Source organism: Xiphophorus hellerii, chromosome 19, assembly GCF_003331165.1.
Source record: "Xiphophorus hellerii strain 12219 chromosome 19, Xiphophorus_hellerii-4.1, whole genome shotgun sequence".
NCBI lineage: Eukaryota > Metazoa > Chordata > Actinopteri > Cyprinodontiformes > Poeciliidae > Xiphophorus > Xiphophorus hellerii.
The window spans coordinates 3,931,859-4,059,680 of NC_045690.1; the positions used below are offsets into that span (position 1 = coordinate 3,931,859).

Genomic DNA, 127,822 nt, shown 5'->3' on the forward strand with positions numbered 1-127,822 from the left:
AACAACGTACCTTTTTGTTACAGTCTGAGTGAAGGTGAGACGCATCGTTTGTTTTAGTTACTTTGTTCAAAGTTTGCATCCTTGACTGTAAAACATCATTAATGAGCATCAGACGGCAGCAAAGAGGCGATGAAATCTGTGTGAGATAGATCTAGTTCTGTTTTCTGTAATGAGGAGCAGAAGAGAAACCTTTGTTTCCCTTTGGGGTGAGAAGCTTTTTTTATCTTTAGGAGAAAGGTGAAAAGAGACCCAATTAGTGATCCAACCCTTCATTTTCTGTGCACTCAGGTTCTCCCCGTAGGCTTACTGTTGCTTATCTCCAGCTGTCACTGGGTGAGTGACGGAAAACCCTCTGGACAGGTCAGCAGTCCCTCTTAGGGCAACTCAGAGACTCACAGGACCAACAACCATGCATGCAAACACTCTAATGGGTATTTAGGTCACGTTTCCAGCAGGCAAATGCAACCCAAATCCCACTATATCCATGTATTTCACTGTATCAGGGCCTTTGTAGGTAGAAAAAGATGAGTACATTTCTAAATTTTGTAGACAAAACTTGGTAATTACTGAAAAGTTGTCTGAAATTTGAAGTATTAGAGGATGTTGTTGTGTTGACTTCACACAGGTTTTCCTGTTTTCACACCCATGCAGATGCCCGTTGTCTCCCAGCTGGTCAGAATATGACTCTCCCATGACGCTGTGTGAAATCTTCTGAGACAAATGTTTGTCATTTGCCAATAGATTATAAACCGATTCCCCATCTGGGAAAGAGGAAGGGACTTTCTGTCACTACATGTATCCTGTAATTCCTGTAAATAAACTGATACATCTTGCATCTTGCACATGTGTTGTGTCTGGTTTCTCCCTCTGCAGAGATATTTTAAACAGTCAAGGACTTTAGGCAGCTAGTTTGGGATTAGCACGGATCCAGAGGTAAGAGGAGGAACTCGGCTTGGGGCTGAAAGCAATCTGGTTGAGGACCAGCTTTCTTAACTATTTTTAATACTGATAAATTAATCCCCATATTTCAGAGATTTCAGATTTTTCATACTCAGAAATTTTGAAGGTTTTTCCAGAAAATGTCGGAGACGTGTTTGTTAATATTAAAGCCCTGCAGGGTTTTCTGATGTCTTTAAAATAATATCCACAAACCTAATTTAGTTTTTCTCATCAATGAAAAACTCTTTTGAGAAAATAAAGCTAAACTCCATCAGTATCTCAGTATAGCAGCTGCTATAGTTTCAGATAAAATGAGGATGGAGGAGAAAATCAGTATCATAAATAAGGCTACAAACGCATCACCTGATGGAGAAACGTAAACTAAAGAAAACTTAGAGGTTTTAGTAAAAGTCTACAGACCCTTCTTGCTGCAAACCATTGCTGGCCTGCTACGCTGACCCTCCTCTGCGATGTGGATCCATATTTCTTTTACAGTTTTTCCTGTAACTGCAGGATCGCATCTCAACAGTTTCGACTTTTAGGCAGATCAATAAAAGCCATAAGGGTTAGAAGAACAAATCCTAATAAACTGGAGCCTGTTTCCAGTGTGGAGACATGAAAAAGCACAAAGATGTTAAATATTTTTACCTTTTGTGGTTGAATCTCTAAAATATGGAGCAATATTAGAGCCGAACTCAGAAAAAAATTAAAATAAAATAAAATAAATATAATAATAAAATACGACCCTATTCTCATAATATTTTCACTTTATTATTGTAATATTTTTTTACTTTATTCTTGTAATTTTATTTTATTTTTATTCTATTTTCTTTGCATGGCAGTTAAACTCCATCATTGATGTAAACATCAACAGAAATATAAAAAATAAATTAATTAAAAAACCATGCCACATCCATCAGGTTAAGTAATTTTAAACACTTTTAAAAACATAAAAAGTGGTCGTTCCGCCTCCCATGGATCAGTAAAACAAACCTAAACAGATGAAAAGTGGGAAAAGCCTCATCACCTTTTGGGTCAACTTGAATTCAGCTGCAGTTTGGGCTCAGCTCTGTTCCTCTCAGAGGAAGATACTTTCTGTCTTTAGCCGCAGGGCTTCTGCCAAAATCTGAGCTTACAGAAGTGAAGAGCCCACATCTCTCTTTCAAATACGGCAATTATAAAAAAGGAGGAGCGCTGCTACCCGTCTCCAGCTGACTGACGCCACACCGTGTGTTTGTCTGGCGCGGCGCCGGAGGCTGGCTGCTGCGCTCTCCGCTCCGCGGCGGGTAGGAGGCTGTCAGAATCTCAAACTGGGCTTTTACAAAAACCGTCTCTGGAATATTCTCAGCTGAGGAAGAGGACGGATGCCGCCTTCGCATCAGGAAGTCTGCAAGTCTGGGAGGAGATGGCGATAAAAATGAAGGCTCACCAAGAAGTTTGGAGGAAAAAGGAAAAGTGTTTAGAAGTATGACTTCAACCAATTAGCTTCGTCTTACATCAGTTTGTCTTTCAGCAGTCAGTGAGTTTCTGTAACACTTTTCATTGAATGGCGAACTTTACTTCCTCAGTAATCACTTCCTACTTCCTCAGCTAAAAACATGTTGACCACTAAATGTGGGCAAACCTGAGATTTTACATCCTATTAATTTAAAAACACGACAGAAAAAAACAAACCTGCAAACAAAATGGCTTTTATTACCAAAGTTCCTGCACTGTCCAGTTTAAATGAGGAACTTTGGTTTTCCTGTCGCGATGATAAAGTTTTCTGGATGATAAATTGTCCCAACGTTATTGCAGTAAATTAAAATATTGTTCTTTTGAACCCATTTTCCGGTAGTAAAATACTATATTAAAGCAAAAACACATTCTCAAAGATCAATAAAATTTTAATTCTATTGAAAAAATTAACACTGGAACTGGAAGACATTTTAAATATTCAAAACAAATAAACAACAATAAAAGGAATTATGAATTCTCCGTAAACAAAATTGTCACTCAAAAGATGATTAGTTGAAGCCAAAGCAGCAGAATGAAGACTTTTGCCATCCAGTTTTTTGGTAGAAAAACCCCCCAAAATTATAAATTATACAAATGGAAATAACTGAGACAGTTTTAATTTATCATTAATTTAATTGATTTATTGCTTATTTTGACAGATATACACTTTTATGTATGAATAGTTATTTAAATCACACCCAAAACAAACAGGTTTGAATTATCTGTCTGTCTGTCTGTCTGTCTGTCCATCTCTTTCCTTTCTAAAGTCACTATGTTAACAAATATTCATATATATATATATATAATCACACAAAATGTTTACTGCACCAAAGAAAATACAAAATAAATAGACATGTAAACTACTTTGGATAACAAAAAATTGCTTTAAGTGAAATGTTTGATCAATATGACTATGATTATCAATATGAGGAAAACAAGCTTCTATGTCTTCCTGAAAAGTTACTTTAAGTGACGTTTTGTCTTATTTTAAGTGTATTAAGATATTTAAACTAGAAACTACACAAAACTACTTTGCAAGATTTTCTGTTTTTGCTAATTTGTTGTTTCTTTGACTGGCAGAAGACACATTTTACACAGAAAAACTTTGTGACGTGGATCCACTTACTGAGTGGATCCACGTCACCAGTTTGGGAACCGGAACCAACTCTGAACCGAGTTGGTCGAAGAACCGCCACTGGACACACAGAAACTTACATTTTCTATCTATAAATAAAAATATATTCCTTTTCTAAATCAATTATCAGTGTTCTCAACTGAAAATCTCTTTATTATTTGTTTTATTTAAACCCTCCAGATTAAAGCAGATGTTGTTTTTCCATGTGAGGCGAGAATTTCACAGATCAGTGAAAGAAATCAAGACTGCCGGCACTAATTAGCTGATCGTGACTGAACATAATTAGTTCAAAGAAGGGTATATATATATATATATATTTAGATGAAACAGTGCTTCAGTGTTAGACAAATCAAGCTCCAAATTATGTTCTGCTTTGGTTTTCCATTTTAAGATTTGTCAGTTTCTGTCCCATTAATGACGCAGCGCATTAAAAAAAGCATAAACACTCACTGCGGTCTGCGGGGGGCGGAAAGTGAGGGATGATATTTTACCATCTGCTCCGGAGGGAGCGAGCATGTGGAGATGTTAACTAAATTTCAGCGGAGACGATAGCGTGGCCCCCGTCTCCATGGCAACAGCAGCCTCTCATTATCCGCACCGAGGTCGTGGGAAGAGGCTGATGGACAGAGCTGATAGTCTGAGGGAGGAAGAAACACAGAGGAACACTGCGGAGAAAAATCTCAATCTGGAGAAAACGAAGTACTTCGCAGGTCCTCCCCTCCTGAAGTTATTCCTGTCTCGTTTCCTTGGGAACAGGAGCAAAACGCTGCTGTTCAGCGTCTGCCGCACCTTGCAGTGACATTGCATCACTGGGCTACGGAGGTTAACCTTTTTTAGTCTGACAGAAACAACGCGTGCTTTCCGAAAGTTGTCCAAACACAGAAGGTTATGAAAAAGCTGAATCTAGAGGAAACCGAAGCAGAAAAACAAACGGATGTCTTATTAGCTGTGATTCAGCGCTTCACTGGCTAAACGCTGATAACCGGAAACGCCTGAGCGCAGCGTCAGGTGTTAACGCTCAGCTCTGCTGCTAATTGGTCCATCTGTTTAAAACTCACCTACTCCAGAGACTGTGATACAGTCAAGAAAAGCAAATGAAGGGATTTATTTCTATAAGCTGTGATCTGACATCCTATGATGTGAACATACACTTTTTATGGCCACGTTCACACTACAACCAGAAGTGACCCAAATCCGATTTTCTATCTGATCTTTTTCATGACAGTCTGAACAACTCAGATCGGATTTTTGGATTGGATATGTGGTTCTAAATCCTAAATCCGGTCGCATTCATCCGACCAGAACGTCATTGACACTCGACAAAACGTCACTTTTCTGCTTCCTGATATTCGCAAACGGAAAGAAAAAAAAAAACAACCATGGCGAACTACATTGAGGATTAAGTTGTTAATGTGCTGCTCCGGTCGGACAACAACTTAAAAATCGTAAGAAATGCCTCAACCTTTGCGTCCATGTTTACTTCCGCAAACACTGAGCACTTCTTCTTCTTTATTATGGCGGCTGACACCATTGCGCCCTCTACTGCGCATGCGGGGCACTTTCAGGTCGTCTCCAGTTCACACTGGAGATCACATACAAGTATTTGGAAAGTGTGAACGATCACAAAACGAAACCTGATTTCACAAAAAATCGGACTTGGGTCACTTCAGGTCTGCAATGTGAACATAGCCTAGTCCAGTGAAGGAGGTGTATTCTGACTTTAATCTCAAAATCTCTGAATTCTGAGATTAAAGTCAGAATTCTGAGATTAAAGTCAGAATTCTGCAACTACAGTGAAACATTCTGAGAAATGTCAAAATTCCCAGAAAGGTAATAATTCTGAAATTAAATTCAAAATTATTTTTTGATATATAGTCAAAATTCTAAAATCACAGTAAAAATAATTCTGAAAATAGTTGGAATTCTGAGAAAAAGTAATAATTGGCTTAAAGTCAGAATTACAACCTTAAAATCAGAATTCTGAAATTACTGTGAAAAATTTAGAAAAAAAAGTCAGAATTCTGAGAAAAAGTCAAAATTCTGAAATTAAATTTAGAATTCTGGAAATACAGTGAAAAATTTCTGAAAAAAGTCAAAATTCTGAAAATAAATGTATTTTATTTGTGATATGTGATATATGTGATTAAGATCAGAATTCTGAAATCACAGTGAAAAAAAGTCATAATTTTGAATTAAAGTCAGAATTCTGAGAATAAAGAAAGCCACGGCTCTTTTTTGTTTCCAGTTCTCAATCTGCTGTATGAGAATGACATCACTCTTTCTGATTCATCCTCATGTTTTTCCATGGATCCAGCGCAAAACCTGCTCATGTCTTCATAATATACTCCAGATTACTGCCCTAATCTCCTCTGAAACAATTACTTGGATTTATTTATCTCAGCCCTTCAGTAAAAACATTTTCTCATCCTGCAGCGTATCATGTGACTTGATAAAAATGTTAAAGCTTTTTCTTGCTTTGGTCGTTGTGGTTGATTAAATGACGTCGTTTCATTTGCCCTTGCTGTACCCAGATGTTTGCCTCAGCATATAATAGAGATAAATGACGGCAGATCCAGCACAAAGCAGAGAGACGGGAAGCAACGAGCAGCTATAATCTGCTATGATGCTAAAAGCACAGATTATTCATCTGGGCTCTTCAGCTGTTGTCCTGTGGGAGCCTACAAAGAAATTATCCTGAAGGAGAGAAACAGATATTTCAAGCTGCGGGGCTCGACGTCTGGCAGGAAACACTGAGACTGTGTTGCTTTTTCTTTCTACCTGCAATAAAAAAATAAAGAAGAGAAAGGGATATAATATTTATCGTAGCCCTCTCTCTCTTCTTTTATCAAACTCAAGGCCAAACAGCCATCAGTCACTCTGACGGGATCAACACATTACAGCCAGCTCCACAGAAACCTGCAGGCCCCTCAAGAAACAGGCAATAAAAAAGAAATCTGGAGTCCAAGAAGCTTTAAAGTGGACGCAGGTCACTGCTTCTTCTTCTGGGAAACATTCAAGCTGCCCTACACTGCAAAAACACAAAATAAGACCAAGTATTTTTGTCTAACTTCCAGTGCAATATGCCTTAAATGCAATAAAACTAACTTAATAATTATAAACAGGAGCTTGTTTATGTAGATAATTCATTATTATCGATTTAAGAAGTACTAGTTAAATGCCAATTATTTCATATATAGTAAGATTTTTTAGTGAAATAATCAATAACTTTTCCATCAATATTAAGGATTTTTTTTTAACTTAAAACAAATCCCTGTATCTTACTGAAAAGTTGCTTGTATGTTAGTTTAAGTGTAATAAGATATTTGCACTGGAATCTAGACAAAATACTTGGTATGATTTTGTATTTTTGAGTGTAGGGAATCAATTACTGTTTTACAAAGCTGCTTTAGATGCACTTCAAAAACACAACATCTTGAGATAAGACAAAAATAACTTAAAAGTAACTTTTTAGCAAAATATAGAAGATTGTTTTCTTTAAGAAGTATTTGTTCCACTGACAGATTATTTCAAAAAGGTGCGCTGCATGATGAAAACATAAAACAAAATAAAACATTTAAAGAAGCAATACGATGTTCGAGTTAATGGAAGCTGATTGGATTTTTAACCTTGACGAAGGAGTTCAGGGTTTCACCATTTCACAGGCATTGAACTTCATTAGCCGTTATTTTTTGCTTTTTCAAACAACTCCCTGCAATGCCTCAAATGGAAAGTACTGACTCAGGTTCAAAACATGTCTGTCATCATAAATCATGAATTAAAAAAATCTAAAAATAAGTGATTTAATCCAGTAAATGGTGGAAACTGCAGATCCAGTTGCTCTTATCTGCATCTATCTGTAAAAATTAGATGGAAATCCTGCCATGTGCAGAAGTAATTTGTCTTTTTTATTTGTAGCTTCCACTGCGTCAGGTTTAGCAGTTCAGGGTAAAATTGATGTGGCGTCAAATAAAAGAAGCATTTGCTGCAGTGAACAGTTTCAGTTGTTCACTGCAGTTTAAAAATAACGCATCAATACACTAATGCTAATGCGCACATGCTGAATCGATTTGCGTCATTGGAGCAGCATTTAATTAAGAGACTACTCAACGCTTTTATTAAGCAGCATTATCCAAATCCCAATTATTGGATTTTCTGGGTTATTCCACGACAGCAGACATTCAGATTTTGTTAGAAAGCAAATAAAAACAGCTGCCAAAGAGCATAAATCATATGAAATTGTGATGAAGCCTGTTGCTCACAAATAAAATATGCTCCTCAAACATTGCACACACATTAAAACATGCTTTACAAATTAGCTTAGAGTACAAAATTATCTCTTCTCGTATACAAAACAGCCTCTCCGACCTCGTGTACGAGACAACAGTTACCTGGTAGCTTACATGAAATGACGCAGTTTCCCTCCCCAACAGCAGGTGGTGCCATTGAGACATTTGAGATTTATTCAGTCAAAGAAACTCATAATAGTTATCCAGAACAAAGAAAGACAGGATCTGACCTTCATTTAGTTTTTATTTTTGTTACGACGGCGGACTGAAGTTGGAGAGGATTACAGTTTTAAATATGGACGAGATTAAATCTCAGCCTGAGATAATGTTAAAAATTATGTAAGCTCTTTAAGGATCAAATAACTGATTAAAAAGTCAAGGTTTAGACATTTGTTTTTTTCGGATTCTGTTTAGAGCTGACACAGGTTGCTAGGCAACAGGACTGGTAGGACGTCGATGGACGTCATTCGGTGACATTTTTTATCAATATCATGACATTATTTACTTAAAATCTTGCTGAAAAGTTACTCATAAGTTAGTTTTGTCTTAACTTAAGTATACTAAGATATTTGCACTAGAAACTAGACAAAAATTACTTGGTAAAATTTGGTGTTTTTGCAGTGAAGCATCTGGTATTTTGTGGGAGTAGGGGGCCCCAAAATGGTAGTCTGCTTGGGGCCCCAAAAAGGCTTGGGTCGTCCCTGTGCGCAACGTTCCAGAACAGTTTTCAACACTTTATTTGTTTGCAATGCTTTGGTAGGAAATTAACTCCATATAATAGTTAGTAAATCTCCTAATATCCTCTCTTTTTTATGAATAATACATCACAGCTTTTACCACAAAAGGTTTGAGCGAACTGTTGGGCAACAGCTGGAAAGATATCAGGCAGGGGATTAGTCGCTCCTCTCCTTCGTCTAATTGAATTTCACCTCAACAGGAACCTGTGGCAGCCAGCCCAAGGTTAAGACAGCGTTCATATAGCCTTCCTGTGCCCTCCAACTCACCACAGTCCCTTCGTATGAATTATTCAGGAGTTCAGTCGGAGCTGAAAAGAGACCAGACCAAAGGGAGATAACCTCAGCCGTTCAGATCATCAAGTCATTGTAAATAAAACATATTTTAAAGTAAGCTTCAGGCTTTCATTGCATTCGTCGGGGCGCTCTGAGGCTTATCGGCGACATCTTATGAATGACATCATTTCCAGTCTGGACAGGTTTGTGCTGTTGGGGGTTCTGGTTCGCCCGTGTTTAAAGATTATTGTCGCTGAAATTTCCCATCAGTTTCAGCCTCACACAGACTGAGAGGCAGGTAATGAAAGCGTCGCTGCTCCTCCAGCTGTATCCAAAGTGACGGAGCTCATTTCCCCGCTTGTTTCCTCGTCCTCCATGATGCAGAAGTACAATCTCACTGTCAGGAGCGCCGATTGGGTTTTATGCTGTAAATAAAACTGAGCATGGGAAACCTTTGGTCCCGGCAAACCGTAAAACTAATAACAGAAAACAGCAGCATTTTTTTCTTTAGAAGTATTCCATGTTTTCTCACAAAACATCCGTTTGTTTTGTTGGGATTTTATGTGATTAAGTCAAAGGAAAATGATGTTTGCAATTTACAAATTCGTAAATCTGTAGCGTGTGAAGATCATTTCGTTTCAGCCATCTTTACTCTAATAAAAGTTACATGAACTCTTTTAATTTCCCTCTTGGATCAATAAAGTATTTTTGAACAGCAAATTAAATTCAAAAATACTTAATTAACTTCAAGTAACTTGTATAATCTAGTCTCATTGTGGATGTTTGTGCTGTGAAGGATCTCCAGTAGCAGTCAGTGTTGCAGTTAATCTGAAAAGCCTCTGACTAAAGACTGACTGAAGTTAGCAAATGTATCCAGTAGCTAATAAATAGATGAAAGCATCAGTTGTTAGCAAGCGCAGCTAATCCACCTCTTTTGTTTTTGCCACTCGTCTTTAAAGGCTCAGTTACTGTTTTACCTTCAGTGGCTTTACAAATATACTGCAAACAAAACCTAAAAGAAATTTGATTTTACAATTTGAAACCTTGAAATTGGGCTTCAAATATGCTATGCTAATGCTAATTCTCCTCTGACATTAAGCACAACATTTTATGCTAACGCTATGTTTTTAGCATATCTGTAAAATGTGTGATATAAATTAAGTTTACTTACTTACATGAGTAAATTAAAATACATTTGAGTGCTTGTGATTTAAGTATAAAGTTTCTGCAACTTTTTACTGAGAGAGCTTTTAGTTATTTGTCCGGTTTAGGAATTATGTTTTTTTTAATATATTTTTTTCTCCGAAGAGTTTTTACGGCACTAGTGGCTCGTATTTTTTCCACAGTAGGCAGACAGGAAGGAGGGGAAGACATGCGGCAAAGGTTGTCGGGACCGGGAGTCGAACCCGCGACGTCCGCGTCGAGGACTAAGGCCTCCAAATGTGGGGCGTGCTAACCCCCTGCGCCACCACAGCACTGCCCCAGGAATTATGTTTAACGTTGTTGAGTTAATTCATTGATCATTAATGAATCACTTATTCATTTGTTTATTTTCCCTTAACGTCCAAAGTTGTTTCTGTGTGTTTCTACTATATTTTCTATATTTATTGAAATACACTTTATTATTTTTTTTATTTGACTTACCTTCTAGAGTTTCTATTTTGTAAATAAAAAATAATTCTGACAATGAAATGAACTCTGATTCTGAAATGAACTGCTTTACGTTTGTCATTTTGAGTTCTCCTTATGACTCCTGTGGGTCAGGAAACTACAGAAACGTGACCAATCCACGGCGACAGGCTCACGAACCCCAGGACAGATTGAAGCAGGAAACTAATTCTCCCCTGACATTTAGCTTCACCCTCAAACCTGCAATTATTGCTGTGCATCTCTGGTCTGTGACTAACATGATACACATCTCTGTACACCAACAATCAGTCACAAAGATGGAATAAATTGATTAAACTCACCTCTTTACCCAGAATGCAGCTTGATTCAAGGCAAAGATGATAACATATTATTCAGCTGAGTATGTCTAAGTAGAAACCTTAATAAAAATTCATAAACAGATTAACGTTTGTAACATCTGATATGTATTGAACAAAAACACATTTAGTGAAAAATAATTGAAAAAATTATTTCAAACTGGAGGCTCGGGGGCCAAATCAAGCTCGCCGTAGCTTTTTATGTGGCCCTCTAGACTCAAGAGCAACGCAGTTATGTGCTTAAATATTATCTTATCAATCAGATTAAAGCTGTTTTTATCCATTTGGTGCCAATTTACATTAATCAGTCCCTCTACTTTTTCAAACTTTCTGCATCTTTATTGCAAATTTTCCACACAAACTATTCAAATTGGGCCTCCGTGCTCTTTCAGAAGCTGCCGTCTCTTTCTGAATCTCTGCCTTCAGGAAGATCATGGCTCCTCTATTAACCCTTTAACAACGTTTTTAGCAGCGTTTCACTGAGCAGCAGCTCCTATAATGAGCTCAGCAGATGTTTGCTAATTGCTGCTGGCTAGTCTGGAGGAGCTGCTCTGTGAGGCAGAAGCTCAGAAACTGCAGTTTGGAGGAGGAGCTGTGTCCTGAAGGCGGGGCTAGGTCCAACCAGGCGTTTTGCATAGCTGAATGGTTGCCATGGCGACTAAAGGATTTCTCAAAGATCTGTGAAAGAATCAAAGCAACAATTCAAACGTGTTTTTGATGAAAGAATAACTTTATAAAAACAGTCAGTTTTACATAATACTGCAGCCTTTAAATGACCTGCAGTATTTCTTATTTCTGCTTCTCTGCTGCCTCAGTCTGACTTGATCTCAAGTTAAAATAGCAACAAAAAGTCACATTTACTGGTCATATATGCATATATTTATAAATTAGCAACACAAAATCAGAAACAAAATTACATTGCAAAGAAATGTTCAATATCATTTAATTTTAAAAAGTATCAATTACACCTATTTATTAATATTTTAACAATTTGTCAATTGCCCTTATCAATACATTCTTTGAAAATAATCATGATCTTGATATGGCCTTAAATGAAAATGAGCTTGACACAGCTGCTATGATAAGGAAGAAAAAATAAAATATTCGCTTTCAAAGAGTTTTAATTTAAAACATAAAAGTCTTTATTATGTGTTAATTATCCAAAGCTGCTGTAAGCTAGCACCAGCATCACTCATGAAAGCTACCTGAACTGAAAATTTAATTTCTCTGCTCCCGGACATTGAAGAGGTAATAAAAAAGTAATAATAATAAAATAATGGAGGACATATTGAAAGCTCTGACCTCAGTAACACTGAAGGGTGAATTATTTAAAGCAGATCATAGCATCTGGTAACTATTAAAAGGAGCTAATTATGTAGACCTTTGGAGCTCCTTGCCAGAAAACAAATGTACGTACTGCTCTTCATAGAAAGTTAAGTGGAAGGAGAAAGTGTAGTAGGGAAAGGTGTCAAAGCAAAACAAATAATTGCAGCCTTTAGTGGACTGTCGAACAAAATGTATCAAAAAATTTGGGGGAAGTGAAGAAAGACAGAGGCTGGGGTCAGGAACGAACACGCAGATAAATCGTAAACATGGGATAAAAATGTTGCCGTTCTGAAACGGAGACATCGGAAGCATCTTACCGAAGACCGTTGCCGTTTTTGTTTGTCTGTAATCTATAATGAACCAAAATTACAACAAAGAAAGAAAATGTATAAAAAAAAATGTTGTATAACATTTCGTTTTTTTTACAATATTCAATTTTTTTAGTATTTGTATTAGCATTTGTGTTATTTAATAGTTTTTCATTGTTTATTGTTTTGTGATTTGTTCACGTTCGAGACATTCGCCATATTCATTCTCTGCCTCCGTATCGGAAGCGAAGCAGTTCAGTTGTGCTAGCTTGACTTTGAAAATTGTAACAAGTAGCGATGCTGCAGAATTCAGTGTGTTTCGGTTCAGGTAAAGAAAGAAAAGGTAACCCACAAATCAACTCTCTCATCACATTATGTTTTCCTAACAATGGCAGCAGCCAGTCAGCAGGAAGAGATCCGTATAAATCCGTAAAAATACAGATTTTACTGCATAAATATGGTGAAGTTCTTGCAACCAGTATGACGTGAACATATTGCATATCATGTAAATGTTGGGTTAGTAATGAAGGTGTTTTTCTCTTAAAAATGTCTCAACTTATCCTAAAGATGAACTATAATCAGTTTTGATTTGTGAGAAATCTGCAGAAAATAAGAAGCAACACACAAGAATGAAGCGTCATAAGGAAATGTTCAATGTTTGACCTTGTGCTGCTGATTCTTCTTTTTGGTGCTCTGTGATTTTCTTCCTCTAATCATTTCTGCAGAAAGGGACGGAACCGACAAAGGGACCAAAATGGACCTGCAGTGGATAGACTGAAAATGAAAAGAGGATGAGACGGCAGACAAGAAAGAAAGTGGCTGTTGCCTTAACAATGCAAGGAAGTGATGGCAAAGAAAAAGTGTGGAGGAGAGAAAGAAAGAAATGAATGAATGAAGACAGGCGGATGCAGAGAATTTCAGGAAGTTTGTGTAGAGAATAAACCGAAACGACAAACCAGGGACTTCAGTCCAGAGAGGAAACCTCTCCTCTAACTCGGCCTTGGTGTGTAACAGAAAAACAAGACGTGAGCAGGAAACTGGATTATTATGGTTTACAATTTTAACATTTTAATGAGTATTTTATGTTTTATGTGGCAGAGCTGAATAGCTGGTGGCACTGCTGCCATTCAGCAAGAAGGTTCTGGGTTCAAATCCCAACCTGCACTGCAAAAACACAGAATCTTAACAACTTGTTGTTGGTCTATTTTCTAGTGCAAATATATTAGTGCACTTCAAATAAGACAAAACTAACTTGTAAGAAACTTTTCAGCAAGATATAGGAGTTTGTTTTAAGTCAATGATTCCTTAATGCTGACAAAAACACTACTAGATCCAGTGAGATTATTTCATTTATAACATGGGAAAAATTTTATAATTAAAATAATCTGCCAGTGAATCTAGTATTTTTTCATTAATATTAAGGAATTATTAACTTTACAAAAAGTTGACTTAAAACAAGCTCTTATATTTGGTTGAAAATATATTTATGAGTTAGTTTTGTCTTATTTCAAGTGTACTAAGATATTTGCACTAAAAACTAGCATCAATATACTTGAAGTTTTTTGCAGTGTTATTGGAGTAAAAAAACATGGCTGCCCAGCTGAATGACAAGAGAAACTCTTAATATTTCTTCAGAGTGTCAACAAACTTTAAAGACCCCCCACTGTGAACGGTTGGATAATAATAATTTAAAATATCATTAAATCTTTGCAGGCAAAATTGCTTTGACATAAATGACAAGTTAAATGTCAGTTTGAAACCCAAAGGAGCCGCAGTTTTGCTAAAAAAGTCCCACTTACTGTCAAAATGCTCACAATTACAGCGTGCAGTCGTCAGAGCCGTCCTGCGTTTCTGGCTTTAACGTCGATACCAGCGGCCCTTCTGGGAACGAAGGAGCGCGTTCATGCCAGACGACTCACTTTAGGAGAAAAGCTTCATTTCTACTCATCAGCTTCTCCTCGTTATATCAGGTGTCTTCCCTGCTAATAAGAGTCGGTCGGAAATTAGCTTGTTCTGTGGTTTTCTCACAATAAGTGGTGAAGACGTCGCATGAACTGATAATTAAAAACAAACAGAAAAATGTGTGTGTGTGTGTGTGTGTGTGTGTGTGTGGGCGTGTGCGTGGGGGTGTGTGTGTGTGTGTGCGCGTGTGTGTGTGTGTGTGTGTTTTTATGAATTCACTTGTTCGTTTTTAAAATGCAGAATTTATTTATTTTTCCACAGTTATCAGATTGGAACCAGGGTTATAATAGTTTTATGCAGCAGTTTAGTTTTGTCTAATTCAGTTGGATTTAACTAGTTGTTAAGAATGTGTTTGCTAATTTATAGTAATTATTATTATCTAAATACTGCTTGTTTTAGTTTAGTCTACTAGTTGTAGTAGTAGTTTTCAAAGTAATGTAGTTACATTTACTTTAGTGACGTTTTCTGACAAAATAAAGTACTTTTAGGAATATTTTTACAACACTGTACTTTTTACTTTTACTTGAATAATTTGATTGTGAAGTATCGCTACTGTTACTTGAGTAAAGTTTCTGGATTCTCTACCAAACTGAACCAAAACGCACCGATTTCCACAGCACATCTACATGCTAAAGTCGCCATAGTCAAGCTAGCATAGTAATTTGCTATTTTTTCTTAATTAAAACTTTTTCCTGACCTTGTTATCTAATCGTCATTGTGTAACAAAGTCCCTTTTCCTTTAATATATAATTGTACATTTAAGATTTAGTGTGTTACATTGATAACATAACAACTAAAACCGATGCTAGTCATCGTCAGCTGGCAGCTTTTTGCCCTCCAGAAGGGAGATGGAGGCAGGATCTTTCACGCATGACGTATTTATTTATTTCAGTTGACAAAAATGTTTTCTCAGTTTCAGTTTTCATTATTTTGTTAGTTTTAGTTTCTTAATTGGAGCAGCGTATTACATCAGTTACACAGACTGGGAGCAGAAGTACGTCAGTATGTTGATTTTCCTTTCTACAAATTGTAACCGACAACAGAAGAGCTCAGCAGCAAGGTATGAAATGCTAATGGACTCTACAAAGTCTGTGATTTCCTTTCTCAAGTTGATGAGCTTTGACGGTAATGAAAAGCTGCTGATTGACACCAAATCTAATTGTAATCACAGTAAAGTTAAAGCGTCTCCCCTTGTTGCTTAGAAACAGAGAGCCTCATGCACCAGGCATACCTTGTCAAGCTCAATAAAAGCAAACAGTCGCTGAGAAAACTTTGAAAACGCTCCGGTGAGGAAAGCAGAGGCGTCAAAACAGATGCTGCTCAAGTCTAATATGCTGTACATACTTTTAAATTACTTCCTTTTCATTAAAGAGATAATTACAGCCTGCTTATAGATATGGGAGCGTCTCATAATGTTTACATGTCTCCTTTTCGAGACGTTATGCAATCAAGTGGATTTTTAAAATTAAAGAGCAAAGGCTTCATACTGTAGAACATTTATTTTATCTCCCACCAAAAAAGACCTGAAATATCAACACATGAGCAAATAAAACAGAAACTTTGAAGAAAAAACTGAATAAATAATCTTTGTGATTGTTAATCTTGCTGGTTTTATGATGTTTGAGGTTTTAGTCCAGCTAATTAAAAATGTCATGCAAGGCAATTTGAAAAGACAACAAATTAAATTTTACAACAAAGCCACCAATCAGAGGACTCACGCTGTTTCTTTATTTGACAAATAAAGTGATGGATTATTCAACTAGTTTACTAAAACTAAACTAAACTTTTGCATATTGCCATTTTTTTCAAAATTCATTTTTGAAAGAGAACCTGATATGCAAATTTTGCATGTTTTTACTCCATCTGGGTTTCTACTACTGCTAAAAACAGTATAAACGTTCTAAAACCTCCGGAATGTTAAGTCACAGTTGACGTGTGCTGCCTCGTTACCTAGCAACCCCAGCCAAGCTCAGCCCGTTACCTAGCAACCCAAGAGTTCCAGAAGATTGAGTCAGTTGGTTTTACCAGATTCTGAGTGAATCGTTGCTAAGGATAGTAATTTGTTCACTGCTATTACTGAATATTTGTCATTTAGATGGCACACACAGAATGGATGTTATATTAATTTGAATAATACATATACATACGAATGACAGCTATAGTAGGGCCACTTTAGAGAGAGAGAAAAACAGTTAATTTCTGCCAAAACTCAAACATTTTTAGTGCAATTATTTCTGAGCTTCAAAAATAAAAATTTGCTGAAAAAAAACTTACATTTTAAATTGAGATTAGTCTCAAAGTTTCTAGAAAAAAACGGGGAAACTTCTGAGTTTGAAAAGTCAACAGTCTGCTAAAAAAAACTAATTCTGAAATTTTGAGATTAATCAGAATTGGGAAAAAGGTGGAAAAAGTTGGAATTTCCTTGTTTCCAAAAAATTTAAAATATTCTACTTTTAAAATTTTCAGAGATTCAAAAGTGAAAAGTTTAAGAATTTTGAAACTCAGAAATTTAAAGTTCTTCTTAATTTTTTAAAGAAAGTTTGCGACTTTTCAAATTTGAACATTTTGGGGGTTTTAAGTGAATTTCTGAGAATTTTTGAGTGGAAATGTAATATTTTAATGTTTTTTCTATCTACCATGGCTCTAGTATGCTTTACATGCTTATTATGTAAAATGTTCCCGTCACTGTTGTACAGAAACCAAATGTGTTTTTTGTAAGCCAACAGCAAACATTTGTCTTCATTCTAGATGGATAATTGTGTCAAAACTCTCCGAATTTGAATAAACAAGATCGTAACTCCAGGCAAACACAAATTGTAGGAGCAAAAGACATGAAATCAAATGTTACTGGGTGTCCTTATCAGGGAAAATCCACATTAAAGTCCAACTTGTTCTCACAATAATTCTTTTCAGTATCCATTAAAATATGTTTTTTTCGTCGTCCTGCAATGAAAAGATATTTTATCAGCTTAGGAGCTGAGAATGGAGCTATGTGGAGGGCATATCATTATTCTTCATAAATGTTTCAGCAGAGTAATGTAGAGAATATAGGCAGCAAGATGCCCTGCAGGATTTAGCCTGTATGGAAGCTGAAATACTTTATATGTGCAGCTTTCTTACAGAATCATAATATTTGATTTACAAGAAGAGGGAGGATGTTAAGAAGGCTTCCTTCCCCACAGTGTTCATTAATAATATACACAGATTTTATATTATGCCACCCTGAGGCCTGAAACGCTGCGATGGATGCATTTAAACAAATAAAATGAATCAGATAAAGTAAAATAAAGTCTTTCTGTGCAGTGCACACGAGCACAAAGAAACTCCTCAGTGCAGTTATGTGAAAAAATAAATAAAATAAAATAAAAATTTAAATCCCTTGAGTTCAAAGTAATTTAATTTTCAAAATAAAAAGATTTTGGTAGCATTTCCTGGGCTGTCCCAATCATATAACAGACTCAAAAAAGGCCTTTTCAGTTTCACACAGAATAGATTATATTCCTAAATCTAAATCAATTTCTTAAAAAACAAAAACAAACAGAAAATATGTTTCTTTACATATTTTAAGCAAATAAACTAATATGTTCTCAGTGTTGCTAGTGTTGTGTTGTGATTTGTAGTGGTGGCCGCTATTAGCAGGAGCTAATCTTATGTTTAGCGCTTAGCCATAGCATATCTTAGCCATAGTATAGCGTAGCCATAGCATATCTTAGCCATAGTATAGCATAGCCATAGTATAGCTTAGCAATAGTATAGCTTAGTCATAGTATAGCTTAGCAATAGTATAGCTTAGCCATAGTATAGCTTAGCCATAAATTCTAAATATTTTGGCTGTTTTGTAAAACTTTTGGTTGAATAAAGTTCAACATCTGATTAGATTTTGGTTATTAATTGTTAAGTATTTCTCAGGTAATTAGATGTTTATGATCATGCTTTTATTTTATTTTTTATCTTATTTTACTATTGTTTATTATTTTATTATTGTATGTTTATTATTATTACTTTATTTATTTACATATTTTAATTTTTTATGAATTTATTTATCTATCTATATTTTAATTGGGTGCTATGCTGGGACAAATTAAATTCCCCCTGCCCCCATAGGGGATCAATAAAGTATTATTGACCCCATAGGCGATCAATAAAGTATTATTGACCCCATAGGGGATCAATAAAGTATTATTGACCCCATAGGCGATCAATAAAGTATTATCTCACCTTATCTTATTTTGAAGTGGCTGAAAACCGTTTCCTCTCCTCATGTTCTCTCTCTCTCTCTTTTCCCCCCCAATAATTTTATTTAAAACAAGAAACAATCAAAACAGAAGAAAACAAGACACAAACATGAAAACAGAATTATAGAACATGTAAATTATGTTCAAATTAAAACTGTCTTTAAAGGGCAGATATAATTTAAGTAGCTAAACTTGATTTTTATAGAGTCCTTTACAACTGAAAATGAGAAAACCTGGAAGCTAGGTTTCTGTTGCAAATGTTTGGAGGTGTGAATATGATATTTACTGTAAATAACATTAATTAAGTTTTAGCCTTAGAGGAATTATTTTTTATGATTAGTGTTTTAGCATTAGCAAACGTTTTAGCTAGCAGTGCCCAAATCTAGAACTCAATATAATAGGTTCATTTTTCACAAATGAACCTTTTAATGTGAACAAGTTCATGTTGTGAAAATGATGTAAGATTTATGATACAATAAAAACTTAAAATGAATGAAGAAAGGATCTCCTCTGACGAAAAAGGCGTAATGTAGTGTAAAATCTATAATCCAATACAGACTCATTGTACTTGTTAAATATATTATCACAGAATGATTGCACAGTTTCCACATAGCAGAGATGTGAGAAGACTGGCAAGCCGTGTTGTCAAGCTCAGCATAAAACACGTTGTCAGGTGAATTGTTAGATATTTTCAGCCAGAGAAAAACACAAAGCTGAACCTTTGCCAGAGTGGAAAAAAGTGACAAGCTGGGAGTTGTCAGATAAAATGTGAAACACCTTGAGGACAGAATTAGAAATAGAAGAAGTTTGTCTGGTTGTTTTCTCTGGATTGGCCCTGGCTGAGCTAATCTCTAGCTGCAGAAAGGTTCCACCTGCAGAGGCGCACTGAGTTTGGTAGCAGCGCAGTCCGATGGAAACACGGCAGCTTCCTCAGCATCAGCCATCAAAGCTGCAAATCAGCTGGGAGCCGCAGCCTGATGAGCTCAGCGGCTGGTTTCTGAATCCTCCACTGATGAAACTAAGCTTTTCATGAATACCAAAGGAACTCTAGTAATACTTCAACGTATTTTTACTCAAGTAAAAAATAATTGGTAAAACGTTTACTGAAGGGCTGATCAAATGATCAGTCATTTAATATTTAAAAATTACATAATCCAATGGGCTACAATATAATGCTGAGTGGAAATTTTGGTATTTTAAGGATGAAAATGACAATAATTCATAAAAGTAACAAAAGTAACAATAAAATGTTTCCAAATTTGTTTCTTTCAATAAAAAAACTCTTGTGAAACTTTAACAGAAACTGCAGGTCCATGTCTGGTGAATTCTTGGTTAAAACATGTTTGTTTTTCATTCAGTGGGTAGAAAACCCAGAAATTTTACTCGAGTGAAAGTAGAAATACTTCACAATATAATTACTCAAGTAAAAGTAAAAAGTACAGGGTGGTAAAAATACTCCTTTTCAAAAAAGTTACCAAAGTAACTGAAGTTGAGTTGGTGTAGATAGTCACTACCCAACTGATAAATAGAAGAATTTAATTTAAAATATACATAAGTGTTATTATAAAATATACTGTGAAAGAAGATTGTTTGTTTTTTAAAATATTTTAGCATCAAAAAAGCATCTATCAGCTTTTGAACGGTAGTGATACTAGCTGGGTTTCATTTCATGATATAATTTGACATTTTGAAAATAAATACACTGAATGCGCCAAATTTGGAAAACGTTTTTTGATAAAATAACTTTTGTGCTCTAGGATAAAGTTTTTTTTAGGTCCAAATTGGTTTATTTTTTGCAAAACCACAATGGAAAAACTTTATTTACATCAAATGAGTCATGTGATCAACAACCAGATGTTGCCACTAGCTGCGTTTCCATCACAAATAAAACTCTGTCAATACTCCACTGGTGTCAAATAAACACAATTTTGCAATTACGATGAATTAAGAAAAGCAATTAATTAACACGTGAATAAGTTTGTTTATGCGACAAATCATTAAAAGCATCATCCTTCCTACTACTTCCTGTCGTCTTCTTTGTCATTTCTGCCAGTAGTAACATCCAGTTGTTGGTCCACATGACTATTGTGTTGCGAAAAAAGTGTTTCCATTTATTAATTTTTAAAAAAGTACGTTTTTTTAGAAAAACTTTAATTTTGACATGGCAAAAAAACCAACTCATGCAGCACAAAAACGTTTTATCAAAAAAAAACCATAAGTTTGGCGTGTTTCCATTAAGCAAACTTATTTCTGTAATTCCAATTTGCACAATTTTGTGGTTAATAGAAACGTGGCTACTAGCGCAAACCAAAAACAAGAAGAAGTAAAACGACAAGAAATGGTTGAAGGACGATGTTTTTTAAGGATTTATGGTGTAAACAAACTTGTGATCTTAATTGCATTTCTTATTTAAAGAAAACACTGCAATTGCAAATTTATAAGGTTTTTTTTTTACATTAGTGGAATATTGATCAAGTTTTGGCAAACATTTGTAATGGAAACGCATTTAGCGGCATAAAATAGAATAGAATAGAATAGAATAGAATAGAATAGAATGTGTTTTCATTGTGGTTTTATGAAAATAAACCAGTTTTGACATGGCCAAATAAAACACCTTATTGTAGAGAACCAAAACTTTTTTTTTTTAACTTACATTTCTTTTAGTCTTTGCGTGTTTCCATTAAGCATATTTATTCTCAAAATGTCAAAATGCTAAAATTATATGGCGAATGGAAACCCAGCTAGTATTTACAGTGTTTTAGAGATGCTTTTTTTATGCTAAAATATTTTAAAAAACTAAATAAACAAACAATCGTCTTTCACAGCTTATTTTATAGTAATGCAGCTACTGCCAGAATTCTGGGTTGTTTGAGTTTTGTTGTAATTTTGATTATTTATTACTAATTCTTTGTTTTCTGTTTCTTCTCTTTTTTCAGTGCAAGTCCTTTGTTTACTTTTTTCATTAAAGACTTTTAGATTTTTCTGTTTTTCTACGCTTGGGTCCTAAATTATACGCATCATGACAGACTGCAAAGTTTTTCCACCAGCTTTCTGAATAATGATCCATAATTTTATACTTTTCTTTTGCTGCAAACTATTTTAAATGAATAAATGTATTCATGCATAGTTTTAATTTATTTAGCATTCTTCAAAGTCACCATCAGGTCAGACGTTTATTTAACACCAGAGCTGATGAAATGCAAGTACATGCAAAGATTTTCTTGCTAATGTCAACCTTGCATGTTAATAAGAGAGAAGATGGATGCTACATCAAAAACCTCAATAAAAACCTGGATGAAGATGAAAAACTTAATTTAAATTCTTGGTGGTGGCTCCTATGGAGTTATATCAGCCCTTTATGATTTATTTGAGCCGTTCTTTATCAAATATACTGCAATCATTTCAAAACAACATGAATGGATTATGCTCCAAAGGTGGGTCCATGACAGGAAAACAACCAAATTCAATTAACTCTATTGATTCTGCTAAAACAACTGGTCAAAAAACAACCAGAAATGTTGAAAAATCTTTTCTTCATGAGTGATTTTTTAAATTTTTTTGCATAATCATGGTGATTATGGTCCTACTTACTAAGGGAAAGTTATCCAAATATTACTGCAAAATGTAAAAAATATAATAGTCTCTATGTTTAGGTCTGAATTTTGTTTTGAGTGAATAAAATCTGCAGTAAACTCTAAATTCAGGGTTTTTTTTAAGGTAATAAATAATTTTCAACACGTTCCCAGTGATTTGTTGTACCATTTTGCTCCACTGATTTCTCAATTATGTGAAATGTCTTTCAGATTATTACACAAATATCTGAAACAAATATTCAGTTGCTCTGTGTTAGATTGTTTTGTTTAATGAACATTGATAAATCTGTTTGTTTATAATGATGTGATGTTCTGCTATGTTCAGAAAATGAAGACAAAACTCGATCTTAATGACATACCTGTACTTTTCTGTTCATTTCAATTTAAATGTTTATGGCTGAGAAAGGAATAAAATGTTTTTATTAAAAAAATAGTAATTTCTGTATATTATAGAGCTTTAAATCCCCTTTTACAGAAAAAAGTACTTATTTATAAGTTCATTCACCATTTTCTTAAATATAGCTTTGAATAAGATTTGAGATTTGAATTAATCTGGATTCTATTGTATTCAGAGAGTGAAAACAAACTTTTCATTTTACTATTTGAGAATTTTATTCATGTTTGTTTCGAAATCAGACTACATAATGTAACATTTTGTGTATTGCAGTCTATTCAACTTTGCAAAAACAGAAAATCTTACCAAGTATTTTTGTCTAGTTTCTGGTGCAAATACCATAGTTCACAAAAACAAGACAAAACAAATTTATAAGTAACTTTTCAGCAATAAATAGGAGCTTGTTTTAAGTTAATAATTCCTTAATATTGACAAAAAAAAGTATTTCACCTATAACAAGACAATTTTCCCATTTTATAACTGGAATAATCTGTTAAGGAACCTAGTACTTTTTAAAATCAATATTAAGGTAAAACCAAAGCAAACGTTCTGGAGCTCTGCTTGGGTTGCTAGGTAACGGGCTGGCTCGACTAGGGTTGCTAGGCAACGGCCCAGCGCCTGGGAATGTGACTCAACACGTTACAAATGAAATAATCTGCCACTGGAACTAGTAGCTTTGTTAATTGATATTAATGAATTATTGACTAAAAAGCTCCTATATCTTGAAGAAATGTTACTCATAAGTTTCTTTACATTTTTAACACATACTATATACATAAATAACTGTTAGGGAGCAAAACTGACTTACTTTATTGGGAAAATGTTGGTTATTTACATTTTTTTCCTCTACTCATGTTTTCTTTCTGCGACTGGAGGCGGCTTGTGTGTTTTTTATTCTTTTTGAATTTGTTATAGTTGCACAGTTTGTTCACAATACAATAATAGACTGTACAATTTGTTAAAAACCCAATAAAGTTTAGAAAAAACTGGTCTATTATATAATATGACAATTATATTCTCATTTTATGTGATAAAATGCTTAATCCTATTGTACTAGTATTACTTGAGGAAGGCAGAGTACCCAGAAATTTTACTCAAAAGTACAATTTAGTGAATTAAAAGCAAAATGTAGCCAAAATTTTACTCAAGTAAGGGTAGCGATACTTCATGATAAAATTACAGAAGTAAAAGCAACAAGTACCCAACTCTGATAATTAGAGTAGGATTTCAATAATATCTAAACCTCAGGAAAACTTTGGGGATAATCCCTCATGTTTTAATTATGAGGTGGGATTAAGACCTTCTCTCTCTGTGAAATTACAAACCTCACTGCGTTCCTCTTAGCATTGCCATTCCAGGCATGTTCTCCTAATCTGCACAATTACTGCTTATGGGTTTCACTATAGCTGCATTCCTCTATGCAGCTCTCAGTTTTCACTTATTCTGAAACAGATAATTGGTCCCTCTGTGGCCAAAACCCAGTCATGTACTCTCTATATATGCACAGAACGGCTCTGCGTGGCCATGGTTACAGGAGAGGAGGAAACGCCGGCTGCGTTTGGGCACACATACATCAGTAAAACCATAAATCCCTCAATCCGAATCCCTCTGTGTGTAAATCCAGCTCGTTTTAGAGCTCATCTTTGAGTGTGTCCCTATTTTTTAAATGTAACCCTTCTCTGTTCACCTCGGGTCCAGCAGGTTCTCTGAATTTATTCTAATAAAAGAGGAAACCAAGTTAATGTATAATGGCAGCAGCTATACGTTAAATAAAATATAATAAATAACCCTAAGCTAGCAGTTAGCAGTTGTAAAATTAAACACAGCTAAAATGCACAACATTAATAATAATAACAGTTAAAATATTATACAAAAAAAATAGCAAAGCTGCTCATGAAACGCTGCATATGATTAAATCTGTCTAAAATATAATACTTGTAAAGAAAACACAGAGCTGATCCTGATACACAGTTACCGATGGCAACAGAAAAAAGGGGGAGGAGCTGTAGGTTGCTGGTTGCTATGGTCACCACCAACTGTCAAGAGCAGCGCAACAGAAATTAGTATGTTAATAAAAGTCTGAAGAAGCAACTTCTTAACTAAACAGATAAATTCAACGTATAAATGATCAGATTTTGACAAACTTCTCGTCTTTAATATTGTTAGAATAAAACCTTGTTACATAAACAGTCGTGTGTTTGATGGCTTGTAGGGAAAAAAAAGCTTTGACTTTAATTAAAGATAATATTCTTACAGCTTGGTTCATTTTTCTACATCATCAAATCACAGTTTCCACTCACTGCTGCGTTATTTTTACAAAATAAATGATCTGTTTAAAACGCCATTGTTTGTTTTTGGCACGTTTGTTCGTTCGTCCGTGAGAAACAATGAGCTCCAGTCTGATCCTTTGCCATGATGAATATTGACTTTATTGTGCAGCTACACAAAAGATTGGAGGTCTGAGTCCATGAAGAGAAGCACCTTGAGCAGCACGCAGCGACTACAGCAAGGTCTGCCTCTGGCATACAAATGCCACCATGTCTCCACAAACACAACATAAATATCGATGCTTTGTTAGAGGGAAAATAACTGATTTATTTTCTACATTTATGCACTTTTTGGACTACCTTAGTAATTTACTGCACTGCAAAAACACAAAATATTACCAAGTAATTTGAGTTCAGCTTCTAGTGCAAATACCTTATCTAGTAGTTTCTTTGGCAGATTATTTCACTTGACAAGATATTTTTCCCATGTTATAAGAGAAATAATCTGCCAGTGGAACTAGAACTTTTTCATCAATATTAAGGAATTATTTACTAAAACAAGCTCCTATGCGTTTGCTTAAAAGCTAGACATAAGTTAGTTTTGTCTTATTTCAAGTACACTAAGATATTTACACTAGAAACTAAACCAAAACTACTGGATTAGATTTTGTGTTTTTGCAGTGTTTAAATAGTTTATGCTAATCTCGACAGTTCTAGATAATTAATGGTCAAAACTGAAATGGTTTAGCAATTAAAACAGCATCAATAGTAAAATGAAATTAGTAAAACACATCGAAAAATAGCCTTTTCAAAGAAAAAGTAATATATATATATATATAAATATACTGTAGAAAACAATAATCTTTTCACATTATAGGTGAAACTAGTACTTTTTTGTCTATATTAAGGATTTATTTACTTAAAATAACCTCCTATATGTTGCAGAAGAGTTACTTGTAAGTTAGTTTTGTGTTATTTAAAGTACTAAGATTTTTACCCTAGAATCTAGACTAAAAATACTCCCTTAGATTTTGTGCTTTTGCAGTGTAACATCAGAAAATGACTAGTTGTTTTGCTTCAAACTCAAAATTGATGTTTAATCCGGAGTCATTGTAAAATAAACACTACCAGCTTCTGATAATTATAACATTATAATGCAAAAATGATATAAAATACTGTTTGGATTAATGTTTAAAGAGGAACGTTGACATGTCTTTGCACATTTTTAAATAAATGTGTCTTACCAGAATACTTTATTTTTTTTTTCTCTATCTATTAAAATATTCCTGCCTGTGCCAGAAAGCTGCTTTTCTTCTTCCACTTCACTCGACTACTGGCAGATAATTTATAATTCAAGCCTGTTTTATAAGACTTTTTAGCTTCATTGATGCACAAATTTAATCTTTGCTGCTAAAAGCACAAAGCAAGCTGAAAGAAATTACCATTACAGTTCAGAAATGGAGGTAATTTACGGTAAAATCTTCATCTGAAAGACTCACGTTAGATCCTGTTTAACGTCATTTCAATTATTCTGACTAGTGTGCACAATTTTTGCAACTATTTAGATTTATGTAGCTAAAGTGGCTTTCAGACTAAAAGTCTAAATAAAGAATCAGTAATTAATTACTGGACAGGCAGCATCAAGTTCCTTTGTTTCTAATGGAAACTGTTTATGAACGATGCAACAAAACATTATTTTAGTAATTAGGATTATTCTGAGAATCGGATTTAAAAATTGGCACATTCTGCAGATTTCTCATTTCCCCACTTAAGCCTATTTTGTACAAAATTAGAAAGTCTTTCTTTAAAATAATAACATTTAAATTTTTGAATGTTTAAGGATGCATCTGCAGATAAAAACAATATGTTATCAATCAATTTATATAAATAACTTTGATTAATCGTGATTAATCCGATTAATCGTTTCAATTACAGGTTCAGCTCCTCAAATTCAAGTTTTAAAATAATTTATTGATCCCAAAAGGGAATAAATAAATAAATAATAATAATAAATTTGTCACTTTCTACAGGGAGGAGAAAGTATTCACTCGTTAGGTGTACTAGCGCCAACTGTGCTGAATTATTCCTGTATTTTCTTATTTTATGTTATTCAACTCATTCTAATCATGATTTACCGTTGTAGACACATTAATGCAGATAATATTAACGTTTTTACGTTGCATGATTCCTTAAAGTCACTGAGAAACCTAAGAGAAAAAAAAGATATTTTTAATTTAATTGTGAATAAACACAGCTCAGTATTTTTGTTTCTCCTGATTTGATTTAAAAGCTCAGATTTTGTATAAAAACTGGTTTTGTCTTTGCACACTGTGATAAATGGAACAAACATTTAATGTGTTGCAACAATAAAGTCAGTTTTCTCATCTAAAAGCTAGAAAGAATCTTAGCCTGGGAAAATTGTTGTGAACTTTTAGGAAAGAAAATAAATCACTTTTCTACTAAACCTTTTAGTTTGTGATAATAGCATGAAATGTGGAAGGAAAAATAGTTCAATTACAGTTAGAATCATAAAAATTTGAGGCATTTCTGCTTCATATTTTAAAATGTTTTTCACCTAAAACCAAACATGTAGTGGAAATATACGAGAGCTTTGAAGAATTATTTCTGAATTCTCTTGAGAATCTCATGGCAACGTCGTCATTTCCATTCCTGCCTTTCCTGTTTGTCTTCTGTCAAAATGAGGCGTGTTATTAACTCGGCGCTATTCATGAATCCTGCCCAGGCATTTAAACTGATCATTACCGACAGCGCAGGACAGCACTAAACGCTCAGGACTGCTCCATTTTCCCATTTAAATCTCCATTTCCCTGCAGGCACCACAGGAACCACTGGGCTCCTCTCATCTCGTCTCCCTTTCCTTCAGGTTTCGTTCGGTTTTGTTGTTGACACAAATCACTAAAAGTGCTGCTTTGAGCTCCTAATTATCGCTGCTTAAGAAGCAAACCGGGCATATAATCATTTATTCAATTATCCCGATAGTGTCTGAAAGATATAAACTACCCAAAAAAGAGATTTTACATAAATAAAAATGGGATAAAATGTAAGAATTTTCCAAAATATGTGGCTAAAGGTTTATGAAGCTTTTCCCCCAAAAAAGTTGAAAACTAAAAAGAAAATGTCAGTTTAGACCAATTATTAGTTTGCTCTGCAGGAAAAAACAAAATGTTTGAAATATAAAGCATAAATTTGTTGAAAAAAGAGCAACATGTGAAATTATTAAAATTTATACAAGGTGAAATCATACAATGAAAAAAAGAGTAACGTTAAAAGACTCAGAAATTATTTCTGAAATTTTCTAGAAAAGACAAGAAAAATTTCTGAGGTCCAAAAATCTAAAATTTGCGAGAGAAAAAAGACATTTTGAGTTTGATCTCAGAATTTTCAAAAGTGTAAAATGTTCAACTTTGAACTAAAAATCTCCATGTTTTTTCTAGAATGTTATTTAGATTAACATCAAATTTCTTTGGTTTTTTTCTCATACATTTTTGAACTCTTCAAACTCAGAAATTTTCAAATTTCCTTCTGAGATTAATCTGAAAATTTTAGTTTTTTCTAGAAAATTTTACACCTTAGGAACTTAATAATTCTCTGTTATTCTTGGGGGGTTTTTTTAAAGAAAATTTCTGAGATTAATCTCAAAATCTCTGAGTTTCCCTCACAATTTTTTTTACTTTTGGAGCTCAGAAATCACCACATATTTCCTAGAAAGTTTCCTAGATTAATCCAAAGATTTCTCCTGTTTTTGGCAGAAATTTACTCTCCCTTTTTTTCTATCTTGATGAACGTCCATTCCTAATATGCTGCTGTATCACCATGACTCTGAGAATAATCAGTAAAACCACAAAAAGCTGAAATAAGGAAAAAAAGGTATGGAGAAAATGTTAATTCATGCATCCAAAACTAAGCAAAAAAATAATAATCTCGATTATGCATAGATTTCCTAATTTAGAAACAGTAATAATGTTCTTAGTCACATAAAAAACTAAAAGACAGCAGTAGTTTCTAATTATCATTAGAATAAGAGGGAAAACTATGAATCTATTTCCTTTTACTAAACGTAAACTCTGCCATGTGAAGTACTTACATATTTTATGTGCAGATGATAAAATGAAAAATCTAAAAAATTCTCAAATAATATATTAGGAGATGCAACATCCTTCAGTTTAACATCTGTAATCCATTTTCAGCTTTCTAGCTGAGCTGAAACATTATTATTTGTCATAAATTTAGTTTGGAAACAAACTATCTTTGCTTCAAAAATGACATTTCCAAATTGGTTTTCTCATTTCATCGCATGTTTGAGGTTTTAATGCCTAAATTATTCAAACGTCTGCATGAAAAGGCTTTGAAAAACATAAAAACATATAGAGTTATGTAAGATGTAATCAAATGATGTCACAGTTTGTCATTTAGAGGAGTTGGAAGACAAAAGGACCATGAAACAATGAAAATGTGTTGTTTTCCGGTTTGCCACTTGGGGGCGCTGTTACACAAACATACATAAACACGTAATTGCTTTGATAAATCAGAGAAGACCTGCGACGTTTCAATGACGTTTATACTGATATATACAAAGCTTTCACAAAGCACAACCATTCATTTCAATCTGAGCTGCCTTTCCCGCTCTTGAATAAAAATATTTTTGTCTTTCCTTGCCGTTGAAGTGAGAAATGCGGCAGGTTGCATCTCCTCAGCCAGATACTGGGTCTGACATTTCCTCTGCGTGTCTGCTTTGTGTCGCTTTGACATTTGAGAGAAAAAAAAACATGATACTGATTGCTCAAGCACACGGATAAGACGGAAGAACTGATCCAAATCGCAAGCCGTTGTTTCCATGGCAACGTCAGTATTGACAACACAGTGGAAACGGGGAGTTTGTTGTTGTTGTTTTATGGCTCTTTATTGTGAATTTTCATAAGAGAAAGAAAGTTAAGTGAAAGAATCTTATCTTTTTAGCTTTTTTTTAATCAGTTAGAGAAAATCATATTCTTTAAATGTGTTTAAATGCAATTTTTATTGTTAATTTATTCAAATCTTGAGCAACATTTCAGTGAGAGCATTTTGAAAATTTTATCTAGGAACAAATGAGACATCAGATTTGTTTCCTGCTGAGCTTTGAAAACTGTAGAAAATCTCTGAAAAACAGTATTTAAGTATTTAAAGAGAAATTAATGCAATATTGAATCAGATTTCCAATTAAATATAGCAAATAATTTTTAAAGTTATTTTTATTCATGCATCTTTTTATTTACGGCTTTCTGCTCAAGGCGCTATACACAATGAGAGGAGCCATTGTAAAAAAAAAAAAAAATTAAATTAAATAAAAATAGATGTATTAGTTGTACTGAAGGAATTTGTTATTGCTGTCAGTATGAATTATAAATTTTTTTTTTTTTAGATTTTTGTCTAAACTGTTGTGACAGTTTAATATGACAGTTTAATATGAGGCAGATAATTAGTGAAAATAAAAACTAGCTTCTGTTTCTTCTTCCAGTGAAATTTAAAAACAACCAATCAGAGCCAGGAGGGGGGTCTTTCTGCTGTCAATCACCCTTCTGTCACCCCCTTTGCTCTCTGCTATGCTGCAGCTAGCGTAGCTGAGTGTGAATGCTAAAGCTAGTTAGCATAGCCACCGACATCAGGGATAAACTGTTTTCCTGTAACAGTAAGTTGTTTCTCTGGTGTCAGCATGTTGAGCAGCGAGTACATGAGGTTGATTGACAGCACTAAGACCCGCCTCCTGGCTCCGATTGGTAGCTTTTGGTCCATTTCTTCAGACGGCAATAATAGTTCAGTCAGGAAGGGGAGGAGAAGGATCTTTTCACAGTTTGTGCTGTCATAACATGGTGATATTAAAAAATAAATATTTTTAATAAAAGTTACAAACTGCAGCTTTGAGCTCCGTAAGAAAAATATTGCTGAGCAGTATGGGAGAAAATACCAAAAATAACAATAATATCAAATAAAATCCAAAACATACTTTTGTCTTTCTTTCTTGGAAGAAACTGATTTGGAAAAATTTCATTTTGTTATTTTTTATAACTTATATAAATTATTGTCTGTAGAATACCAACATTTCCACTCACCCTTAAGATTTCAGTCAGTCTGATTGTGTAGATTTTAAATATTAAATGATAATCTGATCAGTTATTTGAGTAGACTGTTTTACCAAATACTTTTTACCTACTTGAGTAATTTCTTGGTTGGCTACTTTACACATACTTTATACTTAATGTTTTGGTTGCTCTACCCTAATGATTTAAAACACATATTTGGGGAAACGATGAGATTTATTTTTGTCTTTTACAGTAAAACCGCCTCAGACAAACTGCGGCTTAAGTTATGGCTCGTATAATTGGTGGTAAGGACAAGACTTGTCACAGAGTTACCGTTCTGCATGTGGCTAACGGACGAGTCGCCCTCGGCTCTGAAGCTGTAATTAACGGTTCCGCTGGTTGAATCTAAAATATGATTAGTGTGAAACAACCGCAGATCGCTGAGCAGCAGCACTTTCTCCAAGGGTTCATTCCGTCCTCTCTAATCTCGCTCTCCATCATCTCTGCCGTCTGATTGCACCTTTCAGGATTTTATTCATGAGAAAGGACCAGGTTCACTCAGTGATACCTTTTGAAATATGCTCTTTACTTTCCAGAAAAGGCTTGGCTGAATATTCTGCTTTAGTTCAGACCTGAGAAATAAAGTTTTGTGCCCAATCAATGAAGCAAAAAGTAAATAAAATACAGACATAAAATAAATATGAATTAGTAGCTCACTCTCACATTTAGTCAGGTTGGTTTATTTTTTTCCTCTAAATTTATGAAATCATAATTTGGAAACTGCTTGTAAACTAAATATCTATTTTCAAACTAAATATTAATTTTCCAAGATTGCTAAGTAAATATTAAGTTTGAAGCTAAATATTTATCCCTTTGGTAATTATTTAGCTTGAAACTGTGACTTTTATAAATATGATCATTTGTTTTTCTATGAAAGGATAAATAACCCAAGTTATAGTAGCAAATTAAAAAAAGCCAAAACAGACTAATATTATTTTGAGGCACCACTAAGCTGTTTGAGAAGCTTTAAAATCATATATTTAGCCTTGAATTGTTTCACTTTTTCTGTGCATATTCCTTATATAATGATCAATTATAGTTTGCTTTAAAATGAAAAATATATGAGACATTGTTGCATATGAATAAACCGATGAAATGTTATTTGATCTTGTGCATAATTAGTTGTTTTTTTAAGTTTCCAGCAGCTTTCATTATCCTGAAAGTTCAGATCGCAGCTGGCATCTGGACACACAAACATCTGCTTGAGGTTCTCCTTTGCATCCAATCAACAGGGCACAGATGCTGCTTGTCAGCCGCGTCACTCTCACAGACGGTTTCTCTTCAAATGTACATTTTCTGCTTCGTGATAAGCTTGTTAAACCTCATTGTTCCAAAGCATTACTGGCACAACGACTGACAATAAAAACGACCATGTGGGACCAATCAATGCTTGGCTACTTTGATTCCCTTCTGCAAACAAACCAGATTTCACGTGGTTTGCTTTCGTCAATATTCCTGACCTGAATACCGTGCTGTGCTTCCACACCACCCATGTCAATACACAGATTCATTACAGGCGGTGAACAGCTGCTGATCTATAAGGCTATTTTCAGAAAGAAGAATGCAGAACTGAATGAGAGAGGCAATGAGTTGTTTAACTATCAGATGCTGACCTCTTTGTGTTTTCTTTGTGCGCCGTGTTGTGGCAGCAAAAGTGTGTCGCCCTGCAACAGCTTGGGCGCACTGTCGGACGCCAGGGCAACTGGGGCGGACAATTAAAGTTGGGCAAAGCCAGAGGACAGCAAACCATTGGACGGGGTCTGGCATGGTTAAATTGCTTGTGTCTGTTTCAGACGATGGTCTCAGGCTCGAGTCTGTGCAGAAAGGATCACAAAAGGTTTTTCAAAGTAAGAGAAGGAAGGTGATAAACATGGCCACCTTGAGGCGACAACCGAGATCCAGAACAGGTTCAACTCGACAAGATCGGGGATCGTGCTCTTCAACTGCGTCTTGTCCAGTCTTCTCTGGAGCCTACAGCGACCAGGAGGACGAGTGTCCACTGCGCCGACAGTCCTCCCCGGTCCTAAAGGGCTCTCTTTCCAGTCTTCGTAGCACCACCAGTCCAAGTTCAAAAGGCTCCTTCCCTAGCCTTCAAGGATCGGTTTCATGTCTACAAAGTTCGTTGCCAAGTCTTCAAGGATCTTTGCCTAGCCTCCAAGGCTCGTTACCCAACCTTAGGAGATCGATTTCTCAGCTAAAGAGGCGGTCGCTGGGCAGTCTGGAGAACTCCAGCCCCAATGAGTGGACAGCAAGTCTCCAAAGTTGCAATGGTAGTTCAAGTGACGAAGATGGCAGCTGGGATACCAATAGCTGGAGCTCAGGGGCCACCTGCCTCTTACGGACGCCCATCAGTCAAGAAGGGAGCCAAGTTTTGAGGGAAACGGACAGTAAAAGTTGCCCTGCTGACCAGACGTCCTCTAGCACCAAATCTGAGGACGAAATAATTTACCAGAACATTGTTTTTTCACGTAAATCCAGAAACAAACCAGAATCCACTATCGCAAGGGTTGTGCAGCAAAAAGACACCTCTTCATGCCCAAGTAAGAACGCCTCTACAGTTTCGCCATCTCAGCAAGATGAAAAGGCGGCAGACAGGCGTAAGTTCTCCCAGTTTTTGAACGAAGTGACCTGCAGAGTGTTGAAAACTAACGGCGAGTCTCCTCAACAACCGCCCATGCCACTTCATCATGACAAACCTCTGTCAACGCCAGCAGCAGCTCGTCTGCCCCTTTACCCCGACCCAATGAAACCCCCGCCACTATGTACATCAGCCACAAACCTGTGGTACAGCCCTACCAGCTGTAACCTTGAAACCATCAGGGAATACGACTCCAAAGACCTGAAAAACTCCATCCACCAATGGAGCAAGACACTTCCTAGCTGCAAAATCTTGGAGCCTGAGGAAGTGCTAAGAAAATTAAAGAGTGAAAGTCTCTCCAAACCAGAGCACCATGTAAAGATATGTACAAAGATCCAGACGCAGCCGACCACTGGGAGGTTCTATCTGGAGACGGACATTGACAGAGTGAGGCGGCTGGATGAGCTTGTCGCTAATGGCACCCTGGGGAGAGAAAAGAGCCTAACCAGTTTGGAGAAAGGAAAGGAGAGGGGAAACCGGATTCCATGGGAGAGAAACGGAGGGTTGGGATCAGAGAAAGACAGGAAGGAAAGAGAGAAGAGAAAAGATTACCCAGGGGAGCTAGATCGAGGAGGAGAGAAAGGCAGACAAAGTGATAAAGAGAGAGAAAAACCTTCCTGGGAGCAAAACCAAAAGGTGGAAAGAGGGAGAGAAAAGGACAAGAAAGCAGGATTTTCAAGTTATGAGCAGCGTCTGTGTCAGCCATGTCCTGCTTTCAGCTGGCCAGAAGGATTTCCTAGAGTCTCCTACAGGTCTACGTCACTGCCCAGGCCTGTGAACATCGCTGTGAGTATCTCTGGGTAACCGTACGTTGATCGATTGGTTTAAGGTATCAGCGACTTCCGTCTGATATCGACACGTTTTAGTCAAGTTCAATCAAGTTTATTGGTACAGCCCACATTGGCAAAAAGGCAATTCAAAATGCTTTACGCCGTAAAAACGTCAGAGGTGGGCAGAGTACCTCAAAATTGTACTCAAGTAAAAAAATATTTGGTGAAAAGCTTAATCAAGTACTGAAAAACTGATCAAATTATCAATCATTTCATATTTTAAAATTACATAATCGGAGCAAAATATAAAGTTAAGTGGAAATGTTGGCATTTTAACCACAATAATTGATGTAAGTAACAAAATATATTAATAAAATGTTTCCAAATCAGTTTCTTTCAATAAAAAACTTATGAAACTTTAACAGAAACTGCAGGTCTGTGTAAAACATGTTTGGGTTTCAGTGGGTTGAAAACCCAGAAATTTTACTCAAGAGTAGCAATACTTCAAAACAAAATTACTCAAAATAAGTTAAACGTACAGCATAGTAAAAATATTCCTAAAGGTAAAGTTACAAAGTAAGTAATTGAGTAGATGTAACTAGTTGCTATCTAACTCTGGTCACCATTACAATTAGTCCAAATCATCAATACACATCAGATGTATTGATCAATGCTAATATTACTAATCAAAGCCAGCTCTAGATCAGGTGGAGTTTTTGATCTGGATTTAAAGGAGCTCAGTGTTTCGGCTGTTTTGCAGTTGAGTTGGGGGCGTGGCCAGCAGCAACTTATTTGGATTTAAAGTGACAGAGCCCCTAAAAACGCTCCTTCTGAAAGAAGCTCAAGAGTAAAATCTAATCATCTAGGAATGATTTTTGAGCAAAAACAATTAAATCAATATATTTAGTATAACTTATAGACTTGTCCTAATCTGTTCAAGAAAGCTAAAGATAAAATTTAGAGTCTGTTTTTCATAAGGTAGAAAATCAGCAGTGGAATCAAATCATTGGACAAGCACACCACACCTTTCAGATTTTTATAATTAAAACATTTTGTAAAAGACTACAATTAGCTAATGAAGTACATCAGAGTGAGCATACTCTATGTATGGTATGAGATATTAGTAATGCTAAAGTAACAAACTACATTTAACAGAAATGTTCAGAAGATCTGGAGCGACAAGAGTTAACAGCTGATCTCTAACAAGTAGCAGAAAAAAGAAACCGGCTTCCTGCAAAAGTGATTCCATCGTTGTTAGCTTGGCAGAAACCCAGTCCGACTATTGGCTCCATGCTGAAGTAACTAGTTACATTTACTCAATTACTTTTACTTGAGTAACTTTTTTATGAGGTAATTTTACTACTTAAGTAAAATCTCTGGATTTTCCACCCCCTAAATGAAAAACAAACATGTTTTAACCCAGAGGTTCCCAAAGATTTTCTGGGTCCCCTGATGGATTACAATTAAATCCCCAAAAAGAAAAAGAAAAAATCAACTGGGCTCACATCGTTCAACCAGACATAAACCTTACACTATAGTTTTCTAACTCCACTGAAGTTTATTTCACACTTCAGGTTGCAACAAGACAAACTACAAACCATCTTTACAGTGAAACACTTTTGTGTAACTGTTTGTTTTTTTTCGTTCATCCACTATCACTTCCTGCCGCCACTGCAATAGCATCGTGCCCCCTCTAGGGGGCGCGCCCCACACTTTGGGAACCACTGAATTAACCAGAAATTCACCAGACACAAACACAGCTGATGTTTTTGTTAAAGTTTCTGAAGATTTTTATTGAAAGGAACTGATTTGGAAAAATGTCAGTGTTATTTTTTGTTACTTTTATGAATTACTGTCATTTACACCCCTAAAATACCAACATTTCCTCTTAACTTTATACTTTGATCCGTCTGATGGTGTAATTTTTAGATATGATCATTTGAACAGTCACTCAGTACTTGAATAGACTTTTTACCAAATACTTTCTTTACTCTTACTTGAGTTATTTCTTGGACGGCTACTTTTTACTTGAGTTAAAACATGAAAATATATTGAAGTAGTGCTACTTTTACAACTTTTGGGTACTCTGTCCTCCTCTGTCAGACGCCAAATGGTGGAATAATCTCCCTAATAAAGCTTTATAAACCAGCGGTGTCCAAAGTGCGGCCCGTGGGCCATTTCTGGCTCTTGGATTGATTTTGTACGGCCCCCAACTGCAATTAAAAAATTATACAAATTTGGCCTGTAGATGGAGATGGAGACTTTTAGTTCGTAATCAGGGTTAAAATTGTTAACATAAATTACTTACACAGGAAAATGTAAAGTACAACACAAAGTATTTGTGTTTTTATAACCAACAGACTTTTACTGAAAAGCCAACTTTGCTTTTCAATAAAATTAGCTTGTATTCTTTATTAAACTTGTCTAAATACAGCACCATTTTGAAACAAAATGACCCAAAACATGTTCTTATTACTGAAAATAAATTTTTCGACTGAGCCCAAAATAAACTGAAAACTATTTTTCTTTTAATCCAGCAAACATGCAAAATTAGGGTAATAAAAAAAATTCAGAAATTGTGAGAGTAATCTCAAAAATTTTCTATAAAAAAAAAAACAAGGAAGTATGATGGAAAAAAAACAACTAATTTTTAGAACAATATCAGAAATGCTCTAAAAAAAAAACTCTGAAGTTTCATAATTCTGAATGTAGAAAATTCCTGAAATTAATCACAAAACTTCAGAGTTTTTGGATGGAAATTGACTTCTTTTTTCCTGTCTATAATTACCCTAATGCACCGTCGTAAAAATCCCTTTCAAATTTTGGATCTGAAATGAATATCAGGCTTCTTTATTAGATTCATTTAAGGTTGATTTTTTTTTTGGAGTCAACCATTTTGGCCCACATTGCAAACATTTGGACACCCCTTGTTATAAGCAAATAAAACATTCAGAGGTGATGAATGCATATTTTTTTCCCAGTTCGTTGCCTCCATTTTTCCAGGCTTGCCCTCTGCAGAGAGGGTTGGATGGAGGGATGGATGGATGGAGGGGGGATTACTCTGCTGTCTCATTCAGTGGCTGTATGAGTCATCCTGCTGTATCATTCACTATGTTTCTAACACCCACACAGCAGCTCGGCTACACGCGCTCACAAACACTCTCCCCGCTCCCATAAACTGTATGTTCCCGCTGCGTACCTGTGACATTTATTGATACACCTTACTGATTCCTCCACATTAAACCCCAGGGGGCTGGGCTGGACACAAACACCTGCAACGTTCTCCAAAAACACACATAGAAATGTGGTTTTATCATTCATATGTTGATTCTGCACCAGAAATACCAAATATTTTAGCCTGTACACGTCTTTAAATCTTTCTTTCATGCATAATGCATGGCCACAAACAATACTTGCTCTTCTGTTTTCCTTGCTTATATGTAATGTTGCATTCATGCAAGGTGCCACTTTGAATCAGGATATAACTTTACAATAGATGGCTAATGAATATGTGATTCATTCATTTACAAACACTTTATAAATCATTAACAACTGTTTATTATGCATTAATTAAGGAGACATAAATCTATCGGTTTCTTGAGCCAAATCTGCCAGTCATGCTAAACATTTAGCATTTACAAATATTGTGGCTATAATATGTCACAATATTAGCATATAATGTATGCTAATTTAGCATATTTTAATTTAGCATAGATTATATGCTAATCTTTTTAGCATATAATCTCCTTTTCCCCATTATTTAATGCATAATAAACAGTTATTAATAGGGATGGACTGATATATCGGCACCAACATCGGTATCGGCCGATATTTGTCATATTTTAAAGTATCGGTTTGGTAAATAACACTGGGCTGATGTGAATAACCGAATTATTTTTATCTTGTTGCCTTCTGTTATATATCAAAAGTGGTGAAATATATAAAATATTGGTAAATATTGGTAATCGGCTATAAGAGCAATATTAAAATTGGATATCGGCTCAAATTTTCAGATCGGTGCATCCTCAGTTATTAATGATTTATAAAGCATTCATAGATTAATTAATGACATTTCTTTAAGTATTTATTAGCTACAGGGTGGTAAAAATAAGCATAAAGCTCTAAATCTAACTTTGGATCAGTTTATCTATGCCATGTCTTGGAATCCAAGCTTGTTTACTTTTCACTTATTTTCCTTTGATTCTTTTGTTTTTCTGCGTTTCCCATAAGTAAATAAACCCTAATCAATCACCTTTGGGTACTTTCCCTGTGCATTTGCAGTACAGCATAAATAAATACCAGTAATCAGCTACAGCAGTAATATTAAAATCAGGATATCAATATCGGCCCAAATCCCCAGTTATTAATAAGGAACTATAAAGCCTTCATACATTAATTGATAACATTTCTGTATATTTATTAGCCATTAAGTGGTCAGCAATAAACAAAGACCTAATTCTAATTCAAACCACACTTGGAATCCAAATTTGTTTACCTTTTTACTTATTTTCTTTAAATTTTTTTGTTTTTCTGTGTTTCCGATAAGTGAAATAAACCCTAATGGATCACCGTTGGGTACTTTCTCTCTGCATCTGCAGCACAGCATAAACATATCTTTTCTTCTGCTCTGTTCCCCTCCCTCTTCTGTACAGAGAGTGTAAAATAATGGATATATTTGTTTGCTGAGGCACAGAGACCCTTTAAACAGCAGATAAGAGGTGCAGCAGCAGATAAATCTGCCTGATAAATGCACGCAATCATTTCATCCCGTTTTCTCCTCCTCCCAGGAATCTGATGGAGAGATGCTGGCACGACAAGAGGTAAGCCACTTCCACTTTTACCTCCACTCTCTCCTCCCTCCATCACTCCCACAACTCCTCCTCCTCCGTTCAATTCGTGGCTCTACCCTTCTCTCCGTTTTCTCCTCTCCCTCTTCAGCGGAGTCTCCAGTCAGAATTGGAGGAGTCTTTTTTTTTTCTGAATGCAATAAGCTCTGAGGAGGGATCCACAGACACATGATTTTTGTGATCTTATCTTTCCGAAAATGAGGCGAAAAGCTCCTAAGCGGTAAGGCTGTGATCCGGACATGACTGAGTGTAGTTGCTGTGTCACATAATGATTGTTTGGAGCGCGGTTCTTCTGCTGTCCATGTGTTGCATCGTCACAGAGCAAACGGTGCGCTACGATGACGGGAGGATGGGGAGTAAATTGAATTTAACTGCTTGTAAGTCACTGCAGCAAAAACAGCTGACAGTTTGTTTCACTTGCAGCAATTCTGTGCTTATTTATTCAATTATTTATTTTCTGTTGTCATTAGGATTTTATTAATGTGCGAATGATGAGGCGCCAAGTGTTCCTCACAGCCCTCAATTAGCTGCTGTATTGACGGGGAAGATGATACCACAGAGAGCCAATTACAGCTGAACAAGCACATGATGAGGAAGAAAAAATACAAAAAAGTTCCTCTCTTTAAGACCGACTCCTCACCTGGTGCAAACTAATTAAATATTTAGTTTAAAACTGTGGCATTCGGGCCTGAATGAGAACTAAATATCTAATTCTCAAAGTGAATACAGGTTTTACGTTTGTAAGAGAAATATTTAACTTGGTAACAAAATATTTAGTTTGCATCTAAATATTTAGGTTGTAAACAGAATGTGAAACTTGCTGATTAAATATTTAGTTTGAAATTGTGGCATTTGTGATTAATTTGAAGGTAAATATCTGGTTTTTAAACTGAAAACAGCTTGTAAACCACAAAAATAGTTTGGTAACCAGATATTTAATTTGTAAGAGAAATATTTACCTTGGTACTTAAATATTTAGTTTAAAACTGTGGCAATGCTATATGGATAAGAGCTAAATATTTAGTAACTAGATATTTAGCTTGTAAGATAAATATTTAACTTGATAGCTTAATATTTAGTTTCCATCTAAATATTTAGATTGTAAACAAAATGTTAAGCTTGCTAACTAAATATTTAGTTTGAAATGGTGGCATTTATATATAAATGAGAGCTAAATATTTAGTTTGGTAAGGAGATACTTTAGTTTTTAAGCAAAATATTTAGTTTGTACGTTATATTTAGCTTGCTAATTGAATATTCAGTTTGAAATTGTGGTAGTTTTATATGAATGTTTTTTGTGATATTTTCTCGTCCACTTCAAAAACCTAAAAAGTTACTAAATATTATTGTCTAGTTTCTAGTGCAAATATCTTAGTTCACTTGAAATAAGGCAAAACTAAATTACCCGGCAAGATACATTAGCTTGTTTAAGTCCATAATTATTAAATACCAATTAAAAACATTCTAGTTCTGTTGATTTTTTCCCTCTTGTAACATGGAAAAAATGTCTTGTTTTCCACGTATTGTTTACAAAATGTCCTCCATTTTTATAAACCCTGTTTTGGTGTTTTTAGTTCATCATTGGTCAATAAATGGCAAACAGTTCATGATTTCATCAATTTTAAGGAAGTATTAACATAAAACAAGTTCCTACATGTCGCTGAAAACTTAGTTATAGCTTAGTTTTGTCTTATTTCCAGTGTACTGAGATATTTAGACTACTTTACAGAGTATTTACGTTGATTTTGCAAATACATTCTGTTTTTTGTGATCTATTACAAACTCAAATTCCAAAATATAATTCAAAAATACTTCCCTGATCCTGAAGGGAAATTAAATGTTGTAAGTCAAATGAAGTCAGATTCTTCAGAGAGTTATTGCAGAAAGATTCCTCGTAGCAGTCTGTACTTACAGCGAATCTGAAGAAGCCTCTGACTGAAGACACTCTGTTTTCCCATCAAAGTTTTGCCGTCACATATGACAAAATGTAAAAAAGCTTAAATGGTTTTAAAACTTTTGCAAGACGGTAAAACTGGTAAAGTAGCTTATTGAGACATTAAATCTTTGATTAGACCTCTACAAATGTTTTACCTACTTTATTAAAACCGTCAACACCTTTAAGACGTCACAAATCCACGATTTGAGAAAACTGCTTAAAGTGTCTTTGTTTATCCGTCTGCAGGCTTTGGCTAAGCCAGGCACGTAGCCCACAGAAGCAGATGCTCTGTGAAGTCTCCCTTCAGGTTCGCCTGGAGCAGTTTACCACCTCCTTGCTCTTTCATTCTCCTGCCTAATTATTTCCAAGACAGGAAGATCAGAGATTTACTCAGGCACCGTTTCTGAGGGAGGGCTCCTGCAGCATCCGAAACGGGTTTCTGAACGACCCGTGTTGGAGAAAACGCCAGAGATTTTGGATGTTTTTGTTTCTTTTCTTCAGCGTGTGAGAGAGAAAGTGCACCAGTGTTTGGATTTTTTAAAATGATTTTTATTTTGACTTGTCGCTTAGTCGCCCTCGTCACTCCAGCAATCTGTTTTGGATTATCGTTATTGTAAAAGTTACAGTGTTATTCCTATATTTACAATTGTTTCAGCTCAAAACTAACTAAACAGATTTAGGTCTGAAATTTAGTTTCAAAACTAAATATTTAGTTTTAAAATGTAATCTTTAGTTCCCAAATAAATATTTAATTTGGAGCTGATATTTAGTTTTCAAACTAATTATTTAGTTCCAAAATACTTATTTTCCAACCTAAATATTTTATTCAGACCTAAATATTTATCTTGTATCTAAATATTTAGTTATAAGGTAAATTTTATATAGCTATATTAAATATTCAGCTAAATATTTAACTCAATATTTAATTACAGGGTTGGAGCTATTTTAGCAAGCAAGGCAAATATTTTGTTTATAGCTAAATATTTAGTCCCTAATGAAATATTTATTATCCAAGCTAAGCATTTAATTTCCAAACTAAATATTTAGCTTAATATGTAACAAACAAGCTAAATATTTAGCTTGTTTCACTAACTAGCACTTCCTGTAAACGGCCTCGTCATGTCGTTGATGTCAGCAGGGTCGGGTATAAACTGGAAGGACGCTTTGGGTCGGTTAGAAACGATCAGAACCAAAGCAGTTAAGGAACCTTACAATCTTAATAAAAAACAAAGTTTTAAAAATTAGATTAGTGAATTTAGAGTTTCATAAAGCTGCCATATTTTAATCCTTTAAGCAAACTTACTGTAAACTAGAACCGTGTGTTGTCATGGCAACAACCCGCTTCCAATCAACATACAGCACGAGTTGTTTGTCTCTTTACTGTAGTTTTAAAGGTTATGAAAAGGCTGCAGAGCTGCTCTCTGCCTGCGGCGTTAGCATGAAGAGCTTACCACCGTTTTCAGCAGATGGACAAAATAAAAAAATATGTTTCATCAGTGCTTTCGCTGGTTAAATATTTAAGGAAGAGGCTGTTATTATGAAAAATATTAAATTCATTGAGTTTGTTTTGCTTTTCAGATCTTAACTTGACCTGATGAATAAGCAGCGGTTAGAAATGTTTATTTTTATTTAATTGTGACTTTTGATTGTCTAATTCAATCAAAAGACAATTAATTAAAACTAACTAGTTTTAATTAGTTTTTACAGTGGGTTTGCTAGTTTTTATTAGTTAAATATGATTTTATTTCAGCTCAATTTTATTAGTTATAGTAGTTGTTTTAGTTTTACATACTTTGGTTAACTTTTAGGTGGAGAATTCAAAAAGGTCAAAGTATTGTGAGTATCTATTGATCGATTACTCAACAGGAGACACAATTTTCAAAAAATGTATTAAATTATTGTTTAACAACCAGCAACTGTTGGTTGGCTGCTGATTAGTTTAATTAGCTGACTGCTTATGAGGGGGGAAATAATTTCATAAACTACTAATAAATAAATTAATGAACACAAAACGAATGTTATTATATCCATAATTTCTGTATGTTTTAGTCAGTTTTATAAAAATATGACAGTTCCAGTTAGTCATAGTCTTTCCTTATCAATTACCGTTTTATAAATGTCAGTTTTTCATCATTTTTGTCATTTAAGTTTGCTATATTAAGGTTGTGAATAAGTTGATTCAGTCAGTTTTGTTTTGAAGGTTTCGAGGGAAGCTTTAACTTCCTGTCTCATGTCTTACACTGCAAAAACAAAGTTTTACCAAGTATTTTTGGTCTAGTTTCTAGTGCTAATATCTTAGTACACTTGAAATAAGATATAAGAGCTTCTTTTAAGTCAATATCTACATATCTACTATGAATTGTTGACTTAAAACAAGCTCTTATTTTTTGCTGAAAAGTTACTTGGAAGGTATTTTGAGTTTCAGACATTTGCACTAGAAACTAAACCAAAAACATTTGGTAAAAGTTTGTATTTTTGCTGTGTGGTTTCTGAATAATAAGACAACAACAAAGCAAGTGTCTCTTCCAACATATACAGTGAAAAATAGCAGCTGACCAAATGTGCTGGAGCTCCTCATGGGTTGCTAGGTAACGGCTGGGCTAGGTTGGGGTTGCTAGGTAACGGCCCATGGAATGTGACTCAACTTGTTAGCAATAAAAATAATCCGCCAGTGGAACTGAGCCTTTTTCATCAATAGTAAGAAATTGTTGACTTAAAACTCCTGGAGCGAGTATTATGCAAACATTTTGATGCTTGTTTAAAAGACATATTTTATGATTTTTACAACTGCAGTTGTGTTCAAGCTTGCAGTTCATGATAATTATATATGTTTCCATATCTAAAATTAGGAAATACTTTTTAAAATTTGTCAAGAATTTTTAAAAATGTTTTAAATTTAATACAAATATCTCTAAATAGCACCACAGAATTTGTGATTTTGACTGCGAAAAATTTACAAAAACCATTGAAAAATCTATCCTGTATATCTGGATATTCAGACACTTAAGGCATTTAGTTGCTGCCCAAAACTGATTTTAAAATAAACTGGTAGTTATTTGTAACTTTTAAGTTTGTAACTTTTAAGTTACAAATAATTGAAATTGAAATATTCCTTACAAATATTTCAAAATGTCATTTTGATTACAAAACAATTTAAAACTCCTGGAGGACAACCTATCATCTGGATGCATATCCAGACTTTCCTGCTGTCCAAAAATGATTTGAAAATCAACTGGAAGGTTTTATTTGTACCTTTTAACATGTTGTGATATTTGGACGTTAAGTTGAGACATAAAGTTGTCCTGCTTATGAGATCCTTATAGTTTATGCGCTTGAGTTTTCGATCAGCTGTCCTTCTTCCAAAGTGTTGATATTGCACGTCAGTTGCAGTAGTTGCCTCAAGGCAGCAAATCTGGTTGATTAATCACCGTTGTTGCTCCAGTGATTTAATCCCTAGCTGTGTTTTTCTGAAATGAACAGGAGACGAACGTGTTTCTGGAGCGAAGACACGTTTTGTATCCCCTCATGTAAAGCCTGAAACATGGTGAGGCAGCTGTAGCTCAGGAGGAAGAGCGGCTTACCGATCGCTTCCATCCCAAGAGTCCCAAATCCAAATACCGAAGGGTTGATGGGTAAAAACGAAACCCTGCTCTGCCTCTGGTGCAAACATTGCTGCTGTGCATGTGCAGTAATTAAAAGAAAACTATTTTAAAGGTCCACTATTAAGCTGGGAAAAAAGGTAGGGCATTTATCATTTACTGTGATAAATGTCTTATCAAGATAAGAATTTAGATTTATTATTGCCACAATAAATTCAAATTACTGCTGTTAAAAGCTTCCAAAACTGTCTGTATTGTTAAGATTTATAGTAGAAAATTCAGAAATTTTACTCAAATAAAAGTAGAAATACTTCATAATACAATTACTCAAGTAAAAGTAAAAAGTACAGCGAAGTAAAAATACTCCTAAATCACTTCCAGTTTACTACAATTCCTACAGTAAATGCACAGATATTATGAGTAGCGTAACATGGTTGGCTAGCAGAGTTAGCAACGGCGTCATTTAGCACAGCGTTAGCTTATGCTAACTGACAAATCATGTTCCTGCCGAACAATAATACCAAACAGAACATTTAACGGGCAGCAGTTATTAGGATTTAGTTGTTTTGATAAAAATGCAACAATATTAACTAGATATGTTTTCCTTCACACTAGTGAGTGTTGCTGGTGGATAACTGCATGATTATGACCTGATCAAAAACTTTCATATTGTCATTACATTTTCATTATCAAAATGTAGTATTCTCTAATTACAACCAAATAAATGATTGCACCCAACGAAGACACAGCTCCAGTTATCCTTCTTGCAGTAATAAGATGCTTAACTATTTACTACAGAAGCTGATGTATTTGTGCTGCGAGTTCAGAGAAGATGGCACTGTGGTCATTAAAGTTTAATGCCCTTACTTGGCCTCTGTGAGTGGCGTATGTTGCAGGTAGCAGCTCCCATACTGTAGCTTGTTCCCAGTAAATCAACATGCTAACGTCTCTCCCTTGTAAAAGGAAAACATATGTTGGCCGTTAGAGATTTTTATGTGTTTTCTCTGACTCCTCTTCCAGAACTAAGCTGCAGGTGAGGCCATTATTGAGAAACAAGAGCAAAAGCAGAGGATGTGTTATTTTAATCATATCATTTTAACGGTGTTGTGTTTTTAAGCCTTTCAGCCATTTATTGTAGCCCCTGTAGAGCACGCTGTCAAATAACTGTGACAAGTTCGAAGGCATTTCAGATTAATGGGTTTACTTATACTTTCATCTGCACTACAAACTTGTCTGAAAACCTGTGAGGAATGCTGACAGGAAGGGAATAGTGATTGATTTTCAAGTCTTTTGCTGTCAAAATTTGTTCTATTTGCCAAAACAACACCTGAAGCACCATAATCTGTTTGTCTCTTAGAGAGTTGTGTCATTTAAAGGTGATCTATTGTACTTCTCTGAAAAGGTTAGGATGCGTCTATGGACCATAAAAACATTTTCGTTACTTTTATTGCACAACACCATTCTTGGATAATGAGGCCACGGCAACCCCAACTCAATGTTTACACTCGCTCTTGAAAATGGCGGCAAACAGATGCGCAATTATACAACCGTACACCTTCAAAAAGCAGAAGTAGAGCCTCCTGCACAACCTACAAGAATGCAGCAAGTGGTTTTTGGATGATAAGTCAGCAACAAACCATTGTACAGCGCATGCAATGGTAAAACCAGCGGACCAAATGTGCTGAAACTCAGCTTCGGTTGCTAGGCAACGGGCGGAACTCAGCTTTGGTTGCTAGGTGACGGGCGGAACTCAGCTTTGGTTGCTAGGTGACGGGCGGAACTCAGCTTCGGTTGCTAGGACAGCCTGGGATTCATTTGGGTTGCTACATTCTAGAGATTTTTTTACCTCGTTATATTCCAGAGACTAAACAACATGAAGTTATTGCCATAAAACTGTCTAGGTGTTCATTTTTATATTTTTTTTATTGCTTGGTCTATTTTTAGAAGCAGCAGAGACTCAAATGGACATACAAAAACATTCAAACTGTGAATTTTGCATAATAGGTCCCCTTTAAAGCCCTCACTGTACCCAGCAGGACAGCAGTAATTGTTTGCATACGAGCACACAGCAATCCAGGAACTATTCCAGTCCCTTTTTTGTGCCCCTTTCCTGCTACTAGTAGATAAGAAAACAAGCATAGCAACAATATTAACCACGCTTCCAGAAACAGCCATTGTTTCTTAAGCCAATGCTGAGAGGCAATTAAACACAGTAAGAGTAGTCCTGGCATTAGAAGTGGCAGCCAGCAACAAAGCGTTTATTATGGCCTATTGTTGAACTGCTAGCCTGTCCGCTCTGATAAAACACTGCTAAAACATGCATAAAACAGTTTCTTGGTTTGTTTTGATGCCACTGCCTCCTCGGCTCTGAAGAACACCGCTTAAATATTAAAAGCCATGAAATGTGGCAAAACTGTTCTTGTGAGTGTCCCTTTCCAACCAGTTGGCGTTTTGAGACAGAGATCCTCCTTAGTGAGATGAGCGTCTAAAAGATGAAAATGTCATCAGCCTATATCTGCTGTAGCTACTGTACATCCCATTTATTATTTTTTATTATTATTCCTTTATTTAACCAGGTAAACCCCGTTGAGATCTAGATCTCATTTTCAAGAGGGACCTGGGCAAAAAATTTGCAATACATAGCAACCTGGTTACAAGATAAAAACAATTACTAGATATGCACAAGTATAAAACAATACATAATGCTGAGAGAGAGTGCAATGATAGGTAAAGCAAAAAGGAGAAAGTGAAATAATGACTTCTGGTGTGATTTTCTAGTAGTAAGGGTGACAGATGTATACATGAATATTTTATTTAAACATATCAAACGAGATGTTGGCATTTCTGTGTAATAAACTAGAGCTGTACTGCTGCAAAAAACAAAATCTTGCCAAGTAATTTTGGTCTAGTTTCTAGTGCAAATATCTTAGTACACTTGAAATAAGGCAAAACTAACTTACAAGTAACTTTTCAGCAAGATATAAGAGCTTGTTTTAAGTCAATAATTCCTTAATAGTGATAGAAAAGTACAAATTCTAAATTGCAGATTATTTTACCAACATGGGGAAAATGTCTTGTTAAGTGAAATAATCTGCCAATTAACCCACTGAACAAACACTCAAAGATCGCCTAACTTAAAATTGTCCCTATAGTGACACAAAATCTTAATATGTACAACCTGAAATGAAAATATTAGCCTCTGAACTCACTTATTGTCGTCGTCTTTGTTTATACTAATGAAAAAGGTGGCGCTGTTTGGTAAATGTGACTGGCCTGTGATGAAACCAATAAAGAAGTCAGGGGCATTTTGAGTTATTTGCAGGTTCTTAAAGTGTCTATTCTCAGCTTTCCAATGATGGACAACACATGGAAATCAAAAAATAAGTTATTACTGCAAGCGTAACAGGCCTAAAAGTGTGATATTTTTGAAATTTATAAACATAATACAATTTGTATTATGCTGGCTTTGGCAGAAACAAATGATTTCCTCCCAAAGGAAACCCAATGTACATAATTATTTTATCGTGTAAAATAATTATGGTGTTTGGATGCAGTTAGTCAGTGCGGGGTGCAGCACTGCTCACCGCCTCTCCACCATTATATATGCACTCAGCACAGCCAGCATAATGGCACACTTTGTATGAAAATAGTATTCTACAAACAAAAGTTCTGCAACTTCAACGTGAGAAGCTGAAAAATTATTCCTACAAACATGAATTTCTCCCATCAAATTTGAATTCAAAAATGCTTTATTTATCCCAATAAATCCGGGTGTCCAAAGTCAACAGAACTCACGGGCCCAAAAAATGTAGAAATAGAAATTTGGGCTTGATTTAACAAATTTATTCTGTCATTAAGAAAAAGATTTTAGTCACCTTCTTTGAAAACACTTGCAATATTTATCCAAGTTTAATAAATTAAATAAAAGCTGATTTAGGCAGAGCCACGTCTGCAAAGTCTTAACATTTTCTGCTTCTAAGAAAATTACAATACATTTTTTATCAGTGTAATAATCTTACCCTGATTAAAAATAAAACAGTTTACATCTGCACCTGTGATGGAAAGGCCACATTTTTATCATGCTTGAATTGCAGTTGGGGGTCTGCAGAAAATCCCTCCAAGGGCCACAAATGGCCCCCAGGCCGCACTTTGGACACCCCTGCAATAAAGGGAGATTAAAAACAATCATGTAAGTAATCCTGGTGTCTTTTCTTTCCACTGGTATCTTCAGCTTCACTTAATACATTTATCCATTAATATTTTTAAACACAATCCTTTGGTAAGCCAACTGTATGCGTCACACTTTACAGTAATGAAACCGTCGTTTCCATGCAGCACCTTGCGGACCACAGTTTGAGAAATTCTCCTTTAAAATCTTAAATAAATCTGTATTAGCTACAAGTCTTAGAAATTAAGACCAAATCAAACTTTTTATGCTGCTAAAGCTATGAAATCGTGAGCTAGCCTCTTGATTAGATAACCTTCCCTATAACGATCTTACAGCAGCTTTGAGAAATTATGTTTTTAGTTTATCAAACCCTGTTAAATTATAGAAGATATGTGGCCTTCAGTTTGTTCTGTTCATTTTTGACACCCATTGAGGAGCAGAGCTGCTTGCAATCCTCTTAACTAAAGTGGATTTTATCCATTTGAAAGAGCAGAGTTATTGTTCATTTAGACATTTTATCACAGAGCATTGCTCGGAAATGTGTGTGTTTTTGCACTGATAGCTGTAAGTCTCATAAAATCTGATTTAATAAAGAGAGATGTGCAGCTTATAATTGCAAGTGACAGGTTATTAAGTTCTTACAGCGTGGGAGATCCGAGTTCAAGCCCCAGGAGATTAGTTGTAGTGTGTAAAATAAATTAATGCCACTGCTCAGACTCTCCCAGCACAACATGTTGATTTTGAATTTATTTAGATAGAAGTATCTCCAAAATTGCTTAAAAATTGAAGATCTGCCAACACAAAGACATAAAAAATAAGAGCCTAGTGTGCTGTCCTCGCCCTGAGATTTCCGGTTTTCAGCAGCTAGACAACGACGCTCCAATAACCAAACTAATTTCTTTTCTACTTGTTTATTGAAGAGTGGCCTCTGACCCCTGCCATCACTTTGGCCATCGTAAACTGAAACATACAAGACTGAGTATTAGCCAACGAATATAGCAAATTAGCTATTCTTGCTGCTAGCTAAAGATAAAAAAAAACTTTTTCCTAAATGACTCCAGCGTACAATTATTTACACCAGTTACATAAAACAAAGAGACAATTATTGTTTTCACAATTAACCAATACTTACAAATAAATCTTGTCTGAAACACAACGTATAAGGATAATAATCAGCTTAAATCATGAACTGTTCGGTGTTGCGTTCCACCATCTTGGATCTATATTCTTTTTTAGCGTCACCAAAACATAACAAAATATCCACCAGGGGGCGTTCTAGTGCGGTTTTCAACCTTGCTGGTCCAGCTTAACTTACAAAAGGCAGCACAGCTAGCCTTATGCTAAGTGGTTTTCCACTTTACTCAAGATTAGCCGCTTAGCTTTCAGATATTCTCGTGTTTTTTTAGCTCATGTAAATTTTGTTTAGACAAAATAAATCTGCTCTCCACTGAGTTTGTCTTGTGCATCAACGTCCACAGCTGCTGTGAAAAAGAGCTGCAAGCGATCCACTTAAGAAAAATTATTATTATCCATTTGAAGGAAGTTTTTTCTTCATTGTCTTACATTGCACACCTCACAAATGCATGTTTGCACTTAACGAGCCTCAATCTGGTCCTTAATGAAGAGAGATGTTCACCTCACGCTTCAAAATGGCGGGTTATTACGTTTTTACAGTGGAGGAGATCCAAGTTCAAGTACCAGCACTGCTTCTGCAAAGCACAAAATAAGCTAATGCTACCAGCCAGATGATGACACAGCAACATTATGATCATAAATGCATTTAAAACAAGGATGTCGCTAAAATGATTTTTTTAAAATGTATGTTTCTCTAGTGAAATTTAGCTTTTTTTATATACTTTTGGACAGTTTCAACAAAGTGTTCGTTGTTGGTTTTTAACAACTTTAAACATCTGAATTAGCATCTCAAAGTCTTAAATAACTCCTGAACTGCGACCCCAAGTTAAAAGGAAATTAAGAGCAAGGCTTCATGGATTCAAAGGGCAAGAGAAAGAAGCAGGAAGTTCAAACCACCAAGTAACAAATCCCCTACTCCATCGTTCTCTCAATAACACAAACAAATACATTTAAAAAGAAGCGTCAAAAACAAACGAGGTGGATCAGCAGTGTTTGCCAAAGGCTGCTGGTATCATCCAGGACATGTTACTGTGGAATATCATCATCTCTGCTGTCTGGAAATTTAGCTGTTAGCATGTCGTGTTAGCATCTTCAGTCAGAGGCTTCTTGAGGTTTGTTGCGAGACTGACTGCTACCAGACATCAAAATCCACAAAACAAAACTTATATGAGTTGAGATAACATTTATCTCCCGTTTGGATGGTATTGTTGAATTGAATTGAAGACAAATGCCAAAACAAACTGTCATATAGCAAAAGCCAGAGTCCCCAAAAATTGTACTCAAGTCAAAGTAGCACTTCTTCAACATATTTTCATGTTGGAGCAATAAATACTCAAGTAAGAGTAAAAAAGGTATTTGGTAAAAAGTCTACTCAATTACTGAGTAACTGATCAAATTATCACTCATTTAATATTTAAACATTACATCAGACAGGACCAAAATATAAAGTTAAGAAGAAATTTTTGTATTTTAAGGACCAAAATGACAATAATTCATATACGTAACAAAAAATAACAAAATCAGGTATTTTTCCAAATCAGTTTCTTTCAATAAAATAATTCTGACAAATTTAACAAAAACTGCAGCTGTGTGTCTTTGTCTGGTGAACTTTTGGTTAAAATATGTTAGTTTTTTATTCAGTAGGTAGAAAATCCTGAAATGTTACTGAAGAGTAGAGAAATACTTCATAATAAAATTACTCAAGTAAAGGTAATTGAGTAAATGTAACTAGTTGCTACCCTAGACATGACCTTAAAGTAACAGATTTGGGAAATTACATCATGTTATTACACTATATGTTAATTTATTTGCTTAGGCTTTTAGATTTCCTTTTTATGTGTTTTCAGTTTTTCACATTTTTTTAAAATACAAAAGACATATATCTTTAAAAATGATCTGTAAGCAATTCTCTTAACTAAAACAGATGCTCTACATTTGGAGGAGCAAATTTTTTTCTCTCTCTGCAAACATCAGTGTCGCCTTGCGAATGCATGTTTGCACAGATAGCAACAAGTCTCCACAAATCTGGCTAGACGAAGAGAGACGTGCACCTCACGCTCAGCAAGTGACAGGTTATTAGGTTCCTACGATGTGGGAGATCCAAGTTCAAGCAGAGGAAGCAGAAACCCACATGCATTAATCATAACTGATTTATTGAGAAATAACCTCAGAGGGCAGCTGGTCAATTTCTCTGAGCCCCACAGGGAACTGCGGTTTGCTGCTGCTGCATTAACATCCTCACAGCAAGACAAATCGTTTACCAATTCATTTTAGAAAGTGAATACAAGACATAAATGTTATATTTAGTTTTCATATCTTTTAAACAGGTGATTAAAGATGTTAGAAAATAAGTTAAAATCTTTCATAGAAAGTGCAAATTTCAACATCATCTATTTTTTCTTATTTGTTGAATTTATGCAATTGATCCTCCAGCTCCAATCCGTCATACTCTGCAGACTCATGTTCTGAATGCAGATAAAATCAGTTTTTCTCTGCAAAGAATAAAATGTGGCTGCTGAGTCCGTGAGGCTTCAAAGCTGTTTTTCTCTGCTCTCTTGCCAGGGTCATCACAGATAGCCGGCAACTATCTGGCTCCCCAGGCAAGACTTAAAGCTTTGACTTTTGGTATGCGGTTAGAATTCAAACCTCGGTTCAGCATTCAGTCGAGCAGCAGCAACAGCAGCAGAAGTAACAGCCGCACACACATGCAAACTGAGGCAGAGAGAAAACTATGAAAAAGATATATATTGGCAAAACAGCCCTGAAAAGCCAGAGAAATGGATGCAAACATCCAAAAAGAAGGTAAGAAAAATCGGCTTGGACCGTCGCTTTAAACTTCAAACATTGTTCTCATTGTTCATCTGCACATCTTCTATTATCCACCATCTGCTTCCAGTTAAACAAACAAATAAACCATTAATCTGATTATGGTGCTTTCTTTAACTGAAAAAGTGAGGAATCTAATGAAGTTAGGGTCATAAACAGTGGTGCCCCTAAAGGGGGGGATAAGGGGAACCATGACCACAACTGTGAAAAACCCCAGCCATCTTGCTGATTCTGCTTTGTTGTCTTTCTAATTGATTGTTTTGTTCTTGTGAAGGTCTGAAATAAACCTAAACCTAACAGAAAAAGCTAACAGGTGAAGCTAACATGTGAAGCTAACATGTGAAGCCAACAGGCAAAGCTAACAGCTATTTTGCTGATTGTGCATTATTGTCTTTTCAACTGATTGTTTTTGCAAACGTTTGAAATAAACCTAAAATGTTAAGCTAACAGGCGAGGCTTGCAGGTGAAGTTAACAGGTGAATATAAATATTTTGCTGATTCTACTTTGTTGTCTTTCCATTAGCTTTTTTTTTCTTGCGAAGGTCTGAAATACACTTCAGCCAATATGCAGAAGTTTAATAATAAGCTAATATGTTTATTTCAGAGCTTTTCTTACAAAGCTAAAAGCTAATATATTAGTGAAGCTGATATTTGTGTTTCCCCTCCCCCCTAAGCTTTGTTGTTTTTCTATATGATTGTTTTGTTCTTGTGAAGGTCTGAAATAAACCAAAACCTAAAGTAACAGGGTAAAGCTAACATGTGATGCTACTAGGCGAAGCTAACAGCTATTTTGCTGACTGAATTGTTGTTGTTCCATCTGACTGTTTTGTTCTTACAAAGGTCTGAAATAAATCTAAAGCTAACAGCCAAGGCTAACGTGTGAAGCTAACATTCAAAGCTAACATTTGAAGTTAACTAACTGCTAACTGTTTTGCTGATTCTGCATCGCTTTCTTTCCATCTGACAGTTTTGTTGAATGTCTGAAATAAAGCTGAAGCACTTTGAATGAACTTGATGTTGAAAATGTGCTATATAAATAAAATTACCTCACCTTAACTAACTGGTGAAGCTAACTGGTGAAGCTAACCGTACCTCTTAGTTGGCTGTGCAGAAACTTTAAGAGATGTTGTGACTCAAATATCCATCAGTTCAGCTAAAAGTAAAAAATTATGGGTCTTCAGTTAGTGTGTTTAGTGTAAATTCTTAATTTTTTCTTCCATTTTACCATGTAGCTAAAAGTAGAAGCACAGAAAGCTTCTGTTCTACATTTCCAGACCTCCTTGTGACTCACCAGCGGTCTGTCTGAGGCAAAAATCCGGTCCTCTACATTCTGAGATTGGATTAGGCCGATGTGTAATGAAATTCACCGCTGCACCAATGGGAGATGTTTGTCCTGGTGGTGCAGCCTCACTCTGAATGGAACATTTTTAATATTCTTCCTACACTCATCTCCTCCTTCACACCCAAACCGAGTTACATTTCATCTGTACTTCACTCCCTCTGCCTTTCTTCGCCGTTTTCTCTCTGTTGTGACGATCAGATTCTCCTAACCGCCCCCTAACATCTGTTCAGCTCTTTCCACGACCACAAGGACGACCTCCGCAAGCGCCTGTCGTTCACCACACACAAACTAGAGATGGTCGAGACGGAGTTCGACTCCACCCGGCAGTACCTGGAGACGGAGCTGCGGCGCGCCCAGGAGGAGCTGGAGAAATTCACAGAGAAGCTGCGCAGGTGTGTGCACCTGTGTGATAACTAAATCACGCTGTTTGTACCGCACATTTACATGAAACCACCGAAAGTTTCTCTGACACCGGCACAGTATGAGAACGGGTTCCAGAGTGCAATGGTTCTGAAAACGTACCGGTGTCCGTTGTCGTGTAAACAGAGTAAATGGATCTTTTCTGTCACGGGTTCATGCATAGCATGACGCAAAACGTAGCTGCTTCCTACAATCCACAGAAGAAGAAACTACGGACAATGCTGGTGTTACTACAAATTCGTGTTTCCCCATCAGATGCGGTTCCCTCAGCGTCTCTTCACCGCTGCCGCACCGCCCAGGTGGCAAAATACAGGTGTGCTTGTTCAGCGCTCTTATCTAGGGAACTACGGACACCGTGAAAGCTCAAACAACATGTTTCAGCGAAGTTATCCCACTTTTTCCCAACTGCGCCCTGATCAGACGCACATAGTGCGTGTTTTCCCCCCGAGTATCTGGGAAAACGGTACCTGATGGGGAAACGCGAATCAACGTGCTTTCAAGTAGATTTTTTTTATACACATGCGCACTTGGTTTCAAAGAACCTAGCACCAACTAGTGGCGTGGCGAGAGCATTACACGTTTACGATGTGTACCGTTACTGTGTAAACAAAGGTTGTAATTAGAATGTCTTCATGTAAATGTGTTAACATAAATCATTGTCATGTAAACAGGGCCTTAGTATTCTGTTTCTATGGCCTCACATTCCTGCCAAAATCTGAGACAGATATATAACTTATAAAAAATATGCTTGTTTTTTTGGGTTTTTTTACATATTTGTTAAAACTGTCACTCTGTTGTTTGCTATGAGATAAATAGTCTGTGAAAAAAAAATAATTTCCTGCAAGTCCTCCCTGAGATACTGAAGAAATGCACCGACTAAAGAACAACCAATCAGACCAGGAGGAGGGTCTTAGCACCTGTCAATCATCCTCATGTACTCCCTTAACTTACAGTTACAGGAAAACCATTTATCAGGCCGTTGTCAGTGGCTATACTGACAAGTCTGAGAAGTCATAACATGCTACACTAGCTGCAGCAAAGAGAAAGGAAAGAGAGGATGAGTGGTGATTGACAGCGCTAAGACCCGCCTCCTGGCTCTAGATTGGTTGTTTTTAGTTAGCACTGGGAGAAGGCAGAGAAGCTTAATTTTTTTATTGATTAATGTCACAATATAGTGACAATTTAGACAAATATGTAAAACTTTTCTGTTTTGTGTCCATAGTTTAAAAATAAAATGTGCTAAATATTAATAATACACATCTTCAAGCAAGTCGTTATCAACGTTCTTAAGCCTTATTTTAATCATAACATATATTTTATTTTAACCATTGTTTTACCAGTAAAACCTGGTCAATGGGATGTGACCAAGAGCCATTCAGGTGCAAAACATGCCAAACAAAATAATTAAATCATCACAAAGACTTCATGCAATAATTTGAAGGAGGTTTAAAAACACCAGTTATGATTTTCCTTTAAACTATTTCTAGGGAGAGTTTTAAATCACTTTCAATGACTTTTGCTAATTATTCCATAACCAAGAAGCAGTGTAAGAAAAAGCTTTTATATTTTTTATTTCACTCCTGACTGGAGACACGTTTCCCAAGGCAGCTTTTTAAATAAATAATGATTTTTGCCACAAGAGCAAAGCAAAAAGTTCAGCATAAATGTGAAATCAGAATAAAAATAAAATCTGAGAGGAGACCGTTACACCTTTACAGGATGACGTAGCATAATTTAGCTTATTAAATTAATGTTAATACTCTTCTCAGTCTAATGATCTCTCATCACTCTGCAGGATTAAATCTTGACCTTTGCATTAAGTGAATTAGCACTAAAAATGTACTTCAGTTAACGATTGTATCAAAAATCTATGGGAACTGGTAATCAGCTTAATTTTATTATTAATCACATTAAGATCTAGAGTGCAGTGAAGCATTTCCTCTCTCTTTAGAGATTTCTTCTGTTTTTGCCACATGTGTTATTACAATCAAGGACTTAAACATGTAATAATTATATAAAAGATTTTACTGGTTACTGTTTTTAAAGTTTTCACAAAATAAGCTTCTTCATATGAGAGAAATTTTGACAGATAATTTGTTAAAATTCTTTGATTTCTAATTTGAAGTAGCTTTTAGAAAAACCAGCTAAATTAGGTGAAAGGTCAAACTTTAGAGTTAATAGATGAGAAAATGAAAAGGGAAGACGAATGGAAAAAATTATTTTTCCACCAATGTGTTAGTATCTTATTTAAACTTTTAGTCCAGGTTATAGAATTTTAATGCCTTTAAAAGATTTATGCGACGTTTAAAGGAGGCTTATTGCGCAAAATTCACATTTTGTATTTTTTGTACTTTCATCTGGGTATCTACTGCTTCTAAAAACCCACCAAGACAGTTTTTGGTGATAAGTTAACAGAAAATGAGCCGTTTCAAAAACCTCCAGAATGTAACGTCACAAATAAGCAGGAACTCCCCATTACCTAGCAACCCAGCAGAGTTCCAACACACTTGGTCAGCTGGTTTTACTGATTAGTTCAATGGTTCTTGGAAAAGACAAGTGTTTTGTTGTTGACTCTTGATCCAGAAACCACTTGCTGCATTCTTGCTGGTTGTGCAGGAGGCACCACTTCTGCTTTTCAAAGATGTATGGTTGTATAATTGCGCATCTGTTTGCAGCCATTTTCAGATATTAGTGTGAACATTGATTTGGTGGGAATGGCCAGCAGCTTATTTGGATTGAAAGTGACAGATCCCTAAAACAGGACAGGCAGAACTGAACAGACTAAAATCTCATTATCCAAGATTAATTTTGTACAAAAAAAATAAATAAAAAAACATGTTTTGTATCGCCCATAGATCTGTCCTGACCTGTTCAGGAAAGCATAATAGGTCACCTGCAAGCTTTGAGTTTATTTACCAGCTTGGTAAATAAACTTCAGAGCAGCAAGATTAAAAGCACCAGGATAGTGAAATAGTTGAATGTTTCCTGCAGCCACAGTGAAAATCAAAGCGATGAACCTGCTCTCTCAACAAACGTTCCCATTTTGGCAAAAAAAAAAAGGGAGAACGCAGATAAAAGCTGTACAAAAATGTTCAGTCCCTATTTATTATGGGCTTTTAAACTCTAGAACGGTTCTGATTAGCTGATCTTGGTCGCCGCCCTCAGCATTGCCTCTGAAGATGACAGATTTTATTTCCCCTCTTTCTACTGGCTTTTTACTTTGTTATGTCCAATTATAATCCTTATTTTGCCTCTCGCTCCTCTAACAGGCCTGAGTTTTATGGCTTGTTTTGTTTATGGTCTCCTGCGACCACACTCCCCAGATCTGTCCGGTTAATGGAGCCATAAGCAGCAGTTTATAAAAGACATGAGTTAATATTATAATATGTGCTGAATAAAAAGGCCAAGTAGTAAAAGAAATGCTTCGACTGTAACTATTGATCCTTGGAAGTTTAATAGGAATACTGAAAGCAAGCCAGGGAGAAAAAAGGCTGCACAAAAAGCAGAAAACAAAAACTTTTACTTTTTACTCACTTAAATGTGATTGTAACTGATAGATGTGGGCAGAAAGAATCTCCTGTAGCTGAGGTTTAAAACAGTCCATGTTATACAAAGTGATGCATAGACATTAAAAAGCTTTTTTTTTTAAAAAAAAAAAAACAACAAAAAAAACCAACTATATCACATAGAAGCTGTGTTTCCATTGACCATATAGTTGCACAATTTGGAATTATGAAAATAAACGTTCTTAATGGAAACACGCAAATTTAGAAAAAAATGTTTTTGCGCTTTATGAAATCAAAATTAGTTCATTTCGCAAAATGGAAACAGTTTTATCACATCACACAATTCATGTGATCAACAACCAGATGTTACTACTGGCGGAAACGCCAAAAAAGACGACAGGAAGTAGTTGGAGGATTATAGCGCAGCGTGTTTTTTAATGACTTAAACTTATTCACATGTAATTTTAATTGTGATTCTCTTTTAATGGAAACGCTGAAGTTGCAAAATTGTTTTTCATTTTTGACAATAGTGAAAAATCAACAAAGTTTTCTAACATTTGTAATAGAAGTCCAGAAATCTGATGACCACATTTTTACTCACTGGTTCTGATCTGTCATCAGCTGTTTAGAAGCTAAAAAAAAAAATTTTTTTCAAGTCTGTGAATGCACCATACCCATCAAATTGCACTAATGACACTTTTTTCCAGTGGAAAAACACTCAAAGTTAGATATTGAGTATCTAGTATCAGTGGAAGAACAGAAAATAAAAAAAGCTGTTAAAAGCTCCTATAGACAGGGACAGTTCAATATTCCACACAGAAAGGTGCGTAAAATGTACGTACCTTTCTATTGTTGAGAGAAAAATTCAAAATTTGAGATTCCAAATCACCCAAAAAATCTCTCAGGGCAAGATGATTATCATTATTTTATACAATTCTTTTTATGAATGTTTTAGTTCATATTTTTCTTGTTCTTTATTGATTTCTTTGTTTTCTTTGGTATTTTTAGGATCCAAAGTAGTTACTCGTCTCTTCAGAGGATCAACCAGGATTTAGAGGACAAGATGTGCAGGACGGTAGGAAAACCTGATATTTTATAACATAAATCTCACCTTATTTTACTTTAAAAAACATTTCTGTCAGAAGGTGCAATCAAAGTATATTGATTATATATTCAATAGATTGGTTTTGACTTTCCCTTCTTGTCCAGCTTCTTGGTTTTTACATAAAAACATTTCATTGTTGCTTTTTAATGCCTTCATTCTCTGACAGTTTTTATATCTGAAATGTTCCACTTCATAAATAACATGCATTATTTTGATATAATGTGCTGAATTTTATTCAGATAGAATATAAATTGAAATTTGTAAACACAAATGCATCGGAAATTCATGTGTTTTCTTAAGAAAATACATCAATATTAAGCCATTGTGAATGTGTGTTGTGTTGTTTTTCTGTTATTTTCAGGAGAAAAAAAAGTATTTTAGTATAATTTTGAAAGGCATATCAAACATATCCATCTACTTTGGGCTGGAATTACTACAGTCAAAAACATGAAATTGTCCAGTTACCAGGAAACCAGGAAAGTGTTAGTTTCTGTTTTTCACCTCTGAGGTTACAGTTGCCTTGGCAGCTTTTCTTTCCTGATGTTTCATGATTTTTACGCTCACAGATTTAGCATATCTGCAGCTACATCACCACATTTTGTCTCTAAACTGTGTGAAAATCCCAGTAAATCATCAGTTTGTAATTATTCACATTTAGACGCCCAACTCTGCCATGTGATTGGCTGATTTTCTGTTTGTAATAAAAACCACAGAGTGCATAAAGTGGACAATAAAGCTGCAAGCAGCGACGACAAAAGGCCGTGGATGTCATGTCTTTAATGGAGCAGCCACTGGTTTTGATTAAAATGCACAAATTTGAGTTGTTATAATTAATTGTTATTGTTTGGCGACTTTGACCTCATGTCACATCAAGACTTTACTAGACAAATTTAAAGGGACAGCGCAATATTTTGGGTTCTGACTGGTTCAAGATCAAGTACTTTTTTTAAAAATTGGGACAATATGTATTAATGAGCATTTACACATACTCTAATCTTACTCTATTTAAGTTATTGTGCAGAAATTTGGGGCAATAATTACAAACTAGAACAAAAAAGAGCAATAGATTTGTAGAAGTTGCTAACTGCTGGTCTAAGCGAACATAATTGGGAATTAGAACATTTTTATCAAATTTTCAGGGTGTTTTGGTTCGAATGAGGACCAAAATTGCAACATTTGTAACATTTTCAGCTGCTGCAGTTTCGCTTTCACACTGAGTCAAACCAACCAAACCAATTGAAAAAGCTGTTCCCCTCCTTGACTGTGGGGGCACTGCACCAAAAACTAGTGAAGAAGACATGATTGCAACTTCCTTCTTTACAAATGTGAACAAAAATTGAGTAATTTCAGATTTTAGTGGTTGTAAGGATTTCTCTTTTGGCTTTGGTAAAAAAAAAAAGAAACAACTTGCAAGCCATTTCACAGCCAAAACACAAAATCTTACCAAGTAATTTTAGTCTAGTTTCTAGTGTAAATATCTTACTACACTTGAAATAAGACAAAACCAACTTAGTAACTTTTCAGCAAAATACAGGAGCTTGTTTTGAGCAAAATTCCTTAATATTAATAAAAGTTTTGTCTTATTTCAGATATACTAAGATATTTGCAGTAGAAACTAGACCAGAATTACTTGGTAAGAGTTTGTGTTTTTGCAGTGTTGTCCCGCTACCAGTAGTTCATTATCTCTGGGAGGAAAACTGGAGAAAATCTGGAGAAAATCCGTGTATGCATATGGAGAAAATGTGAACTCCACAAATAAAAGCCCCAACTAAGATTTGTTTAAACTGTCAACTTTTGTTGCTAAATCCACAGAGGTAGGTGAACTTTGGACTCGAAGTAGAACTACTTCAACTTATTTTTACTCAAGTTTTACTCAAGTAAAAAATAGCCAAGAAATTACTCAATTAAGAGTAAAAAAGTATTTGGTAAAACTTCTACTCAAGTGCTGAGTAACAGATCTAATTATCAATCATTTAATATTTTAATATTACATTATCAGACAGACCAAAATATAAAGTTAAGTGGAATCTTTGGTACTCTAAGTGTGAGAGACACCAAATTTATTAGTTTATTAATTTGTTTATTTATTTATTTGACTGTTTATGTGTATTATAGTTCACAGGTACCCCACCCAATTTATTATTATAATGAGTTCATTCTTCACTGTAGTTTGTTCATTCCTTCAGAACTTGGTTTTGTGTCTGTCTCCTACCTTGATCTTTGGTACTCATATTTCCTATATGTCATTGAATGTGACTTTTATGCGTATTCCTCCATCGTGCCTTTTTGCCGCTGAGTGTGACAGGCTGAGATTTTGTGTTAAGGTAAATAAAACCTTTTTTTTCTCTTTGCAAAGACACTTCCGGATGTCATCTGTGCCTGATCACAGCAACATAAGGACAAAAATGACAATAATTCATATAAATATTTAAAAAACAACAATAACATTTTTCAAATCAACAAAAAACTGCAGGTGTGTGTCTGGTGAATTTTTGATAAAAACATATTTGTTTTTCATTCAGTGGGTAGAAAATCCAGACATTTTACTTAAGTAAAAGTAAAAAGTAAGCAGAAAACTTTTTCGAACTGTTACTCAGGTAATTGAGTAAATGTAACCCGTTACTAGCCCTGTAGCTCCCATAACTCTTACTCATCTTTAATTCATTAAGAAAGCTAACACTCATGTTTGTATGAAGGTGCAACTTCACATTAAAAAATAATCAATCTCTCAGGTTTCAGATTTGCTCAGACGAGTAAAGAAAAAATACTCTTACATTTGTCTAGCCCTGTATACTACGCTATTGTTCTCACCCTTTAATCAATAACCCTATTAAATCTTTTCATCTGCGACTCTTTAGAAAAACCTAAAATGCCGACCAGGATTTTAAAAACTGCTGAGGTAGAAAGAAAAATCTAATGAGGATCAATACAAGCACTTCACATTCTCACATAATACAGAGATTATAATAAATGATATACTCTAACAATAAATTAACATCTTAATAATAACAACTGCTCCCCGTTGCATCTAAGAGATTAGAAACCCGCTAAAATCAATTCAGCTCACCTGTTCAGCCGCACAAACACACTCATCTCTCTCACAGCAATTACACGATCAAAGGTGGCTTCGTGAAATCGATGTGTGGAGTAATTGGTCTCAGCTGCTGTTAGGAAACTGTGAGAGTTAACAGTTCAGCTCTCTGATCAGAGCAGGTGAAGCGATTTTCAGCCGTTTTCCTCCCAGTTTTAATCTACGGACTCCCTGCATGTTATTGTTTATGTCTGGAAATTTCGCGCATGCGTACAAGCGCTGTAGGGCAAAAAGGACGATTCTTTAAATTGAGATCCATTATATCCGCGCTGGCGCAGTAGAACCATTCCGGTAGCTAAATGAAACCTGGAGATGTATGTAATATTAATTTAGTCCAGTGCGCCACAGGAAAGGGAAAAATAACCTAGAAAAATCACTTACAGAGCAACTAAAACCCAATATTTTCTCTCGCTTTCTGTGTCGGCTAAGCTACACGCAGACTCGCTGCCATAGCAACAAACAACAACGCCACTTTATGTATCAAGATTCAACACCAAAAAAAAAACAAAAACACTCAAACAATTCCCACACAAGTAACAGAACATTTAGTATGTTACAGTTTTATGTTTTTAGGCTCGGTGTTTATTTTTGCGATTATCAATAAGTAATCGCTATGTTAGCTTAGCTACCGCTGCTAGTAGCTAAGCTAACACAGGCTGGTGATGTGATCGGTCAGAGTTGATAAGTCACCTGCTTTCATTTTTTAACTGAAGCGAAACACTGAATTTCTCATCACATCTACATGTTATGGTTGTCGTAGTCAAGCTAGCATAACTACTACTTTCCTCACCATCTAGTTTTCATAGAGTAGCAAAGCACTGCGTTCCTTTTTCTTTAATTTATCAGGCTACATTTAAGATGTAGCGTGTAATATTAACAACAGAAAAAAACAATGGTAGTCATCGTCAGCAAGCAATAACTTGTAAGAGAAAATTAATTGTAAAAAAAACTTTAATGAGAAAGTGAAAACTGATTTCCACAAAATAATTACAATTTAGGTACAAATTTATGCAATCAACCTACCAGATTGAGGTCTGGGCTTTATCTAGGCCACTCCAGAACCTCAACGTTGTTGTTTTCAAGCCATTTAGTTCCAACTGGACGCTGGAAACGAAATATCCTCTTAGATTTCCATTTAACTTACTGCATTCATTTTACCTTCAATTATTTGATTTATTCGTCAATATTTAGTCTTTTTTTTTTTTTTTAGATAAATCAGTTTTCACTTTAACATTGAAGGGCTTTTGGTATTATTTAAATAAAAAGAAATAATTGGCGGAACCAAATAAATGGGTAAAAATATTTAGTGTACACTTATACAAAATATTTGTTTTTGTAGAAAATATATTTTCACATTAAAGTTGGAAAGCTTATTTATGGATTTTGTTGCTTTTCTGACATTGTTTCCAGTACAAAATCTGCCATTTCTAATTATTTATGTCTAAAAGTGCAGCTGTGTAATATTTATTGCTTTGTTTTATATGAATAAACTGAAAGCTTACATAATTTTCCTTTCATTTTTTATCACAACACTCCTCATGGATCATTGTGTTCTGGTGATGTGAAGATGATTTTGACTTTTCAAACAGATTATGTGCTGAGCTGAAGTCATTCATACCAGGAGACAGTAGCCTGTGAGATTTATTTCAATTTTGTAAGTCAGGCCTCACTGGGTTTGTCATATCTTTGGATGTCATATCATGCAATGACATTTTAAGTTCAGGAACATGCGGCGTTTTTAGAAAACAGCACCAGAAACCAAATCATATCCGACATTTTATCAAAAGATCTGATGGGTCAGAACTGCGGAGGTCAATTGAAAATAATAGCAACAAATACATTTTATTTCTAAAGAGCAAAGTGAGAAATGAGAAGTGACAAAATGTCTGCAGCAATGACTCTGAGAAAATCATCCCAGCTTTGATTGGGTTCTGAGTAAAATGCATAAATTACCATTTCTTCAAATAATCACCAAGCTTAAAAAAATCTAGTTTTAGTAATGCTTGGTGATTCGTTGTTGTAACATCTAAAAATTTTGAGCCTCTCTTTTCAGACACTGTTTATGCATGAATAAATTTACATTCCTGTTGTGTTTTTATCTGCTGTGTCCAAAATACATTCAGCTTTCACTTAAGAAAATGTAAAAATAAACAGAACACAGACTGTATAAACAAAGAAATATGAAAAGTAAAGGACTTTAATGTTTAATTTTGCACAAACAATTTATAATTAATACCATGTTGGAGCTGTACAGGTTGAAAAATGTGTGCGAATCATGGTGACTGAGCTTTTACAAAAATATATTCAATAACTAACATTGTGAAACTCATAACTTGGTGACAGAATAATGCATAAAACTTTACAAAAAGGCAGAACTTATAAACACTTTTTAAACATTATCTAAACTCTTTTAAGACAACAAAAAATCAGATACTTAATTTTTATTCTACATTTAAAATACTAAATTATGTTTGAAAAAAGTGAACAAGTCTGACACATTTTGTAAAAAAGTTTATTTGAATGATGAATTTATTGCGAAATATTTATAAAAGATATAATTACATGCAGTTGGTAAAGGTTTCAAAAGGTTTATGCTCAAAAGACACGTTTCTTCTGTCTGAATTTGTTTTGATGTCAGGTCTTTGTTCTTTTTATATTTTTAAGACAAAACTTTATATTATATATAAATTATAATTTTTATATGTTGTCTGTCTGATTACATATTTTTTACAAGTGAAAATCAGATTTGGTAAAAGCCTTTTACCAAATCTACTCTTACTTGAACAATTTTTTGGATTACTAGTTTATAGAAGCAAAAAAAAATTAATTTGACCAAACAAATGATATTTGTTTATTTTTATAAATTTTTTTCTTTTACAATTTTTATCGCACTGAGACACAAACCTTCTGCACTGAAAACAGATTTAAAGTTTGAAAGTAACAATATGTCTTGCTGCTGCATACGTACATGTTCGCAATTTTCTTTAAAACCAACTTAATTTAGTTAAAATTACACTTTTCTTATGAGTTTGGAGGAAATTGAAGCCTGTTTAGATTGTAATCGCTATAAAAAGTTGCGAAACATGGCTGCAGAACAATAGGTTATAATCACAATCAGAACTTCAGTTCATTTAACACAAATGACGTAAACGTCTGCATTCATACAGATTAAAATTACAGCTCTGTGCAGAGTTTGGAGAAATGTCAGAATAAAGTTGCTGTAAAAGAATCATCAGTCTGATTTACTGCTAAACATGGCAGATTTTTATGCTGGTTTTTCCTCTTTCTGCCTTAAATGCTAGGCAGGTTTTTTCAGCAAACGTTTGGCTGATGAGGAGCAAAGGGGAGCAATTCTCCCAGCGTCAGCAAACTTACTTTACATAAACAGCGCGGGGAGTCAAACGCTCCCACTGGGAAGGTTTGGAAATGTTTGGGATGAGCCTAATTACATTTAAGGGCATAAACAGGTAGCTAAAGATACAAAATATGTTGGAAAAATGGTAAAAGCTTTAATATTTGCTAAAAGGAAGTGTTACAACCATCCTGATTAAGAAAGATAAAGTCAAAGCAACATAGAATAGTAATAGAAAATGAAAATACGTCTACTAACTTGTCCATTCACAATAAAAGAAAATGTGAAAGAACATATTTTGATTTTTGTTGTTGTTGAGTATAGCTGTATTTCTGCTGACGATATTAAATTGCGCAATTTCACTGCAAAAACAATTTTTTTTTTTATCAGATAGATGCAGCTATCCAGATGCGCAGATCATCAGAACACTGGTCCAAATAACTAAACAGATTGTACAAAAAGAAACGTAACGTGGAAAAAAACAGAAAATCTGACCAAGGAATTTTAATTGTAACATGTTGAGTCATATTCCAAGGGCACTGCGCCGTTTCCTAGCAACCCCTGCTGAGCCCGGAATGTTACCTAGCAACCCAAGAGGTGCTCCAGCACGTTTGGTCAGCTGCTATTTTTCACTGTTTTGCTTTGTTGTTGACTTACTATTCAAAAGCCAGCATCAAAAAAAGTATTTTTGGTCTATTGCAAATATTTTAGCACACTTGAGGTGTAGCATCAAATAACTTACAAATAACTTTTCAGCTTGTTTTAAGTAAATAATTCCTTAAAATTGCTGAAAAAGTACTTGCTAAATTAAAGTGTAATAAGATAGTTAGAAATCAGACTAAGAATACTAAGATTTCCTGTTTTGCAGTGCATTTCTTGGAAGTTGAGTCCAATCCAAAGTTTTTTCAGTAAAATTCGACTCTACATAAATGTGATATTACACGTTTTTCTCCCTCGTCCTCCATCTTGTCCGTTGACTCGAGCTTTTGTTCTCCTCGCTGCTGTTTGCAAATCTGGTTTCTCCAGGCCACTCCAGGGTATTGTTGGTGTTTTGATTTGAAAATCCTCTTTAACAAGGTCAGAAATCTGCTTTGTTCCTTTTTCCTCTAAAATAAGAGCGTGTTTAAAATGGAGTAGCAAGTTCTGCTCTCCTCTCTGAACCAGCTCGCTCTGTAATTGCCCCTCTTGGGACTCGGGCTTCATTTATTGCCCAGTGAGGAGGCAGAATCTGCTGCAGAATAAGTGAAACAATTGAAGGTATCTTAGAAAACAAACTTCTTCTTTTATTTTTTGTCCTGTTACGTCAACAAATCTGTCCAATCCGCCACTAAAACAAAGTTATTCAAGTTGGTTACATAAAAATTTTAATCCACTAAGTTTCAAAGTAATTGCAAGAAGTTACAATCAAAAGAATAAAGCGAGGCTTTGGTTCGTTAAAGCGCCATGTGGTGACTAAACAAATCCCTTTTCACCCACTGGGTCAATTGCTTGTCCAGAATTGCATATTTGTTTTCCTAGATTGCGTCGTCTTTCATGTTTGAAGCCAGTTGATAAGGATGTTTTGGTGATGACATGTTGCAGGAAGAGATATTTAAACAAACCCCCACACATCACACAATACAGTACTAGATAATATTAAGAATTTTAAGCCTGCTAAGACTGTCCTTTGTTCCTTTCTGAAGTCAGCATGCTGTTTCTCTGGGATTATACAGTAGGATCGCCACATTTTCAATAAGATATATTCAAATATATACTTAGAGGTGCAGTTGTATGTATTTTTCAGGCACATAAATACATTTTGTAGCACGTTTAAGTAACTATATTACCTTCAAATATGACTGTAAATGTCTTTTCAAGAAGCTCCTGCTCTTTCTGAAACTCCGCCTTCAGGAAGTCATCACAACATGGCTCCTCTATTAACCCTCTATTAACTGTGGTGAAGCATATGTGGTTCTGTGGGGTTGTTTTATTTTCCAAACATTTAAAAACAAAAATCAGTGAACTCTATGAGAAAACTAAAAATTAGTCATCGTTTGGGGTTTTTGCAGGATAATGATCTAAAAAAATAACCAAACCAACAAAGAAACGGCTCAACAAACATAAAACCAACCATCTTCCACAGAAATCTCAGTCCCCAGACTGACATGTAATAGAAAAGCTTTGCAGTAATTTGTTTTTTGTTGATTTCTAACATTAACGTTTTTGGCATTTCAGGCATTCCATACAGAGAAGCTGGTTCCCTACATGTGCCAGCGCAGATTTGCACCACAAAAAATATATATCTAATCATAAATCCTAACTTGATTGACTTTATTAAGTCAAGACTGGATCCATCGTTAAGTAGGCGGCCCACATTGATGTAATAATAACCTGCGTTTGTCTGACCTTCAAGTTTGACCTTAGCCCCTCGGATTATTTTGGTCTCTCTTCAAATCACCTTTGCTGTGATGGGAAGACAAGAAAGAATAAGCCAGGATGCAGAATTTTGAAGGATTTAGAGGGATTATGCAGGTAGGAGCCTAATCTAATATGAAATATCAAAAAAAACAAAGAGCCATTTATGTAGATTCTCATTCATCCAGGGACGCACTGCAAAAAATACAAAATCTTATCAAGTATTTTTAATCTAGAATCTAGTGTAAATGTATTAGTACACTTCAAATAAGACATAGCTAACTTTTTAAGATGATGGGAGCTTGTTTTAAGTCAATAATTCCTTAATATTGAGGAAAAACAGCAAAGAAACTAAAATCAAGCAAATAAAATAGTCTGATATTTAATGTAGATCCAGATTTTTAAAGGGATTTTTAAGACGGCGTATTAGAGCTTTTGTAGATTAAAAAAAGACCAGATTTCCACCAGTAACTCAGAAACTGTGATTAATCTAAGAAATTGTCTAGAAATACTTCAAAAGAAAGTTTTTGACATTTGAAATTAAAAAATGTTCACTAAATTTATATTAGTCTAAAAATGTGATTTTTTTTCTGCCAAATTTCCTTGTTTTTTCTAGAAAATGTCTGAGATTACTCTGAAACTTTCTGTTTTTTTATTGTAATTTACTATCACTAAATTTTGTGATTAATCTCAGAAATTTTCTAGAAAACTTGGAAAGTTTGCAAAAAACATTTTTCAACTTTTGAAATTCAGAGATATTTACGTTTTTGTAGAAAATGTCTCATAATAATCTAAAAATGTATTTATTTTTCTACCAAATTTTCTTGTTTTTTCAAGAAAATTTCTGAGATTTCTCTCAAAATGTCAGTTTTTTTGGGGGGGGGGGAAATATTTACTACTTATTACTACTTTAATTTAGCATGTTTGCTGTATTGTGACGTCTAGTTTTCTGGTTCTTTTGGCTTCAATTGAATAAATTTATTTTCAGTAATAAGAACAGAATTTGGGTCGTTTGTTTCAAAAAGCTTCCTGTACTTAAACTTAATAAAGAATAAAAGTTGATCTGGGAGCTGCAGAGTTGGCTTTTCAGTAAAAGTCTCTTCATTTTACCTTTTGTTAAAACTTGGTTATAAAAACATGGATACTTTGTGTTTTATTTTTTCCTGTTTAAGAAAATTACACAGTTTTTACCCTGATTATAAATTAAAAGTCTCCATCTGCATCTAATTGGGCCAAAATTTGTTTCATCTCTGAATTACAGTTGGCGGCTCTTTCGGGTTTAATCCGTCCAAATCCTCTGAATCATAGTTTAGCTCAATGAAACGGCTGCAGATGAAGCTGTGAGGAGCAGTGGGGCACAAAGAAACGGTTGGCATCAAACCGCCACAATTAGCAGCTAAACAGACATTTCCCTCAGCAGCAGGTGGAGACCAAACACACATCAGCATGCTAATGCTAATGCTAACGTTTCAATGACTTAATGCTAAATAAGCTACCAGATGCTAGCAGGTTGTTTGCAACTAGAAACAACACTAAAGGTGGGTAGAAAAAAATTGTACTTAAGTAGAACTACTTCAACATATTTTTACTCAAGTAAAAGTAAAACGTTGCCAAGAAATTACTAAAGTAAGAATAAAAAAGTATTTGATAAAAAAATCTACTCCAGTAACTGATCAATTTATCAATCATTTAATATTTAAAAACTGCATAATCAGATGGAATTTAACCCTCCTGTTATGTTCGTTTCTAGGGTACAGCAAAAATGTTCGTGGGTCAATTTGACCCAGGGAGTGTTTAATCATGCAATAGTGTCAGAAACCAAAAAATTCCTCCAAAACATTTTTGTATCTGATTATTAACTCCAATACTAACCATTTCAATCAATATTTGTGCAATGATGTTTTATTATTTCTCAGAAATTAAGGATCAATGACGACAACCTGCTCATTTACTCATTTGGACATAAAAAATGGAATTTAGATTTTTAATGTCCAATGAAAAAAACCTAGACACAAAAAAACAATAATTTCCTTGAAGTTGACCTTTGGTAAATTATTTTATATTATACTTTTTTTTTTTTACCAAAGGGTGATCTTTATAATTGAACTTGAGACACACATACTGTTCTGGGTCAAATTGACCCGCTGATTAAAATCAAGATAAATGAGTCATGCAGAGAGTATTTATGTTTTTCTCCACTTCTGCTGAGTGTCACTCAGAGTGGGTGGAGTTTGTCCACAGGAACAGAAAAGATTCCCGTCAAAGGTTGTGTGAACACCTGCTTTCTCGCAGTTTCCTAGTGAAGTAAAGAGAATAGTGAGAAAGTGGGCTTGTGTGTGTGTGGTTGCGTGGGTGTGTGTGTGAGTGTGTGTGTGGTGAAATATGGTTCATAACTGCAAGGAAACATATAGAATTGGACATTATAAAATCTTTTTTTGCACTTTAACCTGACTGCCGGGTCAAATTGACCCGAACAGTATCGATGTAAAAAGTAGACCTAGGGTTTGGTACAAATGTGTAACATGAATAAATTTTCAACTTATGTCTAGAGTGCACCTATTAAGACAAATAGAAAACGTTTCATGCAAAAAAAAAAATGCTTCTATTTTTTTTTTTTAATTTGTAAATTTTAAAACGGGTCAATTTGACCCGGAACATAACAGGAGGGTTAAGTGGAAATTTTGGCATGCTAAGGACCAAAATGGCAATATTTTTTTCTAAAAAGTAACAAAAAATAATAAAATGTTTCTAAATCAATAAAAAACTTATGAAACTTTTAACAAAAACTGCAGGTGTGTGACTGTGTCTGGTGGAGTTTTGGTTAAAACATGTTTGTTTTTCATTCAGTGGGTAGAAAATCCAGAAGTTTTACTTAAGTAAGAGTAGAAATACTTTAGAATTACTCAAGTAAAAGTACAAAACTGATCTACAAGTACTGTAGGTTTTCAGCAAGAAATAGGAGATGTCAGTAAATAAAACCTTAAAATCAATGAAAAAGTATTAATTATGAGTGAAATAATCTGCAAGACATTTTAATTTATAATATGAGAAAAAACTGGCAGATTATTTCACTTATAACTACAACTTTTTCCTCAATTTTAATTACATTTTTTCCATTTTTTGTTTTACGTGCAACAAGCTCCTATATCTTACTAAAAGTTACTTGTAATTTAGTTTTGTCTTATAGTTTATTTATAGCAAATTATTAAACACTTAATCAAACCAAACTGAAATCTTTACTGGGAATCAAGCTGTTAATATGTAAATAATGATTTTTATAATAAAAGGTAACAAAACGCAAAAACTTTAGAAAGGAAAACACTTTATTTCAGTGATTTTCAGGTGCAAAATAAAGAGCAAATAATTGCGACGATCCGTTTTTGGAGATTGCTGCCATTAATCTGTTGTCACTCAAATGCTCTCCAACAGTAATGGCTGAAAACCCAGTAAGTGTTTCATTTGTCATTTTGTCTTCCTGGTTTTATTTCGCCTGCTCCCGCTGCGTCTTGTTCTCGTTCTCCCAGAGTAATTGATACGATATGAGCTCTGCCAAATGTAATCTTCTCTTAATTAAGTCGTGCTGGAAACGTCACTTTCAGACACTTTCTTGTTCTCATTTTCTTTTGCTTCTTATCGTTCTTAACGTGACTTTGGCGTCATTGTTTTCATTATCTCAACTCTTTCCTTTAACTCTTTGCAACTTTCACCTATAATCTACTCCAGGGTTGTCCAAGGTGTGGTCTGAGGGTCTTTCGTGGCCCTCTAGCTGATTTTGTACGGCCCCCAACTGCAACTCAACGATGATACAAATTTGGCCCGTCGATGCAGATGGAGACTTTTAATTTGTAATCAGGGTAAAAATTATTACCAGCATAATTTTTTTTACAAAGGAAAATGTTAAGTACATTTGTGTTTTTGTAACCAAGAGACTTTGATTTTCAGTAAAATCAGGAAATTTCTGCCAAAAATGTCAGAAATGTTGAGAGTAATCTCAGACATTTTCTTTAAAAAAAAAGGAAATTTGACAGACAAAAAATCTAAGTTCTAGATTAATATAAAAGATTTTCTACAAAAAAGCGTGAAAATTTCTGAATTTAAAATTAAAATTTTTTTCAAAGAAAATTTTAAAGAAAATTTCAGACTTTTTGACATTAGCTTCTTTTTTGGTCAACATTTACCCTAAAGCAGAGCCGTAAAAATCGCTTTCAAGTTTTGGATCATTAATAAATATATTTCTTTTCGACCTGCGTCTCCTGCAATAAGTGTTTTATTTGTTATTTTCTCTCCCTTTGCTAGCCTCTGCTACGTATAATCTTCTTTTAATTAAGACGTGCTGAAAACGTCACTTTCAGATTGACGTTACACTTTTGTTTTTCTTGCCCTCTTATCGTTTTTAACATGACTTTCGCCGTCATTGTTTTCCATTTTCTCAACTCTTTCCTTTAAATCTTCCCAACTTTCATCTACAAACTGCTGACTCATTCCTGTTTTTTTCTGCTTTTGTCTCCAATTTCTCCTGTGCTTCGGCCCGTCCTTTCTCTGGCGCTGCAGTCTCAGCACCATGAGGAGGAAAAGCGAGCGCTCAGCCGGGAAATCATTGTTCTCAACAATCACCTCATGGAGGCAAAGATCACCATCAACAAACTCAGAGAGGACAATGTGAGTAAGCGCCTCCCAGGGACTGATTTCCTCAGATTTGAGTTTTCTGAATGAAACATTTTCCACAAATTAAAAACCCACCCAAAGCATTTTTTTGGGAGGGGACAGATCTGCGTTTTCTTTGCTTGGTCAGTGATTTTTTTGGAAGCAGAAATGACAACTCTTCAAAAATCTGCTTCCTCCCTCTAACTATTGATGCTTCAAGTCGTCGCCGCTGTATTTCTGCAGCATCCTGGATATTTGCGCTTCAAGGTGCCACAGCAGATAGAGGAATTAACTCTAAGCCACTGGGTGTTTTATAGTGATTATACAGAAATCAATGAGCTTCCTCAGGGTGGGGAGAAGTCGGAGTCTGATTCTCAGCTCAAGGGCACATGGCAATCTAGTGCCTCGCTTTCTTTGAAGTGATTTTACTGGCTTTCTGTGTGCAGCCTCTAAGTTCGGTTGGGTCTTTTTTGCTGCCTCTTTCTCCTCTATGGCCCTTATTAGCACTTCTGAGGTACATAGCACTTTGCCAATTCCCCTCGATCCATCTGAGCCAGCAGTTAGGCAGACATTTCCTCCAGAGAGAGAGTGCAGAGAGAGGGAGACGTGCTTTGACTCCTCGTAGATTGCTTCTGGTTTATTTTTTGTCAAACTTGATGCTTTAAATGGGACAGTTTTTATGTGAAATTCACATTTTGGATGTTTTTATTCTTCCATTTGGGTCTTAACTGCTTCTAAAAAACATACTAAGTGTTCAATAAAATCACCAGATTAGCTAATGGCTTTTTGGTGTCTGGAAAACGAGCGGTTTCACAAACCTCCTGATTGGAAAGGTCATGCTTTACTGTTACCTAGCAACCAAACTGGAGCTTCAACACGATTGGTCGGCTGGTTTTAAGGCTCTACACTTCAAAAACACAAAATCTCACAAAGCATTTTTGGTCTAGTTTCTAGTGCAAATATTTGAAATAAGACAACTAACTTATAAGTAACCTTTTAACAATATATAGGAGCTTGACTTGAGTAAATATTTCCTTAATATTGATGAAAAAGTTGTAGTTTCACTCGCAGATGATTTCACTTAAAACAAGGGAAATTGTTTTGCTATAAGTGAAATAATCTGCCAATGGAATAACAAGGCAGTTTTGCGAAATAAACTGATTTCAATACTCCTGAAAAACCTCCGTATCCTAGTGGAAGAATAAAATTTAGGAGCTTTACTAAGCTCCTATATCTTGTTGAAAAGTTACTTATGAGTTAGTTTTGTCTTATTTCAAATATTTGCAATAGAAATTATATCAATGTTACTTTGTAAGACTTTGTGTTTTTGCAGTGTATGCGCTGCAGCCTGGTTAATATTGTTGCTGTGGTTGTTTTCTTATCTACTAGCAGCAGGAAAGCAGCACAAAAAAAGACAGGAATAGTTCCTGGATTTTTATATCCTCAAATGCAAACAAATACTCCTTTAAAAGGAACTTATTTTGCAAAATTCACATTTTTCAATTTTTTATTTATTTATTTTTTACATCCATTAGGTCTCTGCTGCTTCTAAAAGCAACCAAAGTGCTTAAAAAAACACAACCAACTGTTTTTTGGTGTCTGGAAAATGAGCTGTTTAAGAAACCTCCGGAATGTAACGTCAAAACTCAGCAGGCAGTGCCCGTTACCTAGCAACCCCAGCTAAGCCCAAACTGTTACCTAGCAACCCAAGCAGATCTCCAGCACGTTTGGTCAGCTGGTTTTACCGCTGTACAATGGCTGCTGGAAAAGACAAGTGTTTTTGTTATTGACTCGCCATCCACAAGCCACTTGCTACATTCTTGTTGGTTGTGCAGGAGGCTCCACTTCTGCTTTTCAAAGACACATGGTTGTAAAATTGTGCATCTGTTTGGATGAGTGTAAATGTTGAGTTGGTGAATCAGTAAATTTAAACTATTATTCCAACTATCATTGACTTTAAATGACTTTAATGCTGATAATCCAACAAATGACAGATTACTGGAATAAAACCGTTATAATTCAAGATAATTTATCTATCTATAGAAAGAATCAACACGTAAGATTGAACTGTTTAAGGATTGTGAAGAAAAAAAATCCCCACTTACATTAATTAAGCAATGCAAATGTAACATCTGGTTCATGCAAATGTTTGTTTAAAAAATGTAAAGTTTGCTTTTGAATAGCGGCTGGTTGGTAAATATGGTCAGAGCTGGTCTGAAACTGAAGCACTCGGGAAGCTACAGTGTTACAAGAACTGACCTTTTTAAAACGAACAGACCCACAAGGACAGAAAAAAAGCTGTGAAAAAGCACACGCATGAACAAAGGCAGAGGGAAACCACATAAACCTTCATTATCGGTTGGGAAATATTAATTAAAAACTCCCCAAAAATCTAGATTTCATGAGACGGAGTGCAGAAGGAGGAATAGTTTTCTCTTGCTCTCTGTTCTGGAGGGTGCAGATAAGTGAAAGTGCTGCTTTAAATGCTTTAACAAGATTAGCAAAGTCTGCTCTGCATAGATAGGAGACGTTCATATTAAAAACTGGTGATCGTTTTAACAGCCTGCAAACCGCTAATGTCAGACGAGCTAAAAAATATGACAGCATAACAATAAATCCACTACTTTCAGCTGGATTTTATTTTATTTTTCAGAAATGAAAGAACTAGTTTAGTCGTTTAGTGTTGGCTTTAACGTACATAATCAATATTTAAATGTTTTAAAGTCTGGGTGATTCCAGCGGCTTAATGCTGGTCTGTTTTATTCATTCCCAAACCAGATTAAATGTGTTTGAGTCACTTTTCAGCTCCCTGCTGTTGGTTTTAAGTGAAATGATCCCTCAGCATGATGCTGTCACCACCACACTGCAAAAACACTAAATCCTACCAATTACTTTTGGTCTAGTTTCTAATGCAAATATCTCAGTACACTTAAAATAAAACAAAACTAACTTACAAGTAACTTTTCAGCAAGATATTGGAGCTTGTTTTACATTAACATTGTACTAGTTCCAATGGCAGATTATTTTCTTATAATAAGACATTTTTACCATGTTATAAATTAAATAATCTGCCAATAGAACCAGACATTTTTCATCAATATTAAGGAATTATTTACTTAAAAAGAAAAGTTACTTTTGAGTTAGGTTGTCTTATTTCAAGTGTGTAAAATATTTGCACTAGAAACTCAATCAAAAATATTTGGTAAGATTTTGTATTTTTGCAGTGTACTTTGTACCAGTCTTATTATGGCTGTTGGTTTTAAAGGAGCAACAAACTAAAAATAATTTTTTGGATTTTGAAATGCAGAGCAGCATTAAAGTGCCATATTATTTGAACAGTTTGAAAATGACAGCAGCTGAGAAACAACAGCAGTAAACAAGTTTGATATTTTATATTTCCCAACTGAGGTAGCAACAGCAAGAGATTAACCATCATTTATGTAACAACTATAAAAACAACATGTTCTTTGGTTTTCCATGTTTAATAAAATTAAGTTTGTATTATTTAATGTTATTTATTTATGTTTTTGTTGCTGAAACTACTAGTAAGAAAAGCAGATTTAGAAAAAATAACATTCTGGTTTTGAAGATTGGAGACAACGGAAAAAAAACTGAATTCTGACTTTAGTCTCAAATTTCTGACTTTTTTTTCTGAAGATTAAAGTCAGAACTCTGCAAGACTGATTTTATTTGCAATTATTTACAAATCCCTTTCCTATAGAAATCAGACTAAAATATGGCAATATTTATCTTATTATTGAGCAAAACATCTTTATACGTTTTTTGCAGAAGAAAATATGATGGAGGTATGTAAACTTCTGATTTGCACTGATGAAGAAGTTATTTTGTAGATTTCTAATCATCCAGTGCTTGTTACCATGGCTATCTAAGCCAATTTGCTTTCCAGAACTTGAACATGTGTGCTAATATTCAGATTTCCATCAGGAAGTGTTGAAAAACTTCATGAGAATCAGTATTTTCAGTGATCTTTTGTCTCTTACAGGACCTGTACAGGAAAGACTGCAACCTGGCCGCCCAGCTGCTGCAGTGCTCCAAGTCTCACTACAGAGCTCACAAGTCATCTGAGGTGAGCAAATATGCATCAAAACAAGGCAGGAGGACTTTAACGTGAACTCTGCAAAACTTCTAAAACATACAAAATGTTCTCCATGTTGATTAGCAGCTTCTAATTGGTGTGCGAATCAGTCTGGAGTTGTTTCTGTGATAAAGAGAGAGCTGCTGTGCCAAATTGAAACCTTGATGAGTGGACTTCACAAAGAGACGGAGCAACGGCGCTCTTGGCCTCTTCAGTCAGACTGATGGAGGTTTGCTGTCTGAAGAGGTGTCTGCATAATGAATCACCAAATAAAGGGCTGTTTACAGACAGCAGCTGATGAGCAGGACATTAAAACAAAAGCAAAGAGGAAGGTTGAAAACTGTCTGGCTTTGCATGCAACACGATTTGACTGTTTATGCAACATAAAATACATTAGAAAGGAATTTCAATTTCTAGTTTCTCATGCAAACATCTTATTACAGCTGAAATGAGACAAAACTAATTCATAAGTTCAAAAAGATTTGGGGTGGTTTTAAGTCAACCAGATTATTTCACTTATTTCATGTTAAAAGTGAGATAATCTGTTTTTGTTCATATTAAAGAATTATTTTCTAAAAACAAGCTTTTATATCTTGCTGAAAAGTTACTTGTAGGTTAGTTTTGTTTGGTAGTTACATCTACTGAATTACTTGAGTAGCTTTTTTTTAAAAAAAAAAACAACTTTAAGATGTATTTTCATGGAAGAGATCCAAAATAAAAAAAACAGAAACACCAAATAAAATAAATTATGAAGTCTCTGTAAACAAAATTGTCCTTCAAAGAAAGAGCTAGTTGAGACCAAAACTCCAGACTGGAGAGTTTTATAATCCAGTTTTTGGTAGAAAGAGAGGAAGCGATAAATTGTGCAAATGGAAATTATTGAGCTTGTTTTAATTTATTGTGCGATTAATTGATTTATTGCTTATTGCAACAGATTTAACCAACACAAATTAGTACACAAGTGTGAAGTGGAAAAGAAATTACACACTGTTAGGCGTTTGTCCTCAACCTCCCCGGATCAAAACCTTTTGGATCCATGTTTTTCTGCAGTTATAACTGCAAACTTTTGGAGTTCGTCTCATCTATAGACTGAAATGTTTGCCTACTTGTCTTTACAAAAATCTCTCAATCTCGATGTAAATGATCTGTAAACATAAAACTTTCCAGATCCTTAATCCAATGACCCACTTTTTACCTCTGTGTCTGATCTCTGGTTGTTGACATGGAAAGATCCAGATTTTCAGTGGCACTAATGACGAATCAATTTTCTTTAAAAATAATAAAATGGATCAATCAGTTTATGGTTTCCTGTTCCATACCGGTTGGAATAACAGTGCAATACTTTGTGATTGTTAATTAAGATGTGCTTTAGATAGGACACAATGCTGAGTTAGCTCACTTGCAGAGCAAACTCCACATTATCATGCGCTGCTTGTTCACCTACTTTCCATCTCTGCTCCCTGTGGGAGAGTCAATAGCTACTAAAAATAGCTCCAACTTTAAAAATGCAGCTTATTTCATGCAAGCAAAAGCATCTATTTCTTAACAAAGCCAAAAAAGACAGTTTTTTTAAAAACCCAGCTGGAGACTTAGACCACCAGTTTAATTTAAATATGACTTGGTCCCTGAGGAACCGATATCTGAAGGTTTTTTTGATCGTACACAGAAGAAAGAGACACTGAGAAAATACAAAGGGAGGGGGAGTGAGGGCGTCTCGGTTGAGAAGGCAACGAAGCTTCAGAGAAAAGATGAAAGGATAAAAAAGAGGGGAAGAAGAAAGAGGTTGGTGTGGCAGCAAACGTTTCTGATCAATTTATTGGCTCCAAAGAACCAGTAGTTTTTTTCTAATAAGCACAAACTGAGAGAGAAAAAGAAAGTTTGAAGAAACAATTTAAAAAGTCTTGGCCTGTTAGGCAGAACTACTTTTTAATTGAAACATTACTAGATGTGTTTCCATTAACACAAATTGCGCAAATTGGAGTTACAAAAATAAATTTGCTTAATGAAGACACTGTAATTTTGAAAAAAAAAAGTCAAGACGGAAAGAAGTTGTAGGAGGACGATTTAAAAACAAATCTTATTGCATGAACAAACTGTGCAGGGAGGGGCGGGGCAACAGGAGGGACCTTCTTGGTTGGGCGAGGAACCCGTAAGAACTGTTAACATTAACATTAGAACATTAAGTTCTAGTTTTGATTGTGTTCCTTATATTTTTTGACATATTTGTTGAAACTCTCACTATATTGTGACAGTTTGGTACGAGACAAATGATCTGTGAAAAATTCAAGTTCCTCTACCTTCACCCAGTACTCCCAGTGCTGACTAGAAATGTGCAATCAGAGCCCAGAGGCCAGGTCTTATAGCGATGTCAATCACAATCTTGTACGGCGCTGCCCACTTTTCCCCATCAACAGAGCCTGTTGTGAATGCTCGTGCTAGTTAGCGTAGCCACCGATAACAGGATATAAACTGTTTTCCTGTAAGAGTAAGTTGTTACTTACTCTACAAAGCACATTTAGCAGCATGTACATGAGATTGAGTGACAGCACTGAGACGCTCCTCCTGGTACTGATTGGTTGTTTTTGGTCGGGAACGGTGTATTTCTTTAAATGGCAATAATAGCACATGGAGCCGGTGGAGGAGATCGATATTTTCACAGATGATCTGACTCAAACTGTCATGACATGGTGACACGTAAAAAAACATATTCTTTATAAAACTTACAGCAGCTTTAATGGAAACACTGCAATTGCGAATTTGTGTTTTTTCAACGTTAGTGGAATATCAACAAAGTTTTTCGCATATTTTTAATGAGAATGCAGCTAATAACAAAACAAGTACAAGAAAAAAGTGAAGATACAAGTTTGTGGAAAAGACGACAAACCTCAGGAGTTACAACTAGATCAAAACACTGAATCTAAATTTTAAACCCAAATTTCTTTGGCTTCTCTTCCTTCCTTAGCTGCCGCTGGACTTCCAGGAACGCATCAGCTCCTACATGGAGAAACATAGCCGGGGTAGAGGAGCCACCATAGCAATGTGTCACCCTAACTACCCTGAAGAAGTGCCCACAGCTGTAATTGCCAAGGTCCTGGAAAAGCCTGAACCTGGAAGAGATTCCCCTGTAACATGCCCCACAAGCTCCCACGTTCAGGATGGAGACTTTCTAATAGGAACAGGAAGCAACGATCACCTGAACCGCCGCATTTCGTACAAGACATCGGACCTGTACTGCAGCGACACGGCCCTGTATTGTCCTGAGCGATGGCAAGACACAGAACGCAGGCAAAGCGTTGACCTCCATGGCACTGCCCTGCTTCAGCTGCACGCCCAGACCTCCTTAGAGAGCAACCCAGATGATGATCCTTTCCAGTCCGGCAGCTTCTCCCACCATGACCCCCCAGCGTCTTTCCACCACCATGACGAGTTTGGCACTGGCAGCTTCCCGGCCTCGAGTTCATACTCCAGCTTCAGCCTCGCATCGGATGAGAAGGGAGCAGTTAGCGGTGGCTGTGGGCGCACTGCCAGCAGCACCTTATCCTCGTCCCACCAGGGTCTTTACATAGATTGGCGAGATGGTGGCAGCGGGGACTATGAGCGCAAGAGCTTGTCTTCGTATGACAAAGAAGTTCCCGGGTTCTCCAAGTCACACAGCATTCAGCATATGGTGACCACTAGGAGTCCCCAGAAGGATACGTCACCGTCGTACACAAGGACAGCTTCGTGCTTCAGTGAACCATACCACTCGAGCTCCCCTCGCCTCGCCTCATCCCGCAGCATGGGGTCTACAACTGGACTGGGCCAGGCTGAAGGTGGAGCTTTGGATAGCCGAAATGATGTACCTGAGGATGACTTGAGTGTCCGCTGGAAACAGCTCAGCGTGGAGGACATCCACACTTTCTCGTCTTATCGCAACATTGCAGGGCGGATCTCGCCATACAGCTTCTCTGAGCGACAGTTTGCAATGGGCCCTTCCAGTAAACTCAAAGAGTCTCTCTACAGCAGCTTCCAAGAAGGAGATGACGTCTTCCACAGCCACGTGCTTGACCAGTGTTTTTCTATGGGCTCCCTTTCACCCAGCCACAATCCGAAACCCAAGGAGCATCGCAAGTCAGAGAAAACCTCTGGGCTGTACCGAGCCAAGAATGACAGTCAAGACTCCGAGGGAAGTCTGTTCCTCTCAGGAAGCTCTAAAGACAAGGAAAGCAGTGGGGCCGCAACAACTGCGAACAGTGCAAAGAAGGACTACGTAAACCTGAGCGTGGACAGCTCGGCCGAGTCCTTACACCACAGCTCACTGGAAGCCTCGAGTCTTCAGCACTACCCGGCGCCGAGGCCAACGATCCGTCCTCGCCCGAGTTCCAGTTCCGCTCTCACCTGTAGGCCCCGCGCTCCCGAAGAAGACTTCTCCAAGGTACCAAAAATTTGGGAGCACAGGATTGACAAGGAAGGACAGCTTGACCAAGGCACAGCTCTACGGTACGCTCTTGAACTGAGTGTGGAAGAGAGGCTTCAGTTTATGCATGCCAATGACGATGAGTCCATACTGTACTGCACTGTATGTCTCCCCTAAAGCAAACACATTCGTGTGATAAGGTGTTAAGCTGTTGTCCCTTTTTGTATCTTAGCCAAGGCACGCTTCATGCAGTCTCTAACATGTTTTCTATTGTGCATCTTGATACACTGTAGCAACCAGATATACCAGCTGTAAAGAAGTTTTATTCGTAATTTCTTTTCCAGGAATGGCCACCAGTATGCTGCTAGCACAGTGAGGAGCTAAACACCAACTCCCGTTTAAAGGGCCTATATTACCAACAATATCATCAAAAACTCTCATTTAAAACACTAAAACTGGCACAAATCAGAGAGGAACTGTAACTTCTGCTTCCTTGATGTGCAGAGGCATGCGTCTGCATGCTATAATTGTGCAAGACTCACTTTTCTCCACATAATTAATGTTTTGCTGGGGAGAGGTTACCTACACTGCAGTAGTAACGCTTTCAAAACGACACTGTCTGTCATGCTACTTGAGGTCTTTGAGTTTTTAAGATAATACTGCACATATGGAAGATAAAATACTTGTAAACAACCAAACAGCAGCTTCAGACACTCTCCTCCCTCCTTCATTTGGCTCAGACATGAAGAAAAGTACAAACAGAAAGAAAGTGATCTGCAGACATCAGCAGATGTTTTGTAATGAAAAATGACACAAAATTGATTTTAAAAGAAAGTATTTTCTTACCTGAGTAACATTATGCTCACAAACAACACGCAGTCGTTTGTGAGCATAATGTGTCAGAAACTGATCTGATTGGTCAGTGGTTGTTTTCCAACAGAGGAGACTGTTTTAAAGGGTGAGAAGCAGTCCAGTTGATTTATTTGTTTCATACTTTATGCCTTTTATGATGATAATGGACAACATGTGTTATGCAGTGTCTTATTTAATCATGTTAGCAAGAGATCTATGGTGTGTTGTACACTGTGCTGACTGTAAGCTGTTAAAAATCTTTATTTTGTCATAAACAAATAATGCATGTTTCATTAAACAAAAAGAAAAGCTGAATTAGTTTGCACAGGCACATTATCAGAAAGTACAATAAGTATTTTTTTAAGTCTGCTTTATTTGGCATTTAATTTTTATACATAAAAAAACATTTATTCTCCTTCAGGCAACATTTAAAACTTGAATACTGAGATAATTAATTAATTGTCTTATATGTGAATAAATAGATGATAGGATAAAAATAAAGTTAAAAATGCACTAGTGAAACAATTTATCGATTCATTAGAAATAACTGTAAAGTGCAGTGGAAACAAGAAGTTTAGGTACACTGAAGAAAAAAAAATTTTTTAATCACAATGTGACATTAAGTCAGGCTAAAGCGTTCCTGTTTTGTGTCAGAAATATACGAGAATTTCTAAAATAATAGATTTTTCTTCAAATTTAGAAGTTTACTTATGTTTCCTAGAACAGTGGAAAGCACACTTCTGTTAATTTGCTAAAAGCAGAGCTAATTTTTTGTTCAGCACTTTAGCATGTTTGCTAACTCTGAAGACATTTAGCGCACTTAGCTTTCCCTACATGGATTTAATTTAATTTATAATGTGCTAATTTGTTGTAACACATGTAACATGCATTGAGTTTAGCACTTTAGCATTAGCATCTGCTAAATACCTTTAGCATTCATGGATCTTGTATTTATGATTAGCACTTTAGAGTTAGCGCATCTAACTTCTTCATTAGCAGTACAACAGTCCTGGAATTTAGGAAACAATAAATGATTTTTGATATTCTGTTAAGACCTAAAACAGGGAAAGTTTAGTCTGATTTGAAGCCAGAAAGTGAGAATAAAATGGTTTCGTTATGCAGTGTGTATTAATTTTTGCTGTTAGTTGCAAACAAAACAAATAATAGCACAGTAGGAGTATAAATATAAGCTGCAGGAGTTTGATTTTATACGGCTGGAGTTTTTAATATTTTTATATCAAAATTAAATGTTGAATTTGGTGGCTGTACGGCACAGTAAGGTAAACCAGGACACTATGCCTTAACCTCTTTCACTAGACAAGCAGAATGGTTTCCTATACAGACTCCAATATGCTGTGTACATACTGTGTAACTGAGCTTCTGTCTCTGTATGTAACAACATCTTTCCTGCATTTCTTCTTCCTGTCTGCAAGAACACAAGGCGGATTTTTCAAGGATCAAACCTGTTTCAAACAGAAGACGTGTTTATCTGAAATATTTCTTCTGTGCTGGTATAACATCCAACGCTGTAGCCCACTGTAAGCCAAAGTAAAAGTGCAGCTACATTAACATTTCAGCCGATTCCTGTACTGATAGTTTCGCCCAGATTTTTCCTGTCAAATCAGTAAACAGAGGAGGTGAAAAAAGAACAGGTTGAGTCTTCAACCGTAGAGTCACTGTGTTGCTTTAAACCAGCATGCCCAGTTAAGCTAAACACTGTGAGAAAAAAACAGCAGATGCAGTATAAACATAAACAGATAGGCATGTTGTCCTGTTGATAGGTGCAAAAAAAGTAAAATAAATAAGAAGAAGCTAAATATAATATGGTTTATTTAAAAAGAAGAGTGTAGACGGATTCTTTTGCTGTTCAGTTTCATACTAAAGTTTGCAAAATGATAAGGGCGCAACATCAGTTTTCTTCCTGCGTTGATGTAAGGAACGCCGACGGACGCGATGCTACTAACATGCACTCAGCTTCGCCCTTGATTTGCGATGGACGGATTTTATTTTGGATGCCTCTACCTCCTTAATTCACAGAGATCTGAGAACTGATTCAAACCATCAGAGATGTTTTAAAGATTTTGTACGATTCTGAAACACAGAAATCCTTCCAAACTAGAGTGATATATAAATAGCAAGATGGTGGAAAATATGAATGACTGCACAGAGGGGATGATATTTTTGTTGACACAATGTACAAAAGCAGATATTACATATATATAGTAACTGTTACACCTATACGACTATTTTTATCTAGTTTTAGTTGATGTTATATTTATTGAGCATTTTGATCCTGAATGATGATAAGACTGAAGCGGTTCTGTTCTGTCTGACCTCCAGCCCGGTTCTGGGACCTGCAGGCCCATCGTCTAAATGTCAACATGTCTGTCTGTCTGATGCATGGTTATATATTTTTTCTGTATGTTTATTTACTTAATAAAGATGAGTGTTTGGAAAAAGGTCATTATTTCACATGGTTTATCCTTTAATGTAGATTTCCGTTACAAGAAAAAGTTAATCCCCCCTCCCCAAAAAAAAAAATCAGTAAATGTAGTTTACTGTGTGAAAACAGAATGTGAGATGAAAATAATTAGTTTGAGGAGTAAAAGTTCTCTTTATCTTTTATTTTACAAAAAACACGGAAAACGCATGAGATTAAGTTAGACCAATGATCTGCATCCATTTTACAACATACAAATTATTTTAGGAGGTAGTAATTCACAGTAGACTTAAATACGCCAACAATCTTTCTGTAGGTTGTTCTATGATGGCGAATTCATGCCATCATTGGCAGAAAAAAATAATAAGAGGAGTAAATTTATGCCAAAAACACTGGAAATTTCAGATGACTCTCAGAAAGTTTCTAGAAAAACTTGGACATATTTGAATTTCAAAAGCCAAATATGTCCAAATAAAGCCAAATAATTCTTTAACTTTTGGAGCTCAGAAATATTCTTGTTTTTTTATTAATATTTTAAGCAATTTTTTTACTTTTTAAACTTAGAAATTTTCTAATTTGCTTCAAAATAATTTCTTAGATTAATCTCAAAATCTCTGAGTTTTTTTTCTCACAAATGTTTGACTTTTTGGAGCTCAAACATCTCCTTGTTTTTTTCTGGAAAATGTATTAGATTAATATAAAATTTAATCTAATACATCAGTTTTTTAGAAAATTTTCATGTTTTCAAACTAAGAAATTTCCAAGTTTCATTCTGAAACAATTCTGATATTAATTAGTTTTTTTCTCTCAAATTATCGACTTCTGGAGCTCAGAAATGTCCTTGTTTTCTCCAGAAAATTTCTTAAGATTAATCTTACAATTTCTTAGCTTTTTAAAATAAATTTACTCCTACTTCTATCAGTCCAAATACACCATCGTATTTTTGTCTTTGCACACATTTTAGAGGGAATCTGTGCATCTTTTCCAGTTCAGTGCCAGATCTTGATTTCACCTGCCCAGTCACAAGTGGCCGCCGTCGCAGGAAGCACAGGATGCGGCGAAACGCACATGCATGGCTGGCTGTGCGCCTGGATGGCGTGCAAAGCGCGAGTGCTTTGATAGTCGTAGAAGTGGGCCGAACCGGTGGAGCTCCCCGAGGCCAAGATGGCTCCATCCAGGGAAAAGACACAGCGGACAGCATAACCCTCCACCTACAACCACATTCATGTTGTAAAGCATCAAACTTCCATCCAAAGCTGGTTTTAAAATCAGCAAGTTAGAAAAAAATCATTTTGTTTTATATTTCTTGAGTTAATTATTGCAATTATCTTGAATATATTATTTACAGATTTGTTTTTTTTAGTTCAGTTGTTTTTTACCATAAAGCTGAGGCAGATTAAATTGACTTTAAAGTCTGAGCTTCTTTTCTGTGGTTTGAAGCTTTAAAAGATGGAAATATTTACAATTTAAAAGGCGAAATAGATCCAATCTACCTAGGATATTTCAGGGTTACAGCTTGTTTTAAACTTTTGTGTTTTAACAATGAAAAATGTTAAATGTTTAGCAAGCATTTGTTTTGTAGGACTGAGTATTAGAGTATTGCACCCTAAAATAAAAAATGATAAAAATAAAAAAACTACAAGAAAAAAGTCATAAAATTACAAGAATAAAGACAATATTTCAAGAATAAAGTCACAATATCACTTATTCTCATAGTGTTATTGCTTTGTTCTTGAAATATTATGACTATTCTCATAATTAATTTTGTTTTAATTAAAATTTTTCTCCTAGTATGGCCCTGGATTTTATTTAGTGAAATCACAGTAAAATAGGGATTGACTATAATAGCATGCCACACTTTTCAGAATGTTGCTAACCTCATACACATGACTGTGTCATTTCCTGTTCACAGTCATGCATTACTTTGTGCTGACCTGTCACTGTTTGCAGGAATTTGTCCTGCTGAATCCAACCTGAGGTATTTCCTGACCTTATGTCCATCGAATCGTCGCCTCTTGTTCATTTTGAAGGGCGTCTGTGAGGAGAACAGCGCCACGTAGTTCCCGTTGGTTTGGGCCACAAACGACTCCTCCACAGGGTGGAGAGCCAAGCTTGGACACGTGTATCGCTCCTGTTGGGAAAAATTACTTCCTCTAGCAGAAATCCAACAGCGAAAACAAACAACTGAAATACATTTACTCTATAATTCGAAACAATTTGTTCAGATTCAGTAAGTTCAAGTCTGTCAGATGTAGCCAAATTTCATTGTATTTGTAATTCTGCTTACGTGGTAGATCTGGTTAGAGATCTTGGCTGTGCTGCCAGTAATCCCAGGCGATCAGCGTCCGGTCGGCGGAGTCCCGGCTGACGCAGTCAGAGCTCGTTATGAAATCCGTCCCACCGCGAAAGAAACAGGATGTCCAGGGTCTGTTGGACGGCCGCTTTGTAGGTTTTTACCACCTTCAGATGAAAACACGTTCACACATATTAAAAACATGACTGTAACTAAAAGTATTACTGAAAAATATTCAGTTAAACGCATAGAGGTGATATTTAAATACAATCTTTCCTGTTTTAGGCAATAAATAACAAGCTCAATAAATTTATTGTTTTTCTCTTTTTGCAGAGACTTCAAAATTAATTTCATTTGTTGTTTCTGTTGTTTTGTTTACTTATTTCCGTAGGTGGGCAGAGTACCCAAAAGCTGTACTCAATTAGTAAAGGTAGCACTACTTCAATTTATTTTTACTCAAGTAAAGTATAAAGGGGCCGTCCAAGAAATTATTCATCAAGAGTAAAAACGTATTAGGCAAAAAGTACTGGGTAACTGATCAAATTATCAATCATTGAATATTTAAAAATTACGTCATTAGGTGACCCAAAATCATCTGACCCTTAGTATTTTAAGGACCAAAATGACAATAATTCAGACAAGTAACATATAATAACATATTTATTTTATACATATTTAAAATGTCTTTCAGTTCCAGTGGTAAAATGTTCATTAGAATTTAAAGTTTAAATAATATGTGCAAAATGTCTTGTTATAAGTGAAACAATTTGTCAATGGAATAGTTTTGTCTTATTTCAAGATATTTGCTCTAAGATATTTGCACTGGAGACTAGATTAACAACTTTTTGTAAGATTTTGTATTTTTGCAGTGTAACATAAACATTTCCTTAAAATCTACTAAATATCAAACCTAAGGTTCTGTTAAGATGCAACAATTATCTGCTTTAGCAAATAAATCTGATCTTATGATTTCCAGTTTCTTATACATGAAAATGATAATTTCCTTGAGTACTAAAAAAAAGAGAAAAACAGTAACTGTATTTAATTGGTCAACTTAAGCGGCTCCTTAAGGCCTCCACACCACCAGGGGGCCCCCAAGAGCACCAAGCTAGCATAATAAAAACTATGTATACTTAAAATAATATTAAGTAGTACAAACTAAATGATATTACACATGACAAAACAATTTCTGTATTATGTCTTTTATAGCTGTTGCACAGATAATTGGCTAATCTCTTCATAATTCATAATTTTTTAGTTTGTAACTCCTGTAAGGTTGAAATCAATAGCTGTAATAACACTGGTAGCTTTTACAAATGATGCTAATGATAGTAGATATATAGAGTAGCTTAGGAATTACAAGGCATTTGATGTTAGCATGTTGGCATAGGGGGCCCAAAATAGAAATCTGCTTAGGGCCTCAAAAAGGATTGGGCCAGCCCTGAGTGTCACTTTCCCAAAGAAGCTGAGAGCAGAATGGATATTTCAGAGTTTTTTCTCAAATATTAGACAGAGAAACGCTTCGTCTCCCACTCTGCAGATCTCTGACAGAACTGTTAAACATTATATATCAAGTTAGGAGGGTCAGAAAATGTAGGCAAGTACGGTTTGTTTGCAAAGTTTGATCCCTGAACAAACCAGGGATCAACTTTGGATCATTGTCCAAAGTTGACCACACACTTCCTCAGTCGGAGCACCAAGTGTTGATCACACAAAGATGGAGTCAAATCTGAGGCCATCTGTCCGACAGCTGAGGCGTGATGGAAACCAGGACAAAAATTACAAACACTTTGGAGAGACTTAAACTTTTCTGCACATATTTAGAACTAATTTAAAAGGGAAATCAGTTCTTCTGGGTGAAAGTTTAGACATGTTTGTGTCAAATAGATGCATGGCTTCTACAATCGTACATCTTCGAAAAACAGAAGTGGAGCCTCCCGCACAACCAATAAGAATTCCGTAAGTGGTTTCTGGATGGAAAGTTAACAACAAAACACTTATTGTCTTTTCAAGGAGCCGTTGTACATTGACCCTCCTTTCCATGAGACTGTCTGGAGAAAACAGAGTATCTTCAGTCGGAGGCGTCTTCAGATTCGCTGTAAAATAAACCACTACAAGAGATCTTTCCAGCCAAAAGCCATCACTATCTTCAATAACTATTTGAAGAATCTGAATTAATGAGCTACAGCAACATTTAACTTCCCATTGGAATTAATAAATTATTCTTGAATTTGAATTTGAATTCAGTGGTAAAACCAGCCGACCAAAAGTTCTGGCACTCAGGTTGGGTTGCTAGGTAATGGGCAGAATTCCACCGGGGTTGCTAGGTAACAGCGCAGTGACTTAACATTGCGGAGGTTTTCGAAACAGCTAATTTTCCAGACACTCAAAAAACATGAACTTATTGCCAAAAGATGTGTTTGAGAAAAAAATTCAAAGAGTTGGGATGTTTTTAAGAACCAGCAGAAACCCAAATGGAAGTACAAGAACATCCAAAATGTGAATTTTGCATAATAGGTCCACAAATTCGATCCAAATCAGTTAAATGAAAAGCTAAGTAATACTCATATATATATTAAATTATGTGAAACAGTTACAAAAGGAAGGGGGGCCTTTTTCTTACTGTGGAAGAATACTTAATTATTCTGGTTTAACAGATCTTATCTCAGTCGGAGGCGGCCGCTCTCACTCCACCTGGACCAGTCTCCTCTTTTGCTCCTGTCAGAGAGGCTTGACGTAACACAGGAGGGCCTCCGGAGTCCATCCGCCTTCAGACTAAAGGTTGACTGGCTGAGCCTCTGGGCGGACTGGATTTGATCCATCGGGGTGGATTTACTCCACAGAACAGCAGCTGAAGCCTGAAAGCGAGCCGCACCCCGGGCTCTGCAGCTTTACCGGCCTGTTTTCAGAGAGGACGGCGCTACGCTCTGTTTGCAGCTCATATTGACGCCCGCTGGCAGCAGCATTTCCGCTGCGGTAAACCTAAAATCCCTGCTAGGAGCCGAGTCGGGTTGCTCAGAGAAGAAATTACATGCAAACACATAGATTCAGAGGAAGTGAGCAGGATTATCATATAAAATTAGATTTAATAGAAACGTCAGGTTGCAGCTTCACACGAACAATTTATGAGAATTAAAACTACTTCAACTAGGGACGCACCGATACAAAAATCTGGGCTGATATCTGATATTAATATTTCTGTTATGGTTGATAACTTATATTTACCGATATTATATTTACTTCACTATTGTTTCAACACATTTGGAAAAGCCCAACTAGAAACAAACAAAAATAAATATCAGTTGTTCATATTAGCCCAGTTTTATTTTTCAGACCGATTCCGAAATGTCAAAAAATGACTAGTATCGGCTGATACCGATGTGACGATGCATCGTGACGATATATCGTACATTAATAACTTACATTTACTTGAGTAACTTTTTTGAAAACATTTGCTTTTGAGGAGTATTTTTACTACGCAGTACTTATTACTTTTACTTGCGTAATTATATTATGAAGTATTTCTACTCTTACTGAAGTAAAATTTATGGCTTTTCTACCCACTGAATTAAAAATGAAAAATGTTTTAACCAGAAATTCACCAGACACAAATGCCACACCTGCAGTTTTTGTTAAAGTTTCATAAATTTTATGATGAAAAAAACTGATTTGGAAAAAATTATTCTGCCTGATTTTGTTATTTTATATTACTTCCTAGGAATTATTATCATTTTCATCCTTAAAATACCAAAATTCTTACTTAAATTTACATTTTGGTCTGTCTGATGATGTAATTTTTACATATTAAATGATTGATAATTTGATCAGTTACTCAGTTGAGTAGACATGTTTACTAATTACTTTTTACTCTTACTTGAGTAGAAATATGCTGAAGCAGCATTAATCTTACTTTTGCACAGTTTTTGGGTACTCTATGCACCTCTGATTTCTATCCAGTTTGGGGAGATTTTATATTAACACAACGTCGGACATTAATGTAAATGCCAATGATGCATCGTTTTACTACAAATAATTATTTATTTTATTTTTTCAAAATTAAACTTGATCTACATGCAAATCCAACACTACTTTTCTAAAGTGAGACATGTTCAAGGCTACAACAACTATGCTATCTTCTAAAATCCAAATAAGATGTGTGCGCTTGTAAGTTTGTGATAAGAATATGGAAAAGTTAAAGCGTTGTGAAAACTTTTGCTAAATCTGACGAAGACAAAGGGAGATGAAGGTTTAACCTTGCAGCAGCGGGAGTCCCAGGCTTTCACCACCGAGCTGTGACCTCCACACAGGAAAACGTCTGGGCTGCCGGGGTGAAGAACCACGCACATCACCTTAAACTGGTTATCCATCTTCACGGTCAGCTGCCCTGCAAACAATAAAAAACAATAAAAACCCCATTTAAAACCAATTTTTACAACTGTAAGTCATGAAATTGTACAAATTAATAGGTAACATAACAGATTTAATCAGTGGAAACAGTTTGACCCTGACATATATTTATGGTTAGGATTTAAATGTTGAGATATGACTGACCAGATCGTTCTGAGTTGGAGATTTTTTTTTTTTTTTTTAAAAGGTGGTCACTGGCAATGTTATTTTATTAATTGGTGCTTAAAACTTGTTAATTTAGACTGAAAAAGTACAGCTGGTATTTCCATAAGTGGTAGAATATTAAAAAATATGTGTTATGTAATTCTAAAACTGATATCAAGTGGGTTTTCTGAAACATTACTGAATAGTGCATTTGGATTGGGATCAGGAGTGTGGAGCTCATCAGAGCTGGGTACTAACTAGTTACTTTTAATCAATTATATATACTTGAGTAAGTTTTTTCAAAGTATTTTTATTATGCTGTACGTTTTACTTTTACTTGAGTAATTTTATTATGAGGTATCGCTACTCTTACTTGAGTAAAATTTCTGGATTGTCTACCCACTGAATGAAAAACAAACACTTTTAACCAAAAGATTCACCAGACAAAGACACAATAATTACTTAATATTGATGAAAAAGTACCGGTTCCATTGGTGGATTATTTCACTAATAGTATGGGGAAAATGCCTCGTTATAAGTGAAATAATCTGCCAATGGAACAAGTATTCAGATTATTAAGGAATTACTTACTTAAAACAAGCTCCTATATCTTCCTGAAAAGTTACTTTTGAGTTAGTTTTCTCTAATTTCAAGTGTAATATGATATTTGCATTAGAAACTAGACAAATATACTTGATAAGATTTTGTGTTTTTGCAGTGAAGGCAAACGATGTTGCTGTTATCTGTGTCTAAGATGATGAAGAAGTTGATAATTTTGAAAGAGAAAACCACATAAAAGAAAAGTCCTGTTTTGGCTAGAGGCTGTTTTATCTATGTTGACTTAGAAATGTCATGTATAAAATTAAAACAAGAGCAGAAAGGAGCTTAAGTATAATTAGTTTTGACAGGGTGGGACCAAAAGTGAGTTTTCGGAGAAAACATGAGGCCAGAGTATGAGAATGAACTCAAAAGGTTGCTCAGGGCTCAGCGGCTCTTCATTAATTCATCGAACAAGCGACACAGACCCACTGTAAGCCCTCAATACACACACACAAAAAACACTTTATTATGAAATTCTCCCTACCAAGTGTCTCTCAGTTCATTGTGAACTAGTTTTGTCCAAAATGGGACTGAGCGGATCTGAACCAAAGTTTTAACAGGCTCTTTCATCAGCTCCACACGTCACGCTTAATTGGCTTACCCACAGCAAAGATCCCTAACAAAGATTTGAAACTCATGTTTGGAGCGTTTACCTCGTAATAAATGGGGCATACTCATGTTTTAATTAGGCTAAATTAATTAGCTGTCTCAGGATGACGGATAAGCTAATGCAGCGATCCATTTGGGATAGTCTATATGTTCAGCTGACATGGCTTTATATCTGATGACATATGGAGTGACTGCAAGGCCCTCAGGGCGGAGAGTCACATTAATCCACTGAAGCATTCGTTCTCAAACTGTGGTCCATGGGGCCGTTTAATTGCTGTGACATGAGCTCAATGTGTAAAGTTAGCATACCAAAGGATTACGTAGTCCGGTGGACTCGGTTCGATTGGGGCCAAAGTTGCGACATTTCTTACATTTTCAGCTGCTGCAGTTTGCTTTCACACTGCAATCTGTCAAACGATTCAAACTAATTGAAAAAGCTATTCCCCTCCTCGCCTGTGGAAACGAAACAAAAATCTCTGAAGAGGACCAGCGCAGCTTTCTTGCTCACAAAATGTAAACAAATTCGGAGTGGTATCAGGATTTCTCCATTGATGCACATTACTGGTTTGGACATTGCCTATTAGCTGCTAACGCTAGCGATGCTCCTGCAGGTGACCATTACTGTGAGTCACTGAGTCATGTCTGCAAAACCAGATTGTTCTAATGTGGAATGAGCAGGAATCTCTCCAAAAATGGCTGTAGCGTTCTTATTTCTAACACAATTTCTATCAAATCTGGCTTAAACTAAAGCTGAGAAAATGGTTGATGTTTTAACATGTAAAATATGTATTTTCTCTGGATATAAATCTACAAATAATTTGGTTTCTGTCAAGATGCAAGAAAGCACTTAGCAAATTTCTCTTTTATATTGGTCAATAATTTCATTTTACAAAGTTGCAGCTGTTAAAATTAGATTGTTAAAATTTATCAAACCATGGCTCCTGTCCTTTATGTTATTATATTTCATCCCAGTTGATAATAACTAGTCTAGTTTTTGTCTTTAATGAAGGTTTAAAAATCACAGAGCACCGCAGCAAAGAGAAAATAAACTTATAAACAGGAGAAAAACAACTTTAAACCCTTTATAACCTGCTTTTCCTCGCTCTCTGTGTCGGCTTTACTCTACATGCAGACCTGTTGCCATGGCTACGGACAACACCTCCGCTAACCCGCAGAGCACAGAGTAAAAAAATGACCAAAGGCCCTGAGCTGTAGTCAGCTGCCTGCTTTTGAAGCGTTCTCCAGTCCGCTTACATTCACTCTTCATTCAAACCGCATCAGAGTTTACTTCAGCCGAACCGAAACTTGGTGAACCAGAGTTCGCTTTTTTAGTCCGCATTACAGTTCAATTGCGCATTCACACCTCCCCAAACAAACGGACATTCTAGACAAACAAACTAGAATTCAATTAAGCGGACTAAACAGGGCTGATGTGAATGCATCCCAAAAATAATAATGGATAAGTGGCTTAAGACCGAAGCTGAAGATACCGGTGGAAAGTAAACAACACCAGGAATATGATTGAAGGCATTCACGTTTGTAGGAATATTTTAAAGTTTCTCAGGTGAGTTGCAGAACTTTTGTTTTGTAGAACTCTAGTATGACATTAGGTCGGCTGTGCTGAGTGAGATATGAAGGCGACTAGGCAGTGAGCAGCGCTGCGCCCGCACTGACCTAAAATAGAACAATTTTAAGTAATTCAGTGATCTATAAACTAACAGAATTATTTTAAAGTCTATTCTTTCAGTATAAGGACTTAAGAACTGGGGCTGTGCTCCATCTTCCTGGTTTTAGTGAGAACACCAGCAGCAGCGTTCTGGATCAGCTGCAGCTGGAGGATTTTTTAGGCAGAACCTGTGAAGACATTGTTGCAGTACTCGATGTGACTAAAGATAAACGAATGGATGAGTTTCTTTAGATCTTGTGGGGTCATTAGCCCTTAGGCTTGTAACAAAAACAATTTTTTCTTGATGATAAATTGCCCCAGAAGTTACTGCAATAAACGATATTGTTGTTTTTTTAAAGTAATTTAATGGTAATGGCATAATAATGCAAGAACATATTCTCAAAGATCAATAAACTTTAAACTCTGAAACATTTTAAATATCCAAAATAAATAAACAAAACAAAAGAAACAACAAATAAAAGGAATCGGAAAGTCTGCAAGCAAAATTGCCCTTCAAAATAAAGGTGAGTTGAGACCAAAGCACCAGACTGAAGATTTTTGCAATCCAGTTTTTGGTAGAAAAAGAGACAGAAAAGAGAAAAATGATAAATCATGCAGATGGAAATTATTAAGTTTGTTTTACTTTATCATACAATTAATTGATTTATTGCTTATTTTGACAGGCCTGTTATATTTTAAAACTAGAAATGTTCTTCATGTGATAGAAGACCGACTTTATAACTGTCTTTATGTTTCTCTGAGGCCTGTTTCTCTTCACTGTTCAAAATGGGAAAGATAAGAGGACTTGCCAAAGCATGGCTACAACAAAACTTGCCCATATCTCCATCCAGAGCAATAATTGATAACAGAGCCATAGCAATGTTCAGTCTCCATAGCAACCATTGAATATAAAGCTTCTCTAAATGTTTGTAAGAAACATGCCAGTAATTGTGGAGAGAAAGATTCAAAAAGACACAATGCAGCTAAAACACACGGAGGGATTTTAAGGATGTTGCTCATTTTCCGTGTTTTCAATTATGATCAAGTTTAAAGTGTCAGCAACTTCATTTCAGCCCTTTCACATTAAAGTGCGATGAAGTCATGAAGGAAGCGGGCTGCGTTCCCAACTCCCACATTAATATGCAACTAAATTGAATTCCCTTCATCTCGCGCTGCCATAGGAACGCAGCCTTATTGCCCTTTCCAAGAAGCACTCGCTTGCAGGATTCTCGCTCCTGGAAACAATAGACTTGTAATTAATTTCTAATATGAATGAATAATAGTAGTGGGAGGAATAAAAAAAAATTCTAAAGGAAAAAGTCTTTCATAGGATTATGCATGAGAGGTTTTTGACATTTCTTTAACTGTTCCTTTGAAGCCGCTTTGACAGTGGCGATCAAATAAGCATTTGTCTGTTTACGGTTGTGGTTAGCGACGTCCCAGTGTAAGGTCATGGTAGCTGCCCCCGTGGTGATGTATCCATTATTGATTCCCTTCCTGGAGCTGCCTGCGTGTTTAATGGGCTGGCCAAGCTATTATCCGTAGGCTTTATTGACAGAATCGACAGACGCTCGGAAAGAGGAAGTGCAGCCATGTGCTGACCCTAAAGATGCAGATATTATGGTGGCTTTATTTTTCATTTTTAGTTTGGGCCATCCTCTGTAAGCTTGAAAAATAAATCACAGTTTGTAAAAGTTTGATCTTTGATTGATCCATCGGATTTAGAGAAAAGTGGACTATTTATTTTTTTAGATAGCAAAACCATGTTGCTGATCTTATTTATCCAGATTCTTTGTCATCATAAATATGTATTTATTTCCAGTTAACACACTAAGATGTGTCTGTCTTGCTAAATTCCACTTTTATCTTTATTGGTTGAACTCAAGCAATCAAAAAAAATATTTATTTAAGGATAAACTTGGCTGCTGATAACTGAACTATAACATTTTGCTTACAGCACTGCAAAAACAAAATCTTACCAAGTAATTTTGGCCAAGTTTCTAGTGCAAATATCTGAGTACATTTAAATAAGACAAAACTATGTTACAAATAAAATTTCAGCAAGATATCGGAGCTTGTTTTAAGTGAATAATTCCTTAAAATTGCAGAAAAAGTACTAGTTCCATTGGAAGATTATTTTCACTTATAACAAGACATATTTTCCATATTATTAGAGACATAATCTGCCAAAGGACTTCTAGTTTTCATTTACTTTTGGACTTGATTGCATAAATTTATTTTCAGTAATAAGAATATGAGTTAGATCACTTTGTTTCAAGATGGTTGCTATATTTAGCCAAGTTTAAGAAAGAATAAAAGCTGATTGCGAAGTTGGTTTTTCAGTAAATGTCTCTTGGTTTTACCTTTTGTTAAAACTTGGTTATAAAAACATAAATACTTGGTGTTGTACTTTACATTTTCCTGTGTAAGAAAATTATGTTGGCAACAATTTTGACCCTGATTACAAATTAAAAGTCTCCATCTGCATCTATGAGAAAAATTTGTTTCATTTTTGTATTGCAGTTGAGGGTCGTACAAAATCAGCCCAAAGGCCACAAATGGCCCCAGGGTCGCACTTTGGACACCCTCGTACAAAAATAAAGTGAAATTTGTTTTGCAGTCTTTGTTTTGACTGTCGGCTCCATCTTTTTGTTGTTGCAAATATCTGCCTTGTATGAAACAATTTTGTCTTGCAAGAAACAGGCAAAAAGCTGGAAAAGGAAAATGAAAACAGGTGACAGAGTAATGTCTACTTTAGGTAAGATACTGGTCATGAACTCCTAACAGAACAAGATGTTAAGAAGTAAAACACATTTGAAAATGGGCCAAAAGCATAATTTGTAACCATTTTTTGGAGGGAGCAGTAGAACACTAAAAAATGCACTTTGGTTTTCATGTGGAAAAGCAGAAGTAATTTGCTGTTACCCCTGGAGACACTCAGCATCAGCGAGTTTTGTTTTCTTATTCTGTCTGAAACAGTGTGGAGAAGGTTCTGGTAGGTCAGCACTAAAAACATGTCTGGATTAACCGGGCCATCAAGTGAACAGAACTCTGTAGGGCTTGTCAACATTCTCCAGGTCAGAAAATAAAACATACCCCTAAAGTCTGAAATAGTTCCAGAGCCGTCATTCCTTTTGATAAATATGTGACAGGTTTTGGTTTGACAATGTTATACATGTGAAGTTTGTCAACATTTGTTTATTCTTTGAATTTATTTTTTTCTGGTCAAGAAGTTGTTTCTCCAGGTGTTTTAAGTTCTGTTACACTGCTCTTGACAGTTGGTGGTTGCCATAGCGGTTGGTGGTCACCATAGCAACCAGTAACAGACAGCTCCTCCCCTTTTTTGTCCTGTTGCCATTCTGTCACTACCCGGGTCAGCTCTGTGTTTTCTTTACAAGTATTATATTTTAACATACATTTTAGACAAATTTAATGATATACAGTGTTTCATGAGTAATTTTGCTATGTTTTTATATGTTTTCAACTGTTATAATTATTAATGTTGTGCATTTAACAAAGCTAACTGCTGCTAACTGCTCATTGGGAGTTGTTGCTTTGTAGTTTGTTTAGTGTTATTTATTGTATTTTATTTTATTTAATGTAAAGGGGCAGAAGCTGCTGAACTGATGTTAACCACCAACTTGATTTCCTCTGTTGTTAGAACCTGAGTGTGTCTGTCATGAAGTAAACCTACTGAACAAAGAAGGATTACACATTAAAACTCGAGAAATATCTACAAAAATTAGGCTTTAATTCTGTAAAAACTGGATGAATTTTCCGACGTTCTCCTGGACAAAACATTTCATCAGTTCTCATTCATTCTTTTATTCTTACAGATTAAACAGTGAGATAAATAAAATCACTGTGGGCAAGGAGGAGTAAAATGCATGAGTACTCACATGTTCTTAATGCAGAAAGTGCCGACCTTTGTGTGAATGTGGCCACTGCTGGGCTCCACACGATTAAACGAAAGAGACTTAAAGGCACTTAAAACGAATCGAGGGCACAAATTGGAGGCAATTGATTTCTTGTACGGTTCTGCAGCTTTAACAGAGCTACATTTTAAGAGAAGTACGCCACATTTCTTTCACTGCACTAAAAAAAGCCTTTAAAATTTGACAATATACCCCAACTTCAAATGATTTGCTAAGATTTTCTTTCAGCAAGGGCTTCAGAGCCAGAGTGAGAGAAGCTGTTCTGCAACTCAAGAGGATGATATTCACGTCACATGCAAATTACAAGACAAACTGTTGAGAAGAAACACAAGGACTGCAGGAGGTACAGCTGCCAATGTGCTTTGTTGTCCCAAAACGCCAGCAGTGCGGTTGGAAAGTGTTTAATAAAAGCAGCCAAGAAACAGGATTTCTTTTAAGTCAATACAAACTGGAGAAATATAAACAGGGCTGTGAAAAAGTGGTTTTACTCACTGACAGGTTTTTCTTTCTTTTGATGTTTTTGTTGAAGCTAATTGTTTCACGTCACAAAACGCTAAAATCTGACAGTGTCGTGACATGGTGGACTTATTTTATGATGTAGTAAAGTTTGTTGCATTTAGAATTGCAGTCTCTAGTTTCTGAGTTTCTCATTTGTAGTTTTCTGTTTTGTTTTGCTCATTATGATCATCACTGTTTGGAGTTTCAGTCTTCCTCCTGTTGATAATCCAACACAAAGATAACACAAAACAAAGCAGTTTTCATATGATAATTTCAACATTTTCCTCATAATGTAGTTTGTGAAGTGCAGCTGGAAAGATGAAATACTTGGTCACAATGTTAGGACATCCTATTGGTTTGCATTTGCAAAGCAGCCATTCCAAGAGCACCATTAATTTATTTTCTTTAGTGATGATTGGCACCAATGTTGGTACCAAATGCATATGAAGGTATATTTTGTGTTTATAGTATTACAAAAGGCAGTTATAAACAATTTTAGAGAGTGTGTCGAGTGTTTCCATTTCGGCTATCACAAAGTGCTTATGATATCATCATCTGTGCATCCCCCCCCCAAATTGGGATTATACGACTTTAGAAGAAAGTAAACTTTCTCTTATTATTCTGGTAATTTAGGAAATATTTATATACCAGTGGTGAGCATACTTCTCCTAATAAGCTAAAAGCTGAGAATTATTTTTCGGTGTTGTTTAGGAATTTTGCTAACTTTGAAAACATTTATCACACTTAGCTTCCACTAAATTACAGATAAATCCTAAAGCATTAGTTTACTTGGCCGTTTTGCAAACGTTCAGTTGAATAAAGTTCAATATCTGTGTTGAAGTTTTGGTTATCGACCATTAAGAATTCTTTGAGTAGTTAGACGATTATATTCATGCTCTTATTTTGACGACCGTTTACAACGCAGCAGTTCCGTTTCCTCCCCATGTTCCAAAAACTTTATTTAAAACAAAAAGAAAATACAGAGGAACACGGACAGCAGATAAAACATAAATACAATATCTATGGGAATTCTAGATCATTTTGATATAAATTATAATTTTGAAGTTAAATTGGTGCTCGAGGGTTGTAGTCTTTATAATCTGAACGGAAGCTAACGCTTTAGCATTAGCTTCCGCTACATACCTGTTGACATTTATCAAAGCCTAATAAAGACCCGAAAATGAATCCAGTGTTTCATTTAAAGCGAGAAGTGGTGCGACTCACCTGTCTCCACATCAGTGATCGCAGCCGTGTTGTCAAATGAGCCGGTGAGGAGCTGTCGCCCACAGGGGGTCCAGCAGGCGTCACGCACGGCTCCCGAGTGGCAGGTGTAAAGCCTGAGGCATCGTCCACTTTCTGCTCCATCCCACACCTGTCAGACATGGACACGGGCCAAAGTCACAAATAAACCCACACTCCTCCAGCAAAATCCTTTTTTTCCCCTTTCTACTTTTAAGATTATAAAAAACATCACACTATCTGCGCTTGAGAAAAAACATTCAACTTTCAAAAATCAGCATGCACTTATTAAAAAAAGAAATCCAATTTCTTTAGCTAATTTGATTTTCAGAGCAGAACTCATCAAAGGGACATATCTCCTCCTAACTTTAAATGAACTGTAACAAACACAGTTAACATAGACGTGAAGTGGAGAGTTAAAACAGCACATTTGATATTTAATTTGTGCTTTGTTGCAAACTTCAATAAAAAATGAGCCGGTAACCAGTCCTCAATCCAACATTTTATATCATAAATATGCATAACACAGCTTCTAACATCAAGGTATACCAAAGCTAAATTTACATTTTTGACAGGAGGTTTCTCTTGGTGGTAAAGGGCCGATTGTGCTTGAATGTACTGATAAAACCCATTTACAAACTTTATTAATAAAAATATTAATAAAGAGCTGTCTGTGCATTCAATAAGTACTTTTATTTGCCAGGTATTTTACAATACTTGCTATTATGTTTAACGTTCAATGTGATTTTTGTTACTTCCCATATTGATCACAGACTATAATTTGACATGAAGTAAGACTGAAGCAGAAGTTTAGTAGAAGTAAGAAATACTGCCACCTGCAGGTGGAAGTTAGCATCACCTGAACCGGATGTTTTTGCAAATTTTCTACAAAAATGGTCAATAAACTCACAGTTAGTGTGATTTGTTTTTGGGTGAATTTCAGCACAAAAATCTGGATTGACTGATTGAAGTCATTTGGCATCTGGAGACTAGGGGGCCACATAAAAAGCTGTTGCGGCCAGATTTGGCCCCTGGGTCTTGAGTTTGACCCATGTAACCTGCAACGTATCCTACATGAACCTACTTTTTCAGTTTAAAAATGTTTCTTTTCATATTCACAATCTCTGATGAACTAAATTTTGTATTTATAATATTCTAAATTTACAGAATTAATCGTGAAATGTATTAATGTGTGCAATAAAACTGTTCATTATTACTCTACTATGTAACTGAGTTACATAATGAAATAAACATTTCGATGATATTCATACATATTCACATGCATCTGTGCATCTGGTTTGCATCGCTCAAGGGTCGTGTGTGTTTCTTCATTTTCCAAATCTTACAGAAATCAGATCTACATGTAATTTCGCTAATTATCAAACCAAATTAATTTACTCAGGGAAATGTAGAAGTCAAGTGTCATAATCCTTATGCCTGAGGTTTCTTATTTAGGTTTAAAAAAATAAACACTTTCTTAATTAGTTTCCTAATTAATCCCATTAAATTCTTTTGAATGTGGTTGTAAATCAGGTGTAATGGATTCCTGTTGTGAAAGGTTTCTCTGAAAACAGCAGAGAAAAGCAAGCATCTGCCTTCTGTAGTTATTATAACAGTAAAACCTAAAGCTAACACACATAAATAGGGCTACGTTCACACTGTAGCCCAAAGTGACCCAATTCCGATTTTTTGTCAAATCAGATTTTTTTGGCGTGGTCGTTTGCATTTCCAAATGTGCGACTTGTATGTGAACTACAAACAACCTGAAAGTCTCCCACAGGCGCAGTAGAGGGCGCAATAACGTCACACATAGAGAGCGTGATCAGTGTTGGCGGAAGTAAACATGGATGCTAACGGTAGAGCACAGTTAATGATTTTAAAGTCGTCCGATCGGAGCCAACACATTAACAACTTAATCATCATTACAGTCCGCCATGGTTGCCGTGTTTTCTTCACTACTGGGTGCATCAGGATGCAGAAGAGTGACGTTTGTCGAGTATTGATGACGTTCAGGTCGGATGAATGCGACCAGATTCATATCACAAATAGATCGGATATGTATCGGATTTCCAAGTGATCTGGGTCCCATTTGGAAAAAAAAATCCAACTTATGTTGTTCATGTTATGAATAGATAAGGTACAGGTCGCATTATGGCTAAAATAAATAAATGAATAAAAAATCGGGGTCACTTCGGGCTGCAGTGTGAACGTAGCATAAATACAGGAGGTGTTAATCATTTGTTGTCACTTTTGAAAAGGGTCATCTGGTGAACATGTTGATCAGTGTCACGTGTTTTTTTCCTCTCCCATCTTGAAATCCAACGGGTGGTCCGGTCCGGAGGTGAGGTTCTGCGTTAATGACGGGAATATTTTTTCCTCCCCCGGTTTTACCAGGCAGCAGAGGAACTTTGAAGATCCGCCTGAGCATGGCTGATCACTCTCTGCCTCGCTCCGCGCTTCATTATTTAGCAGCATATGAAACACTGGGAGTAGAGCTGTACCGCTGCTGCTCCCAGAGGAGACAGGAGAGACGGATGGATCAGGGGAGAGGGACATTTTAATCCAGCAAGTAAAACAAGCAGAATCCCAGAAAGTAACAGAGATGGGAGGAGAGTTGTACTTTTAATTGCAGTGTGTTAAATCTGTCTGGGAGTGATCCGACTATTAGGGAAGCTGCTGTTCATTCAGCAGGATGTGGCGATTCTGTGTGTGTGTGTGTGTGTGTGTTGTTTGGTTTAGAGAACACTGCCATCTCTAGGCAGCAGGAGAATCTGAGAAAATATAGAGCACATTTTAACAACGAAAGCTCATCTACTGAGGGCATCTGAACGTTTCTGTCAGATGGGATAAGAAAATAAAAATATATCTAAGTCAAGTAAACAAAGTTACGATGCAGTACCAGTGATTAATAAGAAAATAAAAAAATTAAATTACAAGAAGGAAGTCGTACGAGAATAAAGTCGTAGCATTACTGGAATAAACTCAGAGAATTACAACTTTATTCTCAAGATTATGAGTATTTTCATATTGTTCTGACTTTTTTCTCATATTATTTCGATTTTATTCTCGTAATTTTATGATCTTATTCTCATATTATTTGTTTTTATTCTCATATTATTACTACTTTATTCTCATTATATTGTGACTTTTTTCTTGTATTATTTCAACTTTATTTTTGTAATTTTATGACTTTTTTCTTATATTATTTCGACTTTATTCTCATATTATCATGATTTTATCAGATTGTGAAATTTGTTCTTTGTGTTATTTTGACTTCATTCTCATAATATTATGACTTTATTTTCAAATTATTACGACTTTTTTCTCATACGAGTTTATTCTCATAAGGCTACGACTTTGTTCCCAATATATTCTGATTTTATTCTTGTAATTATATTTTTTTATTTATTTTTATTAGTATTGCCCTAATACTCCATCATGTAAAGTAGTTCAAGATTTGCATTTTTTATTTTATTTTATTATTTTGTTAGGAAAGGTGAAGTTAAACTTAAAAAAGATTCTGCACGTTTTCTGTGTTACAATTTATATATCTATCCATATACTGTATTTAGATACATATAGATATAAATGGTTGGGTGAACAAAATCCTGCCTAAGATCAGTAGCTGTTAGCGATCAATATCACACTGCTGGCAAATGTTTAGTTTCTCCCTCCATCCAGTGGGTGGCGCAGGTTGCTACAATCAATAGTAGCCACACAGGCACACCCACTAGAAGGAAACAAACGCACCCAGTACAACACTTTCATTCTATTGGCTGAGAGGTTGCCAGGCGACTGTGTCAAATGGCAGTTCTAAGGTTTCGTAAGCGATTGGATGATTCCCAGCAGAGACCGAGAGTGAGCGCAAGAAATTTTGAGTACAAGCGTTACAAGGTTTGAGAAGAGAAACATGAAGTCCTGCTTTCAAAATGAAAACATAAGCAAAAGTATTAAAAATTTTGAGAACAAAAGACATGAAATCTTGTTTTCAGACTGAAAAAGTGTGCTCTTGGATTATGGCAGGAAAATTCTTCCATACACAAATGGCCCCCGAGCCGAACATTGGACACCAAAATAGCGTCACAAAAGTTTGCGTTGAAAATATTATCAATAACCAAAAACTATCAGAGACTCATCCGGTTTGTTTAATTGGCTCCTTGGGGCTTCCTTGACGACCCCCCTGATAATTAAAACTAAATTGGTAATGCGGTTATCACCCTACCCTCCAGTAGCCATGGCAACAACAGATGAAAATAAAAAAGAAAACTCTGACAGACAGGAGGGAGGAAGCATTGAAGGATGTCAGCAGCACAAAGAGGACAGTAAAGACTTCATTGATTACATCCCGGCGCTCAACTCTCTTCCTGAAGAACCTAAAACAAAGGCTGGAGTCGGAGCGGTAATACATAGAGCGCATCGCGGATGTCAATGAGGGAACAATAATGTGTGACAAGATGGCATAAATCAACAGAATAAACACTCCTGCATAAGAAGTTTGAATTTATCATGATTACCTGCAATTTTCAGTCTTTCAGCAGAGAGCTGCTAAATAACTGACAACCCTGGAAACATTCTTCAGCCCTGAATGCTGAATTAGTGTTTTAAAAGGAAATTTAAATTAGCCTATTCTGTAAAAATTTGAAGCATTACTGAAAATAAAAACACTTGCTAATGAATGACTACAGAAACTGTTTCGATTCAATCAAATCAGTTCCCAAGATGTGACTTTTGTTGGTATTCTTTGAACTTTAATGTGTTTAAGGCTTCTTTATTATTACTCTCTATCCTTACACTTATAAAAAATTAAGGATTATCACAAAAATTTTATGTTTTTACTCTTTAAACCAAACTTTTTGTCACATCAGCCCAACAAATTTGATTTTTTAAAAACTAAAAATCACCAAAAAAAATCATGATTTTTGTTTTTACTTAACCTACTCAATTAAACAAACAAAGTAACACAAGACTGTGATTGTATGTTTTTGGTTGTTAAATGAAAGGCATCCAGTTTATTTTTTATTGCGGGATCGGTCTATTCCCACCAACAAAAACAGGATCTGCGTCAGGCTTTATTTGAAAACACTTGCTGCATTCAGCCAAGTTTCAATAAAGCAATTAACGACAGATTCTGGTGCTCCAAGGTGCAACTTAGAGTACAAGTCAATGAGTAGACGTGATCCTAGTTACCATGACAACAGAAGAAAATCAGAAAGCTGCCAAAAGATGATCATTTTGTGCTGCATGCAAGATTTTTGTAAGAAGACTTCATTAGAAAGTCAGAGTTTTGTCCTAATATCTTTCATTTTTGTGGTCTGGGGAGGGTGCACAAAATCTGTTCAGGGGCCACAAATGGTCCACACTCCCCAATTTGAACACCCTTGATTTAAACAAGAGATAAACAAAAATATGTTTCCTAATTGAGGAAAGTTAGAACACTCGTACCCCATGAAAGCTAGTCTTACCCTCTTTGGCTAGCATAACATCAGTAGTTGCATTTCTATTGACTTTAAAATTGTATAAATTAGAATTGCGAGAAGAAAATGGAAGCATGTAAAATTTGAGAAAAAAAAGTTTTTTGAGGCAGGATAAGATGGTTTTCCAACTCTCTTCATTTTAGAAGTTATTGTATGTCACAAAACTGTAATGGAAAAAACTTTTTTCACATGACATCAACAACAGGATGTTACTACTGGCGGAAACGACGAAGAAGATGACAGGAAGTGGGTGGAGGATGATGGAGCTGCATGTTTTTAATGACTAACAGAATGAACAAGCTTATTCACATGATATTTTAATTGAGTTTCTTATTTAATGGAAACACTGCAATAGCAAAATTGTGTTTTTGGCAACTTTTTTTTAGAAATAATGTTTTGCTACCGTTTGTAATGGACACGCACCTACACTGCAAAAACACAAAATCTAACCAAGTAATTTTGATGTAATTTCTAGTGCAATTACATCAGTACACTTAAAATAAGATTAAACTAACTTACAAGTAACTTTTCAGCAAAATAAAGGAGCTTTTTTTAAGTCAATAATTCCTTAATATTGGTGATTATTCGCAGATAATTTCACTAATAAAAAGCTTTTTCCACATGATAGGGATGAACTGATATGAACATTTGGACCGATATCGATATTCAATGTTAATATTACTGTTATTTCCGATATTTACCAATATTATATATAATTCAATACCATTTCGACACATTTAGAGAAAAAATACCAGAAAACAAACTGCAACAAGATAACAATGAATATTGGTTGTTTATATCGGCCCAGTTTTATTTATCGGACCAATACCGATATATTGTGCATCTCTACCTCATTTTATAAGTGAAATAAGCTGCCAATGGAACAAGTTTTTTTTTCATCAATATTAAGGAAGTACTGACTTAAAACAAGCTCCTTTATTTAGCTAAAAAGTTACCTGTAAGTTAGTTTGGCCTTATTTTAAGTGTACAAATATGAAAAATTAGATTCAAATTACTTGGTAAGGTATAGTGTTTTTGTAGTGTGACCTTGGCTAGTGAGAACATTCACAGTATTTCAGCAGAAACAGGAACTACAAGAGATTTCTGGAAAAAATAAGCATGCTAACCTCCTATTTTAGTCTTAATTCAGTACATTCATAATGCAATAGAGAAGAGCAGCTAATTATTGCACAGAAACGAGTGTTTCCCTCCATCCATCCTCTGCCAGTCTCCACCATCTGCTGCAAGCGGCTCCCTCTTCAGGTGCCAGGACTCGGTGCTAGTGCCATATCTCTTCCACTTGTATGATTATGCAAATGAAATCATTCATATTTAAATTATTAATTAGTCGGAGATCTCAGAGGATGTTAGCGCGGCGCACGATTTCACAGACACTGGCAGAGAAATGTTTGGGCGCTGGCAGGCAGATAGCTGAGTTGCTTGACCTTTACAATTGTGCGAAGAGGGATTGTTTTCCAGGTGCAAAATAATGAAAAGGAGAGGGAGGAGGACGGAGAGACAAAGAAGAAACGAAAAGGGAGAGAGAGGCAGGAAAATCCCGTGGGTTCTGACACACATTCAGCTGACAGTGACGGACATGATTCTGAAAAGGCGAGTTGTTGCGGTGAACGTTTGAATCGATGCAGCAGAGCAGGTATCGGGTTTCAGGCTGAACATGCTCTGATAGGCGAGTCTTTTAGCCAAATAAAAAAAACTAAACTTACAGCAAACTGTCCAGTTTATTTGTTAACATGCTTGTTTTCACTGGATGCAAAACGCACCGATTAAAATCCAAGCACTAATGTGACTTACCAATTATGTGTTTCTGGCAGAACCTCACCTGTCATTATGGAAAAATAATATATAATCATAAAATAATTTATATCACTATTTTCACCCTGTAGTTTGTACTATAAAGTACCTATTTTTCATTTAGCTTAACCGATTCTGATTATTTTTTCTTCAAAATCGCAGAATTTTCGCATTTTCCTATACAAATGCTCAGAAGCGCAGCCGGTGAGGCAGCAGCATAAAAAACAAATTAAGATAGATCTATGGGCTATGCAAAACACTTTCATTATATTTTTTGCACAAAATCATTCTTAAATAATGAAATTGTAGTTCTGCTCAGTTCTGCCTGTTTTTAGCTATTTTTGTGCCTCTGTCACTTTAAATCCAAATAAGCAGCTGCTGGCCACGCCCCCCAAATCATCATTTAAACTCAAAAGTGAAAATGGCTGCAAACAGATCCACAATTATACAACCGTAGATCTTTGAAAAGCAGAAGTGGAGCCTCCTGCACAACCAACAAGAATGAAGCAAGTGGTTTCAGGTTGGTAAGTCGACAACAAAACACTTTCTGTCTTTTCCATCAGCCACTCAGAAGCGCATACAGCAGTAAAACCAGCTGACCAAATGTGCTGGAGCTCTGTCTGGGTTGCTAGGTAACAAACTAGGATCAGCTGGGGTTGCTAGGTAACCGTGCAGTGGAATGTGACCCAACCTTCAGGAGGTTTTTGAAATTTTCAGACACCTAAATACATTAATTTATTGCCAAAAAACAGCTGGGTGTTTGTCTTAATAGCCTGGACTTGCATTAACAATCCCGTAATATTAAAGTTTTGTAATAAACAGAATTTTGGGTTTTCTTTACCTGCAAGTCATGATTAAAATAAATAAACACTTGAAATATATAATTCTGTGTTTAATAAATTTATCTGATTTTTATTTAAAAAACAAAGTTTTTTCATTCAAAAATTGTACTCAAGTAAAAATAGCACTATTTGAACATAGTTTTACTGAAGTAAAATTAAACAGTAGCCGTCCAAGAAATTACTCAAGTTAGAGTAAAAAAGTATTTGGCAAAAAGGTCAAGTACTGAACAACTGATATGAAAATCAGTCATTTAATATTTAAAAATTACATCATCAGACTGAACAAAAACATGTTTGTTCTTCACTCAAGGGGTAAAGAATCAAGACACTTTACTTAAGTAAGACCAGCGATACTTAATAATGAAACTACTGAAGTAAAAGTAAAAATTATAGCATTGCAACAGTTGATTTTTCACCCCCCCAAAAATGGAAATAAATAAATATTTCAATGCAAATTGTGCAAAATAAAAATGTTGCTCAGAATAAAGCAGGCCTACAGAATGCGTCATAATTTAAATTCCAGTAAATAACATTCAGCTTTGAAGGCTGTTTAAATAACAGAGGCCAGTCCGGTGGGTTCTGGCTAAAGGTTTGGTGTTTCATGGCCGTCCATCCTAAATGTCATCAATTCAGCAGTAAGTGGGGGCTGTCATTACCTTAAAGGTCTTGTCCATGGAGGCGGACAGCAGCAGGTGGCTAACGTGAGGCACGGGGCACCACTGCGCCGTGATGACTGCCCCCTGGTGGCCTTCCAGGCTCATTAAAAGCTTCCTGGGCGTCCCGGATGATTTGGGTTTTTCACCAAGGTAAGGCTTCACTTTTGGTGAAACATCAGAGAGAACTGGACCTTTCCTGGTTGGATTCTCCAAACTTTGTTCTGGGTGATTCTCAGGGCATTTTGTTTCCTCTGATTGTCTCTGTCTCTTTGGGATGTATGGTCTGACACCAGGGAGGGAAGATGGCCGCCTTTTAGCGGGATTTGAACCATCAGCGATACTTTTTGAGAAAGTGAGACAAGCAGATCTGTTTTTAAAATGTTTCCCTGCGTTTCCACTACGGTTTTCCCAATCCCGGTGTTGTATCTTTGGGTAAACATACAACAAAGAAGAGCTACTTTGTCCTAAAACTGTTTCTGAACCTGCAGGTCTGGGCTTTACATTAACACTATTAAATCCAGACGGGTCTGATTGTTCTTCCTCCTTCTGATCGCAGGACTCATCCTCATCCTCTGAATCATCATAGGTCACCAATGAAGACATCTTCACCTGACACTGAAAATAAGGAAACAAATATAAGTTTCATTAATTCATCTATGGTCCAAATGCGGCATCTAGTGGCCAATTCAATACCTACAATTACAACAACAAAGATAAATCAGAGAAAGAAACAAGAAAATGTTTAATTTATTCATTTAAACAGGACATGCAAAGGATTTTGCATTTTGTTTTCTTTTAATTATAACATATATACCAAAGTGGACGGATTTGTTACCAACTAATAAAGATATCTAAATAAATAAATAAAATAAATCACCTTCAATGCAGCAGCATAATCTCACACTAAAATAAAAAATTATTTTAATAAATTTATTCAGCAGGCCTGTCATGGTAACAAATTTTACTGGACAATAAATTGCCCCAGAAGTTACTGCGATAAATGATAATATTGTTGTTTTGAGAGCATTTTCAGGTAACATAATGCTAGTGGCATAATAATGCAAGAACACATTCTTAAAGATCAATAAACTTTAAATTCTACTGAATATTTAACACTATAACCAGAAGACATTTAAAATGTTCAAAATAAATAAACAACAACAAATCAAATGAATTATGAAGTGTTTGTAAACAAAACTGTCCTTAAAATTAAGGACTAGATGAGACTGAAGCACCAGACTGAGGAGTTTTGTCATCCAGTTTTTGGTAGAACGAAATGGAAATTATTGTGTTTGCTTTAAATTATCATGCGATTAATTGAATTATTGCTTATAGCAGCAGGCCTGGGAATAATCAGCTTTAGAAAAAATCAATTTTGACCCAATTTTTGGTGCAACTAAAAATCTCTACAACAATAAATGTAACTGCGGAATTTATTTTAAATATGCCTGATTTTTCTACATCAAACAGTTCCTATAAACATTTCATAATGAATCCAGTACTTACTGTTTCTAAATTTTATTAGATTTCCTTAAAATATCACATGACTGCAACAGTTGAAGTAAAAGAATACAAGAATTTCACAAATCTTACAAATAATGTTCTGGAAAGTGTTACATTTCAATTTGTTGTCACCCCACCTAACTATGATGCTCCAAAATAAAATAAAGTTCAGCCATTTTAAGTTGTTTTTTTCACTTCAGTACATACAAATATGGAGTCAGATTTAACTGGAAGGATGGGTGAAGCTAAGTACAAATGCACGCCACACTTCTCAGGTTTTTTTATTGGAAGATAAATGTTCTAAAACCACGTTTCATTTTATGTTGTAGTTGATGATCAAATATTTTCTCACTAGTAACAACCAAACCAGTTTTTTGCTTTATGTGTGGTCATTTTTCCCCCGACATGTTTGCTAATAATCAATGAAAATGTCACATTTAGAATTTTGCTTGTAGGTGCATATTTCTGTTGGTTTATGCCATAAATCACAATAAAATTAAATTAATTTAAGTTTGTAGCAGAAAGGTGACAAATATATATATTTAGTAGAAGTAAATTTGGCACTGTGTGCTTGTTATATACTAGCAATGTCTGTCTCAACGCTTTTCCTATTTATTAGCCATCAGCTAGCAGATCTAGCTAACGTTCATGGTTGTCCTTTCTAGTTTATGAGCTAATAATACAAAATAAAAGCACTTTAATAATTGCACTTCATTGTTGTACCTGAACTTTGGAGAAGTCCTTGATTTCTCTCCTTAGTGTTCACGTTAGATTGTTTTGTTCAACATCCCGCAAAATAATGTCAGCGAGAGAATTTCAGAATAAACGTATTTGTTCCGATGGGGAAAGCGTCTTTCTACGTTTAATAGCTTTTATTTTGAAACCAGTGGGTAGGAACCAGAAAAAGGCACTTCCTGCTCATTAAAATCATAATTTCTGAAATATTTTTAGTATTTTTTGTTATGAACGAAATAGTATTGATCTTTTATATTCTCCTTATAACATTTATATGAATTAGACTAAATTTCTTGACTGCGCGGATTCGTGATGATCGGAACATTTCGAACACGGCGTGTTTCAACGGGGAAGAAGTAGATCCGGACACTCGTGGGCTCATTACAGGCTGATGCAAGTTGAATGACGGATCTGTCACCTTACCGGTATGATAGAAAAACAGAGAAAATAACCAGATATTTCTTACATGTCTTTAAGCTCAATAGCTTTTTTTTAAATTATTGAACACGCCAGCTGTGTCTTTTTTTTCATTTTGATGGAGAATATTAGCAACGATTAGCCAGATTTACCAAGCTATCACATATGGGAGCTTTCTGTGCTGCGGAAGGAGGAAATGTAGAGATGTCAGAGCATTAAATCTGCTTTATTTTTCTGTTTAAAGACTGATTGTTCTATTTGTTTAATTTTTTTACATTATACCAGTGTGAAGGAGATGACAGACTACCAAGGAGACGTGAAAGGAGCCAGCACTCCCATGGAGCTTTATGAGAAACTCAGCGAACAAGGGGGAAAAGTGAGGTCCCTGAAGTCAGCCGAAGCTGATAAAGTAAGGCACATTTCCAACAAAAAGAAAAGAATACAACTGATTATGTTCCTGCTGAGGAAAGTTCATCAACAACCTTAAATAATTATTTCCAAAAAGGGGATCTAGTCTGTCTCATCATTTAAAATATCGACATGGTGTTTATACTGTGTTTCTATATAAAACATATGTGTTTACCAAGCTACATCCACAATTGACCTAGGTCGATTAAAAACCTGTTTTTGAGACCCAAGTCTCACACGCAAAGCCTCACGCTTGTTGTTTCTATGTAAACATGACTATTAGTGCATCATTTCTACCGGATTTTCACAATATATGAGCTACTAAATGGACAGAGGAACTAACAAGTTCTTGTCATCAAATGGGAGGAGGTTACTGGTTTCTCAGTCACAAGCTGGTTGCAAACCTGAGGCCAGCAGGTGTCAGTCAGTTATGGTAGATCTGAAATTTGGTTTGATGACGTCAATATGAGAAGCTACAGACTGATAGGAGGAACCAAAGAGCTCTGTAAAGGTAAAGGCAAATCTTCTGAAGCTGGGATATAATTAATTTAATTTCACATAATTATCGCGGTAGAAGCCATTTGTTTGTTAAAATTTTATGAAATATATTTGTTCTTTTCGATGTTTGTTGTGAATGAGGTAAACTCACAAACGAACGAGGTAATTAGTCCAACGTTTAGAAACTACAGCGGCTGTAATGAGCCACAGCAAAGGGAAACAAAGGTAAAATAACCGAACAGGTGATCAACTCAAAACCACTCCTACCTTTTTACTCTCTCTCTCTCTCTCTGTAGTTTTAGCAAACCTGTTACCGTGGCAACCGCCTGCTCCCCACAAGATGAGCAAAGACGTTAAAAACAAAACATTCAGTCCGTTACGATATCAAGTTTCCAGGCTTGATATTTATTCCTCGATTATTAATCAGCGCTTCCCTGAACACAGCGATGGTTGATTGACTAGCTGTACTTGGTGCTAACGTGGCTAACACGAGTAACAGTTTAGTCCAAAGCCTTTTCTGCTAAAATAAAATCTTTAGTGTATGTCAGATACAGACACATTGCATATTGATCTGTTTAGCTAACGTAAGACTGTGTAGCAGACAGGCTTCAAGCTGTAGAAGTTGTATCAGTTCTGCCATTATGCTGTACTTAGCTAACGGGAAGCTAAGTGTGTTTGTGAGACGGCCACGCACGTGACCACGTAGAATGGGCATCAGCCAATGAAAAGCGGCCCCTCTGGTAAGCTTAAATTTATGGTGCACTGATATATTTGTACTGTAAAAATGGACTGAAAAGAACTGAAAACTTAACTCTGGAAAAATTTTAAATTTGGACATGAACAACCTGTAGGAAAACTAGATTTTATTTTTTTTATCAGTAACAGAAGTATTAAAAGTGAATGTGATTTTAAATTAGCTCTTGCCTTGTTTCTACACATTGAAGTAAACAGAGCATCAAAAAAATATTTTTTTATAAATACCATCTTATCTTTCAGTGATGAACTAATGTACATTACAATATAAAAGATAGTATAATTTTTATACACATTACTAATCTGGAGACAGTAAGAATTAAGGGAAAAAAGCAATATAGATAATCTTACTCAGTTTTATTTTTTGCCTAATAGATGACATTGTTGTTTTGTGTTTTTTTTGCCCCTGTTTTATTTATTTTTCTGCAGGCTGAGGTTGATGCTGCTGTCCAGCTGCTACTGCAGCTGAAAATGGACTACAAACAGATGACTGGTCAGGACTACAAAGCAGGATGTCCACCAGTCAGCGAACGATGCTGCGCCGAACAACGGCCCGGCAGCAGATGGAGCCGGTGAGGACGACACGGTGGATCCATGGACCGTTTCAACCACCAACGCCACGGGAGTCGATTATGACAAATTAATAGGTGAGAGTCCAGTTAGCTTTAAGTCTGAGGGAAGGGATAATCCATTATGGCGGATTGATAAACATTGCTTTCTCTTATTTTATTTATTTTTAGTGAGGTTTGGCAGCAGTAAAATCGACCAGGAGCTGGTGGACAGAATAGAGAAGGTTTGTGGACAGAAGCCCCATCACTTCCTACGAAGAGGAATTTTCTTCTCACACAGGTGTTTGTTCTTCCAACTAATAACTGACATATTAATCATATTAAACTTTTCACATTATAATTATGAACTTCAGAATGCTCTATTTTATTGCATAATTTAGCATAATTTTTCAAATCTTTGGAAATAAAAATGATTTCCGATTGATTTCAGCTCCCTCACTGCAAAAACACAAAATCTCACCAAGTAGTTTTGGTTTAGTTTATTGTGCAAACATCTTAGTGCACTTAAGATAAGACACAACTAACTTATGAGTAACTTTTCAGAAAGATAAAGGAGCTTGTTTTAAATCAGTGATTCCTTAATATTGATGAAAAAATACTAGTTCCACTGGCAGATTATTTCACTTATGACTGGGGAAAATGTTTTGTTTTAAGTATCATATTCTGTCAATGGAACTAATAATTCTTCAGCAATTTTAATTATTGACTTAAAACAAGCTCCTATATCTTGTTTAAAAGTTATTTATAAGTTAGTTTTGTCTTACTGTCAGTGTACTAAGATATTTAACCAAAAATACTTGGTCTAGTTTATTATATATTCACCAACTTTCACTGCAGGTGCAGCTCGTAGAAAAAATTTATCACAATAAATAATAAACAATATAATAAACACAATTTTTTGTGTCCCCTTTTGCCTTGTAACCAACTGAAACAGGACTATTTATTTATTTATTTTTCTTGGTCTTCATATTGTTTTCTGATGTTACTAACATCTGTTTTACTGTAACGTCACATATTTATTACGATAAAATGAGACACAATTAGACTTTATTGCTGTGGATTTTATGCAATGAAACCAATCAAAGAAGGTTCAACACAAATGCACGGCACACTTTTTACTTTTTGTGGGCTGCAAAGCATTTAATTTCCCTCTTTGCACTACTTTGTGTTGATGAAATAAAGTCACAGTGAAATATTATTGGATACAGAGGAATAAACTTAATTTTTCTCCCTTTGCTTTGCAGAGATATGCATCAGGTACTGGATGCGTACGAGAAGCACCAGTCGTTCTACCTGTACACTGGCAGAGGGCCGTCCTCAGAGGCCATGCATGTTGGTCACCTCATCCCTTTTATCTTCACTAAGTGAGTCTTTTTCCCTGCATAAATACATCACTACTACACCGTAGATTTCAACACTGACCAAAAGGTGCAGTTCTGACTATCAAAATGAAGCAAATTGCACTGAACTCCTGGTTCCAGATGGCTCCAGGACGTGTTCGACATCCCGCTGGTGATCCAGCTGACGGATGATGAGAAGTACCTGTGGAAGGACCTGACTGTTGAAGAATGCCACGGCTTTGCCATAGAAAACACCAAGGACATAATCGCCTGTGGCTTTGACATCAACAAGACCTTTATCTTCTCTGACCTCGACTACATGGGGTGAAACAAAACTGGAGACTAAAGAGAGAACACTGTCATATAAGAGTGTTTTTTATAGTGTTGTTTGTTTTTTACTTTAGTTCCTCCCCGGAGTTCTACCGAAATGTGGTGAAGATCCAGAAGCATGTGACGTTTAACCAGGTTAAAGGCATCTTTGGCTTTACGGACAGTGACTGCATCGGTAAGCATCTGAAAGCAGTGAAATGAGTGACCGCGCAGATTTAAAAAGTCTTAAATACATACATCTAAAATTAAGGCCTTAAGATTTCTTGAATTAATTTTAAAAAAGGTAAATTGGCCTTAAATATGTTAATCACGGGTCTTAAATAAGTCTTAATCTAAAATTAAGCCTTTCAAATGTCCTAAATTAACTTAAAAAAAGTAAGTTGGCCTTAAATACATTAATCACAGGTCTTAAATGCATACTTATAAAATTAAGGCCTTAAAATGTCTTAGGATAATTTTTAAAAAGTAGGTTGGCCTTAGAGACATTAATTACAATTTAATTTTGTATATTCTATGTAGTCTCTTTTTCTCGTGGGACTTTTCAGTAAGGCAAACCTTTAGGTCGCTGCTTCATTACGTTCTGTGACTCTGGGCGGTTGATGCTACTTGTAGCTACTAATATACTCTTGCTAGCCAGAAAAGTTACATTCACAACTATATTAACAGGAACCATTGATTCTGGTTCCTACAGTGGAAACGGACAGAGGACGAAAAACCAGGGGTGGAAATTTAAAATTTTCTCCACCACCCACTGTGGCTGGTAGAGAAAACATTTCACCAGCCACTGTTTTTTCTTTTTCTATTACAAACCCCACAAGTACAAGCACATTATAGAAAATGTATGATTTATTCTTAAATCTACACAGATGCACATATACAGAATAATTTAACATAAAGCATGAACACCTTAACAGGGTTGTAGTGCAATAAGTTAATTTGAACAGCAAACGTTAAGTACACAACCCTAACATTCTTGCAATCATATGTTGAACATTTCCATATTTTGGCAACAACTCTCCCTGATAGTATTTATTAAAATGTGTCTAGTCATTTTTAAATGGTATCAATAGCTGCTTTCCTTGTTTTCCCTTATTCATTACGTTTTTTTTTATTGAACTTCACAATTATTATTATTACTAAAATATCTCAGAACGTGTGGAGATAAGAAGGTGGAGCTACAGAGTAGCTGTGTGGGTTGCTAGGTAACGGGCTGGGCCTTGCTGGGGTTGCTAGGTAACAGCACAGTGCCTGTGGATTGTTAGGTTACATTCTGGAGGTTTTTGAAACGGCTTATTTTCCAGACACCACAAAACAAAAAAGACTGGGTGTTTTTTATTTAAGCACTTTGACTGTTTTTAGAAGCAGTTGTGACCCAAACCGAAGTACAAAAAGTGAATTTTGCATAATAAGTCTCCTTTCAGGTCCAATTTAGACACTTTATCTTTCTAAAAATAGTTAATCTAGGATTTAGTTACTCTTTAATTCAGCCTGTTTAGATTAACTTGAGAATAGATTTCAGTCTCCAGATAAGCAAATCTGTTCAGTCTCATGTTTTCCAAGTATACGTTTGAACAGTTATTGTGTTTTGTTCTCCATCCAGGAAAGATCAGCTTCCCAGCCATCCAGGCCGCGCCATCCTTCAGTAACTCCTTCCCTCATGTTTTCGGAAGCAGACAAGACATACAGTGCCTTATCCCCTGTGCCATTGATCAGGTCAGAACCACGAGATGGAGGAAGGAATGCAAAGATATGTTTATTGTACAAAATAATTAGTTTTTCTGTCCGTCACACAGGACCCTTACTTCAGGATGACCCGCGATGTTGCTCCGAGGATCGGTTACCCGAAACCAGCCCTGCTGCACTCCACCTTCTTCCCTGCCCTGCAGGGGGCGCAGACGAAGATGAGCGCCAGCGACGCTAACTCCTCCATATTCCTCACTGACACCCCAAAGCAGATCAAGAACAAGGTGATTTAGGTTGTTTTCACCTGATAGTCTGGTAACAGTGTAACATTTTTAGCTGCTGCGGTTTGATTTCACACTGCATCAAACGAACCAAACTAATTGAAAAATCTGTTCCCCTCCTCGCCTGTGGGGGCTCTGCATCAAGAAGCACTGAAGAAGACACTGAGCGCAACTTCCTTCCTTTCAAAATCTAAACAAAAACGGAGTGGCGTCAGATTTTAGTGGTTGTAGGATTTCTCTTGTGTCTTTGGTAAAAGACATCAAATAATTTCTCCTGCTAGCTCTAAGCTAGCATGTTTGTTTTGGTTGTATTTACCCAGAATTCCCTGCGTTTTAGTCCACTTCCTGCTTTTGGAGCTTTCTCCTATGTGCTTGCATTCAAACCGCACCAGAGTTTACTATAACAATGATACAAATTTGTTTATTAAACATTTTATTTTAAATCAGGGTAAAAATATTATTGACAATTTTCTTGCAATGGAAAATGTGAAGTACAACACAAAGTACTAAAATTTTACAACAAAATTTCTATAAGTAGAACCACGTTAATCCAGACTTGTACTGAGAAGTCGACTTTGCTGCACCCAAATCAGCTTTTATTTCATTTATTAAACTTTTCTAAATATAGCAAGAATTTTGAAAGAAAGTGACACAAACCGAGTCTAAAATGACTGGATCAGCGATTGGAAAAAAGACAAAAATATGGCTACTTTATTTGCTTAATCTTAGTTTGTTTTCTATATTTTCTTGGCCCGAACCACTTCACTTTTTTCAGAGTTTGATTGCGCATTCTCACTTCCTTGAACAAATCAGACTTTCTAAACAAACTGACTGAAGTTTGATTAAAGCAGACTAAGCAGGGCTGGTGTGAATGCGTGCTTAATCAGATTAGATTTACGTTGCCAACTTCCCTCACCTCTGATTATTCCCTACAGGTTAACAAACACGCGTTTTCTGGAGGGAAGGACACGGTGGAGGAACACAGGAAGTACGGCGGGAACGCAGACGTAGACGTCTGCTTCATGTATTTGACTTTCTTCCTTGAGGATGATGAGCAGCTGGAGAAAATCAGACAGGTGAGGAAGAAAACAAACTTGTTCTTTCTTTTTATCCATCTTCCATATAATCCCACTCATCGTCGTCTCTCTGCAGGACTACACGAGCGGCGCTCTGCTAACTGGCGAACTGAAGAAGATATTGATTGAGACTCTGCAGCCGATGATTGCGCAGCATCAAGAGAGACGCAAACAAGTCACAGATGAACTAGTGAAGCAGTTCATGACACCAAGGCCTTTAAATTTTAACTTGTAGCTCACAGATCCGTGTTTGTTGTGCTCGGCGTTTTTTTTTCCCATTTGAAGTCGTCTGTAATGGGAGGAAACAAAAAAACTGCTCATGCTGCTGCAAATGCATATATTGTTGTTCGGGAGTAAAAATAAAAGGCATGTTTTCTGAATCCTGCTTATAGACAAACAAAAATCATCCGCTTCGGAAGTCCTCTGTGGAAATTTAACTTCTCACATCAGTGAATGCAACCCTGTAAACGGGACGACTTTATCACACTAATACTTTCACAGTTTGAGCCACTATTATTGGTTGCTATGTTCCAAAAACAAAACGTTATTGTGATTATGTTTGGGCTTTTAATGATGCATTTTTTTATTTTTTTTTCAGAGTTGAACATCATGCAGCACATAACTGAAATTAATTTTTAGGAAAACAGAATTGGGTGTACTGATAGAGCCAACGTTATACTCTTGGAAAAAATGGTTGCATTAATATAAATAAGATGGTTAAGCACAAAAAAAAAAGAAAAATCAAATGGATTGAGGCTTTGTTTCCAAAAGCTTCATGTTATTCATTCCATGCATTTAAAACACAATTATGATGTTTCTTTAAATTTTGTTCCTATTGAAGGAATATGAATCCTGGGTGTCCAAAGAGCAAACTGACTCTGACCCTGAATTAAAAATGAATCAAAAAGTGATATTTTTTTCTGTGCAGCAGCACAAAAGAAAACTATATGCTTTTATTTTAATACGGCAAACATTTTGGATCAATGGTGAATAACATCTGTGTCCTATAAAAAAACAAAAAGAAAATCTGATTACTATATTTGCTTGATTTTGACTCAATATTTTTGACCCATGTGACAAAAAGTTTGGACACAAGATATTCCAGCTACTCTGTGCATTTCTCCACCACAGGCAAGAACCTATGATGGTGTACTTGGACTATTGTAGATAGTTTTTAAAAAATGCTAGGAAAAAGATGGACATTTCTGAGTGTGCAGCTAATTCTTGTTTTTAAAAATAATTTCAGTTTTTTTGTTGCATGGTCATCCAGTCCAGTCAGTTATTCTGTATCTGTTCTTGATTTTCTGTAGATTGGGACATGATAAGTTAATCTTTTAGATCTTTTAGCCTACTTTCTGTTGGGAGACCAGTTTAGATAAAGTAAACTAGTCGATCCTACAGGCAGTGACTAAGCCAAGTGGAGTTTTACTTATATTTAAAAAAAAAAGGTTAATCACAGTTAATTCTTAATCAAATAAAATGGGGTGTACTTTTTCATAAAGGTCCAGGTTGTTTTGGATAATATTTTACTTCATACATAATATTATTGTTAGAAACCTGTGTGTTTTCATTTATTTGGGTTATTTTTGTGTGACAAAACAATAAAAACAGAAGAAATCTGAATGGGATGGTTTTTTTTCACAACACTGTATGAAGACATGTTGGACAAGTTTCATTCAACAAGTAGAAACGTTGGATTCAAAAAATAGTAAACCTTAAAAATTATGAGCACAGAAGAAAAATGTAACTATTATATGCTTTTTATTTTATAGGAAGCAACAAAGTTTGGTGTTGTGCCAGAATGCAAGGTGTTAATGTACAACAGTTGCTGTGTTTCCACTGACCATGTAATTATGCAAATTGAAATTACAAAAATAAATTAGCTTAATGGAAAAACGTTTGCAGGAGGATGAGGTGCTTTCTCTGTGGTAGCGAAATTATTGTATTTGGAAATACATTAGATACATTTCCTGTACAAATATACACAAAACTTTGTTGATATTCTGCTAAAAAACAGACACTTTTTACTAGGCAACAATGGCATATTATTATTATTATTATTTATTTTCACGAGTAATTTGAGTGTCCTAAAAAGTGCTATATAAATTTAAGTATTATTAAAAACTGCATTTTTCCGCATCACGCAGGTCATGTGATCAACAACCGGATGTTTACTACAAATGGAAACAGCGAAGAAGACAGGAAGTGGAGGACGTGGCGCTGCATGTTTTGTTAAAAAAAACCCAACTTATTCACGTGTGGGTTTAATTGCATTTCTTTTTTAACGGAAACACTGCAATTGTGTGGATATTTTTATGTTAGTGGAATTTTGTGCACATTTACAATAAAAACACGACTAATGTTGCCAATTGAATAAAATGAACAATATCATTGATTATAAGTAAACAAAAAATGTGATGAAGACAAATATCTGACTTTTTTTTCACAATTAAGTGTTCTAAGAACAAAAGCAACCCACTTTAGAGACATGAAGTCTTCTTGTATCCAAGTAAAAAACAGAATAAACTCTCATTCTCTCCAAACAGTTCGGGAATCAAAACTGTCCTACGCTGATAAACTGATAAAATAATGAATCACTGTACAACAAAAGTTAGATTTCACCACTGGCTTCTTGGAGGAACCAAAACACCAAACAGAAGTGTTTGTCCTTACACAGAAGACATAAAAATAAACAGATAAGTTCATTAATAACATTTTAAAATAGTAATGCTTGTCTAAAAAAATCCTGCCAACTAATCAGTAACTTAGCAGATCTCCCCTCATAGCGATCCCAACGGGACTCGCTATGAAGCCCTGGAGATTGGCGGGGAAACCTACAGGACCCACGACGAAGGCCTGGATGCAGGCCGGGAGGCTGGAGGGATATGATGTCTGCAGGTCTGTAATGCCGGAGGGAGAACTTGGCGCTGGCGGCACTGCTGGCCCCAAGCTCCTCATACGACGCCTATCTAAAACAAAAAAACTAGAGTTCATAATATAAATAAGTGTCTGATGACCTGGCGACAAAGGAATCGTCTGGTGATGAAGGAGACCTGTGTTTGATGGTCTCAAGTTCCCATGGCACCGCAGCCCTGTCTGCCTCAAGCTCTCCCTCTCCTGCCAACAACTTTCAAGCATTAAGCTCTTCCGCCATCAGGCCCCAGGTGTCAAGCTCCGCAGTCCTGTTGTCCTCAATCTTTTCTGCTACTGATAATCAAGCATGAAGCTTGGAGCCCTCATGACACTTCTTTATTTAGAAGTACCATCTTTCAACCCAGTACCTGAGAGTGTCTGTCTGGTACATTTTCAGAAGTATATTGGAGAAGCCTCCGGTCCCATGTCTGCATACAGGCGGTTGATTCTGTGGCTGGTCTGAAACCGACTGGCTGGCTTCGTGGGTTTCTTCTTCAAATGGCTGCTGGTTCTGCTGTTCCACTGTGTCCCTCAGTCTTTTGTTCAGCTGTTCCACTTCAAGCTGCAGGTCGGTGTTTATATGCTCCAAGATAGTACTTTCTGCTTCAGGGCAGTGTTTTCCTCCTAAAAAGCTGTGTTTTAATGCCTCAGAGCGGTGTTTTTCTGCTCCAGGGTGGTGTAATCCTCCTTTAAAGTTCTGTTTACGTCCAACAGTTTTTTGCAATTCCTCGTCTTTCTCCCGAAGCAGCTTGTCTTTTTCAAGTGCAGCTTGAAAAAGTTCCTCATTTCCTTTAATCAGAGACCATCTCTCAATGGATATCATGTTGACTTCTATCAAGATGCCATGGAGCTTCTGTGTCTCTCTAGCCAAGGTCCGTTGTGTTTTCTCATTCTCTGAATCAGAAGATGAAGCCTTACTGCTCTGACTCATTTTTGATCCTTTTTGTTGCTCCAGAGCAGTCTTTTTCTTCTCCAGTGCGGTGATTTTCTGCTCCAAGGTGATGTTTTCTGCTCCAGAGCAGACTTTTTCTTCTCCAGTGCGGTGATTTTCTGCACCAAGGTGATGTTTTCTGCTCCAGAGCGATCTTTTCTTTCTCCAGGACGTTGCTTGTCTGTACCAGGGCAGTTTTTTCATTCTCCAGGCTGAGTTTTTCTGCTCCAAGGAGTTGCTTTTATTCTCCAAGGCTGTGTTTTCCTTCGTCAGGGTATTATTTTCCTCCTCCAAAGCGGTGTTTTACCCCAGGGTGGTGTTTTTCTGACCCAGTGTGGTGTTATCCTCCTTTAAGGTTCTGTTTACATCCAACAGTTTTTTGTAATTCCTCGTCTTTCTCCCGAAGCAGCTTGACATTTTCAAGTGCAGCTTGTTCTATGTTCATATCTTGAATCTCCAGCTCCTCATTTCCTTTAATCAGAGACTATCTCTCAATGGATATCATGCCCACTTCTATCAAGATGCCATGGAGCTTCTGTGTCTCTCTAGCTAAGGTCCGTTGTATTGTCAGTTTTCTGCTCGGGGTTGGTGTTATCCTCCTTTAAAGTTCTGTTCAGAGCGATTTTTTCTTTCTCCAGGATGTTGTTTATCTGCTCCAAGGAGGTGTTAACCTGCTTCAGGGTATTTTTCCCTCCTCCATGGAGGTGTTTTTCTGACCCAGGATGGTGCCGGGCCGTTATTCGGCGCAGCATCATTCATTGACGGTGGACATCCTGCTTTGTAGTCCTGACCAGTCATCTGTTTGTAGTCCATTTTCAGCTTCAGTAGCAGCTGGACAGCAGCATCAACCTCAGCCTGCAATAAATAAATAAAACAGGGGCAAAAAAACAACAATATCATCTATTAGGCAAAAAATAAAAATAAAACTGACTAAGATTATCTATATTGCTTTTTTCCCTTAATTTTTATTGTGTCCAGATTAGTAACGTGTATAAAAATTATATGATCTTTTATATTATAATGAAAGGATGGACATTTGTTCATCACTGAAAGATAAGATGGTATTTATAAAAAATATTTGTTAAATGCCCCGTTTCCTTCCATGTCTAGAAACACGGCAAGAGATAATTTAAAATCTCATTCACTTTTAAAACTTCTGTTACTGATTAAAATACAGAGCTACGTTTTCAGTTCTTTTCAGTCCATTTTTACAGTACAAATATATTAGTCCACCATAAATTTAAGGTGGATAAATCCAGCTTTAAAAATGGAAGTTGCAAAGACCATGGAGCAGACTGATGACTCACTCCCACATATGTTTTATATAGAAACACTATATAAACACCATGTCTAAATTATATTACTGATTACTGATATACTGATTATGTTCTGTGCAGTCAACCCAATTACTTCGCCATATACTGTTCACTCGTGCACCTCATCCTATGAGAAAGGAACCACAATGGACCTTAAATCAAATAGATCCACACAAGTTTTCACAACCCAAACCATGGTGCAAAACAGCAAAGAAAGAGCAGACAGCACATTAAAGATGCCTTGCTTGTTTTGCAAAGATGAAGAACACCAGCTGTCAAGATGCCCTCACTTCTCAAATAAGACTTTGGAGGAGAAGCGCACATATATTAAGGATAATAAACTCTGCTACAGATGCTTGAAAGTGGGACATAATGTTAAGGATTGCAACTATCGCAACACATGTGACATTTGTAAAAAAAAAAAAAGAGGCATCCAACTTGTCTGCATGATGAGAATTATAAAACAGAGGAAAGACTTCTCAGCTCTATCAACGCAGCTTCAAGCACTCCAGATGAGACCATGGCAGCTACAGCTCTCAATGTTACAAAGGTTGGTCAGTCAAACAGCACATCAATGATTGTTCCTTTATGGGTGTCCACAGTTCAAACCCCATCTAAAGAGCAACTAGTGTATGCACTATTAGACACACAAAGGGACAGCACATTTGTCAGTGAAGGAGTAAGCAAACAGCTACAAACTTCAACCTGCAGAGCTAAAGCTAACTACCATGCTTGGTGTCCATTCTACTGTTAAAAGTAACCGAGTATCAGGACTGTGCGTAAGACAACAGAAAGCTATATTTATGTTTATTTTGTAAATAGGATATTTCTAATATTGATCAATTGAATTGTGATTTTTGGTTTATACGGTATAGTTTTTGAATCGGTTGATGTTAGTAATGAACGTTGTTTTCAGTTTTCAAACGTTACGATTGTAAGAGCATGTTTTGTATCTTACACTGTCTTTTTGTGTTTGTGTTTGTGCAACAGCTCTTATGGTGAAACTTATGGTTTATTTCAATAAACCAGGCTGTTCACCAGTAAAGCCAAAATCCTTCATTTGGGTGGGGGGGGATCTGCTACACGCATGATAATTTAAGACAAACACAATACTTTCCATTTGCGTGATTTCTTTCTACCAAAAACTGGATGACAAAACTCCTCAGTCTGGTGCTTCGGTCTCATCTAGTCCTTAATTTTAAGAACAGTTTGGTTTACAAACACTTCATAATTCATTTTATTTGTTGTTTTGTTTATTTATTTTTAAAATTTTAAATGTCTTCTGGATATAGGGTTAAATATTCAGTAGAATTTAAAGTTTATTGATCTTTAAGAATATGTTCTTGCATTATTATTGTTACAGGTCCCGGGTGTCAGGACTGCTGTAACAGTGATGACACAATCTAAAGGGCAAATAAACAGGAGTCAGCAATGACGATCGTAGCGCTGGCGTTAGCATCTAGATTGCGTTTTCTTTATTTGTTAACAAACAAACCTTTTATATTACACAATATTAATGTTTTACATTGCCACTGTCTTATAAAACTTTGTCTTCTCAGGCAACAATAAACCTCACACATCACCCCCCTCACACCTTCATGACACGTGCACCAGACAGGACAAATTAACTGTCACAAAGCTTTACTGCCTTTTAACTGAATATCATTCAAACAAAGCAAAATAAAACTTCTTAAACACGGAGAAGTTCAGATATAACGACCCAACATGGAGACCTTAAGATATAACGACCCAACATGGAGAAGTTAGGATATAACGGCCCAACATGGAGACCTTAAGATATAACGGCCCAACATGGAGAAGTTAGGATATAACGACCCAACATGGAGACCTTAAGATATAACGGCCCAACATGGAGAAGTTAGGATATAACGACCCAACATGGAGAAGTTAGGATATAACGGCCCAACATGGAGACCTTAAGATATAACGGCCCAACATGGAGAAGTTAGGATATAACGACCCAACATGGAGACCTTAAGATATAACGACCCGACATGGAGAAGTTAGGATATAACGGCCCGACATGGAGACCTTAAGATATAACGGCCCAACATGGAGACGTTAAGATATAACGACCCGACATGGAGACCTTAAGATATAACGGCCCAACATGGAGACGTTAAGATATAACGACCCGACATGGAGACCTTAAGATATAACGACCCGACATGGAGAAGTTAGGATATAACGGCCCAACATGGAGACCTTAAGATATAACGACCCGACATGGAGAAGTTAGGATATAACGGCCCAACATGGAGACCTTAAGATATAACGGCCCAACATGGAGACGTTAAGATATTGTAGCGGCCTCTTGGAGTGAACAGCCAGACGCAGGGAGTTCCAAACGGGTGCAGTTTATTATTAGCCTTCCTTGTCTGACACCGTGAAAACTGCAGTATAAACAAAGGATACATGATGTATAAATAAACATAAATGTTCACAAAACACAATTGCGCACATTCCTACCTCGTTCTGCTTCCCAAGAGCGCTATTTTACAGATTTTCTTTACTTTTCCTCAGGCTCTAACGCTCACTCGGCGTGGTTAGCAAACAGGAAGTGCCTAACACAAAAATACGCGAAGAAGAACTCTACCGCTCTATAAAATAAATTCACAAATCAACCACTAAGTGTCACTGTGGTACCAATAAACAAAAAGAAGAATTTCACCATTTAGTAGCTATTTACAGATATAACGACCCGACATGGAGAAGTTAGGATATAACGGCCCAACATGGAGACCTTAAGATATAACGGCCCAACATGGAGACGTTAAGATATAACGACCCGACATGGAGAAGTTAGGATATAACGGCCCAACATGGAGACGTTAAGATATAACGACCCGACATGGAGAAGTTAGGATATAACGACCCAACATGGAGACCTTAAGGTATAACGACCCGACATGGAGAAGTTAAGATATAACGGCCCAACATGGAGAAGTTAGGATATAACGGCCCAACATGGAGACCTTAAGGTATAACGACCCGACATGGAGAAGTTAGGATATAACGGCCCAACATGGAGACGTTAAGATATAACGACCCGACATGGAGAAGTTAGGATATAACGACCCAACATGGAGACCTTAAGGTATAACGACCCGACATGGAGAAGTTAAGATATAACGGCCCAACATGGAGAAGTTAGGATATAACGGCCCAACATGGAGACCTTAAGATATAACGGCCCAACATGGAGACGTTAAGATATAACGGCCCAACATGGAGACGTTAAGATATAACGACCCAACATGGAGACCTTAGGATATAACGGCCCAACATGGAGACCTTAAGATATAACGACCGCAGTGAAGTTAGTTTCAAGTTGGATATTCGATATTCGAGCTCCGCGGAGTAAGCGGCGTTTAGCTCAAGGTTGATCCGATTTATGAACGCTACTGTCGGCCAGCGGTTCTCCACCGCTCCCGGCCCGAGCTCCGCGGAGTAACCGACGTTTAGCTGAAAGTTGATCCGATTTCGGAACGCTACTCTCGGCCAGCGGTTCTCCACCGCTCCCGGCCGCAGCGCCCGAAGGTTCACTTAGGGACTATCAACAAATTACTGAACCTAACATTCCTGTCAAAGAAATATAATGTTTTCTTCAATAGCTTCCAGGTCATGTGACCTATTGACTCAAAATCACTTTGGAATAATTATACTAGTCTCTTTAGATGAGGCACAGTCATTTGTTTTCCATTTTAAATCATTTTCAATTTTTAATTAATTTTTTTCATCAAAATTGAGTGTTTTTCTTCAATAGCTTCCAGGTCATGTGACCTATTGACTCAAAATCACTTTGAAATAATTCTAATAGTCCCTTTAATTGAGGCACAGACATTTGTTTTCCATTTTAAATCATTTTCCATTTTTTAGGAATTTTTTTTCTTCAAAATTGAGGGTTTTTATTCAATAGCTTCCAGGTCATTTGACCTATTGACTCAAAATCACTTTGAAATAATTCTAATAGTCTCTTTAGATGAGGCACAGTCATTTGTTTTCCATTTTAAATCATTTTCAATTTTTAATTAATTTTTTTCATCAAAATTGAGGGTTTTTATTCAATAGCTTCCAGGTCATGTGACCTATTGACTCAAAATCACTTTGAAATAATTCTAATAGTCCCTTTAATTGAGGCACAGTCATTTGTTTTCCATTTTAAATCATTTTCCATTTTTTAGGAATTTTTTTCTTCAAAATTGAGGGTTTTTCTTCAATAGCTTCCAGGTCATTTGACCTA

The 127,822-nt window shown here is 35.9% G+C and overlaps 3 protein-coding genes and 1 long non-coding RNA gene across 4 annotated transcripts; 3 read left to right on the forward strand and 1 right to left on the reverse strand.

The window, feature by feature from the left end:
- The first annotated feature begins 39,353 nt into the window (after positions 1-39,353).
- Positions 39,354-82,783, forward strand: begain (brain-enriched guanylate kinase-associated). Its single transcript, XM_032547624.1, has 7 exons — positions 39,354-39,549; positions 52,729-52,968; positions 54,565-54,726; positions 59,269-59,335; positions 72,754-72,861; positions 76,850-76,933; positions 79,905-82,783. Exons 2-7 carry the CDS (start codon positions 52,898-52,900, stop codon positions 81,513-81,515), a joined length of 2,103 nt encoding a protein of 700 aa, XP_032403515.1. The 5' UTR covers positions 39,354-39,549; positions 52,729-52,897; the 3' UTR covers positions 81,516-82,783.
- Positions 82,784-85,447: 2,664 nt separating this feature from the next.
- Positions 85,448-111,114, reverse strand: wdr25 (WD repeat domain 25). The gene is given in 9 exon segments (XM_032546402.1): positions 85,448-85,841; positions 86,621-86,761; positions 86,918-86,953; positions 86,955-87,035; positions 87,037-87,090; positions 91,177-91,307; positions 100,007-100,154; positions 108,806-109,420; positions 111,032-111,114. Coding segments are annotated over 8 exon segments (1,416 nt in total). The 5' UTR covers positions 109,409-109,420; positions 111,032-111,114; the 3' UTR covers positions 85,448-85,619.
- On the forward strand, positions 97,783-101,737 carry LOC116708538 (uncharacterized). Its single transcript, XR_004336698.1, has 3 exons — positions 97,783-97,793; positions 100,831-100,834; positions 101,667-101,737. It is a non-coding gene; the product is annotated as an uncharacterized LOC116708538 (long non-coding RNA).
- Positions 111,115-111,333: 219 nt separating the features above from the next.
- Positions 111,334-120,298, forward strand: wars1 (tryptophanyl-tRNA synthetase 1). The gene is given in 12 exon segments (XM_032546400.1): positions 111,334-111,468; positions 111,746-111,869; positions 113,549-113,641; positions 113,643-113,766; positions 113,860-113,968; positions 114,933-115,052; positions 115,170-115,352; positions 115,433-115,533; positions 116,959-117,071; positions 117,152-117,325; positions 118,258-118,398; positions 118,475-120,298. Coding segments are annotated over 12 exon segments (1,464 nt in total). The 5' UTR covers positions 111,334-111,445; the 3' UTR covers positions 118,634-120,298.
- The last annotated feature ends 7,524 nt before the right edge of the window (positions 120,299-127,822 follow it).

Coding starts and splice junctions, on each gene's coding strand:
- begain (XM_032547624.1), top strand. CDS start 52,898: ATGAAAAAGATATATATTGGCAAAACAGCCCTGAAAAGCCAGAGAAAT. Junction 59,336..72,753: donor AGGACAAGATGTGCAGGACG/GTAGGAAAACCT, acceptor CTGGCGCTGCAG/TCTCAGCACCATGAGGAGGA. Junction 72,862..76,849: donor ACAAACTCAGAGAGGACAAT/GTGAGTAAGCGC, acceptor TGTCTCTTACAG/GACCTGTACAGGAAAGACTG.